The sequence below is a fragment of the Corvus hawaiiensis genome, chromosome 3 (genome assembly GCF_020740725.1).
Source record: "Corvus hawaiiensis isolate bCorHaw1 chromosome 3, bCorHaw1.pri.cur, whole genome shotgun sequence".
Taxonomy (NCBI): domain Eukaryota; kingdom Metazoa; phylum Chordata; class Aves; order Passeriformes; family Corvidae; genus Corvus; species Corvus hawaiiensis.
In genome coordinates, this window is record NC_063215.1 from 100227968 (window position 1) to 100371769 (window position 143802).

The 143802-nt window shown below is 44.6% G+C and overlaps 1 protein-coding gene and 2 long non-coding RNA genes across 7 annotated transcripts; 2 read left to right on the forward strand and 1 right to left on the reverse strand.

Annotated features, from left to right (window-relative positions):
- Positions 1 to 17186: 17186 nt before the first annotated feature.
- On the forward strand, positions 17187 to 40361 carry LOC125324184. The gene is made up of 3 exons (XR_007202850.1): positions 17187 to 19293; positions 33891 to 33937; positions 40065 to 40361. It is a non-coding gene; the product is annotated as an uncharacterized LOC125324184 (long non-coding RNA).
- Positions 40362 to 42942: 2581 nt separating this feature from the next.
- On the reverse strand, positions 42943 to 92045 carry SYNDIG1 (synapse differentiation inducing 1). 3 transcript variants are annotated; one of them, XM_048298254.1, is made up of 4 exons: positions 91919 to 92045; positions 81916 to 82481; positions 74022 to 74159; positions 42943 to 44717 (listed from the first exon to the last, which is right to left on the reverse strand). In XM_048298254.1, the coding sequence occupies exons 2-4, from the start codon at positions 82393 to 82395 to the stop codon at positions 44559 to 44561; spliced, it is 777 nt and encodes a 258-aa protein (XP_048154211.1). In that variant the 5' UTR covers positions 82396 to 82481; positions 91919 to 92045; the 3' UTR covers positions 42943 to 44558. The 3 variants fall into 3 exon arrangements, with proteins under 3 accessions (XP_048154211.1, XP_048154212.1, XP_048154213.1); XM_048298255.1 differs by lacking the exon at positions 91919 to 92045 and adding an exon at positions 91243 to 91317; XM_048298256.1 differs by lacking the exon at positions 91919 to 92045 and adding an exon at positions 85788 to 85861.
- Positions 92046 to 92057: 12 nt separating this feature from the next.
- LOC125323362 lies at positions 92058 to 104611 on the forward strand. 3 transcript variants are annotated; one of them, XR_007202492.1, is made up of 5 exons: positions 92058 to 92278; positions 92570 to 92649; positions 97640 to 101864; positions 102152 to 102496; positions 103571 to 104611. It is a non-coding gene; the product is annotated as an uncharacterized LOC125323362 (long non-coding RNA). The 3 variants fall into 3 exon arrangements; XR_007202493.1 differs by having other exon boundaries at positions 97640 to 101209; XR_007202494.1 differs by having other exon boundaries at positions 92113 to 92278; positions 97640 to 97981.
- Positions 104612 to 143802: the final 39191 nt, after the last annotated feature.

Here is a 143802-nt window from a genome sequence, read left to right on the forward strand (position 1 = left end):
CTCTCTATCAGCTAAATAGATCTGTGTTCACAATAGACCTGAGTCTCTCTCTCTCTTAAAAAAACCCAGCCCGAACAAGCAAACAAAAAAAAAAAAAAACCAGAAAAGCCTGGAATCTTCACAAGAAGGCTAGTGGGGGACTTCCTGGCCATCCCACTCTGTTCCCATTGCAACAGTGGTGATGTTTCTTTTTGCTCTAGTCTTTGACAAATTGGGAGCCAGATATTATCCTGAAATTAAAGAACTCCAGAGCAGGAGGAGCAGGGTCAGGACTGGGACCCGTTGTATTGTGGTGCCTAAATAAAGCTGCCAGCCTATTTAGTGTGTCACAAAGAACCTGATGAAATGACTGGCCAGGGAGAAGAGGTGTTAGAGGGCTTCTTAATAGGAAAGGATGTAATACCCAGTGACTGGAAATTGAAGTCAGTGAGTATCAACGTAGAAATACAATGTAGATTTTCAAGAGAGAGAGCAATCAGCCTGATTGCCAAGGGACTGAGTTCTCCATCAATGTGAGCCTTTAAATTAAAGGGAGAGGTCTTTAACAGCCTGCCAGCACAATGGCAAGAGAATTCTGGGACTTCATGCAGGGATATTAGATACAGGGGGACCAAGCAATCAGTCTCTGTGTGTGTGGCAAGTGCTGCATCTCCTCAGTGATGCTTCTAGGACAGAGGCCATCTCTGGCTGAATATATCTGGAAGCGAAAGGATGAACAGAACTAAGGAGGTGAGAAAGCTGAGCACCAGGCATTTCACAAATAAACCAAAGCCCTGCACACCAGTCTCCCCCAGGGCTGCATCCCTGGGTGAGTTGGGTGGGAGCAAGGATCACTACTCTTGAGACTGTCAGCATATGTAACACAATCTGTGCAAATTTTGGTTTTGGACAGTTCTTCATTTTCCAAGGACATAATATGGAAGCTGTTTCAGAACATCTTTTGTAAGCTATTGCACTGCCACTTCCTAACCAGGAAACTATTATCATTTTAGAGAAAAATGTACCTCATATTTCCACAGTAGTTAGATGCGGTTTTCTGAGAGTACAGTCAGACATAACTTGTGGGAACTATCATTTAAAATTTCCCAGCTTTTAGATGCTCTTTTAAAAAAAGTAGTTTCTATTTTAGCGATATTGTATTAAAAGAATGTGTGTTGGAAGCTGGCATTGTTAATCTGGGAATGGTCTGGGCTGTACTGTGTGGGATCATCCTCTGCTTGCCTCACATTCCCATTACAGCACAGTGCCCACAGGCAGAAAAGCTGATAAAAGCTGCAGTCATGCTTTTACACAGGGAACTTGATTTTTGCCTCCTGAAGTGGAGGCACATACATAACCTTGGAGGTACTTTTGGGCTTGATAACCTTGTCCACTTTTCAAGTGTATTTCACATGAATTACACTCCACAGGCAAAGCAAAGGGCTCTGACCTGAAGCAAGGCTTGGTAGCCAGAGCTTGGGTGCATCAGTGGAAAGAGCATCAATGGATTTGGATTAAAACCTTTTGGTTGTAGAGGATAAAATTTAACAGAAGGCATCTCTCTAATAGGATTTCTCCCATCCTGGTGTTGTCATTTAATGCAGAGTTGTCTCTGCTCTTTTTGCATTATACCCCTTGCTGAACCACTTGCTGTTATCTGCACAAGTGCTGTACCTAGAGGCCCTCTTCACTTACAGCTTCAGGTTTCAGATATTGTATGAGCTTGGCTGCCTCTTGGCTGCATCATTAAAGAGAAAGAGAAGTTTCTTTGCCCACCCCTTCTCCTTAAATTTCTGTTTTGCTGCATATTATGCTGCACATATTCAGAGGGGTAATAAATTCAGTCGGTTTTGGTCTAAATGTAATTCCTTAGTAATTGCCATCTATTTATTTTTATTGGTAGCAATAACTTAGCTTTATGAATGCAGGCTCTGGACTCCTTCCATCAGTGTGAAAAGCTTTGCTTAATGAAAGTAAAAATGCATTTGAGAAGGTTTAAATTAGGTGGTTGCAAAGAACTGTTGTTATCATGGAATTGTGGAATCATAGAATAGGTTGGAAGGGACATTAAAGGTCAACTAGTTCTAACCCCTCTGGCATGGGCAGGATATATTCCACTAGTCCAGGTTGCTCAAAACCCCATCCAGCCTGGCCTTGACACTTCCAGGGATGGGACATCCCAGCTGCCCTGGCAACATGTGCCAGTGTCTCACCACCCTCGCTGTAAAGTATTTCTTCCCAACATTTTATCTAAATCTACTTTATTCTCATTTAAAGCTATTCCTCCTGTCACTACATGCCCCTTGTCAAAAGTGCTTCAGATCTTTTGCAGGCCCCCTTTCAGTACTGGAAGGCTGCTAGAAGGTCTTCCTGGAGCCTTCTCCAGGCAGAACAATGCCAGTTCTCTCAGCCTGTCTTCACAGGAGAGGTGCTCCACTCCTCTGGACGTCTCTGGGCCTCCTCCAAACTCACTCCAACAGTTCTGTGTCCTTGTTATGTTGGTGGTCTCAGAACTAAATGGCAGCACTCCATGCCTTGAAAAGCACAGATGGAATGACACTTGGATCCTGGAAGGCCAAGTGCAGGGGCTGTTTCAGCCTTGTTGACAAACAGTGGGTGCAACCCAGCCAGACCTTCCCCTTCTCGTTCAATGCTGTGGGAATTGTTGCATGGTGTTGGGGCCTTTGGAATGGGATATTACTGGTGTGGTTTTCTGATTCAAACTGGGCACAGCTCTGGGAACACTGTTGTTGTAATTTTCCCTTCCCTTTTGCAGTTTTCTTTTTCATATTTTGATCTGTCCACCTTGGGAATAATGAACCCCCCAAACTCACTCTGACCCACATGCACGTGGTACACACAGATCTTTTTGGTAGCCACATTGAGCAAACTTCAAGAGAAACTCTGGGTAATTTTCGTTTACAGTTTCATCTCCATTTTACCATCAGATCATTAAAATAAGTAAAACATCTTAGAAAAAAAAAAAAAAGAGAGACACAAAAGAAGGTCAATAAATATTAGCATCTTTGAAATATTTGATATGAGTCTGTGCTGGCTTTTGATTACTGCTGCCTTTTATAAAGTTAGAGCATTACCAAGAGATAAAACACAGTTACTGCTAGTGCAATTTGGTTCTATACCCTAAGCAAAAAAGCCTGTTTCTTGATTCCGTATGCTACCAAAAGGGATAAGATTTTAATTACCAGGCAGTAAAGTCCCTTCCCATTTTCATGGTAATAGACCTAAAGTTATTCTCCCTCACTAATTATACAATGCCTGGTAAAATGCCAGTGGTTAGGTACATATTTGGGTCACTGAAATTCAGGGAGGCGTTTATTTGCAAATCATGTCCCCGCCAGCCCCCATCTCTCTGTTCCCCTGCAGAGGGATCCTGCGGAGGGACACACAGGATCTTGCAAGTTCCACGTGCTGGGCTGTCTGGGACTGTCACTTGTCCCATGCCAAAGCGTGGGGACAGCACTAGCTGTGGGATTGTGTGTGTCTGTCCATGCACTGTGTTCTGTGTGTGGTGTCTGCTGCAGACAAGAAAGATTCCTGTAGGGTTCAGGAAGCCAGGAAGTGTGAAATGTGAGGAAGTCCTATTTAAGTCCTATGCTGCTCATAAGCAGTGAACCCAGCTTTTCAAGAAGAGTGCTTCGTCAAGAGAGGAGAATATAAACTCTCTTCCAGCTCACTTGGGCCATAAATGAGCTTTATAACAAGGGTAAAGTGCTGTTTCCACTGGCTGAGAAAATGGGTTCTCATACAACTCTATCTCATTAGTACAGTAGGTCTGAAAAGACACTTATTTCCTGGAACAGAATGGGGCCATAACCCCAGGGATATTCCTGGTGCTAAAATGCTAAACCCAGACTTGTTCTGGTGCTTATTTGTAAAGTCTTGCCCTGAGCAGCCCGATAGAAGGGAGAGCAGAGATGCCTCCTTAGTCATACCTTCCCTGTGGCTTGTTCTTGAAAGGCGCCTGCCTTTCTCTCCCTGGAAAGAGCATGGAAGAGGAAAACAGCCTCCTGACTCACGTCTTAAGCGCCTCCCGCTTTCACTTTGAATTTGGAAGTCAGGCTGGTGAGGCGTAAGTGACACAGAGCTATGAATTTGAACATTCCTGAGGTAAAACACATGCTGGGCTGCATGCAGACCACACCTCAGAGGAGCATGGAAGAGGATGGACAGGGGTTTTCCAGAGATGAGCATGGAGACACTGCAAACAGAGTAGCCTGTGAAGGAGAGGGATGCAGACCTTCAGCTCAGCAAGCAGCTCTGGGTCACTGCTCTCCACTAATCAAATTTAGGGAAACTCCTGGGGGTTTATCAGTGCGTGCTGCTCTGTTTGGGCAGCCAGGAAAGGAGCACTGCTTCGCCAGAGCATTGGGCTGCAAGCGGCTGCAGGAAGAGCAGCATCAGGAAAGCAGGAATTGCTGCCATTAGCAGCTCGGTAGCTCTGCGTGGGTAGGTGACAAACCTGCAGCTTCTGACGACAGAGGGCACGCCGACACAGCGCCGGCAGGCGAGGCACCGGCAGATCCAGCCCGGGGACACGCTGTTTCACACAGCGAGTCAAATTCTGCTCTGTTTACCTGACAGGAGAATGGTGCTTTGCTTGTAATGAGCCCCTGTGGGGTTTCACCCTTATTTCTGGGGACTTTCCTGCACCGGGTTTTCAATTCTGAGTCTGCAAGCAACTCAGATGCCATGGCAAGTGCAGGTGCGAAGGGGGGGGGGGATCACACTGTGCCAGTAGCAAGCCGTGGGGTGAGGAAATGGCTGTGAATAAAAACATCAGCATCTGGCCCAAAGAGGCTCCCACGTCAGCCAGTAGGCTGACAGCAGGGAAATCCAGGGGGACAGCAGTGTTTAATGTGACTCATTGGCCACGGCAGGCTGATTTAAATTCATCTGTGGTGCAAAGCCCCTTGTGCAGGAAGTGTGAAGCCTGTGAATGCGTGCTAGGAAAATAACCTGCATCATTCATAGTTAAGAAGGTGCACGGGGTTGGGCTGGACTTCAGACTGTTGACTGTTGGCATTGAGAGAAATTTGCTGGAACAGAGAGGATGTTCTGTCTCTGGGTCCTCAAACTGTGACACAGATGGTCACCACTCTGCTCTGGATCTACTCCCTGAAATAGCTCGTCTTGCTGTGCAGAGCGGTCCTGATCCTGCAATGGATCCTTGCTTTTCCTGAAATGATACTGAACTCTTGCAATGGGGTTTGAGTCTGTTTTTTTTAATGATTCTGTGCATTCTCCAAAGAGATGAATTCAAAGCATGGGTCCAAAATCTCACTGCAGAGGGGTAGCTGTATTTCTCAGTGCTTACACTAAATCAATCAGTTGATGTACAAGAACTGTTCGCCCTCCAGTCCTTCTGAATGTTTTGTCATCTTTGGGCTGATGACTGCAGTTCACAGCCAAACAAATCAGCAGGGTCTTTTCCAAGAGCTGCTAAAGCAAAGCTTCTTTAACAGGAAGCTCCAGGTATTTTGTCCCTGTAAGAGCCTGAAGACCCAGATTCCCTTGTTGCAGATTCCCTGCAGGGAATGGGCAGCCCCATGCTTGGCACTGTTACCATTCCTGACCCAAGCTGCTAGACCCCATAACAGGAGTCCCCATGGCTAATCATCAGCACAGCTTTTGTGGGTTTTTTTGCAGCCCATCTGATGAGCCTGGCTGCAGGTTTCCAGGTGGGTAAAGAGCAGACACCCACCTCTAAAGTCTTCACTTTAAAGGTGACTTGCAAAAAACACACCCTGAGACAAAGGAGATCTCTTAATGAATATTTGGCTTGGAAAAACAAAACAAGCAAAGCAACTACAGCAACAACAATAAACCCAAAAGAAGACCTGCCCCTCTGTTCTGGACTTCTAAAGGATCTTTGTGCTTGCTTCTGTAGCAAAGGAGGAAGGAACTCTGTGCTACCAAGGTAGACTGCAGTTAGGTGGGGCTGCTGATTTTGTTCATGTGAGTGCTGCTGGTGGCTGTGTGGGGGCCAGTGAAGGCACTGTTCTTTGCTTGTGTTGTTCTGTGTTTTGTGTGCATCTATATCTCTGAGATACAGGCTTTGCTGTGTGGAGACACCCAGGAGCTGGAAACCTGGCAAAGAGGCTGGTGAGGAAAAATCCCTTGGGTCTTCAAGCCCACGGGATCGCACTTCTGCTCACAGGATGCTTCCTAGAATGAGCTTTGGAAAACAGTGTTCCTCACCAGGGGACTGTTTTAGGGTACCATAATGGCTTTCCTGGGGGATTTCTTACAAGAACTGCAGATTTCTGCAGGACAGGCATTTCCAAGAGGGATTCAGCATCTTGCTGTAGTTATGGGACAAGATAACAGTACTGACCTGTGTAACCACATTGAACACTGACCACTTATTTCTGCTGAAAACCTTGAATGGGACTGGTAAACTATGAAAAATAGGAAGCCTTCATCCAAAAGTCTGGGGAAGTTCAGTCTAGTACCATATCTTCCAAACATAAGACGTGTGCTCGTATTCATATTCTGCACGAGCTGCATAGCTGGTGTTTGATGGAGCATGTCTCAGAATCAACAGTGAAATGAGCGGCCTAGATAGATTCATTCTTGTAATGTGACTGTAAAGTGGAGTTTGCTCCTAAAACACCATGACATTGATTTCCCACAAAGTGACAGTCTTGTCTCATTACCTTGATTCATTTGTTGTCTGATGGATTTTAATAGCAAAGATCTGAATTTCAATGATTAACCCCCACCCCAAAAGGAAAAACCTTAGAGCTGTGTCACATCAGCAGCTTCAAAAAGAACCAGTGTTTGGGAAGAAATTCACAGTATTGGAAACCTGATGGCAGGGAGTCTCAAACAAAAGGGAAGCATTGAAGATGGAGAGATAGGGGAGAGACATGTTGGATGGGAGAGGCATTAGCATCGAACAGGCAGGCACAATGCCCCTATAAAGAAAGAGCAGCTCTATCTCTGTGTCCAAATATCTTTTGCTCTGACTTACCCTTGCCTGTGCTGTGGTACTATTTCCCTGAAGCAGTCTTTCTCATATTTGGGACTTCACACAGTGTGTTTTATGTGCCACAAAGACTTACAATTCCACTGGGATGAATTTGACTTAGGAACATAACAGATGCTGTTTCTGAGTAGATGGAGTAAAAGCCCCCTGTACTAAACATGGGAGAAAGAAGGAGTTACTATAGCATGTGTAGAGAACATCCAAAGGAATATAAGGAAGAGGAAAAAACCCCTTGGGAGTGGACAGAGATAGTGAGGTGAGGTTTGTCCACTGCGTTTTAAATTTCCTGTAACATCTTAGTTATCTGAGATCTCTGGGCTTATCTCCCTATAAGTGGCAGCCAGGAAACGACATTCTCACTGTGCTGCTTCATCAAAGTGATGGCTGCTGTTTTAACAAGCTGCATTAGCCAGAGATTGATGGCCCCATTTGCAGCATGAAAGATCGGTGCTGTTTGCACCAGTGAAGGTCTGAGCTCCCTGGGGTTCCTGCTGACAGAGGCATGTCAGGCAATTGCCAGGGAGGCAGAGCTGGTGGAGAGGCTGCTCCCCTGTATCTGGGCATCACACTGCGGACATGGGCATCCCCATGCCTCCCACATTGCCTGCTGGAACACTTGCAGCCCTCCCCTGCAGTGGCTCAGAGACTGAGTTCAAGTGAGGATCGTTCATTTTGGGATCCCTTGTAGGAAGCTGTTCAATGTCATTCCCGCACGGGTGTTGTCTGTGTGGAGCAGCAGCACGGCTGGCTGATGAGAGGGCAGATCAGACCTTCCTCTGGAGGCATAAGTCATCTGTCCCATCCATGTCATCTGTCCCAGACCATGGGGTTGCCTCAATCCAGCACTTCTGCTTGTTCTTGAGACCAAAAGGGTGACAGGGAGGATATGGGGTCACTGACTGGGTCTGTCAAAGCCTACACACACACTGCCTATGAAGTCAAGTCTCAACCCACTTGGGGAATGCTTCATGTGCTTGTTGGATGGGGAGTCAACACTGGCCTGCTGTCAGTCCTTCTCCAATGAGCAGACGTGTATATGTCAGGCAGACCCTTTGAATCAGACAGTGGGGGTGGTGGCCATAGGCAGGGATAGCAGAGTTCATGAGAGGAAAAGTGAAGGAAGGTTAAGGCAGATATTATAAACACACAGTCAAAGATGGCAGTGGTGGGGTGAAGCTGTGAATAACAACAGGAGCTGAATCTCTCACAGGTTTCTTGCTGAGAACCTCTACAGGTAGGTCAGCGTAAAGTCTGTGCTCTTATGTCAGTTGTGACCACATTCATGTTTACTGAGCTACACTGGGTTCTATTACTGAAGACTGCAGCTGGATTCACAGAATTAAAATATGTGCTTTTCCTCTTTCAGAATTTCAAGTGATTTTCAGATGTTCTTAGCTGATCTTCATGCTTCTAAGATCCTGTATCTGACCATCTGTCTCCAATTAGTCCTTTCAGCCCTGCAGACTTCTCTCCCTGCAGTTCTCACACATCTTTTTTTTCCACTCCATTATTAATGAAAGGAACATCAAAGCACTCTCAAAGTATCATTTTCCCTATTTGAAGAAGGATAACTTCATCCATCTGGGAAGAGGTGGGACAAGACAAATGAATCTTCTCCCTGAACTTAACAACCTTTTTTTTTTTTTCTAATAGGTATAAGGTGACTGAGTGTCATGGCAGAGTTCCTGGGCCAGACACAGAATAAGGATTCAGGAGATCTTGGTTCACTCTTAAGCTCTGCTAAGTCATTCTGACTCCTACCTGTTCAATAGATAACACCATCTGAATCATTACTTTCTTTTTCTTCTGGTGCTGCCAGGACCTGAGCAAACAAAATGGGGTCTGCACACTCTGCCCCCCGTCCTGGGACCATGGCTGTTCTCAGGAGTGGCTCCCATATGATGCAGTTGTAACCTGGGATCATGGCATTGGGAAAAATCTTTGTCCTAAAGGTGCCTTAAGCTCAGACTCTTTCTCTTGGTCTTTTCTTGAGCTGTGCTTTACGTAGGCTGATGTCTGGTCCTGTACCTGCTGATACTGACCTCATTTTCCCTGCTTGACCTTGAACCTTTCTCATCAGCACAGAAGTGTTCAGTGATGACTGCTGTCTGTGGTTGCTCTCACTGGATGTGCTCTGTCCTTCTCATTCAGGTTCTATTGGACTGTCTTTGTTAAAAAGGGAAAAAGGGAGTTCTTGAGGATCAGGTCTTGTCTTTCCGACAAGAAAGTGTCCAGAAGAAATAAGGTGCACAGAGTTATTCCTCTTTGAAAGTCCTTTCCAGCCTCTGGCACTTTAAGGTAGGACCTGTTGAACCTGAAGGTACAGATGTACAAGCCTATCTTCTCTCAGGGTAGTGAGTGTTGTAGACATTTGTGTGCCAAATACCTCTGATTAGCTCCCCTTCCCTGCCTCTCATGGATTCAAAGGCCATCTGTCCATCTTGATTCATTTCTTCAAGGGCAGATTCCCTGCCAAAGTGTGCAAAATTTCTACCATTTGTCTGTATTGGGTTATTTGGCCTATTTTGTCCAAAGGACATTAATTTGAAGATATTTACTTGAACATCTCTGGATTTGTTAGCTGACTCCTCTGCTTCATTCTAGATGAGGAGAGTTAGCTTTACTGTAATGTGCTTCCTGCACAATGTACACACTCTACATGTAAAAGAGAAGCCTAAAACAGCAAAGAACAACCTTCAAATAACTCTTATGGCCCATTAGCCACACGATGACACCTGGTAGTTAAAAGAGACACTCAGAGAGATCTCAGAAAATCCCACCAAAAAATGACCTCTGAAAGCCTTTGTAAAATTGTAGGCCTGTGTGTGATTTGTGTAATTAATGGACAGTATTGTTCGAACATGGTATGGTTGTTAAGGGCGACATGCTCTGCCTCACCTTCGAATTGTGTAGGAACATGCTGAGAGTAATTTAACATCTACTGTCCGTCATTTGCAGAACTCTGTGTCTAGGCTTGGATAGTTAATGAGTCCCCTGGAGTCCTCCCTTTCAGCTTTAATTTTCTCCCTTTCTGAGCAGAGAGGAGTCAAATAAGTGAAAAATCCTATGAACAAGGGGAGAAAGGGAGATTAAAACTCACATTTGCTGTATTTGGGGTGAAGCTGTGTTTTCTGCTTAGGGCCTTTGTGCTAGACAAATGTGCATCTCTGAAGACTGTCCCAAGTCCCAAAGCAGTGTAAACCATGGGGCGCTCAGGGCATGACCCCATAGCTCTCAGCTGACTCATCATCCACCTGAAGATAAAGCTTTGTACATTCCTCTTCGCTCTCATATTAAAGGAATCTCCTATTGTGGAATTATAGAATTGTTCAGTTTGGAAAAGACCTTTAAGATCACTGTATCCAACTGTTAATCATCCTTGCTCTTCTGGCTAGTTCTGCCTGAAGAACTGTATCCATCCATCAAAGCCCTCAAGGCACATGGGCCTGCAGGCAGCATGCGACAATGATCCAAATGAGTTCATAACCCTGGAATGCACACAGACTCCTAATTCCTCCTGTTTGTTCCCCATGCTGCATGAATTAGTGCTCAAGCACTTCAGAGACACATCCATTTAAAAGAAGAATATGTGAGAGCTTTCTGCCCAGCAGGAGACACCCATTGCTGTTACTCAGCACTCCCTTCACTCTCTCTTCTCGTGCCACCCTATGATTTAGGCTCACTTGCCTCCAACACTGCTCAGAAAACAGCTCCAGCCCCTCATCTGACATCATGGCACTAAATCTATTCTGTAGCTGCTGATCTGAAAGTGGAGCAGCAACCTTTCTCCTGGTGCCTGAAGTCATCCACTTACAGCCTTTTCCATCACGGGAGTCTTTTTTCCCCAACGCACTGAGTACAGGCTCTGAATTTTCTTCCTGCTGTGTTGGTGAGTGTTCAGAGTCCTGCAGAAGATCCTGTTCTCTTTTCTATAACATCTGTTGCTGTGCAGACTTCCCATCTCCTCCTGCACTTCTCCAACAACTTCCTTCGGGCAGGAAGACCCCTTCCCCTGCTCCAGCCTCCCAGAGGAGCTCAGCCTGTGTTGGGGCAGCTGCTGCTGGACTGCTGCATCGCCAGCAGTGCTAAGCACACACACACTGTCCCCAGCAGAATTTCTGGATTCCCTCTCTCTGCTCTTCTTTGCAAAATGCTGCATCAGTTTGCACCTTCTGCTAGAGCGGTGCAGCCCAGTTTTTGATTCTGTGTCACAAAGTGCAAACTTGGGTGGCAGAGCTTTTCTTGTTCAGGGGCACAGGAAACATGGAGCAGAAGGAAGACTGAAATGTTACCCCTGCAATGCAGAGTTTCTTCCTCCTCCTAGGTCCCTCTGTATGGAGTTTCACCACTGTCTCATCCCTTCCTTTTCAGTGCAGCCAGTAAAAGCCCAGGCCCAGGCATTTATCTGGCATGCGAAACTTTAGTCAGAGCTCATCAGGTCAAACAAAGTGTGGTTGTAGCTGCTTCACTGGTAAGGCAGTGGACTGCAGTATTTTTCTTCTGCCTGGACTAAAAGTCACAACATTTGATGACTTCTGTGGAAAAATGTAGGCAAATGCACAGCCTGAGCTGGTATTTGATGGGGAAAGTTGCAGTCCCATCCAAAGCTGTGGTAACAAAGAAGGGACTTCCCTGATACATCTACAGGCTCATTCCTGGCTGGGGTGTGCTGAAGTAATTCAGCTTCCAGTTGAGCTTGTTTTAGAGATATCTCTGCTGTGCTGGGTCATGACCAGTACAGTTTTCTTCCATGTGCAAACATGTACCTTGTTGTTCCTGACATGTCCTGGGGATACTTTTCACACTCAGCAGCTGAAGGAGACATGAAATTCTTTCCTGCACAGTGATGCCTGATTGTATGAAGGCTGCTATCCAAGGGCCAGGCTGGAAGAAAGTGTGGGGCCTATGGATGGAGCAGATCATTGTGTTCTCTGTGTTTTGGAGAGAGGACAGAACTTGGGAAGGAAGTAGAGGACAGGAAAAATGTATCCTTCTGGCAATAATGAGAGGAGAAAGGCAACTTGTACTCTCAGGGCAGAGGAATTTAACAGTAGGCTTGGAATTAGCAAATAAACTGTTTTCTCTCGGAAATAAGATGTTGAGATACACCCTGTCAACAACATCCAAGAAAATCTGGCTTATGCATTTCCTCGTTCTTGCCTAAACAACACTACAGGCTATAGAAGAGCCTAAAATCTCTGAAGATGGGTTTGCTGCTTATTCCAGGAAAGCCAATGATATCACTGGGAATAGCTTTGGGTCAGACAGGGCTTGATGTAACAGTACAAGTGTAAGATTTCCGAGCTTGATGCCATCTGCTCACAGAGAGCATTGGATCACTGTAAGGATGTCAACAAAGGCTTGGGAAGCTTGTGAAAATGAGGAGGGGAAATTGCAGGCTCCAGAGTGTAGGAAAATTACAACTTTTCTGTGTGGCTGTTGCTGTCATGAGATTGGTCAGTCATTTTTTAAATTCTACTCCCTTCCCACTGGCCATTGGGAAATGTTTGAAAGAGGAGTGATGTGAGCTAAACTGAGAGAAATATGGCAATGGGACTAGCAGGCTAATCAGACCAAAAACCCCCAAAACTTCCATATGGTTCTTGGATACATCACTTGTGAACCCCCAGAGAATCAGGCTTGGTGGGTTACTGTAAGAAAAACAGCTACTGAGCATTACAGCTAGGAGCTATAAGATCTTTTTGGTGCAGCCCCCAATACCTGTGAGGTACGTTGTTTAAAAAATGAAATTGTGAAGAAAATGTGAAACTTAAACCCCAGGTGGTAAACTTAATAGGAGTGTTCTTTGCTCCAAGAGTCAAGATAATTGTACACTGAAATACTCTTTTGGTCTAACATTAGTTTTGCTTTTCTCTGAAGTATGACATAAATATGTTTAAAATGGATAATCATACCCAAACCATTTCCATTATCAACTAAGAAGATTTGGGTGTTGTGTTGCAGTTAAGCTGTTTTAAACAAACACTCACACTTGCTGTGCTGTTTTCATGCTATAATGGAGGTACTTAACAAACTGCAGAAGTTTATCTGTTCTTCCTTCTGTGTGGAAAATAAAACTTTGCTGTTTTTCAACAGCTGATGCTTGAATACACACAAAACACTTTGTGTATATGCAGATTGTCTGTCACAATATTTAGCTAATTCAAATTGTTGCTCACTGAAGACTAATTTTTTTCCCCCTGAACTTCTGTTCTCCTGTTTGCCTGTGACAGGTACAGAATGGTTTATCTACAATAAAAAGTTTGATGCTTTGCTGTGTTGGGGGTAAGAAGGGACCCATTTCCGTGGTGCCTGACACAAAGCTGTGTTTGTGTGAGGTCAAAGGGACAAGGACAGACTAGGAGCCAATGTGGCACAAGAGGCAGATTTGGAATGGATGAGCAAGGCTGTGAAACTCATTTGCATGGTTTATGAACCGCAGATCATGGTTTTACTGGGTCAAATTGTATTGAGCTGAGCAGCCTCAGCTCCCAGAAAAATATCCCAGGAAAATATGCTTGTCTAGCATCTCTTTGTAGCTTAATCTTTCTTCCTCCATCACCATGTGTGTTGGTTGCTTTGATGGGTGGCTGTTCTTGAAAGCCAAGAGTTGGAATGAAAGGTGATGGGGTTACAGTTGTGGTACAGCTGGAAACAAATGTTCTAAAGATCAGTGTGACAGTGATGCCACTTGGCAGCTTACCAAAGTCAGTTCTTTCCTTATTTCAGTTGCAGTCTGTTTCACTCCAAAGCATTTTTTCTGTACTTGTGATGCTGCCCTGAGAAAAATGTACAAGGTTGCTTCACGTGTTAACCACCAGATAGAACTGTTCCAAGAGTGTGTGCCCTGGGAACAGAGAAAACTTGTGTTCTCAGTGCTTAGGGCTAACCTTGGTGATCTCTGAACTGTGAAGAGAACTTTTCTTTGTGAATCTAAGGTATATATTTTTGTGAGAGGAGCAAATCTCTTTTCCCCACTGTTTCATTTACTTTTATGTTCCTGTACAGAACACTCAATTGAATTTTATGTGGGGTTCAATTAATGCATTGATTTTTATTCTGTTATTCTCTTCTGCAGCTCAGTATTTGGCTGCATAGTGTGTTATCAAAGCTGTAAGAAAATTACCTTACACTGCGCTTTCTTCCAGTGACCACAGGCCTCCAAAGAAGACTACACCACAAAAAGCAAATTTAGAAGGTGCCTGAAATGCACCTTGGGGTGGGAAAAGTGGAAAAATTGCAGATTTTTTTTGACACAAAGACATCGAAGACAACTTTTTAATATACCTGCTTTTATACTAATATTCATTTTACAGTCCATGCTGGAAAACCCGCTGTGTTGAAAAGACTTAAAACCTAGTGCAGCAATTTTCATGTTCACACACAGGAACATGAGGTATACTTTGTGTTTCTCCGAGAAAGCTTGGATGAAAAGGTTCTGTTGGGAAAGCTCCTTTTTTCAAACTTCACTTGTACAGTACAAAAAGCCTTTTAAAGAGAGGTGAAGAGCAGCACAGGGATGCTGGAGAACAGGCTGCCAGTGCTGAATTTTTCTGTTGAGACACATTTATGGGTCTGGAGCAGAAGGTGAAGGTTTGGTGTTGGAAGAGATGCTGAAAAGAACAGCGGCTGTAAATATGAGACTACACAAGCAAAGCCAAGCAGCCCATCTCCTAGAGGCTGTCCAGAGCTTAGCTGAGAGTGGGGTATACACGAGTGTGAAAGGACAGAACTGCAGCCCTCAAAGCAAAGATGTCGGCATGAGCAAGACTGGTTTCAGAACAGCATGGACAAAACCTCCCAAAATTACTCCCCACCAGTCTGTTGCTGCCAAGTGTGGCTCATAGAGGTTGTGCTAGGCAATTTTCCCTTCCAAGCCTCTTGCTTTAAGACCTTCAGTACTTTGCTAATTCTGCTCCTTCAGCAATCATCTAGCGTTGCTCTCTCTCCTCCTGCAGGACTTGTTGCACTGGTCACCTCTGTTGCTTTTGGGTCTGAGAGTTATTTCCTTTTCCATGTATTTGGGTGGTGAAGACGAACGACCTAATTTTTTCTGGCCATTTGGGCAAGTCCAGCTCAGGTGGACAGCACAGGGCACAGGAGTTGGTGGGAGCTGTGGAATTACGTTCTTCCTACCATCCCACAGTGACAGACAGCAGTTTCTTTGAGATGTTGCTTTCCTGGTCCCTTAGCAGTGGCTCCAGTATTCTAGGGAGGTGTAGGCATGGGATAGAAATGGGGTTGTTTTCTACCCATCTACCCTTTCTATCCCATACCCCACAACTGTTGGGAGCCACTGCAGCTTCTGCGTGGAGCGAACTTTGGTCCATCAGCTGAATGAGCCATGAACCTGGTACACAAGGTTAAACAAGGCAGTCCAACCTACCTTTGTCATGGTGGCACCAGACACTCATTAGGTACCTTTCAGCTGCCAAATGGGTTCTCAGGACTTCTTCACTCATCCCCCTTCTGAGGATGAATCCCTTTAAGTGCCTGTAGCAGTCAGCTTCCTGCCAAGGCTGATTGGATTTTGCATGGTGTCAGTGGTGTGGGTGAGAGCTGTGGCAGTGCAGCTTCTGATCTTGATGGGACAAATTGTGTCTCTGAGCTTGTGCTGAAAGCCCATCTCCTGCAGCTTTGTCGGTCTTTGGACATAATTCCATTATGTCAGGCAAGTGGGCTGTGCTCTTCCCAGTGAGTAAGCAAAGCAACACGATTTTGGGCAAGATGAGTAGAGAGACCTTTCTGTCTTAGCCTCATGCTTGGGACAGCACCTTGCTTTCATGGAGGAGTGAGTTAAGAAGACACCTCTAGCATTGCTGTATCCTGGGCTGGATTGGCAGGCAGTGTTTGAAGGCTTACTCTTGGTATCATTTGGGAAGAGCAGGCAGCACAGTGAAAAAGGTTTTCTGGCTCCTTGTGTTTTGCAGCAGTGCATGGATTAGCACAGGAATGCAGAAAGGGCTTGGGGATGTTCAGGGATCACAAACAAGCAGCAGCTGGCTATGATTCCTGTGCCCTTACTTCTGTTGTTGAAATGTCCTGGACCAGAATACATCCCAGGTTCCCTTGGTAATCATGGAATCACTGTTATGGTACAGAGAGGGATGGTTTATAGCAGCACTGTTGGGAGGCTCAGCGGGAGTTTCTATCTGTCCCCCATTCAGTGGGGTCAATTAGAGGGTAGGGATTGGTCACAGGATAAAAGTGCAAGTTCCTAATGTCTTGAAGGGCACGAGCTGAGCTTTCTGTCAAGCTGGGCACCACTGAACTTGGTGTGTCACAGATAAAGTAGGGTTGGTTTGTAATTGTAGACATGACTTTGCAGAGCACAAATTCATGAGTGACTGGCCCTGGGCTTTTTGAGCAAGTGGGGAGCAGAAAGATCCATGAATGATTCCTCTTATCCTCTCTGCAAGGGGTAAACCATCTTTTTGCAAAAAAGCTGCAAAATTACGAAACAGGTCTGTGGGTCCCCTTAGTAAAGCTGTGAGTGTGCATGGTTAAGTCTTCTTGTGCATTGGTCACCCAGCTCAAGGAGAGTGTGAGGGCACAGAAAAGCCTACCTTGGACTTCACACTTGGTTTCTGCTTGTATGGCAGCCAGGGGGTGGCTTGTGTCCAGCTATCAGGATCAAAATGCACCTTGGACATGGATCTCTAGAACACCTGGGCAACGTGCCAGAGTTTCCTCACTGGGACAATCCCTCAAACATGGCAGTGGATAACCTAATGAGCATTATTAGCTTTTTACTTCAGCACTGGGAGCCAATCATTCCTTCTAAAATCTGTGCTGAAGTGGATACTAGAAAAGGCTGACATTTAACTTTCCCAAAAAAGTTCATTCCAAGGAGTAATTCACTTCAGATTAATTTTAGAGCAAGTAATCTAAGAAGCCTGAGGAGAATGGAAATTCAGGAAGTCTGGAGACCAGGACAGCAGGGGATTGCAGTTCTGGAGAGGTGGCTGGGGTTGCTAAACTCTGCATAGAGGGAATGACTTTTTGGAGCTGGTTTGCTTCAGGTATGTGGGTTGTTATGTGGGTGTGAGGCAAATATACTCTTTTTTTTTTAGAGCAGAAATTGTTTTCCTGCCTTATTAATGTGTCAGGCCCCATAACAGCACAATCTGCAGAGGTTTGGGTTTGTGTTTTTTGACTGTTTGTTTGTTTCTTGTTTCCAGAAAGCTGAATGAATGGAGGTAAAGGACAAATGGCTCCTTTCTACACACCCTCCAGAAGGAGGCAGAGGTAGGCTGTCTAGTCCTGAGTCCAGTTCTCTGCCAAAGGACCTGTAGAGTACTTCAAGCTCCCCACTCACTTCTTCCTGCGTGCCTACATTGCCAGCTGGCTGCTGTTATGGCTTGCAGGAATGATTTATCTGGTAAAATAAAGGAAAGTTTTCATGTCTCCTGCTCTGGATTAAGGTAGGTTTCTGGAGCCTGCTTTCTCCTCTGTAGAGGCCACAACTCCCTAAGGTGAGTCTTATACAGGGATGCTTGTCACTATGTGGTGTAGAAAGGGAGACAAGCTGCTAACACGCAGATCCACTCGATCCTAGAGCTGCTTTTAGCCACAGTGGGAAAGGAGTCTGTCTCCTGAATGCAAGCAGTTGCCTTGTTGATTTGTTCCTATAGGGTTTCGAGAAGTCTGTCCCTAATCCAACAGAGCTGTGTTTGTGCAAACTGTTTTAACTGCACTATCCAGCTCTTCTGTACTTAAATACTCCATCAGGCTGGCTGTTCAGTATGTACTTCTAGTGACCTTCACTTTAATTGTCTAACTGCCTGCAGTTCATTTGGATGATTCCAATAGGGCCCGCTAGCTTTAATTAAAAATGGTTTCCTTCCAACAGTATTAAGTTAATTGTTCTCACTTCTATTCAAAAGTAAAGGAAGTATTTAGATGCATACTGTGGTATCCTGAAACACTGCTGTGGAGAGCTGAGCTACTTCACATGTCACTGCCTTGGGGGACTTGGGGCAGTTGGTCCCTGTGCCCACAAGTCCTTGCCACCTGATCAGAGCTCAGGGATGTGTCTCGTCCGCTACCCAGAGGGGGAATAGAGAAACAGGGAAGGGCCAGGACCTACCTTGTTGTCTTGGGGTGATTATATGATAATACTGTATTCCCCTATTGTCTGTTTATTGCCCAGAAATGGGTCCTGCAGCTTTAAGCTGGGTCCAGGAGAGGGGGGAGAGAAACCAGGTGAATTCTTCAGTTCAAGGACTCACACACACTCCCCCGCGTTCTCAACCACTACAGAGCTGGGGGAGCACCTGCTTGCTTTTAGCCAGCCTGTTATCTGAGGCAAGGAATTTTCCCATATCAGCATACCGAAATCTCTTGGAACTTCTTCCTCTTCTGGAGCTGTTGGGCCTAGCTGTGATCCGAGAACCACATCATCGGACCCCGTGGACTGGCAGGGAGGTTGTGGGGACGCCGCATCCCGGCCTCAGGCCTCGGGAGGGGCCGAGCCAGCTACAGAGGGAGCTCTGAATCCACCAGCTTTCTCCCCAGAGAGGAGGTTTATCATCTGACCTTACTCATTTTTTCTGTGCCCTGCCAGCACTCTGCTTGTTAAATAAATAGGCTTTTTCACTTTCATCCAAGAAATTCCTTTCATATTGGTGGGGGAGGGAGTGCTGAAACCTCCCTTCTGTGGAGGAGACGTCCCCTCCAGGGCATTTCCCCCTAAATTTGTCTCAAACCAAGACACTTGTGTCACCCAGAGGTGCAGTGGCAGAGCTTGAATGCATCACCCTCTTCCTGAGGGTTTGGCATTGTGGCTTAGGCCAGCTTTGGTATGGTGGGGCATTCAGTTTTGGAGAGAGCTGTTGGAGGAGGTGCTGGTAAGAAGCTCAGGGGGGACTCCCCATGCCTTTGATTGCATTTGTACTTTAAACTGAAGGTCTCACTGGGTCTGTCCTGTCTGCCTTTCAAGGGTTTGTGGGATTGCATCCTTGATGGTGAATTTCACAGTGTTTGGGGTTAAATGGGACCACTGGAGCTATGCAACCTCCTCACTCATGTAAGGTCACCTAGACCTGGTTGCACAGCTGCCTTTTGAATATCCCCAAGGCTGGAGACTCCACAACCTCTGCCAAGGCTTGGTCACTCCTAAGTGCTTGCTGTGTTCAAACATAATCTCCTGTGTTTCAGTTTGTGACCACTGCCTCTTGTGCTTACACTGGATGCCACTGAGAAGTGTTTGGCACTGGCTTCTTTACACCCCATCTGTCCTTGGAAATCTCCACCACCTGTCTGGACAAGTTCCTAATCCTGGCTAGACCCACCCTGAGCTGCAGGTTAGACTACAGCCTTCCAGAGTCCTTGTCAAACTTCTATTTTCATGTGATTTTTATGGGGGAGACTAAGGATTGTAGTTAAAACTGAAGAGGTTTTGGTTTTGTTTGTTTGGTGGTGAATACACTCCTGTGGGTAAAACCCTTTCTCTCTTTTGCACACTCTTTGTTATTAATATTATTGTGGCTATTGCCATTTTCAGTAAATTGTTATTCCAACTCTCAATCTTCTAGTGTTCCCCTTTATTGGAAGAGGCAGGGAAAAGGGAGCAGCTTGAGTGGGTTTAATTTTCCAGCTGTGCTTCAAACCACCACACAAGCTCACCCAACAGAAGCAGCACTGAGCAAAAGAATACAATTATGGGCAATTTTGCCCAGATTCCTCTTTAGTCAGAGCATACTTCTTTTTATAAGAAGCCTTTAATTTTGATTACTGCAAACACTCCAGTCAAAGGCACTCAGCAGGTAGCTATGGCAACCCTGAGATAAGTTGTCTAAAATATACCAGGTAAAATAATGAGGGGATAATAACATGGTTTTAGTTCAAATAAACTATTAAGTGTGAGTAATGTTTTTACATTTAAAAAATACACTGTATTTCTGGGCTACAAATTAGTCATGGTTCAGGGCCCATTGTTCATCTCACTGCTGTAGGTGGTCTCCAAAGAATACTGCTAATATATGCTTCCTGCATTTGCTAACCCAGCACTCAGCAGGAAAAAAAAAATCTTGTAGCTTCAAAAAATAAAACTGTTAAAGAGAGAAGAGAGAGGGGAGACGGCCCAGGTTAGAAAGACTACCCATGCAGAGAGAGCTACAAGCCCTTCTCAGAGTCTGGCCTAGCTAATTTATTGGGACTGTGCCCTTAATACCCCTTTTTTCCCCAAACCCTCTCTATTGGACCCAAATCAAAACTAGCAATTAGCAGCTGGGTCGTAAGTGTTGTACATACTCAAGATGGGACAGCCACTACCCAAAGAAAACTTACGATTTAAATAGTCTAGTGTGTTTTCTTAACTTGTGGGGAAGGAAAGGACAGCTGGTCACACAGGAGTAAATAGACCTGTCCTAACATCAAGGAAGAATTTGTCCTTCAGACCCAGCAATGGCCACAAGGATTTTGGATCATAAATCCTGCAGCAATCTTTGCAGCTTCTTTAGTTGGTTCGCCTTGAAGCATCTGGTACATAAAAGATTATTATGTCATTTTTTCATAAAGTACTGGCAAAGTACTGTCTGAAACAAACAGAGTAAACAACATATATATATATATATATAGATGTGTATATATATATATATATTTCCCCTTTTTGGGTGTCCTCCAATATTTCAAGATAGTTATAGAAAACACAGATAATAAGCGAAGGGGCTTTGCTGAGTTAGTTTTCTTACCAACAACAAAACTTATTTCAGTGTGTTTTAGGTCAATGGGGCTGGTCATGTGAGGACAAACATAGTTCTCCATGGGGTTGCTTTTTGAAATGGACTTTGTCATTGATTTTTTTTGTTTTTCAGAGGCTCTTCCCAACCAATTTTGGTTCCATCTCTAGGAGCTCTAGGCATCTCTGTATGCTTGTATTTGTCAGGTATTGGCTCTGAAAGAAGTTAGCTTTGTATCACAGCTACAGTGTCTTAAATAATGCAGTTTGCAGTGTTTAATCAGCCATTACCTGGGGCAAGATTTTTCAAGTAGGAAAGGGAGGAGAAGATGAAAGTTCTTCACCCTCTTTCAGCAGTGGGTCCCAGCAAGTGGGGGCAGATACACTTCCAGCCCTCTTCACAGCCCAGCAGTGTTTCCCTTTGGCCTGGTGGGCTCTCCTGCCCTTTCCCATCAGCTGTGCTTCATTAATAATCCTGCAGTGCCTTGGATTTTGTACCATTCTCCTCCCTATTGGTAGTTCCTGCTGTTTCTAAGGCATTTAGAGACGAGGGATCCTCACAGGAGTGGTCTCAGGAAAGCAGGGTGCTCTTTAGGCCTGGGGTGAGCTGGGGATCAATGTTCTACATCTGTCTGTCAGTCTGGGCTTCAGACTCCCTTTTCTCATCGAATCTCGCCCCTCTGGGTTTGACACAGCATAGTCTGGATGTCAGGCAAGATAATGCCCAGGAGCACAGTCAGTTCCTCTCCAGCTCCTGCTCTCCTTGATCATTACCTGCCCTTTTTTTTTTGCTTCCTCTGATTTCCCCCTGCTGCCTCCATGCTGCACTTTGGACCACACTGAGGCTTTCTCAGCCTCTGTCACCAGCTGTTAAACAGTGAACAAAGTGAACAGAGAAAGGCAGAGCTGAGATCTGCTGTTGAATTTTAATTCTCTTATTGGCTGGTGACAGGGAATTAGCCAGTGAAAGTCGCTGGCATTGACACTTTCCTGCTGCCCAAGTGCTGAACTGAGGCTTTTAGCAACAACTGTCCAGCCATGCACCCCAGTCCCCCAAATCTTATCGGGCTCCATCTCTTTCCCCCAGCCCTGAGGTCAAAGCTGTCTTGGTGTCCTTCCTCTGCCTTTGGGTGCTGACTCTGTTGGCTGTGGTGTGTGCAGCCGGAGACTGGGGTAGGCATGGCTGACCCTGCAGGAAATGCTAACAGAATGGATATTTTATATTTACTGTGACTATTACTCACAAAGACTTATTTTTGTGTTAATGTAAACCAAGAGCTATAAGATAAGGGGTAAATAAAAAGAAGGCAGATGTGGTAGTTCCAGAACTTCCCATAACATTAGAATATTCAAAGCCATGATGTCATGGGTTAGCAAGCATAGTCCTGGAAATGATGTTCTTGCTAAGGGGTGCTTACAGCTTCCTCTGTGACCTGACAGAACCTATCAGATGGCCAGTTTGAATATGGACAATTCTTCGAGCCACTTAAAGTTGTGACTGCCTCTGTGATCCACACCTAAGAATAGGAAACCCCGAGGCAGAGTCTCTCTCTCTCGTTTCCAGTGCTGGGACAGGTGGCTGCGGGCCCCGTGTGGGGGCCAGCGGGCCCGGCCCAGGCCCTGCTCGGGCCAGGCCACGGCCATCCTGGAGCCGATGGGCCCTGTTCCACCTGCGGAACCCCCCCACAGCCCTGCCGTGGGCAGCCGGAGCGGCTCGGCTCCCCTCCTGCTCTCCACTGCGGCCAAGATTCAGCCAAAGCTGCACCGCTGTCTGGCAGAGGTTATGTGACCAACAGCGATAAGTGACATTCCAGCTGCAAGGCCTAGGTGAGATTAACACTTTTACTGCTGTGAAGAGCTGAAAACCTGAGGGAAGCGAAAGAGAAGATGCTTAAAGCTGAAATTCTGTTGTGAAGCTATGATATATCAGAGTACCCGTTGTAATTCCATGAAGGCATGGGGGGTGGAGTGTTCAACTTGTACTTGTGAGCAAAAGCACCTGCGCTGAGATAGGCAGATGCTGACGCAGCTGTAATTTCATGAGAAGTTTGAACAGGGAGAGATGGAAGCGATGAGGACTTTTGCTCCAAATGGGAAAGGAGAAAACCTCAGTTCCTAGAGATGCTCCCAGAGATAGTCCTAAAGATGAAGATGAGGGAGACCCTTTGCTCCCAGGGAAGGAGAAGGGCCTCTGTTCTTAAGAGTTTTGCCATGGTGTTGTAAATGGCTGGGGCCACTGCCAGCTGAACCAGAAAGGTTGTCCTGATTGCTCTGGCTGGAGTGTCCACTTGGGGTTTGTTGTATGAGTTTGTGTGGTAGTGGGTGGTATGAACCACACTGTGACAGTGGTCTAGCACTCCCTTGCAGTGGCAAGGAGCTTTTGTGTGTTCAAAACGTGTCTGTTCTGCTAAGAACCTGCCCTGCCACAGAGGTGAGGTTTGTGGCCAGTCTGGGGCCTGTGTAAATGGGTTTTCCAAACTCCCTGGGTATCAGCAGTGAGCCTGCAGCAGAGGTGAGCCTTGCTGTGCTAGAGGATAGTGGATTTCATCACAGTGATCGTGGGTCCTGGAGCACTGCCAAGCAAAAACAGCATTGAATTTTAAGGGGCTTTCTGTGTTAAAAGCAGTTTTTGTGGTCAGGCATTGCCTGGCATAAATCAAAACATCTCTTGTTGCTGTATTCTTCTGGTGCCCAGGAACAAGCCAAACCTGTTGCTGCCTTCTCTCACTGCTCAGCAGCCGTGGGTGCACACAAATCTACATGGACTGGGGAGCTCAGGGGAGGTGTCCAGTGTCCCCATCTAATAGTGCAGTGTGAGGATTTAAAGGATGCAGATGCACATCTCAGAACACTGCTAAGAAAGGAAGTTCTCATAAGATAAGCCACCACTACAGGAACCTGAGGTAAGCCCAGGTGGCAAAACAGAAAGGCATTAATTCCAGGCCTAACATTCACACAGTGGCAAGCTGTGAGAAGTGACACACATGCCAGCCCAAGCTGTGGGAGCAGCATCTATGCCCTGTGCTACCCAGGACTTGGACTGTATAAAAGTGGTACCCCCAAAGAACAACTCAGGGACCCCCACCACCAAAGACCAGGGTGAAGAAGGATCAGCAGGACTCTGCAGGGACCCATGTGGTGGTGATATCTTTCTTCTTAATCTTTCTCTCTCTCTCTCTCTCTCTCTCTTCCCTCCCCACCCCCTTCCTCTTATATCTTTCTATCTCTCCACCTCACATTTACTGTTAAATAAAATCCATACTATTGACTTTGGCATGAGGTCTCTTTTGCACCTTAATTTGGGCAGAGGCATCTCTTATCATTGGACCATAACATGCAGGTGGGCAGTGTGTACAGCACCTAGGCCAAGCAGGATCCTGGGCTAAATCAGGGTCCCAGTGCTTCTGCTGCCCTGGTGCTTCTCAAAAAACTCAAATGTGCTCCATTCTCTAGCAGGCTGTGAGCCTTTTGATTCCTTTTGACTTGGAACTCATCTAGCAAATGGGAGAAATGTTGAATCACAGAATTGTAGACCAGTTTGAGGTAGACTGGACCTTTTAAATGTCATCATTCCAACTGCTTAGCAGTGAGCAAGGACATCTCCAACTAGACCAGGTCGCTCAGAGCCCTGTCCAATGTGACCATGAATATTTCCAGTGATGTCTGGGCATTTACACTTCATTGGGGTTCTAGAGTTTCACCGCTGTCATTGTAAAAAACTTTCTTATATCTACTCTAATTCTATGCTCTTAGTTTGAAACCATGGTAATATAAAAAAGATTCAGATGAAATAGGAAGCAGAATGAGGAGGAATTTAATGTTTCTCAAGTGAGAAGTCTCTAGGGAAATGGGGAGAAAACTACTTGAAAATATATGCTGAAGTGTTTGTAACCAGAGAAAAGCTTAAATCAAGGCATTCTCCATTTTGGAAGTGCAACGTGGCCAGATTTCCAATACTTTAATGAAGAGGACTCTATTAGCCATGGCCTGTGTTACCAAGAACAGTGAGTTTTTCCGCAGTGGTGTGAGATGGATAACTTTGCTGCCTATACCTGAACTGATATTGCACAGAGTTCTTAGTTGCAGCAGTCAGATATTCTTTTCCTGACAGAGCTCTGCTTCATCCAGGAAAGGGCTTGTGTCTCTGCTGCTTTGTGCTTCCTTTTTCATTCCTAGCTGATAACAGGTGATACTCTGGGGATAACAGAGCAGACAGAGGTTCCTGGTGCAGTACATGCCTAGGAGCTACATGAGATGATAAATTAAGATGTGCTGTGAAAACCCTACCTGACTCAATGCCGGGTTTCACTTGTCACATTTAGAGGTTTAAGGATTTCTGTGTGAAAAAGTAGTTGCTGATTTAGAGGTATTAATGTTATTAAGACTGTTTAATTAAGAAGGCTGTGGGATGGTAGTGACTAGGACATTTCCTTTTCTGACTCTTTTTCCTCTTTTTGTCCCTTGTCAAAAGTACTTGCTCAGTGTAGAAAAGCACCATTTCTGTGGCATATACTGCAGTGAGTAAAGTCAAAATTTTGTTTGAAGGAGTTAGTTGCAGTGTTTGTGTCTGTGTAGTGAAGGAGATTTTGATTGTTTGAAAGAGAACTCTGGATAGAAAGCAGCAAAGAAGTGCCTTTCAGTTAAATATCAGGAAAGATGATAAATGTAACCTGTGCTGGTCTCTTTAAGACATAAAAGTAGATGAAACCATAAATCTGACCCCATTATGGACCTATAATAAATCTGGTGATAAATCAGAGGCAGCTGATAATGTGAGGGTAATGCCTGTTTGCAATACAATCAGCACATGATAATAAAAGATAAGTGTCCTTTTACAAAGCAGTGATGAAGCAGCTCTGAATGCCTAGAAGATCACCTTGTAAAACTGCTGGGTGAAAGGAAAAGGTACCTGTGTTGGATCCAAAGGAAATGTCGTTTACACTGGAATATGTGAAAGAAACTGAACTGCCTTGGCTTGCCCAGCAAGGCTGGTGTGAGGAATGGGGAATCTGAGCTGACCTCCCCAACCTGCAGTTCTGAATCTGTCTTTGAGAAGAAGACTCCTACCAAGCAAGAAGGACAATGGCTCTCTTGCAATGCTGCCAGATGGAAACCCTCATAAAGCATGTAGGAAACATAAACATCAGTTGTGACTGGGGTAAGATGAAGTAAAAGCAGTAACTAACAGCCAGGGTTAACAACCAAAATGTCCTGTCTCTCTATAAACCTTGGTCTGGGCAGTGGAGCAATGAACAGGGCTGCATAATTACAGCCAGAGTGTTCTCAGCACACTCAGTGCAGCAGAGTCAGAGGAATACTGCTGAGCTTGGGAAGCTGCTAATTAGTTTCATTTCTGTAAATTTCCATCCCATAAGCTGTACCCTCAGCTGGTATTCCCACTTACTTAGCTCAGACATAGTGTGTGCAGTGGAGTTCTGAGGACTTGCATCTGAGGTTGTCTGCTGCCAAAACAAAAGCAGGACTCCATCATTCGTAGATCTTAAAGCTGGATCAGCTCATTATGGCTCTCTATCATCCCCTTGTATAATAAATTCAAGCCTTGAAACTTTACCCAGGGATTTCTCTCTCTGGCACCCAGCTCCTGATTTAGTTAGGATGGATCCTTTACCCAGCTGCCTGTAGACTTACAGTGACAGTGATTCTGCCGTGTATGGAGGGAGGTTCCTGAGTGATTGATTTGTATCCCTTTTAGATATGTTCAGCTTTCAGTGTTGAACTGTATTTTGGTTTGGTTTGGTTTGGTTTGGGGTTTTTTTGAGATGGAAGAATTCACACTTCTCAGTAACTTTTATAACCAACATTAATATAATTTAATACAGGTAAGAGATTTGGACTATGTTTTTCTCTATAAGACACCTGTTCCAGAACTCTGAAGGGCTTTTTTGGTCTTTCCAGAACCTTCTCTAACCTCTTGAAACATAGGTGCAGTCTAAAACCACTGCTTTGTTCCTTTCTGATGTTCCTTATGCCAGGACTAGTACAAGACTTTTTTCGTTATTTATTTTTTAAATTTGAATTTATTTATTCTCTTCTGTAGTCAAAAATTCAACTGAGGGTGGCCAAATTTTTTGCTGAGTTCTGTGAATCAGAAATATTCTTTATGAGCTCTTTGCTCTTCTCTATCTTCTTTTTGTCACGGTTTGCAAGACATATCTGGGTCATTGTTTTCCCTGTCCTGATCCATTCATTTTGCTATCTGTCTTTGAGGTGGACTGGCATGTTACCAATGAAGCCAAATATCTCATTAACAGCTTTGACAACACAGGATAATGGCCCTGGGTTCTTCTGGAGTAGATGGAGATTGAATTGCTATGTGTGATCACAGTGCTAGTTGTTCTTCATTCCTTTATGCCCTGGAATCCCACTTAGTGGAGAACAGCACCTAAGAGAGGTGTTCTGATCAGATAAAGGTCTTATGTCTGGATTTCCATTCAGAGATTGTCTTCCCTGGTCATCAGGAGTGTTTGGCCTTGTGTTGGGGGCCGTGTTGTGGCCTGATGGTGAGCAAGTGGATGTAGGGCTGGAGAGCATCTCCAGTGCCACTGTATCTGCTCCATACTGAGCTCCATCTTGTGCTCACGCTGGAAGGCTGATGCAGAACAGCCTGATATTAAAATGACTCAAAAACTCATGGGGAGAGTTCACGTTTCATTTACAGCTCTGATCAGACAAACTCTTCCAGTTCCCTCTTGTAGATAATAGGAGTAGTATCTGTCTTCTCCTTGGTAATGTACTGAGAGGGTTGGAAGAGGCTTTAGAAAATGTAGACTGTAATGCTCGAGGAGTTGACAAGCATCCCTTGATCTGATTAGACATGTTTTGAGCAGATGGATGGGCTAACCGACCTCTGGAGGTCCACTCCAATGTAAATTGTTCTAAAATTCAATGAATATGAGTCATCCGAGGCCCTGCTGCTATTTTAACATGCTTGTATGTTTTCATTCTGAGACTGGCTCTCGTGTTTGCTGGATTCACTCAAGCAATTGGCTCAACATTTTTAAGTTTAAACTTCTTTTTGTCCAAGTTCCAAAGCAAACCAATGAAGATCAATTTAACAAAAAAACAGGTAAAATACGTAGTGGGGCCTTGCTGCCAGCTGATAAAACTACCAAGATGCTCAATGCTCTGTGCCCTGAACCAAAGCTGTCTCAAACAGTGGAACAGAGGGAACCTTTAGGATGTAGATTGGCATATATCAGCCAGCTCTCTTTGCACTAATGAGTGCACCCCACCAGGGCGCATGGTTTTTATGTGTGTCCAGTTTTTTAAGCATTTTCTTACCTGATCCTCTTCCACCTTGCTCCAGACTTTCCTGTTGGTCTCCAGGGTCTGGCATATTTGAAACTGATCTTACTAATAAAGACTGAAGTTAAGAAGGCATTCATTCAATACCTCACTTTTTTGCATGCCCTGTATTGCCAGGCTACCCACCCCATTCAGCAGCAGGCCCACATTTCCCCTCAGCTTAAACAGTTTCCATCCATAAAAGTTTGCATTTCTAATATTTCTTCCTTTTTTTTTAGTCCTCCAGGTCAAACTTTTCATATTTCATATTCCAAATGGAAGTTAGGTGCTTACCTAGAACAGAAAATTGTTATCTTGGAGTTAGTGGACTTTGAAAAAAACCTCAAAAAAGAAAAGCCTGGGAAATACAGATTTGGTCATGAGATGGCAGTCCTGTTTGTGGAGAGTAATTTATGCCATTTTAAAATGGCATTTCGACTCAATTTTGCTTTGATGGTAAAATTCAAATTCATCTGGACTTATCCTAAGTTTTAACAGGGAGAGAACAGTTTTGACGGAATTAATCTTCAGTTCCAATAATGCAGTGTGTTGGCTGGGGATAGACTATTACAAGGGGGAATGCATCCTGCATGTCCAAATTTCTTACTTTGAACAGTTATACATTTTTATTGAGAACTTATTTAGAAGTCTGTGGGTCAATAATTTAAATGTGGATGAAGCTATCTCCTTCTAGCATGTCTGATCTCCTCTCCTCTGCCTTCCATTTTTTTTAGCATTCAATGTCTATTATAAATTAGATTCCCCAATGAATATTTGCTTTAGCTTCACTCAGAAAACTTGCTGTTGAAAGACAGAAACTGTAAATAACTCTCCAGCTCGGGCACCCTGGCCATGTGCCTTATAGCATTTTTCTCTCAGAATTTAATTTGTTCTGTGATTTAAGGTGCAGCACTCACACTGAGCTGAGAAGTCTCTGTGCTTCCTCTCATCACTGTCTTTATCATGGTCAAATGAGCACTTACAGTGTGCAATGAGACTTCTCCACATTATTAATAACAGTTCTGACCTATGGGGATCCTGCTTTTTTCTGGCAGAGGAAATCTGTCTGTGGGGGCTTAGGAGCAATTGCAGCTCTTTGTGTTTGCAGGTGAGCATCAGTCAGTTTTATGCACTCCACAGTTCTGCACAGCCCCTGCCACCTCAGCCAGCTAAGAACACAAAAGGCAGAAGTATATTTTCCAGCCTGGATCAATCTGGAGCCTTCGGGAGGTGTAATTGGGCCATTGCAGGGAAAACTCTGCAGTGCAGCTGCTTTGAGTTGTACCTGATATTCAGAGGGATAAAAACACTTAATTAGCACTCTACTTTCTTTAGTTTCTATGAGAATCCTATAAACCAATTTCATGCTGAAACTTTGGGCTGACTCACAGGCCAGCAGACTGACAAACACCCAGGGAAGATTTGAGGGGTCTTTTCACAAGTCTTCAAGCTCAGTCTCTATAACTGAAGTGTGCATTTTTTTGATGTGTGCATTTTTTCATGTTTCATGGATGCAATTGCTTGCAAGAGAAGTGTACATTAAAAAGCTGTTTGAATTCGGAGGTATTTATCATGTTTTCAGGTTTGTTTTTTCTTTTTTGAAACCTGAAAAAATGATTCCAGCCTGTATGAGAGTCTACTGTTGCTCCCTTTTAAGTACAGCAAACCTTTTAGGTATTTAAACTGAGCAAGAAATTATTAAAATAAGAAGAGACCTGGGTTACAGTGATAATTATGTACAAAATTTCTACTGTAAACATTGTGATGAATTTTTAATCAGCATTTTGAAAGCAGAGGACAACATCTAGCTTTAGTGTTGTGAGCAGTACATTTCAGGTTTCTGAGGGATGATCTGTGCCATGTGTTTTAGAACTGCAAGGGGTTGGCTGTAGGGCAGCTGTTTGTTCTCATGGCAAGTGTGGGAAAAGAAAAATAAGCTTTCAATCCAGGGATGCTTCAGGTTAAAAGCATGCAGGTTTAGCTTTTGAAATCCCACTATTCAGCTGCCATGTCAACCCTGCTAGCCCCAGGAAAAACATCCTGGACAACTTTTCCCCACCATGTGATTTAGGTTTCATTTTCTGGCATGTCCCTGGTGAACAGCCCTGTTACCTTCCCAGTCCTGATGAAATTCTTTCCTGAATCTTCCATAACTTAGGTACTAGGACAGGTTTTGCTGTCCTTGGGCAGGTAAAAGATGACCCAGTTGCATGCCAGTCTGGGAGACATGTGGACTGGTATAAGACCTTTAGGGCCCTTTCTAACACTTTTTAATAAAACCTCTTACTTCATCTCCCACGTAACCAAGAGAGAATTCCTACACATGCCCCCAGTGTGGTGAGCTGCTGTTATTCACCAGAAATGACTGTAATGAAGAGGTGATGCCTGATACTGACTGTGGGGGCAGGGAACATTGTTTGTGCACATCCCACTGCAATTTAGCCGTCCCTGAGATGGAAACTCTTGTCAGTGTCTGCTGGAAAACACGGCCTGCATAAAGACATGTTGACTGCAGTGTGGGTGCTGGAGAGGGAAATGAGACAAAGGTATGGATGGGAGACAGCTTGATGCCAAGCTGATGAGAAAAGCCCAAACAAGAAATCTCCCTTGGCCCCGGTTGTGATGTTAAAAGAGCTGACATAAACTGGGCATGGTCTTCTCAGTACTAAACTCCTTCTGCTCTTTCACCACTTCTCTTGTCCAGCTCTAGGACAAGAAGGTTAATTCTCAAATATTTGAAGAAGCTGCTTGCCTATATGGTGCCTCTTTTTACTTTCATGTGCACTGGTTTTATTCCAGCCTCCTTTGGGCTGCTCCAAGCCATTTTGGGAGCTGGGGGCAGTTGGCAGCAGTAGTTGCTAGTGCTGCTGGAGAGCTCATTCAGCTCTGTTTGCTGCACCTGTGTTGCATTTGTTGCTGAAAGAAGAACTGCAGTGTTATTGCCATGGTGGCCTGCAGGTCCTTGGGGGACCAGCTGGCCTGGAGGAATGACATATGTTCTAGGACTTGTATGAGATGAGCTGTCTTGTATCCTCCAGAAAGCTCCTTCCTACATTTTTTATCATGGAGATGCAGGTCTCTTAGCGAAGGACTTTAGGTTGCAATTTTCCTTCTCTTTCCTTCCTGTATTTCTTCTTTTCTCCATTTCCCCCCCGCCTTTTCCTTAAAAAAAACCTCACAAAAGCAAAGAAACAACAAAATTTTCAAAATAATGCTGTCTAGCTGTCTCAAGACAGCACTGCTGAACTCACCTTGGCAAGCTCCACATGGTTAAAAGACACACTTGGCAGCTTCTTGCTGCTTTTCTTAAAAAAACCAACAAAACTGCCATTTTTGGTTGGTTAAACCCTAAAATGCCCAGGTGAGATTGCAACGCTGTCTTTTAATGCTCCCAAAAGGGGCCGATGCTATTTTTCAGGACATGTACTGCCCACCTTGCAATTGGTAGCAGACAATTGACATGCAAATGTCTCATTTGGGAAAAATTGCAAATTACAGTGTCTAGGAAGCTGTAAATTAGAAGTAGCACAGCCCATTATTCCCAGGCCTATTTGTGTGTCAGAGTGCACTGCTAAGGCTTGAATATCCTTTCCAATCTCCCCCACCTGCAGCAAGGAGCTGTGTGTGAGAGGCTGGGTGTGGTCTGGATAGTTCATGTAGCATTTTTCCTCTCTGTCTTTGACAATTCCATGCTTTCTTGACCTCCAGATGCCAGAAGAGTGCATTTTATCCGAGGACTCGTGTCCTCATCACAGCATGAAAAGTCAGCCACGTGCAGTCGATTGGTAGACATGGATTTTGGTCTCTCTGCCAGTCCTCGTTCTGTGAGGCCACATTCAGACCTATGGCTGTTGCAACTCCCACTTTGGGTTGCAGTCCCTGTTCTAGGACTTTTTCCTTTCTAGACACATAACTGTGTATATTCAAGCCAGTTCTGACCCCCCCACCCTCAGTGACCTAGATGTCTTGGTATCACAGCCTCATTTTACCAGTCTCTGCTGAGCTGCTGGTATTTGCTTCATTTACCAATTTTATCTGCATCAAGTCCCTGAGCATGGCTGAAAGCAGCAAAGAGTTCTGGGCATAGTCCTGCTGCTCATGCCCCCTCACCAGGGCTGTGCTGGTTTCCCTTGACTGGTTTTTTCTTGATATTTGTCAGGTAGGCAGTTCTTAACCTGTTTATTTCATGCTTTATTGATGCTACATAGTACAACATTTTAAACCCAAATATCATTTCATACTAAGTCAAAAGCGCTCTGATGATCTAAGCCTATTACATCTGGACAGTTCCCTTTATCAACAAAATTTGTAATCTCATCACAGAGTGAAATCAGGTTTGTTTGACAAGGCCTATTTTCCATGAAAACCGATTGATTTGCTTTGTATTCCCTTTAATTCCTCAGAGAATAGATCCTGTATGGAGACTTCTACAGCGTTGTCCTGGATTGATGTTATTTATCCCTTTCACTCTGCTTGTGGTTTTACAGTTTTGTCAAATTGTTACTAGCCTGTACTGTACTATGCTGTGCTGGGCTCTGCTGCTCTGGGAAGACAAAAGCAGGAATTTCTCAGAAACCACAGACCCAGCTGTGCCTCAGAGCAGGGGAGCAAGGGATCACATGGGAAGCAGTTTGAAGGGCAAAGTGGCTTAGGTAAAGGTGACAGGTCTTGAAGGACAGCATCCCCCAGCTGCAAGAATGAGCCATCCTGATGCTGATAATCCACAGGACACCTCCAACCAAGCCACTAGGAATCAGGAAGCAGATCAGGAAATACTTGTTCTCTTCATCCCTCAAAGAGGGACAGTTTATAGCTTTCCTTAGTCTCCTGGACTGGGTGAACTGGAAAAATCCAGAGGAAGATGCTCACTTTGATGGGAACCAAGGCTTTAAATATGACTTCATACTCTGTGTCACTTCAAAAAGACAGTTTGTCTTTTTTTCCAAAAGAAAGTCAGTTTTTACCCAGCTTAATTAACGGAATGGTCTTTCTCATTGCTGTTGGGCTACCAGAATTTCCACGTACACAGCCTAGGGAGGGAGAAAGGCTCGGAGCAGAGGGGACACTGGAGGGCAACATCTTGCAGCAGTGCTGTGCTGGAGGCTGGGGCTGCTGCTCATGCTGGGCTCAAATGCTTTTGCTGTTCACGTGTGGCTGGATCGAGTGGGCTGCGTCAGACCTGAGTGCTGAGGTCCAGCCAAGTTACAGAGGTGGGAACACACAAGAAGGAGAGGCTTGGCCTCCTACAGGTGGCCTCAAAGTCAAAGGAAGGTTGGAGAACATGAAGGCATTAACAGTTGAATGTATTGTGGGGGTTTTTACAGCGGAATGGGTTTGACAGGAAATTTTCATGACACATTTGCTTACGTGTTGCATAGGAGCAGTAAAGCAGAGGAGGAAAACGATGAGAGGTTTCACAGCACAGACTGAGCGGCTCTGGAGTCTCCACTTTCCAGGTTTCTGAGACTGAAGAGTGGAACTTCAGCGTGTCTAAGTGTCAAACAGGGTCATTACAAACTTCTGGAAGTGTCTGCAATGATTGCAGCCCAGCAAAGCACCTATTCCAGATAGGTTCTTGAAGGACTTCTTATGATCCTCAGCGCTAAAAAAAAAAACACTCAGAAGGGAACTGCAACAGTAAATCCCCACAGCAATCAGAGCTTGTTGTTCTTCATCACAGGAATTGTGACAGAGGTGTAATTGTGTGTGGTGTGAGAAGAAATAGATAAGAATGAAAAAACTTCTTTTTTAAAAAAAAATTAAACCCTCTGTAGAAGGTAACTTGACCATTCCTTTGACATTCTCTGCTTATTTCATTTGGTGTCTACTGTCCATTCATCTTCACTTCAAGCTTTATCCTCAATAACTTTATTTCCCTGTGTCTTTTTTTTTCTTTTTCTTTTTCTTACCTTTAAGAAGAGAAGCATGACACAATCAAGATGAAACCAAACCTCCTTGTCTTGGTAAGTTTTGCAGCCACAAATTTTGGAAAACGTGAGTCCTTAATATTCCTTTAGCAATGAAACATAAAATTAAAAACTAACAAAAGAAGTCCAATTCGTAGTTTGAAATTGTAAAAAAATTTAAAGCAACTTTTTTGGGCTAGCTTTTCAGCTGCTCCATCAGAGTCATATACTAATTAGCAGGAGCTGTAAAACTCTGTTTCTCTGTAAAACCATTTAATTCTGTTAGCTGAAGTTTTAAATTATAGTTATTGTTTCATTTGCTAAAAATACGTACATGTATCTGTCTATAGATACACAGGAAGTGTGACCATTTCAAGAAAATAAGTTAATTTCTCTGTAGCCTTATATTCCAATACAACTTATGCATTCTAGGAGATAAGAAGATTGACTCCTGTGAATGGATTTTCACAAAATAATGTTGGGATGAGTAGCCACTGTCTTAAAACAGTTAACACAAGTGAATGGAAATAAATATCTCAAAGTTGTCTGCAAGTGTGAGATGTTTTAATTTTGGAATTTGCAGCGTAAAAGGATGCTCAGAAGCTCCCTGCAGTTTTCCACAGAGACCTGATGGCTGAAAAGATCCAAGCCCACAGGCAAATTGATGTTTCTTGTTTCTGTCATATTGGCACGTGTTGCTCACACAAATCAGCTTCTCCCCACCTCTTTCTCAGAGGAGGGAAGGCTCAGCAAACAGACCCTGCTTATCCTCCACCCAGGGGTCAATGAGAGCTGGTGGCAATGGATCCTTTTCTGTTCTGCTGTGGTTGAGTGGCTCATGGAATCCAGGAACAGCAGAAGAAATCTAAGCCACGAGCTCTCTGGATGAGCAGGACAGACACTGCTCAGTGGTAAATGCCTTTCCAGCTAAGTGACAACTGCTCATGGACTATTCTGTTATTGTAACAGAGGGACCAATTTTTTTCCAAAGGACTAAAGCCTTATTTTAAAAACCCCAAAAGCCAAACAAACCCCAAAAGAGAAAACCAAAGGACAAAAGGTATCATGGTTAAAACTTGTTCTCATCAGGCACTTGTATCCTGGTTTGGCTATCCAAGCTCCACATTGGCATATTCAAAGCTTTCTTATGCTGGTGGCATTCAAAGCTTTTTTGTTGATGCAAGCCACATCAGCAGCAGTGGAGAAAATCAAAGGAACAAAGGGAGAAGGAAAAAAATGAATTGTGAAGAAAGGAGTAAGGTATAGAAAGAGGCAAGAGATGCTGGTATTTCGGTTCCTGCCTTTAGCTAAGTGTTTGAAATTCATAAGCACTCAGCTGACATTCTACAAACAGAAGTACATTTCCTTTCACTCAATTTTTGAATTCTCCAGAGGTAGAAAGTGTTGCAAACAGGCAGTTCTTGGGTTTAGTTCTATTGTATGTGGTGAATGCATACAGCACACCCACGAGTGAGCAGAAAAATTGAAGTCAAAGCAGGATCTAGTTACACATTCAAGATGTATCTTCTGCTCCCTCCAATGTATTCATTACCTGGTGTTGTTCCACAGCTGCTTTCATCAATAGACAGTGTACAATAACAGTAAATTGGCATCCATAGGGTTATACAGAGTTGATAAGTGCCTCAGCATTTGCTAGAAGTCCTTTGGAAAGGGTGAGTTTCACCATTTCTCAGCTGACTGGATGCAGATGGGGCCAGAGTGTGGCAAAGGCTGTTCCACTCCCAGGAGAAGCTGGAAATAGGCTTTAGTTGTTGCTTTGTCCAAAACACTATGGTTAGAAAGGGAAGCACTGAACTGTCCCATTCACCCGTGGGTGATGGCTGCTGGGCCAGCTTCCCCCACAGCTGCTTTACGATGAAAGAACACCTAAACCTTGGGAGAATTTAGTCTAGGACCTCAGAGAAAAAGGATTGCCAGAGGACATTTGGAGCTTATAAAGAACTGCCTTGAGTTTGATAATTGAAAACTTTTGCAAAACAACATCTTCTGTAGGAGCACCAAAGCAGTGAGCTTGTGAACCACATGTGAGGAACTGTGGGAGAAGACTTCTGCCCCTGGCCACTTCTGGTTGGAAGGTGTGTGCATGATTTGTGGGGTGGCTGTTTTCAGGTGTTCCAAGGGTCATGTGTGGCCACAGCTCCACTTTGACTGCATGGCAGAAGATCATGTAAGGTAACTTCTGGTGGACTGGTGATAGGGGTGAGGCAAACAAGCTGTTGGATGCACATTTGGCTTTTCCCAAGTCAAGAGCATCAGGAGTAACATGTAAGCCAACAGAGCCGGGGAGCACCTGCTCTGAGTTTCTGCAGGATGCTTTGCCAGGAGGAACATCTCCTTACATTCATCTCACCCCTGACCTAGCACCCGAGCCCACATCAGCCCCAAAAATCACTGAGGGGACAGGCAGCCTTGTGCAAGGCTGGGAAGTGGAAGTAAATCCTGCACCTAGTCCTGCCCAGAATTATCCTCGTGGAGAGAGCTGTAGAGCTTAAAATGGTGTTCAGTCACAGCTTTTCTTGTTAAAAATCCTTCCAGAAAGAATTCTTCTTACACACCAGGGAACCGTGAGTCCCATTCATTCAACTGTGAGCCCCTCCACCTGATTTTGGAGAATTCCACATTCTCCAAAAGCTGGAGAAAGAGCTTTTTTTCTCCTCCAAGACTAGCAGATCATACAGCTGAAAGTAGAAGATTGGTTCATATTAATATAAGAACATTTTAATTTATGCATCTGATTGATATTATTCCATAATTAAATTATACTCCCATGGTGCGTATAACATCAGGGTTGTTGTAATACAAATAATTAGTAATTAACTCTAATCAGATCAGTTAGCAAATGCCAGATTCCAGATGTATAAGGTGACCAACAGTGTCTGTGGTGAGGTAAGCCAAGAAAGAAGGAAGAAAACATAATTTGTGTTTATAGATAAGGGAGGAAGTGAAAATAATGGGAAATCCATTTTCAAGATAAATCCCCTGCCAAAGAAAACAAGAATGCAACCTTAAAAGATGCTCTGGGCCATGGCCTTAAGCCTGCAGCTCAGCTGTTAGAAAACATTCCACTCTGACCTCCCACACCTTGCCCTGAGTCCCTCCCAAATGCCCCTTACGATGTTTTGGTGGTAGACTAAAAGAAGGGCCAGTCCAGAAGCAGACACATGGCACCTTCAGCCAACAGAACGTTCCTCAGCTGCCTCCCAGCTGAAAATTTCTTGGAGATGACAAGTGATGATGGCATGTCAGTGTCTTCCTCAAAATGCCAGTGGTGCCTTGGCCTGGGAATTTAGGAATGGGTTCCTAGTGAGTTGCTCCCACTAATTTCCAGGCAACTGAAAGGGGGCTTAGGACAACTAACAGAGGGCCATGGAGGATTAATCTACAGAAAAATGAAATATAAAAATCTGTGAATGGGACTTCCTATCTGAGAGGTTAATTCTGCAATCTGAACAGTTTTTCCTGGCTCAAACCAGTAAATTATTGTGCTTTGCCTGTTCTCTCAAAAAATAAACAAAATGTTTTTAACGATTTCAATTTGGATCTGTCAAACAAAGTCAGTTAGAAAATTCAACACGTGCTCTTGCCAGCCAAACTGCACTTGGATCAGTATCAAATATTTCAGAGACAAATAATTTTAAAAGAAAGTACCCAGCGTTGCATCTCAAAAAGGTCAGTGTGAAATATTCTGTGATTGTGAAAGGGTTTCACTTTTTATTTTCTCAATTATAAAATATCCTTGAAACAAACATTTTCCTGCAGCCAAACTTCTCTGTGTTTAAATGTTATTTTGTGATGAAAAATGTTCTTAGCAAATATAAAACAATTGCTGCTCTGTGCCAAGTCAATGCCAACAGATTCCTTTCTTCGAGGGCAGCAGGAAAAGAGAGGTGTGGTAAATGGTCACACTTGCTACAGAGTTGGTTGAAGTTAGTGATGAATCAAGAAAAACCTAAACAAGGCTTCCTGCTGATCCTGCTCCTGTCTTGAGCAAAGGCTAACGACAGAATGATGTTTGGGGTGAACCAAAGTGATCATTTTACTTTTTGTATCAACCATAAATGCTGATCAAGAGTAACCAATACCCTCATTAAGTGTTATTTGCATATTAACTCTCACAGCCCTTAGAATGCAAATGAAGAGAAAAGAGGATATGCCTTACATGCATGATCTCAGTCACCAACACCCAGCCTATGACATACAATTGTTGTTCTCTTTGGGAAGGACTAAAAATTATTGTATAAAAAAGAGGGGGTATCACAGCAAAGACAAAGAGAAGAGAAAGAAAGGAAGAATAAAACAGGAGAAAAACACCTCTGCTAGCTCAGGCTCTGTCGACGGACTTTTTCTTTCTTCCTCTTACAAAGGGATACTTATAAGTGACATATTTTCCTCCAACTGCATTGGAACAGACCCAGAAATATTTTAATGTATATAGCTAATAAATCTCTGTTACTACCTTCTGTCCAGACACACTCTGTAGTTAGTGTATTTATCACCAACAACCTTGGACTGCTTTCCCTTTGCTTCAATAAACCACACTATTTGTGAATCTGGATTCTGGATGTTCTTACTGAATTCAGCCAGACCTATGGCATCAGTAAACACATTGTTCATGAATCTGTCATCATGAAAGTTCTTGTTGAACATGACCAAACTCTTGCTGAATTGGTAATGAATGGAAATAAGGTCCAGCTGCAGCCAGCCCCTCAGAGCTCTGAGTGCCACCGAGAAGGTTTATTTTATCCCAAGTTTCTGTGTGCTTGACTCAACAAGTGGTTGCTTGGGCTTTTTTTTTTTATTTGATGCTTTAACAAGCCACTGGCTACTTGAAAGTTACTGATGAGAGCTCACATTTCAGACTGTTTTCAGAAGTGCCACTGCTAGGCATTATCTTAAAAGTCTTCCTCTTGTATGTAAGCATGTTCAGCCTTCAATTAGATGTTTTGGGTTACTTATTCATGATTCAGTTTTGTGAACAATTTGCCAACAATTTAGTAATAATACAAGCTGTTGCTTCATTCAGCTGTTTTTGAAAGAAAATCTATACTACTTAGCCTATATTGGCTCGTTTGAGCATTTGTTTATTTGTTGTGATCAGTCTTGCCTCTTGAATATGTCTCAAATGAGTGGAAAATAATGAATACACCAGGACAATGGCAGGTCTTCTAAAAACATGGTGGATAAACCAGTTCTAGGACAGAACAAAGAAATGTAGCCCCAGATACTCTAAGGTCCTATACATGGAACACCATCTTTAATCCCGGAGATTCCAGATGGCAGGATGACTGCAGAGAGGTGGTAGACAATTTAGACGAGCTCTGAAGGCCTATCAAAAGACAGAGATTAAATCCATGGCCATGATGGATCAAGGCCTGCCTTCCTAGGGTTGTGTCCTTTCTGTTGTAAAACAATGAGGAGATGCTGCTGAGGATGTGCCACTACCACCTCCATGCACAGCCACCAGTTTGGCCCCACTCGGTGCCAGCAAAAGATGCACTGGGGAAAGGTAGAAGGGAGAAAAGAAGCAGCAAGCAGCTGACTCAAAAATACAGCCGGGAAGCAGCAAAGTGCAGCTCTCACAGCCTGCTGTCCCCTCTGCAGGCGATTATTGAGCAGCATTGTTGTTATTTTTATTGCCAAAATCGCAGCCTTCTCCTTGATTGAGAACAAAATTGATTTCCCTTTCTCTTTCAGCATTTCAGATATGGCTGTATGTGAGTATGGATATATATGTGTACAGGTACCTGTATATATGTATATAAATGTATGAATATGTATCTGTACCTATAGAGCACTAAGAAAGCAGGAGTCTGAAAGAAGAGTCTGAAACACCACTGAGTGTTCTGGAAGGACAAATTGGATTTGTATGCAAACACCTGACCTTGTTTTGGGAAGGGAGGGCTACTGTAACCCATCTGGTGCACCACTTTTCCTCTGCTCAAGCTCAGTCTGTTACTTGCAAGGAAATTCTTCAGAGGGAGGGTTTTGACCAAAGCAACACTGAGCTATCAGCCAAGAGAAGGTGGCTTTCCTCCCAGCCACATGGCACTCCGGCTGTGTGCAGTCATAGATTGGATGTAGCAAATTACAGATTCTCTCCTACCTCCCACCTCACAACATCTCTCTCACAGAGCCTTTTCCTCCCCTCTTCTTCCTCCTGCAGACCCTGAAATGTACATCCCCTGGTTGTAAGTACACTTGGACACGTCCAAAGAGGGAAATGCGATGGCACGAAGGAGCACCACCCACCTTCTGACAATTGCTTGGAACAGGTTCTCCAGAGCTGCCTCATGATTAGTAAACAGCAGACATATGTTGTGCTCACCACACAACCTTAAGCTTGTAAGTGTTGGCAGCTTCTGCTCTCATTCCTTTGGCACTGCTTTGATCCTGATGTCTGCAGCACTGAGTCATGCCACAAAGTCTGGAGCAAACCCCAATGTTAGTTTTTTGTGCACAAGGGAAGCAGGACCATGTGCTCTGCTGTCCCAATTGCCTGCCCATACTTTGCTGAGTGTGTTACTGCAGCAGCATCTGTGAGCAAAGCCATGCAGCCAGCAAAAAGCATCCTTTGTGCTGGCTGATACTGAGAGATATTTGTGCAGGGTGCTGAAGAGAGTTGTGTTGGTTTAATCGAGAAAACTGACACTGCTCTTGTTGCCCATCTCCACCTCTGCCCCCTATCTTGGATTTGAAGCTGTCTAAGTCAAGGATAGAGATTTGGATTGCATCTTGACCTGAAGAAATCTCTCAGGTGCAGCCCTCCTGCAGATTCTCATCCTGTGGTCTTGCCTTGCTCAGACAAGTGTAATGATCTCTGAGATTAATGAAGCCTGTTTCTCCACAGGCGTGGCTTATTGTGCCCTCTGACTGAGGTTCCACCACTGGCTGGGGCTTTCAGCAGCTTGAGTGTGTGTTCTTTGACATCTAAAACACAGGGCAGTCTCTCTTTGTGCCGTTTCTCATATCTTCCTTACAGATAAGTTCATAGGCATCACATAAACTGCATCACATTTTTGGCTGCCTTTGAATTTCCTCTGCAAGTCAGCAGGTGGCATTTCCCAAAATGTGAAAGATGTGTGGCAGCCAGCCCAGAGAAGGTGGTTGTCACTGCCACTGCTGTTCCAGCCTTGGTGTACAGTGATGCTCCCAAGCTATGCCCTCTTGTTTCCTCAGCAGGGAGCTCTTGCAAGCTGGCTGTATGGTGGGAATTGCCGGGATGTCGGGAGAAATTAATTTCAAACTGAGCTACAAAAATGCTTAAGGCTGGGAGATTCCCAAATGAAGGCACAAAAAAATCAATGGAGGTACCAGGGAGTTATGAAATCCTGTCAGATGACAGATGCAGTATTAGTCTCTGACCCAGCACATTATTTGCTGAGTGTCTCTGTTCCCTTGAACTGTGAGAATTTCACAGAAGGGTTTTTTCTTCCCTCTCAGTGAGTCTCCAGCACTCCCCACGTATCTTTTGAGGTTAATCCACAATGACATCCTACATTACACAATTAAGTTGGAGCTTTCTGACCCTGGACTTTACAGTTTGGGATTTTAGGTATCACAGCAGCTTGTCATCTGGTTAAAGATACCAGTGCCATTTCTTCAACACCTCCTCACTGAGCCAATATGGCAAAAAGGTCTCACCTCAGAAAGGCTTCTCTCCTCTCTCTCTGGGATGGCAGATATCTATTGTAAGCTAAAGAAGATGTCCCTGTATCCAAACACATGAGCTCACTGCGTATGGACCTTCTTGCTCCTCCCCAAGGACGAGGAGAGAAGGACCATGTGGGATAAACTGGTGCTGTCTCAAGGACAGCAGGTGGTAGTGGCAGTTTCTAGTCTTCATGCCACAAAGTTAGAGGATTTTAGATGTTTAGCCGATTGTGTCTGCTCTGCCAACCAGAGATGTTGCAGCAGGCCATGACAACATCACTTTTCTTAGGAAGACACAGCTCCCTGTTCAGTTCCTCAGTGACCTACAGCTCAGACAATCAGCAAACTGGACCCCTACTAAGGCACAAAAACAATCCCTGGGAGCTTTATCCCCACTCTCATCTGCAGTGAGGCCCAGGTCCACCCCCCCAGCATGCAAGCCCCCTTTAGCCTCCTTGCTCTTCACCCTGGACTGCCGTTCCACGTGCCAGCTCCATGTCATGCTGTGGGTTGCTTCAGGAGTGAAGCACAAGAGCATCAACTTTCAGCCAGGTGATGCTTCCAGGAGTGCTCCTGCTATGCAAGTCTTTCACACAGTGCTGCTGCTCCTGTTTGCTGTTCACTGGGGACTCCTGGGGACATGGAAAGCTGACCTCCTCAGGCTTGGGATGCTACTTTTAAAGCTGGGTGCAAGGGCCTCTATGGTATTTTTAAGGCAGCCTTTGTGGGAAAGTTTCTTCTAGCTCCAGAGCTGGCTTTTGCCTCTCAGGTCAATATTCAGCCAGCACAATCACCAAAGTTCATAAGGCAGAGTCCTCAAGCATAAGACTGGTTTTAAAATTACATTACTATCATTGTTGTTAGGCTTGCTTAATGACCTTACAATATCTGTATTTGCTTTCCAATTTATTTGAACTCCAGGTTAACTTCAAATTAAGGCTAGGAAATACTAGTTTCTTTCCCTTTAAATTAATATTTAGAGGTTTTTTATTCAATATCATGTACTCCACAGCTCAGGCTTTATGAGAAAGACTATATCCCACAAATAATGCATAATAAATATGCAGAAGGGACTAGGAGTACACTGCCAGTCTTCAGGCTTAGCTCGAAGACCAACAATTTGCCAATGTGGATAGAATCCATGTCTGTGGCAGGTGAGTTAAATCTAAATGATTTTTAAGCTCCCTTCCCACTGAAATAATTCTCTGGTTCTATGAATTCAATGCCAAAAAACCCGTCAGTGAATGCAACAGGCTTTTGGGTCCAGGGACAGCATGAGATGGTCCATACAAGCACCTCTCGAGGTAGCTGGACTGGGTGTACTGAGGCAAGTTTCACTCAGTCTAATGCTTCACATCCACCCCCAAAAAAAGTGTCACACAAAGCACCAGTAGCTGTATACCATGTGTTTTAATAAACGATATGGCTACCAAAAAAATAGGATTGCATGTGTTTGTTCTCCCCCCCCAAAAACAAATGAATTCAAATTCAAACCAAAGTAATGGAAACCCAAAACAAGAGAAAAAACTGTCCCAGAGCAAAGATGACACACAATACAGAGTTGGGAATAAAGGTCTTTGATGACATCCTTGTTCAAAGAAACCACGTTTGTAAAACATGAGGCAGTTGAATAATAAAGTGGTCATTGATTTGACTGGTTTTCTCCTCTGTGTGTATATATATATATGTAGCTACATATATATGTCTATGCTGATACACCCTGGGACGGGACAAAATGGTAAGACAAAAAAATAGTTGAGTGCAGGGAAATCTGATAGACAAAAAAAGAGTTTAGTGTGGGGAGCAAGTAAAGGAGAAAATAAATGTATCATTTCAGTCAGTGAAGTAAGGACAAGGCTCAATTCCCCTACAATTTACCACTGCTCTGCTTATTGGGGAACAGCCTTGTCTCTCCATGGCTATGCTGTGTCCCTGATGCACAGCTGAGCTGTGAGCTTCTGATCTGAGTGGTCTTCACTGGTCTGTGTATGAGCAGGACCCCAGAAATGTATGAAGCATTCCTTTCTCTGGTTAATTCCCATGCTTTACCGTGATTTTTTAATTAAAAACTTATTAGTATTTCAGTTTGCATTTTTCCCCAGGTTTCTTGCACTGACTGCTGTGCAGGTCTCCACGGCAAGGTGGAGCAGCCCAGATGAGCAATAATGCCACAGTAAAGTGCTGTTATCACAATGTGACTGGATGGAGGATTTAATTTTACAACGGGTCTCATGTTACTTCGAAATTGCACTCTGTCTGCGGAGCCGAGTCATGCAGTTGTAACCTCAGCTGTTCTTCACTGAGTGGGCCTGTGGGGCACACCTTAATGCAAAAACAAGGAAAAGAAGGAAAAATGTTTTTAATTTCCTTTTCTCCTTCCATGGAAACCTACCCCCAACAAGAAGAGTAGGCATTACCACTCTATGCTGAGGTGTCTGATTCACTCTCAGGCAAATGAGTCCTGCGTTTCAAAGACAAAAAAAGCCATGTTCTTCCTCTTGTTTTTATATTGCTCTTTCAGAGAACCAGTCACTGTCCATGCTTCCCCAGATCTCAGTGCCGTGCTTAACAAGCAAATTAAGCACAAGCTCATGCTGGCTGCAAAGTTCAGGTGACCAAGAAGGTATTAAGAGAACAGCTCAGTTTGCCAGATGCTTGTAAACACCATATTGAAAAGAAGGCAAAGGCAAAACACCCTTCTCCACACATCCCCCATCTTCCTTCCTTGTATTTTTTTCTTTTTTTCATTCTTTGTCTCTCTTTTGCTCTTTCTTTCCCTTTTTTGTACAGGGGTTGATGAAGATAAGCAAGACTTGTGCATCACAAATGGTGGAACTTCCCCCAGCCCTGCCAACTTCCCACCCTACAACAATGCACAAGCCCATCTCATCCTGTACCTGCCCCCAGAAAGTGTTTGTCTCTTTTTGGAAAACCACGCAGTCTGATGTGCTGGGGACTTCTGCAGCGCAGGAGCCGGGTTGGCTGGTTCTTCCCCCTTTCCTGAGGCTCATAGATGGTTGTTTTTTGACAGGTAGGCAATAAGAGCCACGGCTACCCCGACGTAGATGCCAGTTCCAATTGTGATGGACAGGACAGCCAGGAAGAGAGCTCGCCGGGAGCTGGAGCTTGCGTGGTGGAAATCCCCCTTGGCTACTGCTTTGTTTGTCTGCAAGAGATACAACAACAACAACAATGCCATATATTTATTTGTTTCACCTGGAAATAAAGACATGACGCTAATTTCTTGGCTGCAACAGGGTCCTGCGACATGACAGGTTAAACTGGTTGGCAATCAGACACTTTTTCTGTCAAATGAGGTGAAGCAGGGACACCCCGCAGGCAGTCAGAGATCTGTCACCTACAGGACAGGTCTTGTACAAGCAAATGAGCTCCCTAAGTTCTGAGACAGTCTTTGTTCCGTCACTACAACGAGTGAGGAATCCTCAATGCTTTAATTGTATGTCTGCACAAATGATCAATTTGCTGGGACACTTTCTTCTTCAGTGCCATCTACTACTCTTTTTTTTTTTTCTTCTTTTTTTTTTCCCCTACTCAGACAAATTTGTAGCAGCCAAATGACAAGCTTCCACACAGATTAAAAAAAAAAAAAAAAAAAGCTTTGGCCTTTCTGTCAATGACTTTATTAGGAGAACTGTCCCTTCTTATTCATCAACCTAATTTTTTAAGCATAATGCTTTATGAATATTTCAGGCAGAAGCAATACCAAACAATACAGGAAAGACTGCAGGCTGGAGGGAACTGTTTCAAAACAGCAAGATAGAAACAACACAGGTTTACACACCTGCTGTCATGTCCTTTGGGTTAGGTGAGCAAGCCATCCTACTCACTTTGCAAAGCCTCTCAGCAGGGTAACCAAAGATCTCATGATCTTCTTGTCTGGAGCCTCCAAAGACTCAAAAGAAGATCCCTTTTCAAAAAAATGCCAGGGCCTTTGGGGATCATGTTAGGGCCTCTTAAAAAGTGTTGGCAAGGAAAGCAGAGAAAGCTTTAGAAAGAGCTGGTCCTTCAGCTCCCCTCAGAGACCTTCCTCGTGCACCTGCTGCCCAGCACAGAAACAGTCTTGATCTGGAAGGCTCCTTTTTACTGAAATTGGACTGAGGTAAATGAACAGCAATGAAGGTAACTGAGCTTTTGGATAAACTGAGGCAGACAGGTTCAACCTGCCAAAACAGAGTGAAAGTTTAAAAATTATAGAACATTTTCAAACTGGCATTTCTCAAATGTCACTTTATGCAATGGAAAAATCTGCAACATTTGAGTTGACCTCTTTTAAGTGAAACTTTGTAGAGTTTTAAACCAGCATTTCTTCACCTAAAAATAGATGGGAAGTCAGAGGGAAAAGAAACCATTAGTCAAAATGTCAAATAATCTGAAAACTTGACAGTATATCTTGATTGCTTCAATAGAAGAGGTTGGATTTACCAAAAATAATGAGATGAAAGACACAAAAGGATTCAGAAGGCTGATTTTTCAAATACAAGTAGCCTTTTTCCTGATAGGATCTTCAGTGCAGCAACAAACCTGCTCAAAAAGAACAGGCTTTTTTTCCTTGATGAACTCTTTGAGGACAGCCCTGACCTTTGTGAAAGGATTGGACCTATGGTGAAAATCCAGCTGTTAAAATGTTCACCCAGACAAAACCAGATGTCTTGTATTAGTCATGTGCTGCCATGAAGTTTTTGAATTATGCAGCTCCAGACATTACAATATAGAGTGATTTTGCTTGGGGAACACACCCATGCCTTCACAGAAATTCTAGTTTCCAACAAGTTACCTAATCTGAGTGCTTTTTCTCTTCTTAACTTAAGGCATATTTTGTGATTTAGGAAAATTAAATCCCTCCAATATGGAATTTTAACTGTAGACTGCATTGGAACAGGCACATGCGAAAGACAATCTTACAGTTCTCCTTTACTCCAGTCAGAAAGATTTCCACTGAGATGGAGAAACATCCACACTGAAACCAGCTTTCATCCCTGAAAGAGTAGTCTGAAAGAATTTGCTTAGTAATAGGAAAATTCTTTGATGCTATTTCCTAATTAGCAAAACCCTCACATTATTACTCAACATCATATGAAAATTACAGCATTTCTGCAGGTTTAAGCTAAAAGGATCTGAAAATACTTACCAAACAAAATGCAATTGAGGCCAAATGTAATAGTTTAGCATCTAACAAATAATAAACAGTTTTTCTTGATTTTCTTGTTTTTGACAGGGACCAGGCTCTTTGGTAGTTTTGATCACCTTGAGAAAGTCCCTTGGTTTTGGGACCAATCCAACTACTCGATCCAGTCCATTTCATACCTGACATGAAGAAATGACATCCTGCTGAGTTTTCCATGAGAGATGTCTGTGCTCTGGCAAAATCCATGAGGCCAAGAAATGTCTTGTGTAGATCAGAGAGCCAAATCACACCCCGATACACCAGCTTTTCCATAGATTTTTCAGCAACATCTGTTTCAGAGGATAGGGCAGCCAGGACTGGTGCAAGAATGAAGATCCAAATGCCCTACTAACAAGAGCTTAAGGTACTACAGCCTCTTCAAGCTACTTGTCTCAAGAACAAGTATCTCAATCTTTTCTAATGTGTCTGAAAGTTGCTGCAAAAGTTAGTGTTCTTCCTGACCAAAATTGTGTTATCTGTGGAGTTTTATAATACTTCTGTCCACTCACTTCTTCCCTTCCCTGGCAAGGCTGTGGCTGGCAGCCAGATGATGGATACAACAATTTAATGCAGCCTTTGGATGGAGCAGGGGGCACAGGCTGTGATGAAGGCTGGGTGCTACGAGGCTGAAAACAGGGATTTTAGCAAATACCAGCCGCCAATCAATCTTCTCCTTAGAGGCTTTGGAAGTAAGCCAGAAAATTGAGGAAGGGTAGGGGAAGAAAGGGTAAGGAGATCTGGAAGGATTATCTCCTTTTGTTTAACTAAAAAAAATGAATATCTTTTCTAGAAACACTTTCAAGGAACTTCCCTGGAGGTTCAAGTTGAGCTTCTGCAGACCATGTTCAGGGTGTCTCTGGGCTGCATGTTTCATAGGCCGAGAGAAGATGAATAATGTACCTCCAAGCTGCAAGGCTAAAATGTTCTGCTGCATCCCACAGTGACTCATATATCATACTCTCAAAATACCTTCTGGTACACAGTATCTGGAAACAAGAAACACATTGATCACAATTATTAATCCTGCCTCATCTCCCCAAGGCTGGAGAGCAGGATTGGCTCCATGCAGGAGGAGAAGAGATTATCCTGACCCCTTTGGTCAAGTGATGAAAGGATTTCTTTTCACTTTGTGAGAACAGCCAGAAACTCCAGGATGCACAGGTTCCTTGCAGCCACTGTCCAGATCCTGAGTTTTGGTTCTTCGAGTGACATGCAAAAAAAAAAGGCCACAGAATGAGGAGTAGCTCATAAAGACAATGCTTCTGCTCCTGTATCTTCTATCTTTCCTCTAGTCAAAATCTGTCTCCTCTTTTGAGCTTGCCTAACTTGTATGTCTGCTGATCTCCAGTTTTTGGGCAATAATTCCACCTTCAGGCTTACACCACTTATTTCCACTGATGGTGAGGAAAGACTCCAGTGTCTTTGCTGAAGACATGGATGGGTAAAGGGTGAAGTCAGGATCTGGCTCTGGACCTTGACAATGACAGCAGGGAGCTGCCAGTCAGCTGGAGAAAGCATAGGGCTGACAGACACCCAGCACAGGCATTGGGACATGGCAGAATAGTTTTCAGTCATGAGAAGAACATCAAAGGGACTGCAGTCTGACCAAACAGCTCCACAGGCAAAAATGATGAACTAAATAAAGGGCAAAATGTTCTTTGCTCTGACAGGCATTTGAAAATTCCATTATGCCCACGGTACAATAGAAAGTGGCCATAATGTGGTGGTAAAGAGCTCTTCCAGATGTTTCTGTAATTTCTGCTGGAAGGATGGCCCAGGGAATGGACATGAGTCTCAAACAGACATTCTCCGTCTGGAAGTTACCGAGGAAACAATGGGGAGCAGGTGTCACCTGAAATGCATGTACTTCCAAACAGGTCCAAACAGTTTAAGTCCCTCTGTAGTTTAATCTGACCTTTCTTCATCCAGCCTTTCAAGTGGCATTTCCTGCATTGTGAGCATCCCCTTCTTTCCCCTGCAATATCATGTTAACTTCCAGCCTTTACAATTTCCTGCCAAGCTCCTGAACAGTGATGCAGCAGGTGAAAAGCAGTGGCCTGAGAAATGGTACTTCTACTGCCACCAAATTAAATGATGCTGTGTTGGTAGAAGGAGATATACCGGGAATGATATTTACCCCTGGAAATCCATGAAAGGTTCAAGAGAAGAGAGTGTGAATGGGAAGATGAGGGTGTAAATGAAGACCAGCAGGAGTCTCTCTCTTTTGCACGTTCAACTTTCATAAAACCAGGGTTTCAGCCATTGGATCATTTTGGTATCAAAGTATTCTGCTGGAATTTGAAAATATGGCATAGGCAAAGACATGATTCAGCCCCTGGCTGGCGTTGCCTGTGGCCTTTGATTGTGTCTTTGAGTAGAGATAAAACTATAAATGTCCAAGTGAAAATTCAACACTTGGAAAAAGAGCACAATACTGGGAACAGCAGGCATAAAAGACCTGAATGAGCAGATTGCAGAGAGTTGTTTTTAGACAAGCTCCACAGCAACAGCTGTTCATTTGATTGCACTGGAGAGAATGAGACCTCAGCCTGAGATACAAAGGCATTTCTCTTTTCCTGGCATATACAGGAATTTGGATGTTTATGGTAAAGAAGATGATTTTGCCCTTCCACTTTGCTTCTAGCCCTCAAGCAGATGTTTTGTGATGAAGGAGAAGAAAATTTGGGAAAGATGACAGGTGGGGAAGCCTGGTTTACACATACAAATTCAGAGACTTACAAGTCCTTACTGTTGTATGAAGTTGTGCAAGGTGTTATTCACAATCTGCTTATACACAAATATGCCTGGAGAAATTCTCCTCTCCGTTTCACAAGGAAAAGCAGGGCTTTTAGTATCCTGCAATGACTTTGTTAGGGCTCTGTTGAAGGCACTGCCAGAGGGAGGCTCTGGGAAAAGCTGCATTCATCTCTTTCTACCTCTAACTTGCTGTATGAGGTTGGTGTAGAGAGCAGATTCTTTGTCCAAATCCAAACCTACTGCTCCTCTCTGCACACTGTCCACAGTACCAAATGAGAGGGAACCAGCCCTGTCTTTTTTTTTTTTTTCTGTGGTTCCTTCTATCTGTGTCTGGTCCTCTTCCTCATTTGTGATGAGAGGAAGACCATGTCAGTGTGTACTTTACATTCATAACAATGTCTCTTCCCTCCAGCATGAGTCACACAGCACAGGGAAAGGGTGGAGGATGCTGCTCAGTGCTGCCAGAGAAGATTTCAGTCCTCAATCCTCACCTCCCACCCTTGGAACAGACAAGAATGATGGGGGTTTCTCCCTTCTGAGCCACATTTTGGGGAAGAACAAGGTAAAGACAACAGGCGCAGTTTTAAAAGCATCTCTGGTTTCTCCTCCTGACAGGAAGAGATTTGATCAGAGAATTAGTTCATCAATTTTCTCAACCACAGGGGTCCCTCCTGAGCTGAAACTAGAACTCTGGGAATTATAGAGTCCCCTACTATATTAATGACTTTGGAGACAAGACTAAGAACTCGAAGTAAGATTCACTCATTTGTTGATCACAATAGCTTTTCCAGCTACTTTTTTTGGTGTTGCAACCACCCATGATTTCCCAAAGTGTAATCTGTGTCACACTGCTTATTTACTCCCAATTTCATGTGTTGAGAACTTTCAGAACAGTACTTTCTGACCTGTTATTGGCAGAACCTGGTTTCCTTAGGAGAGTTTGTTTTCTTCCCAACGTAAGTGGTGAGTACCACGCCACTTATATGGAACTGTCCCTGGAGGGTTGTTCCTGGGAGTACCATTGGCCAGACCAGCCTGCAAAGTCTGCAATTCCTCTGGTCCCCACCGATGTGGTTTCATTTTTCTAGGAAGGAGACACGGCCTGAGCTATTTCCTGAGAAACATTTTGTAATTTGGTGTGTTAACTAACAGGGTAAGAAGTTACCAGGCACTGTGGACTCTGCAGCGCCTGACAGTGAATGTGAGGTAACTTAATCACCTCCCTTTCTGTTTACCTTAAATGAACTCAGCTTTTCAAAAGAGTCACCAAAGATCGAATGATGAAGATTATCTCCTTCATAGGAAAGCCTTTTTCCCTTTTCCATCCCTCTACTTTCTCAAAGCCCACAAAAAAACCCCAACAATGGGGACCCCCCCCCCCCCCCCAAAAATCTTTATTTTTTTCTTGCATTACATTTTTGTTTTCTTTAAAACTTAATCCTTTCTTCTCCCTCTCTCCTGGAGACAGAGCATAAGTGATTCAACTGGCTTTAGCAGGCAGGCACAAGGAGCTTCAAGACCAGAGGGGGGATTAACAGGGAACAATAGTCATACTCCATGGATTGTGTTGAGTGGGATATGAGAAAAATGCCTGACAAACAAAGACTGAGAAAAAGTTGTTCCTGGTCTCCCAGCACATTTAATCCATCAGAAAAAAATGCTAAGGGCAAGGAGGGCCACAGGCTGTGAGTGTTTTAACCATCTCTTCACTAGGCCAGAATGTTCAGTCAATTTGCTTTATAACTGGAGAGAACACCGGATAATTACGAGCCTGATGATCCTGCAGCACTCTTGCCAGGCAAACAACTTCAGCAGGGATATATCCCACTTAGAGTCCAGTCTGAATTAACATTAGCAGGCTGCCTTCGATTTCCCTGCGGCCAGGTGTAAGGACATAATACAGTTCCCTGTCTCCAAACGCTGTCAAGGCCACAGAAGGAACTTGCCATAAGGTAAGTCACCACAGTGGCAACTTGAAATAAGCACAGAAATTTGTCACAGAAAGGTGCTAATTCCAGGCCTGAGGATGTATCTGATTAAGTTCCTACTGTGGCATGATGTTGGAAAAGAAGCAACTGCTGATACACTTATCACCTGAAATTCTGGGAATGGCATCTGTGCTCCATAGATACACAGAACTTGAACTGTATAAAGGTGGAACCCCCAGAAAAACAACTCTCTGGGGCCCCCCCACCACCAAGAAGGGTGAAGAAGGATCAACGGGATGCTTCTGGATTGACAGGTGGTGATTATCTTCTGCTTGATCTCTCTCACCCCCTCATCATTTCTTTCTTTCTATCTATCTATCTATCTATCTATCTATCTATCTATCTATCTATTTCTTTCTATCTCTCTACCTCACATTTACTATTAATTAAAATCTGTATTATTGACTTTGGCATATGGTCTTATTTGCACGTTAACTCGAGCAGGGGCATCTCTCACCCACTGGATCACACCACCAGGAAAAGCTGGAAACTTTCTCCAAAGGTCTGAGACCAAAATCTCCTTTGAATACAATGGAAGAATTCATGATTTTTTCAAAGTGGCTACAGAATGGGGTTCAAAATCATTGTTTCTGAGCCTGCAAGACCCTCTAGAGAGAGATCTGTGTCTTTTACACACTTCTCACCCAAAAAATCCTGCAGGGAAAGGCAGAGGCTTCAGCAAACTCAGGCTTCTGCAAGGTATTTGGATTCCACTAAACTTTTATTTTAACATCAATCAGAAGGAAATCTAACTAGATCACAGGGTCACTAGGATACAGAAAGTGTCTATACAGAATATTTACCAGTTTAATTGCATCACTTCAAGATGCAAATCAGTTTGCACTGAGCTTTTCAAATAAGTCAGCTCTGCAATACATCACCTTGCAGGGTATGAACAAGGCTCTTCTTCCCTGCAAGGAAAGACTTTGGTTTTGAAAAGGCGCAAGGAGGTTTGCTGATGTGTGTCAAGAAGAAAGTGACTCAGTTAATCTGGATCTGGTGTTAGAAGGATACATTTGACACAGTAGGAAACACTGAAGATAGATGATGGTAGAGAGGAGACAGATAAATAGCAGGAAGCCCTAAACTCAACTCCAGAAAACTCCTGGTGGTCTGAAGTCCCCAGGGCAAGTAGGAAGGGCCAAGCTTGGCACCACAAAGCCCAGTCCACAAAAATAAGCAGAACGCCAGGAGCTTCAGTTCCTTCTCTCCTCTCCATATCCACAGCCATTCCACGACAGGAGCAGCATCTGCCTGCTCTCAGAGTCAGCATTTTCCTGCCTCCTGACTTTGGCTCCCAGCCAGACAACAGCAGCAAACCCAGCTGAGTGTCAGGAAATCTGTGTTTCAGGTGTCTCAAAGCTCTGGGATTCCCTCTGAGCAGTGACAGAAAACAACCTTGGACAAAATTAGCTCTTTCTTGCAGGCACTTTGGTGTTTGCTTTTTTTTATTTCAAAAATTTAATGTGTTCCCTTTCTCTCCTGATTAAAATGATTAACACCTCCTTCCCAAATAAAACAAAATGTCTGGATTTTGCCAATTAATTTAATTGCATTAAAAATACAACTGTGACATTCCAGAAGGTAAAAACACAGAAGGAAAGTTTTAAAAGTTCTAGAGGAGAAGAAAAGAAGAAGGGGGAGACCTTTTAATTTTTTTTTTAAATCTAACTCTATTGAAGATTAATCAGAGATAAAGGCAAAGGACTGAGATGAAAATTTTCCCTTCTTTCTGACCAAGAGCAGAAAACACTGTAAAAAATACGTTGAACACAAATGTATGCCATCAGAATTATTTTTTAATTATGGAAATTATTTTAGCCGTTTTAATACATAATTTTGAACTATTTCTTGCTGCTTTTGAGCTTTTCTGTGTGTTTTTATGTATATATATACATTAACTAAACCTTGCAGGCGGAAAGCTTCTTTCCAGTTGAAAAAAGGCATTTGTTTTATTCTGCTTGAAAATGTATTGATACGGGATGACAAAATATTTCCAAAACACTTTTGAACACCTTCTGATACAATAAATTTCTCAAATAAACTCTTTTCTGAAATTATATATGTATATATATGCACACAAAAAATCAACAAAATTTTGGTGCATAAATTCCTATTTGGGTCATTAAGCATTCAATTTTTAATTGCTTTTCAGTAGTCAACCCATGTTTCTTCTGCATAATGTGATCCTACTGAGGAATCAACTCCTCTTGTTGAGGCTGGGAGGTTTATGTGAATAAACTCCTGGGAAGAGATGTTCTGGGCCTAGGGGGTATTTTGTCTCTGCTGCTGACTCCAGACTTGAGGATGTACTTTGGAAAACACAGAGCTGAGAAGGGAGACACTAAGGAAATTATTCCTGGCCAGGATGCTCATTCTGTGGGGCAGACCTCGTAATTGCATTACTTAGTGTGATCACTGCAGTACAAAGAAAATATCTGGCATCCTTCCTGCCTAGTCTCCAAAACCATCACTGGATGAGAAAAGAAAGAATTGGGAGAAAAAAATGCTCTGTAAGACATGCATCCTACCCAGACACCCATTAGCATCTACCAGTGCCAGTAGCACCGGCTGAAGAAACTGGAGCACATGTTCTGGAATCTCTGGATTCAACTCTGTGCTTGGTATAGGAAGACTCAACAAGATCCCATTTTTCACAATGGGAAAAGTTCACCAGCTGACCTGGAGCAATTAATTGCTATGCGTCACCACCGCCGTTGGCATGGAAATGGAAGGTCTAACCTTGTGTTAAGCTGTTAGCACCCTGAAATTACTGCTCTGCCTTTTCTATGACTCAGCAACTGCAAGACAAGAACTCCATGTTCTCCAGCAGAAACACATCCCAGTGCAGTCAGCAGATACCAGCCCCTAATCTCTTGTAAACAAAAGCCCTCCCTCCTACAACTGCAGCCCTTAGAGCCAAGCGCTGCTGGGTTTCAGCGGGCAGGGTTTGCACGTGTGTGGGTGTCATTCAAGGAGATTTATCTCTTCCCCCGTGGAGGAGCTGAGTTGTAGGTGTGCAGAAGACAGTCAGGGGTGCAGCTGCAAGGAGCCCAGCAGCACCAAGAGGCAGCCAGAAAGGCTTTGCCCATCCTTCCACTGCACAGTGAGCAGGGCAGAAAGCTGGTGATAAATCAGGGCAGTTCTCCAGAAACAATGCTGCTGAACAGTGAAGTCACCTGCCCAAGTACAAAGAACAGCTTTCTCCCAACAGTCTGTCTGCCTGTACCACAGGGAGACCAGCAAGAGCCCACAACTGCAGGGCAACAAGAAAAAGAGTAAATGAGGGAGCCCTGCAGGTCTTGTAGCACTCAGCTGCCTGTTTAAGTTCCATGATTTCAAGAACATCCTGTTAATGTGCCTCCATCATGACTGAGTCAGCTTCTATTCTTGACCTCAGGAAAAAAGTAAACTGCCTTGAGGCATGGATCTCCAAGGATTCTCTAACTGGTGCTTTTTTTGTCCAGCATCTCAGCAATAACCACCTCATGATACTGTTTTCACGAGGCAGCCTTGCTCCCTGAATCTCCTATTGCTGCACTAAGAGAAAGGAGTAGGATGAAGTAGTGCTGCAGCACTTCCTATGTTGGCATTCTGGGACCACTTCATTTTTGCTCCCCAGGGCCCCAAGTCAGAATATTTGCTGCTTTGATAATAGCTGGTGGAAGAAAGAGGCCATCCCAGGGGCCTCTTCTCCGTTTAACAAAATGCTCCACAGAAGCAGGGTTTTTCCTCAGTGGAAACCCATTAGCACACAAACATAAGTCCTCATTGCCCAACAGGGAGAGCAGAGATTGCTAACAAGGATGTTTCTTCATGCCTCTCAGTAGTCATCAACAACCTGCTCAAGTTTTTTAATATAAAATGTTTCCAGTGTATACAAACAAAAACATGAAGTCTGTTTCTTTTCTCTTTCCCTCTCTTTCTTTTGTGTACATAGAGGAAGTGTATCCTCATCTGTGGTTTAACTGGCCTGGCTATTTATGCCAAAAGAAGTGAATCACAGGAATCAAAAGCTCTGCTCTCCAGCCCATTGGCTTGTCTAGCAGCAGGTGGGTCAAGCCTGAGCAGCAGCTGCTGCAGCTCCCTGTGTGAAAGGCTGTTTGTCTGTGTCCCTGTCTGCACAAACACATTCCCTGCGGGAGCAGCCGATCCATATGGTGCGCTGTGTGAAGAGGGATACAAGCCTCAGCAGGATGGCCTGGTTGAACAGAGGACTCATCCTGTCAAATGCAAACCTCAGGAATCAGGGCAGGCCCCCCTCCTCATACTGAAAGGACTTTGCTTCTTGCTATCCAGTCCCTCTCTTTTAAGGTATGGGGAGCAGGGTGTACTACCCTGGGCATCTGGCACTATGGCAGCATCTGGGAAGGAAATCTCCTGCCACATGTAAGTCCCTTTATTTGGACTGTCTCATGTCCAAGACCACTCCACCACATACAGGCAGGAAGAGGAGTGCTGCAAGTTTGCTTTTGCTTTCCCTGAGAAACCCAGATGAAGACTCTTGTTCCCTATTAAATACAGGATGTCACTTTTCCTGACAGGAATCACATGCCACACCACCACAGCAAAATTCTGTCTATCAGCTGAGATGCTGAAAGTATACAACTCATGGGCTTCACCTCAGCCTGGGGAAGGTTAGGCACCACTGTGCCTTGGCATCTGACAGCTCACAGGATATATATTTGGATTTGCTTGTGCCAGGGTTTTCCCAAGACCTCAGCTAGCTGGGAACAGATGGAAGGGGCAGTCAATGCCAAGCTGGTTTTAAAATCTGCCTCCTGTGTGGGTTCCTAAGTAAGAGCCGAGTAGTGAAGGAAAATCTGGTCTGCCTCTGTGGACCAGTTTCTCAGAAGTTGTTCAGAGCCATTCTAACCTCACCCATCTGATTCACTCAGTTGCAGTTTTACACAAAAGGCTACAGAATATGGTGGGCTCCATCCACAGGTGGTAGCAAGTCAAGCAAGGTGAGAGTCTGGATGCGAAGATATAAACAGTGTGGATGCTTAAGTATATTCCACAATGGAGCTACAAAAGGAGAGTTACTCAGTGAGGTCCAAAACCTGTCTTGATCTGATGTAACTGTTGCATTTCTCCATCAGGAGATTTCAGCAGGAAGTCATGCAAGTAGAAAAGGATTTGATAATTAATTGTTTCAGAGTTTGCTTGTTCACTTCTCCTTCACCTTTTCTCTGTCTTTCCCTGTCATGTCTCCGCCTCACTGGGCTAATACATGTTTCATGACTGAAATACATCCTCTCCAAAAATATTCCACTGAAATATTCATGAACAACAGTTTTAATTATTTGCTCAGTGCTTAATGATTTCATGGCAGCTACTCTGCCAGAGGCCTAAAACAACTGTCTGCCTTGGTGACCAGCACTTTCCCATTGTCGCCTTCTTCTCCCTCTCTGTGTCTCACTTATCCTCAGGGAGGGGCTCAAGCATTTTTCTTAGTATTTCCAAGGTCTTTGATTTGTAGAGCTCCTAGGAAAATAGGGACCCTTTTCCTGGACAAGTGCTGGTGGCAGTAAAAGAGATACAGACATTATCAAGAGCATCCTAGTGACACAAAGTTAGCTGTCCACACTTCTCTTTTCCACTGGAAAACAGCAGAAGGCCCCAATACTTTTTGGGACAGGATGAAAATGTTATTACAGTGTGCTCTGAGGCCCTCTGTTGCCTTTCAGTTCAGAGAGGAGGTTCTCTGAGTGGCAAGGATGCCAACCCCAAAAACACTCTAAGGTCAAGCTATACTACACTTGTACTTATATTTCTATCTCCCTCTACAGAAAAGCTGTCTGCTGCTGGAGGAGGTATTTCCTTGTTGTATAAGTAGAGTTATTCCTGCTCATTCAGAGTAACCTCGTGGTTCCTCGTGCCATCAGCAACATCATAAGTAAAATGTGCAGAGATAGGAGATCACTCTCCCAGGGCACAGCTCCACCACTTCTGATGGCAGTGGTACTGCAGGGCTCTGTGCCTGACTCCTTCAGCAAATGTCTCTGTGACATTTAAAACCTGCTGCTGAGACAGATTTAAGACGTGCTCTGTGGTATCTGCATGCTGGGGGCTGAAGAAAAGTATCCACTTGATGATACCCTTTCAGGGAGTGTCAGCAAAGATGTCCCACAGGCAAGCACCAGCCAGAAAGAGGGCCTTCAAATGTCCAGAGACATTTGGATGATGAGGAAGGAGTGGAGTTCCAGGAAACAGGAGGTTTTGAAGCCAGAAGGCCTCCTGACATCTCTGGGAGGTGGTGTGGAACAGCCACAACTGTTGGTGACTTTGGCAGCCCTGGGCAGCAGGACAGATTGCCAGCGGTGTGCACCAAAGTTCTGTGTGGGGCTCCAGAGCGGGCTGGCTGTGGTGCTTCCTCTCTTCTCTGTGCTGTCTCTCCAGGACTGCAGATTGAAACTTCCTTCTCCAGCTCAGTACTAGGCAACATGCCAAAGAGCACTGGGAACAGGAAAACGGATGATAAGGAGAAAGATAAGAGGCTCTGCTGCAATGAAGAGTCAAGAATAAATAGTTGGAGAACTCAAACAGCAATCTTTAGCAGCCTTTAACTTCTCCGGAATTTGAAATTTATTGTCATTTGTATGTTTTACTCAAAAATCTCTTGGGAAATCCATCAGAATGGGAAGGTCTTCATAACACAGAGTGGGCTGGCAAGGGGACTTTGATTCAGAAAAGCATTGAGAACTTGGTCAGCTCGGACTTCCACCCTGCTCTACAGCAGCCTTCCCAAACCCATGAGAATTCCAGCACGAAGCCTTTCTCAGCAGCACCAGGGACCACTGGCAGGTGTACTATCCTGCCCTTGCCTTGATCCTGATTAATTGACCTGTGTTTTGAGCCAAATAATTTTTGTGAAGAACTGAAAAAATTGCAAGAGTACTTGAAGAAGTGGCACTGTTCCTGCCAGTGTCAGCTGATCCCCGTGCGGAGCGGAGGTGGCTCTCGTGTTTTGCAAACGGGCCTGAGCTGCAGCTCTTCTCACTGCTAAGCTTCTTCTGAAACTTTCTGCAACAGCTTTTTTACACCCACTCACACAGAGTATGACACGCTCCCAGGGCTGCATGGGGAACTTAGCAACGCTGTTCTGCTAGAAAGACACACAGGTAGCAGCAGCAGCCAGATCCGAGGCACCTCGCAGTGCCTGCACCAGCTCTCCTCCCCACCTGCCACTCAGCAACTGCAAGAACACTTTCACACCTTGTCAGGGGTCTTGCTTCAAAGAATGTGATCAGCCCTTTGCATCCATCATAGGAGAGTGCAAGCTCAGGGGCAAAGCAAGATCTCAGGTGACACAGCAGGGCCAAGGACAGCTTTGGGTCCTCCCAGACCCAGCCTTGATCTTGGGTGACCTGCTCTTCCTGTGGTTGGGATTTCACCAGGAATGAGCGCAAATGAAGCTCTTCAGAGCAAGGACACTTGGGGATGAAGCATAACTACAGCTGGGAGAGGATACAGATGTGGTAAAGCACCAGCCTAACCTGCACTGGAGTTTGTCCATGCCCTTAGTGTGCAGTGGCATACACAGTTTCCCAAGTTCCTCGCATGAACACAGACATGAGGACATCCTCCCACAGCACATAAAGGGAGAGGCAGGACCAATGTGCACCAACTCTTTTAAGAGGTCTGGAAAAGTATGGCTCAAAAAAAATCCTAGAATTCGCCATTGTGGTCCCTTCTGAGGGACTGCAAAAGTAGGATATCCTTGAGGGATAACAAAAAAATAGCAAGAAGTTTGAGGAAGAGGACAGGAAGACAGACTTCGCATTTGTAGCTGATGTTACAGACCTCGGTGGGACAGACCTGAGGTGGTCCAAGGACAGAATACCTCCAGACATGTTTGTTTCTGTGGCTCCATTTTATGAAACAAAATCCAGTGTTCACACTGCTTTGTTGGTACCAAAGTAAGCATTGACTACAGTATTCTCACTACATATATCTTGCTATGAATCCTTGGAAATCTCATCTCTAATGCTGCCAGGCTTGGAGGAGAGACCACTCTTTGGGATCCAAAAAAGCTGGAGATCACTGCCGGCAGTGCTGCTGTTCCTCAGCAGGTCTGAGGCTGGAAAAATGAGCTAGCATAACATCAAAGAATGGACACTTGAAGTCTTCATCAGTGGGAAACATACCCTGGGAAGTGTAAAAAGGCTGGGAAAGTACACGAAGCTATTTCCCCTAAACAGACTTCTAGTCTTCAAGGAAGGTTGCCATGGAAAAAGAACGATTTAGAGATCTCAGTTCCCTTTTGTTTGTTTTGTTACTTTGTTCATTCCTTTGTGCAGTGAAGATCTCAGCAGAACCATCAGGCTGGCTGACACAGTCAGTGACAGATCTTAAATATTAATATACAGATCTGCCTTCTGTAATTTGGAGCAACCTTCCAGATCAGGGTGCTCCGAAAGCAGCTGTTTGCTTGCATGATCTGGTTGAAGAGGATGTCAAAATGATGTGCAGGATCCAGAATTGGCAAAAGAGGGTGATTAAAATAGCTGTGACTGCTGGCAGAGCATGGACTAAAAGTGCTCCTGCTCTAAGTGGGTAAGTTTCAATGAAGGAAATAGCTGTCAGCTGACAGACACAGAGCCCCAGCATCCCAGGAATACAGAACCCAGGGGGAATTTTTCACAGCCCTTTCTTCACCAGTAAACCTGCAAGGCAGAACCTGAGATTTACAGAAACAACTGGCAGGGCCTGGCTGGGAATTTTTTCTCCATGTGTTTTATGTTTGTTTGCCTGTATTATGACATTTGACAGAACAGGACAGCTCCCTGTAAAAATTTTCTTGAGGATGTGTAAAACTGTTCTGAGGAAAGGGAAATATTTTGGTTCCAGTTCTCTGTTGTAGTGTGGCTCAAAGGCAGCTCCACCAGGATGCTCCACGGCCAGGAAGCTCCAGGATGCTCCTGCAGAGACTCCTACCACCACTAAAGAGCACAAATAAAAACCAGGGTAGCAATTCTGTATGGAGACATGGAGTCCTTTAGCTGCAAACTTGGGTTTCCTTTTGTTTTGCTCTGACTTGTGTGTTCTCATTAAGGTGTTGTTTGCTGGGTTTAAGTTCTCTTCTTGCAAGGAGGGGGGAAAAAAAAGGAAACATTCTGCTTTTGGCCCAGCTGTCAAACCCTTTTTGATGGCTGGAAATGTATCAGCACAGCCTCTCAGTATGGATTTGTAACTATTCTTAGATATTCACTTCAGGTTTACTGAGTATTAAGAAACCCTTGGAAGTCTTCTTCCTGAGGGAGGAGACTACTTATTATTTTCAGATTATAGGATAAATAAAGCACAAAATAAGTAAATATCATTCTAAAAATAGTCTTTATCTCTGCAATCCTAAAAAAGCAGTAGGGTCACCATCTAGGAAATTCCCCAAAATATTATATGAGAAACATGACATCAGACCAAGTGAACACAAACACAATACAAATGTGACAGAGATCTCATGTCACTTCACCAGTTGAAGGACACAAAGGTTGCATGAAGAAGTGAGAAACCATGCAAAATGAACATTATACCTGAAAGCAAAGAAAGCATACAATGTTTCATGCATATCAAGAATAATTCAGAAGGAACCAGCCTGGAGTCTTGATCTGTCCCATTACTCAGAAACAAAGTATAGACCTTAAGTAGAAAATTAAATCCTAGAGCCTTAAATGCACCCATTTATGGGAAATGGAGACCTCTTATCTCATAATGCAGGGTTTCCAGAGCTGCAAAGTGATTTCTAATCATCAGTCCCACTTCTTTCCCATTTCTTCATGAAAAGCACTGAAATGTCAGAACTGGAATTTGGTCCTAAGGAAACTTTCTGAAGTTTGGAAAGACTTCTTAGATTGAAAAATGAGTTGTTGTTGTTTTTCTCCGGAGGAGAAATTAATGGTGGGAGAAAAGAGGCACCAGGTATTTGCTGCCAACACTTCTCTGGTCTTTGAAGAAATGAGCTCCTTTTCAGGCCTATTTGCCTACCTCTGTGACTTGGAAGAATCTGGCATTATGTTTTCTAATACAACTGGCTAGGAGACATGGACAGGACAGTACTCACCAACCCAAAGATCTGTAAATAAGATCATTGGGAAAAGACTGCAAATGCACCAGATACCAAAGTAGCCAGTAAACTAATTTAAGAAGGAGATTGATTGCTGCTGTGCGAAATTAAAAATTACTATGCTTTTTTTTCCCACTGAAATTAGTCACAGAGAAGAGGCATGTTAATAAATCAGTTCTGGTGCATAGCAAACAGGCATAAGGAAAAGTAATTAAAAGCTTGTAGAGATCTTCATCTGTGTCTATAAAGCTGCAAAGCCATTCCTGGCTGTTCATTGAAGCCTTTTGTCCATCCCTGCCCAGGAAAAGTGATATTGCATTTCACCCTCTGTACTTCTCAAAAGCTTTTTCTGAAATCAAAACCCATCTCGCTGGACTGAGGGTGTTTTAGTCATCCTGAAGTGTGTGTGGAGAAGAATATAATACTCCCTGCCTCTCCCATGCTTGGAGAGCATTCCTGAATTTCCCCCTGTTCAGCTCTTCTCCAGCCTTTTTCCCAGCTCTGCTCTGCAACATTGAGGAGCCTTAGCTGCCCTTCAGACATTGAATTTAATGAGCCTGGTAACTGTGCCACACAATAGAAGTGTAGGCAAGAGAAAGAAGGAAGACTTGGCACAGGCAGAGATGTATTGTGCTGAATTTTACGTCAGGACCAGAAGGCTTTTTATTACATGATTTTCTTCTTTACAGCTCCCAGCAGAGCAGCAAGTGCACAGATGAGGCTGCAAACCCATACAGTGCAGTTTGTATAAATCACAAACATAAAGCCACGTAATACTCCCTCATGGGATCCAGCACCATCAGCCCTGTCAAAGCCGGGGGGGGGGCCATAATTGCTTTTGGTGGCATGTCTCTGTTTGCAGAGATAAGAGAAGAATGAAGAGGGGGCACAGCAAATGGAAGGGACCAAGGGTACTGGGCATTCCCAATACAAGACCAATATATCCCAAATATAAGGAGACTTACTCAAGAAATTTTAGTTGACCAAAGGAAGTGTCAGGATAAGGGTGAGAATGAGGCCATGACAAAATGGGTTTAATACCTCAAGACCTTTATTCCTAGCTGGGATTTTGCACCAGAAATGAGATCCCTGCTCCTAACTGTACAAAAATGCCCCTTCCACATATATCCTGACACTCAAGGAAGCAGATTCAATGGCTGTGAAAGATGCTGTTTGAAGATGTTTCACTAGGGAAAAAAAACTATTTTGTGAACTAATGAGCAGCCCTGGCAGCTGAAATGATCAGCGGCACATAATTTCATCTCAAGAGAGATTTGCCTCCTGAGAGCCATATAAATGGAGTCCAACTGGGTGTTGATATGGTTATCCATTGCTGGCAGGTATAGAGATATCATTTTGCACAGGTAGACAGGCTGCATGCTAATGATCCTTCCTTGCAGGGGCTCAGAGGCAGCGAGCTCTCCCAGAGATCCCTGTCACAGACAGCTGATCAGGGAAGTCAGGGAATCCATGTGGAGGGGAAGCAGCTGTCCCAGTCCCTTCTACTCCAGCGGGGAGGATTAGCCCATGCCCACAAGCTGCTGAGGCCACAGTGAAAGTGCTCCTGGGAGCTGAGCAGGCACGTGGCACCGGAGATGGACTGGGTTTTCACGTGTTGCCCTGTGGATAACGATTTCCAGTGGGTTCTCACGATGCTAGAGAACACGTGTGCCATAAAACAAGTTGAAAAAGTAGCTGTCCAGCAGCGTAGGTGATGGTGTTTGCTCATGCAAAGCCACACTACCAGCTCTGACAGAAGTGCTCTCAGGACAGCCAGAGCACGCAGGGTTTTCAGTCAGCAGTGACAGCAGAGACATCACAACAGCAGTAATGAATGTGCAAGGAGAGGCAGAGAGGATGGCTGGCTTGTATGTGACTGCAGCTCCTGAGAAGTCACTGATGTGTGTCCCTCAGCCTTTCCTTAGTGGTATCACGGTTGGAGTATGCCAGATTCTGTAAAAGGGTGTGATAACAGACCCTTTCTCTTCCACCAGCTTTTGTTCTACAGCCTGCCTTCCATGCTCTGGATTTCCAGCAGATCTTTCTTTCCAGCAGCTGTATTTTTTACCCTTCAACCTGATGTGCCCAGCCAGAGATGTCACCCATTAGGGATTCTCTCGGGCTTTATTGCTCACAGTGAGTCATGAAAGCCATTAGCTCTGAAAAGTAACCCACTAAATGTAAAAGGAAATCAGCAAACAACACATGACAGAGCAGTTGTAAGAAGTGATGTAAGCCTTAGTCGGTGCTATGTGGCATTGAATTCAATCACATTGAGCTCATGGGCTCTGCTTTCAGACCCAGGGTGATGTACAAAAATGAGTAAAGAATTTTTTAGTATGCCCCACTCTTTAAGAGTGTCTGTCTCTAAAGTAGTTTTCTTGTTTACCATTCTGAATAAGAACATGGTGGTGACAGACAGATGGACAAGATGAACTTAAAAGTCTTTGCCATGTGTAGTGTCTATGATTTCATGAGTCATTTCAGTCCGAAAAAGAGGTGATGAAACATTTGAATGGAGCTAAAAAGACATGACATCATGGTTCTCTTTCCTTTCCTTGGAATCAGTAGTAAATTAAATTAAGCTCAGCCATTTATCATTAACAAAAACCCCTTTAATTTGCTTTCTACAAAATACGTGTCCCCTCTCTCTTAAATCAACTCACTAGAGAAAAGTGAGAGGCTTTCTCCTGCATATGCAAAGCAGAACAATGTGGTCTTTCAGCAACTTAGAGAACTTTCACCATCAAAAACAAATCAGCAATGTCTCCACCACAGCTACATCCAAACACCAACTAAAATACTTAACTGCCATCTTTAGCAGCAGTTCTTGTTCTGGCTGCTTAACTGAGCATCCCTTCTGTCTGGGCTGGCTGAAATGCCCTGTTGAGATTCCCTTGGCATAGCTGTCTATGCCTTTCAGAGCACTGCTGTCTCTGGCTTGTTTCTTTTTAAGGCAAGAAGTCAGGATTTTCCTTGACACGTCGTAACTCACAGTGACACAGTTTTACAGGAGACACCAAAGGCGCCTTGAGCTGATTAAAGGACTTCCTATGATTTGGGAGGGTTACACAGACAAGGTTCAAGCTGCCTCCCAGCAGGTCTCTCCTTTTTCCACTTTTGATTTTTCTCCCCTCTTCTCTCCTAAAACAGACTCCACGATTCTGCTGTGCATGTGGTGAAAAGAATAAATAGAAAGTCACATTGCCAGAGTTTACAAATGGTGGTATTTCTATATTTTGCCATTGATCCTCTGGTTGCAAATTGCTAGGAGGAACAATCTTACTTGACACAATTAGAATCACAATATCTGAAGCTTTGAAACAAGGTTGATTGAGGAAAAATTGCTCAAGTTTTGACAGAACAAAGTCAGATATGGTAAGAATAAGAGCCAATGACTTTGGGATTTAAATATGGATTTTGACTGTGGGGGATACTGAATGTGCTGGGAAACAAGAAATCTCAACGATATAGAGCGAGCCACTGAATGTCACAGGACAGCGTGGTCTGCACCACATTTAACAAAGTGAACCTTGCAAATATGTGTGACATCCTGAGGACACATCAGGACAGGCCCAGGTGACGCTCAGGTCAGTCAAACTGAGACTGGGTGAACATGCTGAATCCCCAGCACAGATTACTTGGACAGTCTTGGGACCAACACTGTAACAAGGTCCCGTGAGGTCACACAAGTTCTTGCTTTACAATAACTTCTGTGTAAACCAGGGCTCCTAATTAATTGCTTAATTAATTACAGCCTGTAGAAACCTGCTCAGAACAATGCCATCTGTGCAACAAGGTCAAGGAATGAAGACACTTTTGGAACAATGACTGAGTGTGGTGTCTTGAATTAAATTCAGAAATCTCAGGCTGGGACAGTTACTGTTTAAATTAGTACAAAGTCCCGTGTGACTCTGGACCAAAGCCCATTTCCTGGGTTATCACACCTGCGAGGACTTGGAGTGTGCTCTCTGCCATTATCAGCCCAAGGACCACCACCAGCTTTTGCAGCACATCCTTGTCAGAGCAAAGGATGAGAGAGTGCAGGGAGAAGCTGTCTGGTTCAGATCTGTGGAGAATGAATTCTCCACAATTCCTTCCACAGATTCCCCATCAGATGAATGAGCCACAGAAAGTCCAAAATCCAAGCCAGACAAGGCTCTCCGAACAGAACTGGGAAGAAAAATTGCCTTTCTTGCTCCCACCACCACATTTCTATGCCTCTTGCTAGAGACAGTAGCTGTACATAAAGATCCTTCATGGTGATACACCTCATAATGCTGGGACAGACAGAAACATCCACTGGCCACCACTGGGAATGGAAATTCTGAGTAACAGCTGGCTTGAATTGCATCCTTTCTCCTGGATATCATGATGATGGCAGGATAAGGAAAGGAGTCAAGCAGGGATTTGTCAAGCCCATCTTTCCCAGAGGATGCTGTAAGACCTCTTCTTCTGCCTCTGGTCCTGCCCATCGTCTTGGAGGAAGTTGAGTCCTCCTGCAGACGTCTGGACAGGCATTCACAGGAGCAACCCTGACTCTTCCACGCTACTTAGAAATAATGCAAGAAATGGCTATAATGCAACATTTGGAAATGTCATTGGTAACTCCTTGCTCATCACAACCCATAATGAGTGTATTTAATACCAAACTGGCATGGCGGGAAGATTTTCACTTGAAAAAACTGATGGTTTTTTCACCCCAAGATAAAATTGTAGACTGGTTTTATTACCAAGAGTAACAGTTTTCTTACCACCATGATGAAAATGTCTTGATAGGTATATTTGAATGTGTTAGATGCAAACTGCACAGATGAAGGTAGATCCTAGCCCATTTCCTTTTAGCTGGTTCTTGTACTTTGTGCCAAAATAAATATATAAAAACTTGATCTCTTTCCTACTGCTGGGAAGTCAGTCAATTCAATAAAGAATTACCATTGTCTGGGAGGCATCTTTGGGTGCCTAGCTCACTAGATTCAAATCTTCAGAGTGTTACTCTGCAGCTTGTTTGAAAGAGATGTGTAGATTGAAATCAAAAGTGATCAATTTCCTTTGCTTGCATTTAAACAAAGTAGTAATTCAGAAGCCCTCACCAAAAGAGATGCTAAGAGATAGCAAGCTGTATATTCAAGATTAGAATACAGCCCTGAGTCTCTGGTACATGATGTTAATCTTTGATAAGATTATAAAAACTCTGAGTATGTTGCACACTGATAAAACGTTAACCTTAAGCCTCAGAAACATTCTCATCCTTTACTGCTGCATACTTCGAACTTCAAGTGAGAAGGCCTCCTTTCACTAATCTTGTTTTTTAAAGGGTGCTGCCACAGCATGACATGAAAGAAAGGTCTATTCTATAAACAGCACCCAATGAACTACTCTGGATGAACACTGTTCTCCTTGCCACAGCAGACTTCGAAGGAGATCATTCACCACCTTGCATGTGAAAACCTTCAGCATATCACAGAGCATCCAAAACCTTCTGGTCTTTCTGACAATGGAAGCAGACATTGGGATGGCCAGAAGGAAGGGACCATCTTCCATTCCCAGACATGCAAAGAGGTCTCTTCTCTTTTTCTCATGCTTCTTTCAGCAGGGCAAAACCTCTTTCAGGAGGTGCAAAATAATGTGCCCTGTTTCTGCCCTCAGACTGTGAACATGCTCCTTCTGTTTCCTCTCCTGAAATATCATTCTTCCTGGAAAATCTACCTTTGCAGATGCAAAAGTTGAAGTATTTAGCTGAGACGAGTGATGATTACTAACAAGATCCCCTCCATATTCCTGCCAACAAGTCTATTTCCATAATCCTACTAACAGCATCCCTACTCTCTAAAATTTAAAAAAAGCAAAACACTAAAAACCCACTGTTTAAAGAACTAAAAAGTTCTCTAAACTTAGTCAGAATTGCCTAAATGTCAGGGAGACTGAACCCCGACCAACTCTGTGAAAGATTTATTGCCCTACTCTTCAGATGTCTCCACCAGACAGGCCTCTGAGTGAATTTGTGAACACTATAGACACTTCCAGTTTAGTGGCAGCTGTGGGCTGAAACAACCCTCACATTCTCAAAAAACTGTGACACAACAAGTCAATAGCAAAGTAACAAAAAGTAACTGCAGTATGAAGAGGGTGCCCTTCTGGCATCAGGATATTTTATACCCTTGCAGTATGACTATATTGACATGTCTCTGGGGCTGTGTCTGGCTCAGCAAAATGTGTGAGGCATAAATAACTGGCAAAGAAAAATTCATGTACAATACTTGCTGTTGTGCAGGATGCGCTTGAAAATAAAAAAAGGTACCTCATCTTCTCTAACACTTCAAGTTGGTCTCTCTTCTGTCTCAAAACTTCCTTGTAATTAAACACCTGCATAATGAATTAAACTCTCCAGGGAATGTTATTTGCCAGCTACTTTTTCAATTATTTAAAATTAGCTTAAGGGCTAAAGCAATCAGGTCATTCATTAATTTAATTCCTTTTTGTAGCTGTACTTCGTGACTTGGAAATAAAACTACAAGATCAAAAGGACAAAGAGGAATGAAGAGGAAATTATACAAGACACTTATAAAGTTCCCTGGCCCATGACCTCAGCGAGGATGCAGAGTCTCTGCTGGTACACACCACACTCTAAATGGCCATTTTCTTGTGCAGACAAACATTTCTCCAGAGACATCTACCCAAAGGGAGAAGTTGGCAGGAGCTACGTCTATGCACACGCAAAGCACTGGCTGGCAGCCAGCTCCCGCTTGGAAAGATGAGAACTGGAGATGCTGGTAATTCATCAGCCCCACTTCAGAGCAGCTATCTATGTCTGTGGAATTGCCTGGGAGAAGAGGGCCATGAGATCCTCTTTTACCCAATCCAGGACGAAGATTTCCTCTCTTCTCTCAAAGGAGCAGAAGTTGCAAACTTCTTGAATGTTTTAAACCGCGCCATAAGCTTTTTGCAGAGGCAAAGGCTGCCATCCAAATGCCCCTAATCAGGGGCCAGGGTCATCTATTTCTGAGCTTCTTTTGCAAGCACAGGAAAGCCAGCACTCTCACACAGTGATGTGCAGCTGGCTACTTCAGCAGGCAGCTTCTCTCTGTGTCATGGCTGGGAACAGAAGCCTTGCTAGTTCATTCTCCTCTGCCTGGCAAATCTGTCACCTGCCTGATGGGAGTAAGGGGAGCAGTGTGGGCTGGCAGCCAGCAGTGACCTTCTGCAAGAAGTCCATGGCCTGGTGACCTCCCAGGACTAGTGCTCTCCTTTCAGGACACACCATCAGCCCTGTGCCATCTCAGCAAGACAATGGCACAGAGTTCTTCTAGGACAACTTCTGCCTCAAAAGACCTTTACAGCTCCTTGTGAGGAGGTACTCATTTTGACCTATTTTCACTCATTCCTAGCACAAACGGGTTCAATTGTTCTACACATCACCTTTTGCAGCAGAAAAACTACAGCACTTCAGAAGGGTAGAAGGGCACCTGGATGTGCCTGTACTCACATGCAGAGCTGGATAAAGAACTCAGGGATTTGCTTTCTGAGTCACCAGCACAGAGAGCTCAAACCTTTGTGTGACAATCAGCAGAGACTGGGCCCCAGAATACACCAGTCCCCTATACCCAGTCTGTGTGACTCAAAGCACCCTGCTTAAGCAAAAGAACTGTGTGACTTGGTATCTGGTCCAAGACAGCAAAACAAAGGCTTTTTATTTCCATTAAAGCTCATCATCTTTAGACAGTTCTTTTGTCCAAGCATTACTTCGACCAAGAAATAATGCAGTGTTGAAAAATCTCTTAAAAATGCAAAAGCCTCCTGTTTGCTTTGCCAGCATTGCTTCAGCAATGCTGACCAGCATATCCTGCAAGTATAGATCTTGGCATGTCACTGCCAAGTAAAGAAAAATACCACACTTTTGTTTTTCTTTTGCCTTTTCATCTTTGGTATAAGAGGCTGCAGCATCTCCTGTACAAACACACGCTCCTGGCTGTGTGTCAAGCTCTTTATAATAGACCATATTCATTTTTTTGATGGAGTAAAGTGGGACAGACAGGAAAAAAAGCAGGGTGGACAGATAAGAGCATGGCATCACCAGCCAGTCTGGTGAAGTGTGGTGTATCACACTGCTGTACTCATGTGCTCCTGATTGATATGGGGACTATGAGCCACCTTTCTAATGAACCAACAGCAGATAACATCTGGCTGCTATTTCTCTGTCCTTTTCTTTTAAATGGGACTAGGTGTCAAAACATTATGCCAGAAAAGCACAGACAGTGAAATCCACACATGTATACTGAGCACTGAAACTCTGATAAAAGTTAGAACTCACATTGACTGCTACCTTCCAGTGGGAACATGGATATTATTTCCTTCTTCTCCCCAGTGACTACTGAAATATGTCAAAATACAGATTTTTTTCCAAACCTTCCATCTCTGAAAACTGGATGAAAAGTAACCAAATATTTCAGAAGTTACCATGAAGAAGGACAAGCTACTCTTTTTTCCTGGTCACATACACCTTGTTTCTGTGTGAAAACTGTAGAAAATCCTTTACCCAGTGAGACAATGCGAGCAAATAATTACAAAGCTTTGCATCCCTGCATCCCCCTGCGAGGGAAGTAATTACAGCAGGGAGTCAGTGCAGCAGATGGGAAGTGATTGCTCCCTTGTGCTTGCAGTGCACTCTGTTGCCTGGCAGGTCTCACCTGCTGCTGGGGAGGAGGGAGGATGTGGAGGCTATGTGAGAGCCCAAGCATGTGGAGAAGGGTGCAGAGGGGTTTTTCAGGTGTGTGTCTAGGTCAGTGACACAGGTCCTTGGAAGGTTCATGGGAGCTGGGTGGAGGTGTTGTGCACGCTCTTGTTTCTGTAAGGGAGCAGATACAAAGTGAAGCTCATTCATTCCATCAAAGGCTCAGCTCTCTCATAATGAATTTCTGTTTACAGTAGGGAGGGAAATGTGTGACATGGTATTGCTCTCTTTCCTAAAAATAAAAGCAGGGAGAAAAAAGGATTCATGCAAAAAGGCCTTTCAAGATTTTTACCACCACCCCCCAGCCCAACCAGAAAGGCTGACAGCCCCTGAGAAATCATCTGACAAGTTCAGTGGTAAATCTGACATGACAAAAAAGATATATTTTTAAAGTTCTTTCTTTGATTTATGAGGCTTCGCACTTGCCTACAATCTACAATGCTAAAAATATCTTTGGAAATAAAAACTGAGGAACCCGCAAGACTCCAGAGGGTGGAGATTTATGAAAAAATAAACATAATGAGGGGTTTTTTTTGATCATACATTGTTTGTGGAGGAGAGATTTTGGTGAAAGGCGTAATTTACTTCTCTCTTTCCAAAGGTTTCCTTGCAAAATGCACAAAAACTCCTTTGATTGAGCAATTCAGCTGTTGGGTAATGAGACAATCCAAAAAATGGCAAGCCTAAAAACTCACGTCTCATTCTGAAGAAGCGTGATAGAAGGTGGGACACAGGGCCCCACCCTGAGAGTGGAGCTGAGAGGAGCACAGGACTGGGAAGCTACAGGAAGTGGGGACAAGTCTCTTGTGGGAAGGAAAACACAAACAAAACCAGAAGGAAATAAGTGAATAAGTAGACAGCACAGTGATGGCCTCAAGGCCCTCTGTTTTTCTGAGGGAAAATGAAAAGCAACAAGTCTCAGCATTGCTTGGGATAAGATCACCAGGTGACATCCTTCTTGGAAAACTGGATATCCCAACGGGAAAAAAACGTTTTGGGCTTTCATAAAGTGCATTTTTGAATCCACTGCTCCTCCCTGCTGACTCACCAGCATGTGGATGCACATCTTCATTTCCACCACAGAGGCAGACCCTGCACAGCTGCACCCTCGATACAGAGGCTCTTCAAGAAGCCCCAAGTCAGCAGCACCTTGGCAAGAGCCTTGGTGGAGACAGTAAGTCCCACACAGAGCAGAATCATCATCTGCAGGAGAAACTTTGCTTTCATGGAGCCCAAACCCCTCAAAATTCAATCATTATGCTGGTAAAGAGCACCTCTGCTGTCTTACAGCATCCAACCTTGTGTAACTGTTTTGCAGCATGACACAGGCAAATGCATCATAAATGTGCTGGCAGGTGATGCAGGAATAAACAGAGCACCTATGCCTTTGGAATGAGCTGTACTGCAGATACATCTTCTGCAAACAAAGACTTCATCTTCAAATGCGTCCCACACCTAGAGCAGACCAGATTTAAAAAAAAAAATTCACTGCCAGCGCTGCATACTGCATCAAAGAATCCATCCCCCATCTCTGCATTTCCTATGTGCTACAGTTTATTCCCAGATGGCCTTTTTGGTAGAACTGCTCAGGAGACTTTAGAAAACACAAGATTTTCAAGAGCTCAAGCAACTGCAAAAAAAAAGGTTTGAACATGAGTAGCAAGAGTTGATCTTTAGCTATACTTCTGACTTTTGGTAAAGAAGAGGGAATGTTAGACTACCCTTTTGAATTAACAAGTGATCTCAGATGTTATCCAGGAGTTTAGGTTGAACGACCTGTACAAATAGAAATCACATATATGGTTTATGTGTCGGAGTATGAGTTGATAGCACGGTCAATATTAGCTTAGCAAGGTGCAGGGTTTTGATGGATTGTACCAGCTACCTCAGCAAGTTCTCAGTCACAGGAGGTTTGGGCCTTAATGTTGGTTTCATTTTTCTCCTGGAAAACGCCAGTTTGTTGGATGTGGGGTTTTGCAAAAGAACTGCTTTTACCACATGTTTTCTCAGGGCTGTGATGGACCTGCTGAATGGGAAGGTAGGGAGAGAAAGGAGCTCCCTGCGAACTCAGGGAGTGGACAGAGAGATATGTCTCTGCTGGCCTGGAACATCCTGGACCATCCTTCTACAAGAGATTTGAAAATTCAGTTCTCAGGTTATTCAGTAGTTGTGGTCAGAGAATCAAGACTCGAGGAGAGAAGCATACAGAGGTTGGAAGTATTATGATTTTTTTTTCGTAGGGAGAGATGACAATATTTCTATCTCCAATGCAGGAGTTGAAATTCCTCAGAAACACAGTACTTCTCCCTGGATGGATTTAGCCACAACTTGCCTGGATGCATCCATTGGATCAGCTAACAAAGGCTCATTTACAGCCTCTGAACTCACTAAAAGTAGAGCACCTGCCTGACTTTCCTGCTGACAGCTTCTAGGTTTAGGCAGCCACATTCAGCTATTCTCCATCAGTATGCTAAACAAAAACACCCAAGTTTTCATTTTCAAATGCCCAAGTCCTTCAGCATAGTACCATAATTTTTCCCTGTATTCATGCCTTTTCCACCTTCTGTATTCTCCCATGGAAGTCAGAGGTTCCTAGAGATTCATGCTGGCCCTTGGGAGCAGTTCACAGCTGTATGCCTTGGCCTTTGTACACTGGTTCTCCACACATTTAGCTTCTCAGCCATATTGCTTGTTAGTATTAATTACATTGGGGTTTTTTGTATTTATTGGACTGTGCTGTGCTTTCTTTGCTCAGATGAAACTAGCTCACAAACAGTCAAAACTCAAACAATCAGAACTTGTTATTTTCCACTAGACAAACACTAATTGTCTCAGAGGCTTCCCAGTGCAAAGACAGATTGTTCATGAAGTAAAAAATAGTAGTTCTCTGTCTTTTTTTTTTTTTTTTTTTTTTTTTGATCTTGAAGTGTAGGATTCTTCAGATCTGAAGAGCCTGCTCTGGTTTGACAAATCAGCAGGGCTGGTAGATATTTAGTGCAGGCAGATTAGGAAGACAGCTGAGAGGGTGAATGTGAAGGGTGCTGTGGAGCAGAGACTGTAGTTTGCAATAGGCACTAGAGAGAAATATAATCAAATGTTTCCTCGCAGTCTCTGATGAGGCTGCCAGTGTGACTCCTTCTCTGTCACCTCACATTATCTGCCATGCTGGGAGACTCAGTAATTACACTGCAGACACTTATGAGGACATACTTGTCGAAACAAATGATGGGCACGAGTTGATTGCAAGTTAAGCAATGTTAAGACTGTCTCGTGAAGGAAACAAACCAAAACACAGTCGCTTCTTTGGTAAAAAGATATTTGCATATTAAAATTTGAGAAGAAGAACTGACTGAGCAATTTTTCCGTGGGAAAGGAAATGGTTTCTGGAAAGCAAATTCCCATCTGCAGAATGGAAATTATACTCCTGGAAGGATATTCGAAGTTTTCATCTTGGGACAAGTAGATCTGTTTTCCCAATGGGAAAACCAAGCATTTGAGCTATCAAGGGTGTTTCCTATTCAAAAGCCATGCCCACTGAGGATTCTTAGCTGGACACATAACCTGACATGGAACGTGACCATTGCCAACTAAAAGCTAAAATATTTTGTAGACACTTCCCTCAGCAAAGTATCTCAAAGGGCAACCACCACTACCACAGAGACATATCCAGGCGGGGAAGACACCTTCCCCTTGAACTACCTTCCACCATCCTCCAGAATGTCTGGCAGATGTTCTAACATTACCTCATGGGACAGGTAGAAGGCAGCAATTCCCAGTGGCCAGAAGCAGCAGAGCATGGAGAACACAGTGAGGCCAAGATGATCCCTTGGTGGCATCATCAGGAAGTTGTCTTCACTCTCAGTGTCACTTGAGTAATCGCTCTGGAACAGCAAAAGAGAGAAACGTAGATGTGCTGGTTAATGACATGATTGCTTTTCCTCTGCCATGAGCCAGTTCCCTGATCATTTGCCCATTTCTCTACTCCACCCCAGCAGTGGCCAGCAGGTCTCTTCCTCCTCCTCACCCACTGTGTCACAGACTCCATCACTGTTGCATGATCTTGAAAGCAAGAAAAGACAAGTGTAGGATATCACTGCGGGCAGCTGAAAAGGGCCCATGAAAGGAAGGAGCTCTCTAGTCAGGTGAACCAGGGTCAATATTTCCTTTCAAAAATAAAGGAGGAGAAGGAGAGGGAGAAAAACCACAGTATTGCTGAAACCATCCCTTGAAATTGTGCATTCACTTGAACAGGTGAGATACAAAATCAAAAAACGCTTTTGATTTTCAGGATTTTGGCTGAGTTGCGTACTGGCATAGGATCTGTGGAGACCACCCCTCTGATATTTCAAATTGCCTTTTCTTTCACATAAAGATGAAATGGGGAAAAGATTCCTCAGGTAACTTTGGCCACATGCTGAACCAGAAAATTATCAGTTATGCTGCCTCCCAAAGGCCAGGTTGACCTGCCCATGAGTTACCAGAGTGAGAGAATAATTCTAATCATGAAGTCCTGACCATGCAGACCAACTATGAACCAGAAGGGTGAAAAAAAGTCAAAAACCACAGAAAGAAATCCAACAGCAAATGGTACCTCTTAACTCTTCCAGCCAAACACTCCTGTCTCCCAGCAAACCTTCCTTCCTAAGATTCTCTCTTACAACAGGATACCTGATCCTGCGCTTACCAAGAAATCTTGTCTACTCAGAATCCCCCCTGACACTGGAATAATTGATAATTTGGCTACCTAGCTCTCTGTCTTCATTTATTCCTGGATCTGCAAGAGTTGCACCCTGACACTGAAGAGGCTGGGCATTTACTGTTGTTGAGAAGTCAGAATTACATTCATCAGTTAAGAGTTCCCTTTCCTTCCCTTCTCTTCCCTTCCCTTCCCTTCCCTTCCCTTCCCTTCCCTTCCCTTCCCTTCCCTTCCCTTCCCTTCCCTTCCCTTCCCTTCCCTTCCCTTCCCTTGTCAGTTCTTGGGCACTGTTTCTCAAGTTTGTTGGAGAAATCAGGCATTGGAAGGCAGAATGCCACAGAAAAACATCTACACAGGAAGAAAGAAGAGCAGCCAACTCCACTTGTAAGATGCATTTAAGATGCAGTTTCATCACAGACTGTAAATGCCTGGGTAGATAATTTCTGATCAGAGGCAGCTCTTTCATTTGGTAGAAAAGCTGAAGTGAGTGAAAGAAGAATAGATGAAGAGCAGACACAAGGTGCAGATTTTTAACAGAGATGGTGATGAACACTTTCCTGCAGTTGTAATGGGTTTTCTATTAAAAAAAGCCTTTTCTTAAATCAAGGCTGGCTACCCCTAAAAGCTATGTGCTTTACCTCAACCGAGACATTACAATTGCTCTGCAGACAGCCTGCCAAGCACACTGGAGATGTCAGACAACAGGGTCTGCTCTGAACTACAGCTGCCAGCAACCTCTGATAGATATTCAGGAAACAGCCCTTTTGCTTTTTTCCTTCAAAGCAACCAATTCAGTAACACGCACACACTGCATACAAAACTAATTCCTCACATGGCCCTGTGGGATCTGCCCTCAAATCCAGATGGTCCAGTGGTCTGGTTTTGACAAAGACCAACACAATGCTGCTCTAAGTTAACATGTGCTCTGTTTCCCTCCACACAATGCCTGTTCCAGTAATGTAGTTAAACATGATGACCTGTTCTGACCAGCACTCTGCATCCTTCTGCTCTTCTGCAAGTGTTTTGAGTTCACCTCCATGCAGCAGACGCTGAAGGCAGCAGCTGGATGGGGACTCTCCCACCAAAGGCAGTAGTTTATCACTGCTCTGCCTCCACACACTTACTCATCCCTGAGCAGCATCTCGCTATGATTTTTAAGAGATGGTATCTCTAAAGCCTGTTATTTATTTAATTTTGCCTATTTATTTCTTTTTACAACTTTGAGTTTTGCAGTTGATTCTCTTCAGTTTTAAAGGCATTTAAAAGATCCATAATCCCCTAACACTGACCTGCTGCAGCTCCTCTCGTTTCCCCAACTCCCAATCTAAAAATTGCCCTGTCAGTCAGGCAGACAGCCTTGCAGAATGGGCTCACAGAGGTCTCTCCTTGCTTGGAAAACTTTTCACATGTAACTTTGCATCACCAAAACACAACAGGGGAAAAAAAACCCTGGGTGTATTTGTCCAAGCCTATTCCTTCTTGAGCCCTGGCTTTTGATCATCTCCCTTGTGAGGTTTTCTAGACACCCACAGCCAGCCTGCCAGTAGCTCCTCAGGAACTTGAATCCAGCACATTGCCACTGGAATGGGATCACTGCAGACAGCAATGAATGGATCACACTAAAACAAGCTGGGGCAAGTGGTGTGACCCTTCATGATTGTCCCCTTTCTGCTTCTGAGCTGACACAGCAGTCCTCAAAGAAGTGTGCCAAATATCCACCCTCTACAAATGAGAGCATGCAGCTCATCCAGAGCTCCTGCCACTCACAGGCTGGACCCCAGAGACATCACTGCAGAGCTGCAGCCGGAGAACCCAGGGGAGTGATGATGAGAAAGGCAATTGTCACAGGCCCTGGCTACTATTAACAAGATTCATAGGAGGGCACTTGGACACTGCTGAAGGTGACTTCCCAGCCATGTTCCCTTCATCTGGAGCTGGCTAATAGAGGTTAATATCCCTTGGCAGCGCTCAGTATCTCCAGACTTGAGTGGCTTCTCCTTCAAAGGAGAAAAAGAAATCAAATGCAAAGTGTAATCACTCTCGTAATCTTTTAATAATGTGCCTTTGAAGGACCTCAGAGATATAAAGTGTGTCCTATGGGTGAGATGACTCAGTGCCATGACTGCATACCTGAGTGCCACACCTCTTAGGAGCTCATACCTGGGCACCACACCTCTGACAGCACACTCTGTGCTCTTCGGAGCATAGGCCACAGGACAAAACCACCAAAAACTACATTCCCAAATTCTCAACACAGCCCTAGATGAGCTTGGGCAAGGTATTTATGGTGCTGTTTTCTTCCATTGCCCAGGTGCAGAACAGAAAATATACTGTACACCCACTGCAGAGGAGAGCTGTGATGGCCAGTGAATTCGTGAGTAAAACCAGGCTGCAAAAGTCTTTGCCCACGTTGCACAGGTCTCTGAAGAGGGAACTCTGCCATATTCAGCTCCCCAAGGGGTGTTCAAATCTGCTTTCTGGGTACCTACTCCCAGGGAAGGCTGAGGACACAGCCCAGTGCAGGACCACAGGCTGGAAGTATTGACAGAAAGCATGAGTGATGTCATGGGGCTTGATGGGCATAAATCTCCTCAGGGCCTTCTCTTTATGTTGCAGAAAAAATGTGCCAGGAGGCGCTTGGGAATGTTGAGAAGAGTGTTTGGGTGGAACGGGATCCAAATTTTATCTCTACAATTTCATGCTCAGGTCCAAAAGGATGAGTTTTCACAACAGCATCCAGCAATTTCTAGGGGGAAAAAAAGAAGAAATGTATACCTTGAAAGCACTACATTTCTTTTCTTCTTTCTCTCCCAGAACATATTTATTTTGCATTTAGAGATTGTTTCAGACATTGCTGGATGCTGAGAAAAAGTAAGAGGATTTTAAGAGAGAGCTCCAAGGTATTCTTTTATGCGACGTATATGAATAATTTAATTCGCTGCCATGAATAGTTTGGGTTTCTCTAAATAAGCAATCTACCTAGTGGCTAGGAGGGAAACGAGCAGGAGTATAATATGACAAATGCTATTTTTGGATAAAAGATGGCACATGAACTCTAACAGGAGAGTATTTCATCTTGTAACTCATTTCATATTTCACTGCCGCCACATTTGACAAGTTGTCTGTCTATTAGTTGTGGCGTAAAGAACTCATAAGATATTTATAAATTTTCCAGAGATACCTAAATAGGGAATCATTTGATTTCAGGGATGGGCATGGAAGAGAGAAGTTTAAAGCCCTGGCAGAATGTGCAGCCTTCTGTTTTCATGCCTGGTAATTGCTGGAGAAAAGCAGGGCTCTATATGCTAATGAGAGCTGTTTCTGAGATGTTTCTCCCTCCAGACAGTTATGATTTTCTTAGGCAGACTGAACAACCCTCCACCAGGACCTGAGAAGCACTGCCAGTAAAAAATCCCAACAAGTAAGTTGGTTAAACATTGCTGCAGGGTACGACCCATGATTAGGATGTCTCCTGCTCCTCTGCTGCATCTCCCATGTTCCTCAGAGTCCCCAGGCTTGGGAAGGTAAGAAGGTGTCTCCTTCCCAGCAACTTGTCCTAGAGCTGGATAGACCCATCCTGAGGAGGATGACAGCGAACAGAGAAGCAAACCCTGCAGCTTGGCTTGGTCAATTCTTCAAAATCAAAACCAAATCAATCAAAATAGCAGTGTTTTGTCAGAACCTTTCTCTACTGCAAAGTTTTCTGCCAGAGAACAGCAACCTTTCTGGCTATCAAGAGCCCAACCCTTTTCAAAATGAAAATCATGTCAGAAACAGTCTGACCTGCAATAAAACCATCTTCTGCATGTGTCCCTGCTGAAAGTATTGCATTGACATGGGGGGGGACACACTGCAAAGGGATGAGATCGATTTTTTGGCATTTCTAGGAAATTAAGTACCCATGCTGAAAAACCCTAGGCAGCCATTCTGGTACAAGGCAGGCAGTGCCAGGGAGACATGGGGGAAGAGCAATGACTGACATGGCTGATGTGTCTTCCAGAAAGCATTTTACAGAGATGCTCAAGCTGGGACTCCACTTGCCTTGCACTGACACGTGGAGAACAGGAGGAAACCCTCAGTTTTCAACAGAAAAGAGCTCTTCTGCACAAAGCTCCCCTCTTTGCCAATGTTTCCAAAAAGGGGCTAATTTTTTAGAGTTTTCTCTCAGAAAGAAGTGCCAAAGCAGACATGTTACAATAATAAACAAGAACTGAGCCCTGATCTGCTCTGACACTATACAGCTTCCATGCCTTGACAAGCCATGGCTCAATAGTCAAGGTGACAAGATACACAGCAATGTCCTGTGACACCCTCAGTGGCAGACTCAAACCCTTTAGGCCTCTCACAGCGGGGAAGCAAAATTTGCACCTCTGTTGTGTCACCCTCTTCCACTGTTCTCCTTCCAGCTTCTGCTCCCAGTCCTGGTACTCACTCTTTCCATCCCACCTATTAGTAACCTGAAAAAAGCATCTGCTTCTTGTCAGTAACTGGCAGGGAAAAAACTCCTTCTAGTGGGACACACTTGTGTTGTGTGATTCAGGTGCTGTTTTTGTGTAGCTAACAATCTGGCATGGTTCATTCACCTACTCAGTGACTGCTTGTCCTTCAATCGTTTTCTTCCATTCCCAGAGTCTCTGCACATGAAGTTAGGTCTCTAATGAAGTTGTGTTCTAGCCAAGCCCAGGAGGCCCTCAGGCATCTGGCCACACAGACACAGCCTCTGTCCACATGGGAACCCTAAAGAGCACAACACAGCAGCCACATTTTTTTCTGGTCTGGTGCTGTCAAATTAATCTCTCCTCTCCTACCCATCCTTCTTCATGACCAGCTGCATCTGCAGAATTTAGACCTTCCTAGAAAGGAAGTTTTTTGCCATGCTGAGCTACCTCCTGCTGAAAACAGCTGCTTAGCAGGTTGATCGTTTGGGATCATGGAAAAGTTCATGGAAAAGTGTGAAAATCACAGTGCTGCACAGGGTTGGTCAGGAGGCACAGCAATGGAGACAGATCCTGGGCTCAAAGCAGAGGCTTCCAGGAAAGCGTTTCCAGCTAACCAGGTCCTTATCCAAACCTTGCCTTGTTTTCTCCTCCCCTGCTCCACTCTCCTAGTGGAGGAGACATTTTGATGGAGAGGACAATCCATGGGTGGTGTGTACTTTGTGAATGTCTTCTTATTCTGAGTACTTTGTACACATAGCTCAAGGTGGTTGTCCATGCACCTCTGTGTTTGTTAGCACAGCATCACTCCAAAGGGTCAATTGAGACTGGGAATCTGTGATTCCAGATGCACTATACTCATTTAAGAACTGCCACATTTGACCTCAGGAGGCTACAGTCCTGAGAAACAGGTCAGAAAGAAGAAGAAGCCAGGGAAAAGGATGCACACACTGTCAGAGCATGTTACCAACATTTACTGCCTCATTTCTCCCCTTAAAATCAGGGAAGCATGAAGTTCTACAGCTGGTTTTTAAGACAGAAATGTTCTCTGTGAAAAGCTGATCAAGTTCCTCCAGTACAATTTTGAAGAGGTTTTTTTTCCTTATGCTGCTCATTTCCCCAGCCTTTTTTTATCTCGTTCTCCAAAAGTTGGCTTAAGAATGTCTTCTTGACTTGAATTGCCAAGAGGGACACTTTTTATTTGCTGCCTGAATGTCAGGCCAGATGTGTCAACAACACCATGCGTGCTGCAGTCACTTGTGTCACTACAGCACAAGAGAAACCGGGGCAAAAAGACAGCAACCAGGAATTTTGTTTTGATTAAGGAAATTATACTTCCCACGGTCAATTTGGAAATTCTGTGGAAGGGTGTGATTTGAGCTAATACTCTCACATGCTTCAGAGAGAAGCTTTCTGTCTCCCTGTGGAGGCACTGAATACTGCATTAGTGGCGCGCACTGGGAAAAACACTTCCCTCTTCCCACCTTATCAATACAGAGAGAAAAGAGAATAAAAGGGAAATCAGGCTCTTGCTGGATTTCCTGTGTGCTGATCACAGGGTGAGACACTGGTATTACAGGAGGTGAAAATAGACATTTTAGAGCTTGTTAGGTCTTGGTCCTAACCGAAAAAATCACAGCAACAGAGAAGCATGAGCAGTGTCCCTATCTCAGCTGGGACATTCATGTTTGAAGGTATGGCTTTGCTCTAGACAGCCAGAGGGTCTTTGCTAGGTTAGGAGTCTCTGACCAATGTTGGAGAAACTTTCCAGATCAGCAGCATTATGTTCACCCTCCATTCCCACAAACACTGGCAAACACAAATCCCTGCCACACTTGGGCCTCTGGTTAAAATAAAAAAATGCATCATTTTAGAATGAATGAAGTTGATTTCCATAGTCTTCCCTGTTGCTTTACAGTGAGCAATCAATGAAGCACGGGACTCCAGAAGAAAACATTGTATTTGGGTCTAAAGAAGTGTTTCGCTCCATCAGAAAAAAGTCATTTATTTCAGAGGCATGGATTCACTGCAGCTTGAAACTGAAAGACTTCTGTTTCTGCATTCACTCAGAGACAGAAATGTTTTGTGTCTGAGCCACTAATTTAAAACATTCTGCTCAAGTAAGGTGAAGGCAAGAGATGATGTTGGCCTGCTGAGTAAGACAGGCTCCATGTGGGTAGGCAGATGCTCCCAGTCCCAGCCTTACACAGCATTTAAGCACGTGGTTCTTCGCCTGTTTCTGACCAGCCCCTTCAGAGGCAGAAGGGAAATGCTGATCTCCATTAGGGCCAGTGGGAATATTGCCACTGATATCCACAGATCTGGGACTTTACCCAACAAATAAAGATGAGTGATCATTCATTGTCCTGCTTGGAGGAGAAAGTGATACAGCTGATATGAAAAGCAGCTGACCACCTGCCATTAAGCTCTAGGAGGCTGTACCCTTAATTTCAAACCTGCCCTCCTCCTCCCAGCCTTCCCCACATATCCCAAGTGACATCTGACCTCTAGTTCCTGGAAATCCTCCTCTTCCTCCACCTCATAGGAGAGGGTGTGGATCTTGATGTCGTCTGCAGAGAGGTCGATGAATTTGCTGTCAGGGTACTCCAGGCTGTCTTTGGTGGGCGAGCGCTCCTCGATGAAGGTCGTCTCACAGCACTCCGAGCCCAGGCTCTCGCCCCACGAGCGCAGCACGTTCTCGGAGTAGAGGATGATGTTGGGTCTGTAGTGAGACTCCACTGTCTGCTGCAGCATGTTGGGGTCCAGGAGCTGCTGCACAGGGTCACTCCTGCCGTTCTCTGGGCGTCTCGGAGAGGACAGGCTGCCTGCTCTGTGGCTCTGGTACTGAGGGGTGGGGTACACAGAGACCAGACCATCGTGGCTCTCTGCCACTAAGTTCCTTGTGTTAATTAAACCATTCCTTTTCCCAGCCTCACTGATCTTACTGTGCATCAGCACGGTGCTCTGCTCAACCAACCCATCCATACTGGGAGGTGTCCGAGGCAGTGGGACCAGTGGCCGTTACTTTGCTGTGCCTTAGAGTTCACGCTGGGTGAGTGGCTCCCATTTTCCTGATGAAGAAAGGAAACAGAAATGAAGGTGAAGAAAAAGGCAATTAATTGAGGGACTCCAGTTAGTTTGTTTTCCGTATCATCTCAATAGGAAACAGAGCCCCACATATGTGCACACTCTCACTTAGTTCTCCAAATATATCCCCACCCAGAGAGGCAAAAAAAGCCTGCCCCACATCCACGGGGTGTAGAGAAGCAGATGAGGTGAAATGTCTTGATAGTGATGGACCCCACCAGAGAATGGCTTTGCTGCCTGCTCCCAGCCTCCTACGGGTACACAACTGTCATCCTGGGGACAACGTCCCTTTCCTCCAAACACTTTGATAAGAGATGGGGAAAAAACCAAAAAAGACAAAAACAACAACAACAAAAGATCCTAAAAGAACCATTTTCAGCTCTCAGAAATCTGCAATTGCAAAAAATGGGCAGGCGCTGTGTTCACCTGTTGGTGTCTGCAGCCTTTGCCCTTGGCAAGTGCTTTACTACCCCTTGAAAACCCATTTTTTCCAGCCCAACCACTTCCTCATCAGGCTGCTTATTTTTCTCAGGTGTAGCCAAAGGAAAACGCCTTTTGAAATACTGATGCATTGGCTATAGCAACACTAAATTCAGGGGTTTGTTTCTGGGCAAGAGCATAGAAATTACAGACATGCTACTAGCTTCAAAGTTCTTCATACCAGATCCTCTAAGGCCAAATTATTAATGTAGGATTACCTGTCCCCATTGTGTTGTCTGGAAACCAAGAATGACATACACAAACACATAAATATATGTAATTATTTTACTCAGTGCTTTCTCTCTAGTTCTCTTTTATGTCAGACAACCTCTAACAGAGCAATGTCCAGCAAAAGCCCAATGTTATTTCCTCTTAACTCCAGACTTCAAATACCGTCAGTCTCTCTTTTGGGTGCAGGAGGTATTGAAACCACTGCTGAGAGCACCACCAATTAAGCAAGAAACTTGTTTCACATCCAAGAGAGCCTGACCCAGTGTGCTGATGTGTTTACATTCACAGCTCTTGGTTTAACATGCAAAAGCCCCATTTTATCGTGTTGTCAAGTAGTTCAGTGCTTCTCTAAAGTGAACCAGCAGGAAAGCTACAGAAGAGAAAACCCACTACAGTGAGATCCCATGGAAGTTACACGTGCAATCCAGAGAGCAGGAGCATTCTGCTGGGCCTCCAGCTGCTTGACCACAAACCTTCCACTTCTACCTCCTGCTCCCAACAACCTCCCACCTCCCCCAAAGAAAGTAAATGAATCCCCACAGGCAGAAGATGAGAAACACTCATCAACTAAAGAGTAATTTCTCAGGCTATGCTCAGTTTTTCCTGAGCTGGCTTGGAAAATGCAGAACTCCTCCAATGTGTGACATCAGCCATCAACCCTGCTGAAGCCAGAGAGACTTCTCCCAAAAACCACAAACCCTCTTGCAAACACTCTTATCCCTGCCACCTGTCAAGCAAACTGAAGTGGTCAGGAGGAATATGCCACAGATGTGTAGCAGAAATTGGAGGAAGATTCACAAATCAAACAAGTGCCCTCCCAGAGAAATACATGAAGAGGTCAACAATTTGTCACTGCATCAATGGCTGGAAAACTTGGGTCAGGCCTTGCAGCTCCCTGTGGTCACATCCTTCCAACAAAGTCTGGCTTAAGTAGCGCTCAGGAAAATGCCATTTTAGGGCAGTTTTATTGCATGCCTTAGAGCTGCATTGTTGCTCAGTCCTACCATGGATCTAAACATCTATATGGCAGGTGCTTACCTTCTGTGCATTTAAACCAGTCTGGTAAACCAATATTGCAGATTCTGAGTGACACTTTTCCCTTGGTAACGGGCAAAAAGTGGAAGAAAACATCCAAAATGAGGCAAGGACAAGACAGGGAGCATCCTTCTCTCACAGAGCTCCTCTGATAATAGGGATAATCCATTGCTCAGGACATCCTCCCTGGAGTCCCACGCAGCAGTGCAGCCAGCATGCCTCAGGGAAGGTCAGCAGGGAGATGTGGATGGCAGCATGCAATCAAGGAAAATGGTTTAACCCTAGGTGCATTTTAATCTGTAGCTGGCTGCCTGCCTTACCAGAGCCTGACCCAATGTTCTTGGCCCTGCAAGAGTATTGCTCAATGGGAAGAGGCTGATGAGATTCAGGCCTTTCCGGTATGATATATTAACAGGAAAAAAGGGGAGAAAGAAATAATTGCATTAGTATTACTCCCTGGAATGGAATCCCCCAGGCTGAGATGGAGGTGTGACAGAGAGTGGCACCTGGTCACAAGTGATGCTTGGGGGCAAAAGGCAGCTGTGCTTCTGCAGGGGCTCAGAGCCTGTGTCCTGCCTGCAGGTACCCCTTGGACATGGATCCAGTCACTCCACTTTCACTAGGGGCTTTCATGGACATGGCCTGGGCCAGGCTCACATGTCTGTGACTCACAGACAGTCCTAAAATTAAGAGTGCTCCAGTTTCCAGGTTCCCTGCAACCCAGAATCCCCGGATGGCAGTGGCAGGGCAGGTAACCTCTGACAGACCACCTGAGGAAACTGGAGGGTGCCTTCTCTGCAGAGAGCCAACATTCAAAGCAGAAAAAAGCTCTCATTGCCTATGACCACAGTGAGGTTTCAGAATGATGTTGACAGGAAAATGAAATCCATCAGAGCTCTTGAAATAAGAAAGCTTTTCAGTCTGCTTCAAGATGCAGAGTTAATTTTAATTGGTTGGATTCAGGTTTCTTCTGTCTTTGCATGGTTTTAATTGTCCCACAAATCACTGACTGGTACTGAGGCCAACCAGAAATAATTCTGCATTTTCACACTTGAGACTGGAACCACAAGGAAAAGCCAAGTTCAAGTTATTAACAGATAGATATATCTAATCAATATATCAACCTTCAATCTAATGTTTACCTTGGGGTTAGACATTTTTACCCCAGTCTACTATAAAAAGTGAGTCCATTAATTATTTTAACCTTCACTCTTTCCAATTTCTTGCATTCCCCCCTCCCCCTTTCTTATTTTAATAAGAAGCTGCAAGCAGTGCCAAGATCTTTAGTCTGCAATGCTGTGGTTTATTAAGCTATCACTCGTGTTACAGCAGAGCCCAGCTACAATGAGGAGCTGCAATGAGAGCTACGCTCTGCTGGGTGTTCTGCAGCCTCCTGCTACGATGACAGTGCCTGACAAACTAATTAAGCAGAGGGTGTGAGACAGAGAAATGCCAGCTGTAGGGAGGGCAAGGAAAGAACAGCTAAATGCTGTGCCCCAGCCTCCAGCAGACAAGGAGCAGAAGCCAGCTCTGTTACTGCTCACCATCCCAAAACTCCTTCGCTCATCCTGGCAGGATGCTGTCTTCCTCCTCTCTCCATGGGACTTTACACAGCTTAAGGGTTCTTCAGCCTTCTGAGACCCTTGCCAGGCACCCAAAGTCCTGTGTGAATGAGCAGTTGGGAAACTCTGAATTCAAAACCCCTGAATTCTGAACAAACCATACAGTTGAAACATTGGGCTATGGCTGAAAAGCCCCGACCGTGTCCTCACAGCAGAGCAGAAGGACACTCATCCACACAGACAAAGCATCACCAGCCCAGCAGACTGGTTTATTGGCAAGAACACTTGGAGACGAAGGCAAGTGAGGCTGAAGGCAGAGTCCCCATCTGCTGTCAAAGCCTAAGGCTTTGCAGATCTGGCAGGTCATCAGCCAGGAAAAATGGCTCAAAAACTCATGTACTTCTGCATGGGGGTACTAGATACCAGCAGAAATCTCTTCCCCATTAATACAGTCAAGCAGAGGAAAAAGCTGCCCAGGGAGGTTTTGCAGTCTCCATCCTTGCAGGTTTTGAAGACCCAACTCAATGAAGTTCTGAGGAACGTGGTGTGATCCCACAGTTGATCTTTCTTGGAGTATGAAATAGAACTGGAGACCTCCTAAGATTCCTTCATCTTGATTATCCTATGATTCTAATCCTCTGATCCTTACAGATTCCCACCTGTCTCCCATGCTCCCCAAAAGACATGTACTGCTCCGAAATCCCTCAGCCAACCACTCAGTCATTCTGAATCACCAGAATGGCAAGAAGGGACAATAGTGACCCTTTGTGCCACCAGCACACTGATTCAACCTCAGGATTATCAGACTGGCCCTGGGTTTGACGCTGGTTTCCCCTCTGCCAGCACTGAGAAAGCAGAGGGGAGAAAGATCTCTTGAAGAGCAGTCAAGCCCTCCATCAAGAAAGGAAGTTGCAGATTTCCTGGCATGAGCTTTCAGGTAAGAGGGAGTTTCTAAAGGACAATGCAATAGGCTTCAGCACGGTTTGAGATACCCCAGACATTTAGAAACTGCAATACGTAATACGGACCTTTTGCATGAGAGAAATCACAGGCAATGTATGAATCTGGAATGCTGATTACAAAGTGAAACATTCAGCAAAATGAAGGAAAAAAACCCTTTCCCACTTGTGTTTTTCTTCTTTGATTTAGCTGGGCTTATTAAAGTAGGTTTTGTTTTAAGGGAATGCTGTATTTCAGCAGCTGAAATTCCTTTTGCCCTATTAAGTAAACTACAGGGAGTTTCATAAGGCAGTGCAACTAACTCGCACTGGGAAAATTAGGAATGCATGCATTAGTGATAGCTAAATGTTTCATTGCTAACAGTGGAATTAAAAAGACCTCCATGCTATTTTAGTATTGCCAATATGCAGCAAATCCACTGTGAGATGTGATCTGTCCTCTTAAAAACAGGGAACTTGGAGTATGCTGAAGTGCCCAAGGTCATGTCAAGACAAAGCTGGAAATAAAATCCAGGTCTCCTGATTGCCTGTGCAGAGATATATGTTAAAACAATTACCATCTGCATATCTGCCTGAATAAGTGATTGCTTAATTCAGTATCTGAACCAAAGAACAGAGTGGGGAAGAAAGGAGGAATTACCTTGCGTTGACCTAAAACATAATAATGTTATTCCTGCAACAAAGTATTTCCTTTTGAGCAGATGGAAGCACTTTGCCTGAGCTAAAATGAAATGTTATGTTTCATTTATTTATTTTTAATTGAACAAGCTGGCTTTAATTCACTCTGCCTCAAGTTGCCTCCAAGAAAAAAAAAAAGACACATTCAGACTTTTGTAGCAATCCTCCTTCACGACTTAAATTTTTCACCCTTAATTCTTAGTGGGGTTCAGTCTGAACTCACAACTTTTTTCATTCACTGCACTTTTCAGATAATAAATAACTGGCCTGACATACAGCATCTTGCTGTGGTGTAAATAACCCTGGCTGTTGTGGAAGGCACCAGTGTAAAAGCACCTTGACACCTGTACCACTTCTGGCAATTACTCTGCAGAGTGAAAGCAGTCAGGAAGTCTGACCCTGTTTTTTCTGCTGTGTTTTCCAGAGGCTCCCCAGTACAGCAGACCAGGACCATCATAGAACCCCAAATGTATCCAGCATCACCTGTGAGCTCCCCACATCCATTTCAAACTGGGGAGATTGAGGCATTGAGGAGCGATTCTTACTTTAAGAGCTTCCAAAAGAACCCTGAGAGTCTCCCCCAGGAACAGCAACATCATCAAGCCCTCTTGGTCTGCCTGCTGGCTGAATCCTGTGCCTCCCCTTGGACCTAAAATCCCTGTTTAACTATGTTTGTGACCAGGCTGGCCCACAGACAGGAACACCCAAATGCGGATCCAGGAGTGGCCCTATTAACTCCACTCTCATTCCTGATGGGCAGCCAAGCCCCCAGAGAGCCCAGTTCTCACACACAGCCTCCTCATCTGGCTCTGCTTGCTTTCCCACACTGCATGCAGGAAGCAAAGCCTCACACTTGCTCTGCATGTAAACCCCCAGTGCTGTGCTCCAGGCTGGACCTGAGGTATTCCTGAAGCACAAATGGAAAACAAAGAGATGCCAGAACAGGAAGACAGCCTGGTGGTGCAAACTTGGTGCAAAATGGAAGTTTCTGTACCTCCTGCCCCAAGCGAAGCACCCCAGGGCTGTAAGTCACTTTGCCAGAAGAACACTGTAAAATTACCAGAGTCAGTTCATCTGGGCAAGGATGATTAGAACAAACAGCCGCTTCTGAGGCCATAAAATCATCTGTGCTCCATAAGACTCTAGAAAAATTGCAGAGCCAGGAATACACTGTGGGACAAAAGCTTTACAGAGTAAGTGGTTTAGCCATGGCGAGAGTGGTAGCTGGAGGCAGACACAGCAGGCAGGGAAAAATGAAGCAGTAGCATCAGTGGGGCATAGCTTGACCTCTACAAACCTTTCTTAACCCTTCACTCACCCCTCCCTGCAGGAATAAGAATGGAAAAGAATAGTGCTAATGCCCATTAGACTCAGGGCATTGTCTGAACATGAAGAAAAATCCTATCCCCTCTTTCCTCTGGGAGGAGAAGGAATATAGGACCTCAGGGATTTCTATATGGGAGAGGCTGCACAGGCTTTGGGCTGGCAGCACATCCACAACACAACCTTGTCTCCATGATCTTGTGAGCCACATGCAGCTGGAAGAAGGGAGATTGTTCTGTTGCAAAGAGCACAAGGATAGGAGCTGTAAGCTGGGTGGGTGACATGGGGACACCACCTGCTGGGAGAGTCACTGCAGGTGGGAGATGCCCTGAAGCAGCACACTGAGCACAGCTGTCCTGCAGGACCTGACGCCAGGCTGGATGCTTTTCCTGGGTCCCTTTTCAAGAAGCTGAACTATTTGATTATGCCCCATTCCTGGAAGTTTTCAGGTTGGATGGGCCCTGAGCAACCCGAGCTAGTGGAATGCATCCCTGTCCATGGCAGCGGGTTTGGAACTACCTGATCTTAATGTCCCTTCAAGCCCAAACCATTCTATGATTCTGTTGTTTTGCAAACACCATTTCAGAGTTCTTTGTTCTCCCTGGGGATTTTTGAGGTGTCTGAGCACTCAACCAAAGCACACAAACCCCATCAAACCTCTGCTAGAATTATGCCAACTTGGTGCGAAGCATCAGTTCATTCTTCTCGTGCCTCAGTGAAGCCTCGAAACGTAAGGACAGAAATACAGCACGGATTTGGTAAATGAGGGAACTGTGCACATTCAGGTTTTATAGAGACACACATACAAATGCACATCCCTAGGGATGCCAGGTGTAAAACTGGCACTGCTAAAGGCATGCATGGACTCACACCACTCATGCACTGCACCACCGCTTCAAAACGCAGTCTTTGCTTGTGCAGTGAAAACAACCAGTTTGTCACTCTTCTGATGTTGCAGCACCAAATTTAAACCACAGAATCTTTTGATTCTTAGGTGTTACAGGTTAGACCAGCTCCATGTGAATCCTCAGGGTCACAGGCATCTACATCTGTAGAGAAGCATTTTGCTGTGATCCCATGACTCAAAGTAGTTTCCAGCTTTTGCCCCAGAAAGGGTACTCAGAAACAATTGACATGATAGCTGGAGGATGTGTATTCAGACACTCACACACAGCCACTATTCATGCTTGTCAAAGCAAAGCCTATGAACACACAGAGTATTTTTCTCCTGTGCGCACCTCTGCAGTTATTTTCTTTTTCCCCCCAATTGCACCATACAAACAATAACCTGTAAAAATTTGAGTCTTCAAAGTGAAGATGACAAAATTTGGACTCTTAAAAACCACACATGTAATCTGCAATCTTAATAACCACACAGGCAGTATTAAAAAACTCTCCTGGAAGCATTTACAGCTGTCTGCAGATATGAATTTGCAGTAGAAAGAAAGACAAAAAAACCTTATCCAACCATGTTGCTCATTTTCTCTAATACTCTCCTCAGAAGCAAAAGCATTTTAAATCCTGAGAGCATCCTTCCTCAAGTTAAATGTGTTGTGGTGGTGCCTGTGTACCCCAGTACTGCATTACATCTGCATTTGTATAAGGAAGAGCCCTCCTCTGTGTGTGAGATTTATTCCAGAGTGTGTGGCACCAGTGCTGTGAGACATCTGCCTGCCCGCTTAATGAGAGGAGACTTCATTTAATTCCCGCAAATGAATTTATCCTACACACATCCTGGCATGACCTGTAGTTACCAGAACTGCCAATAAAATGTCACCTTGTCCAGTAAAATCAGTCTTTGTCTTAGGAGCGAGGTAATTTGAAATTAATACAGACCATCTACATGCAACTACTTTAAAGATGACAGTTAATTAACCATAATTAAGACTAAGTAATTTAAATACATGAATGTAGAAAAGTGTATTCTCTGTTCTGACTGCCTTTTAGAATACACAAAAATCCCCCTCTATGTGCCAATTAATGCATCATCTTGAGTTTAACACCATCAAAGCATCTTTTAATTGTTGCTAATGCTCTGTTTACACCCTATTAATGTCTAATTAATTTCAATTTGAATATTTAATCTATCGGAAAGTTTAGATTTTTTTTGCTTCTTTCTCTTTCATTACACACGGAGGCTACAGCCTCCCTCCAGTGATTTTGAAGGCACAGTTCAACAGATTGCTCTCTGGAGCAACTCCTGCCACCCCTGCTCCATGCTCTATCCGAGGGGGTTTAAACCCCACCACCACCGCCACTCCCACACAGACCCTTGCACCTCTCCCCCTACAGCACACTCCTGACCAGGGAGTGCTACCGATCCCATTCCAGGAAGGCTTGTACTCCTGGAGTGACAATTCCAGAAGGGTCTCAGTGCATTGCCAGCCTCTTCCTACTGAAGAACTGACCCCTTGCGGGATGCTTTACTGACACCCGGATACCCCATCCAGAAGGACGTGGCAGGTATGGGGACTTACCCAATGTCACCCCTCTGCCACTGACAGCAGGGACCACTGCTGTCTCCTTGCCTCAACCATCCCTTTGTCCAACTTAGCTCTCACTGCTCTCACACTACAGGATAGGAAGGAAAAGAAATTCAGTCCGGCGCCTCTCCGGAGCAGGACAGAGAGGGGAACGGGTATGTGCGGCTGCCAGGAGCTCAGCATCTCCTCCGCCTGCCCCCGGCTCGGGCTCTGCCCCCACATACCCCTGCACAACCCCTCTTCCCCTTCCCTGGGCTGGCAGGGCGGACGGGAGCTGGGAGGAAAGCTGCTCTGCCACAGTGCGCTAAATGGGATTCCTCATGGGGAAGAGGAGGGAAGGGAAAAACAGAACCCCGCGCGCACTTTCCCTTCCGATGCTCCCAATCTCGCCACGGCACTGGAAAAGCCTCTTCTCCCCCCAGACCCCGCAGGGCAAGACCGGGCACGGCAATTTGGGCTCTCCGCAGGGCATCGGGGAAGCACCTCTGCGGGCGGCCCCGCTCAGCCCCCGCGCCTCCCTGCGCTCCCCCCGGAGTCCCTCCGCCGCGGCGGCTGCGGGAGCCGCGGTGCCCCCGCCTCCGCTCCGTGCTCCGGAGGATGCGGCGGAGCGGGTATTTGGTGCATCGCTGCCCGGAGGGGATGGGACAGGGTGGGCTGGGGGGTCACTCACCTCCCTGCAAGGTGACCCGCGGCGCGGTGCTCCCGCCGGCGCGGCCGGAGGGGCGGCTCAGCGCCCGGGCGCTCCGCCCGGCAGCATCCCCGCGGCGGGGGCGGCGGCGGGGACCGGGCCCGGGGCTGCACAGCGCGGGCGGCGACGGGGCTGCGCTCCTGCACCGCCTCGGCGGCACTGTGGGCTCGGGAGGAGGAGGAGGAAAAAGATGAGGGAGGGAGGGGGAGAGAGAGAGAGAGAGAGAGGCAGGCGGAGGGAGAGAGGCAGGAGAACGAGCCCTGCGCGGCAGCGCGGCCAACTTTCCTTCTGCGGCGCAGCAGGAACAGCCTCCCGTCCCTCGGTGTGTAACCCCCGCCCCGGGTGAGTATGGCAAAACCCTCCCCTCTCTGACCCCCCTCTCCTCCTCCTCCTCTCTAGGCCTTCCTCCCAGCCAAGTCTCCTCTGTTCCCCCCGCACACCGGAGCTCAGCGAACCTCCGCGGGCACCGCTTCTCTCGCCCCAGCCCGGCTGCCCCACACCCTGCCCTCCCCCGGGACTGCTCCCCCGGCCACAAGGGACTGCCAGCACGGAGCCGGGCACAGCTCCCCAAGGCGATGGGGAAGCTCCGGCAGGTCTGCAGAACTTTAATTGTTCGTGTGGTTTATTTTTCAGCGTAATGACGAGCACACTGGGCTGCATCCCACGGCATTGAGGGGTGTTCCCTGCTTTCCTAATAATCCTGCGTAATAGGGGTAAGCAGTGTTCATTCACTCCTCTTTCCATTCCCAACAGGCCTGCTAGCCAAGTCATTTGCCTAAAAGCGTCTCTGTCACCACTTCTTTCTAGATGCTTCAGCATCCACGGCTCAAAATGCTGTTGGGAAATCACATGTCCCGTTTAGATCACCGCTTTCCTTTGCCTTTACAGGGAGAGAGACACGAGGACATAAAGCCCTGGTGCATTTTTGTTGCCTCCACCTCTCTGGGTTAAGGTTTTTTTTCCTCTCACTGCTTGATTATCATTTGTTATTCATACTCCCAAAATAAGCCGTGCCAAAATCTTTGCTTAAGGAGAGCGTTCAAGATTTAAAACACACATTAACTAACTTGAGCCCATATTAGGGTTTTTTTCCAGCCCTGTTTTCTGCTCTTCCACAACATTTTATTGGCCTTCCAAACTCACTTTGTTTTAGTATATCCTAGTGGTATTCACAGAACATTTTTGTCTCCTTCTAAATATCTGGTCCATCGTTAATTCCTGAGTTGATCTGGACTGCAGGGAGGCTTTGTATCTTAGAGAAAAGAGTTTCTTCCTTAATGTAACAGGCACTGGGAGACAATTCATACATAATTAGCAGAAAGAAATAACCCCAAATTATGATCACCCTGATTCTCCAGAGTGTTTTTCACCTATACTTTCTTGAGAACAGCAGTCTCTAACTCATATTCATTATGCCTTTACCAAGTAACACTTTCTAGGTCTTTCCATTCTGCTTGTGCAGGGACTTAACTTTAGGGGGATTGGCTTGCAACAAAAGCTGTTTCAGCTCCTACAGTGCAAATTCATCAATCATCACTGCTACCGATTGGAGATACCAGCTAGTTTGGATGGATGGTGAATTCTGGCTGAAATACAGGTTTTTAGTGACCAAATGTATTTGTGAAATAGGGGGAAATCCAAAAAGATTTGTTAGGATATTTTTTTAAAGAAAAAAAATTCATTTATACAGAATGGACTGGGGAAGGGATTTCTGAATCATCAAGTCAAATTTTCTTGCTTCCAGGCAGTTTTGTTTCCTTCTGACACTTCCAAAATGTGCTTTTTTTCCATGATGCTATCAAAGTGAGGTTCAGTGACACCAGGGAAGTAAGAATTTTCTCTTCCTCTACCTTTACCATTCTCCCCACACCAAACTAAGCACATCCTTCCTTCAGTCTGGGAAGACCACGGGACCCTGTGCCCATGAGGAAATCAGGAGCCATTTGGTTTACTTGAATTTTGCAGCAGAACCAAGAAAATCTAAGTAGAGGAGCAATCACAAACCAACAATGACAGGGGTTGTAACCATTGCTACAGACCAGGGCATATTTTGCTGTTTTTTGTAATCAGCCTCTTCTCTTGCCCAAAACCACCAAAGAATCTACCAATGCTCTAATTAACTCATAATTAACTAGTGTTAATTATGCCACTTCCCTATTGCACTACATTTGCCATAAATTGTCCTGTTGCTTTTGCTGGGAAGCCGATGACTGTGCCTGATTTGATTTTGATATTTGCGGCTCACTGGTACCCTGCTGATTTTTGGAGAAAGTTTTTCAAATAGCAATAGAAAGGGGCTTGTGGTGAGGCAGGTGAACTGCAGCAGGCTCCTTTGTGATTTGGTGGTTTCTCTTCAGGTGCAGCAGCATCACTGTCAGCCCTCTTCAATACCAGGTTGTGCAATGCATCCTTGATGCATGGGGCCAGCACATTTCACGGTGTCTTGTTGGAAGAAATTGGGGGGTTCATGCTATGTGTCTAGCAGTGGTAACTAACCCTTTCTTTTTGTTTCTAAAGGTGCTTTCCTCCACAGCTGATGGAGATGCCCCTCAGCAGGAAAGCTTCTGTGCAAACGGAAGCACAAAGCGCGGCACTGACAGGGAGCAGCACGAAATGATATTTGAAAGGGGCAAAGCTGGGGAGGAAGAAAAGTCCCCCTCCCTTGGGTCTGATGGCTGTTGGAGCAGGGCAGCCCATGATGGCTTGGGAGCCTCCAAGGTCCTTCAGTTTCTGTCTGTGAGGAGTTAGGGATTTGGGAGCCACCAAGGCAGGATGTAAAAAGGAAATGCTGCCTGGCAGCAGAAATGACCAGAGATGTACAAACAGCTCTTCTTACAAAATGGAGGTTTGCAGGAGTCAAGGTAGGGATGAGACTTTGCAGGCACATGTCACTATAGCTTCAGGGAAATCACTTCACCACGAATCGCTCTGACCAGGGCTGTCACAGGGCTGATGCTGACCCAGCAATTGGCCACTGCCTTCAGTGGAAGCACTCTAAGGAAAAGCACCTGGATGGGGAGTCACACAGTCCTGATCTTTGCTCCCCTGGGTGCTCTGCACCACCTCAGCAGTCTGTCTGGGAGAGTCCTTGGAGACAGAACTGCTGTGAAAGCCTCAGGGCCAAACCATGTGGGAACCATTGCAATGTGACAGCAGGAGAGTCCTGGTCTGGAAGCCACACATCCAATGCTGCAAGAACAGAGCTTTGTGGTAGCCAGGAGGATTTCAGGAGAATCTTTAGCTGGTACATCTGCTGATGTGCTGAAATGCTTGTGGGAGTGTCACGTTACGCTGCGGTCCTCAGCTGTCCAAAGTCAGAATCTAGGATATGATGCATGCTCAGGACACCACGAGTAAGCAAATGGAAATACAGTGCCTTGCAAGTGCATTCCTGGTCTGTAGGAAGAGCAGCAGCACCACCTATCACCGCAGAGGGAAAGAGAGAGGATAGACAAAATGCTACTCCTCCTGCCTGTTCTCGGTACAAGACTGGAGCCCAGATTTTCTAGATCACCACAGAGAAACCTCCTTTTTCGAGCAGAAGAACCCACCCAGTTTAAATCTTTCACTGCATTCCTTCTGCTAAACCTTCCTGTGGTGCAAAGCCAGCAGAAGGAGGTGGGAGGGATGGAAAGGTGAAGGTTTTGGAGGAGAAGGGCTGAGAGCTGGTATTTACAGTGATAATGAACCAGAATAAAAATAATAACCTTCAGGTCTACAATACCCAAAGAATTGTTCATCACTCAGAGGGCACAACTAGGCCTAAGGACCCTGTGCTCCACGTTGTGCAGGGCTTTTGTCTTGTGGGTTCTGTCAGTCAAAAATCCTGGCACCAGAATTATTGGTATGGTATGAACCATATGTAGCTTGATTATAATTCAGAGTGATGGAACAGTGCAATCAGGAAATAGCCCAAAATCTGTAATTTCTTCTTGCCAAAGGCAAAATGAATCTTTCCATGTAATTGGATCCAACCCCAAAGGCATAGCCAGGAGTGCTTTTAACTTTCCGAGAAAGAAAAATTGGTTAACTGGAGTGGCTGAGCTGTGTGGGTGCTGAAGTTTGTGTTGATTTGTTTGCTGGTGGTTCTGAAACCAGAATAAAAATGAGAGTTTGGATTAAGCCAAGCTGAGCACGTTTTTTTCTCATTCTGTATTCACAGCAAATCGACAAGCAAAAGATACAATTTTTTGGCTGAGTGAATGATGTAGCTTAGCTCAAGATCAAATGTTTCATTGCTCTGAACTCTTCTTTATAAACTGGATATGCATACTTACTTGCAACAGAGGGAAAATCTAAGCACAATCGCTGCCTAATTAAACCAGGAGTGGCTGCTAGATATTATCTGCCAGGAGGATGAAAGAGGTCTTTGCATCTGGTGCTAAATTAATTTGGAGGGACCTGTTAGGAAAAGTGGGACAGGACTAATATTTTATAGATTCCAGTCTCCAGAAGGGGTTGTCTGTATCTCTTTTGCCTTAGACAAGTTGCTTGAATTCAGCCAAAGTGGCCCCGTTTCTCATATGTCCAGGAGCTGAGAGACTCAGAGGCTCAGAAAAAACCTGCACTGCTTTTATTTTGCCATCTGTGCCTTGCCTCACTGCATACAGCTCGTGTTTGAACTTTTGGGGATTCTTCCAGGAAGCCTTACAGCAAGTTCTGGCACCAGTGCTTTCCTGTCCAAAAGGTGGCTTCTTGACCACTATGGGCACCTCCAAGGGAGAGGGAACGGTGTCATTTTTGTGCTGCCTTGCACTGGCCTTTGGAGGTAGAAGGAAAGGCACAGGTTAGTGCTAATTGAGATGTGGCCATCTGTCAGACAGAAAACATGCCAAGGCCACCTTGTGACTTTTTTATACAGGACAGAACCAGCCACTGGTGAAGTATTTAGGTGCTACAGACCTTGAATGGAGTCCGACAAATATCTGAGATGATAAAGGTTCCTCTTGGATGTGATTAAGGATCTCCTGAGTTATCTAGCACCTCACCTTAAGTGCCTTTTCATCCACTGTGAAACTGCTTTGTTGAAATCAGACACTTCTCTGGAGCTGAGTGCCATGAAATTCGACCCATTGTGGATTGCTCAGGCACCCAGGATGTAGGGACCTGTATATAAGCATGGTCCTTTCTCCAAAAATCTGGTACTTCAGGTAGCCAGGACAGTAAAAGCGGGGTTGGAGGCACCTAGTCCTGTAGGGGATCTCAGACCTGGATTTATACCTGGGCATGCTAATGGGTTAAATTAATTGCTGATAGATAAAGTTAAATTAAATTGATTGCAGATTGTCCCATTGAGCTGGTTCACTCCCTTAAAGATTTTTGGGCACGTGAAGAAGCCCTGGATCACCCAGGCAGTGTCAAAGGACTCAACACAAGTCATCTGGGGGAGGTACAACTCTTGGGAGCAGTGTCTGGAAGCAGGAGGATGCTGAGCTGAGCCTTCTGTGTCTGATTCCCACCTTGGCAATTATGATTTAAGGAGAATGCCAGGCTCTTTTCTTGCTGCCTGCAGCCTACACAGTGTGGGTGAAGCCCCATAGCTTAGAAGCCTCAACAGCAGCTGTGCACAAAGGACATGATGGGTTCCAAATTCTCCATCATCCTTCAGATTTAAACGAGCCAGTGCCTGTCCTGTAACATTAGAAAAATGCTTTGGTATTGGCAAAACCAAAAGAAAATGCCTTTTTCTTTCTGCACTAACAGGCTGTGAAAATAAAGAGGAGTTCAGATTTCCAGTTCCAGTCTCCTGCTGCACCTCCCATGCTAAGGACACAAACCTACTGCTCCTCAGGATGCCTGACAAGAGCCTGCAGACCTGTTAAGGCATGGAGACACTGACAGGACCTGCCCTCAGTGTTGTCTACCCAGACAGACCATGGAAAATGGCTGGACATGACAGGAGAAGGTCCTGAACATGAGAGAGAGCAAGAGTGAGAAGCTGGTGAAAATTGGATATAGCTCCATGAGGAACAATCAGATTTCCCTGGTGGGGAGGAGAAAGCTACTGATATGAAAGCTTGTGGAAGGGCAAAGGTGAGGAGACAGGTGAGAAGGATAGGACATGGTGGTTTGTAAGCAGTGTAGCTGAGGAGAAATGGCTCGAATACTGCACAACATTGCACTAGATCCACTAAAAGAATTAATCCATCTGGCTGAAAAATACCTAGCTGCCAGGAATCCTCATTGAATTAACTGATTGAATTGCAGAGGGGAACATAAATTTATCTTTCTTATTAATTTCCCTTTGCTTACCTGTCTTTTATATATGATGAGTGAGGGTTCTTTTCACATGGAGTACCTGTTAAAGAGAGAGGACAGGTTTTACCCAAAGCAGATGTCCTAACAAATAACCCTAGAGGTACTCTGGAGATTCTCTGCATGTCCTGTGTGATGCAGAAAGCCTAGGAGCTTCTGTTCCTAGTGCCTTAGCTCCCAAGATGGCATCCTGCTCTGACTATGGAGATGTTTTGAGGCAGACATGCTCCACTTGTCATAACTTAGCCAGAACTTCCAGGCTCAGAGCGCCGGGATCTGTACAGGAAAGTTCCTCAGAAGCCTCAAAGACCCCTATGATTCCAGGGGGAAAAAAAGGCATGATCTTGGTAAAAAAAGCAGATTCTTGTCTCTTGCCTTCCTGTTCATGAGAAGAGGTCTGGATGCCAAACTCCTTTTCCTTTTCACCTTACTCATCAGTGTCCCAAAAAAACAGACCTCTTTTTCCTTACAACAATGAGGGGATCACCTACAGCTTGTTCTCTGCTGGTCTCTTTGCATATTACAATATATATTTGTGTATATATAGCAGCATTTTGAGATCCCTTCTCAGAAAGGAGATCTATAGTGGAAAAGGAAGATATTTTCCATGTAAAGCAAAGGTAGACAGGGACATGTCGGGGCTCTGGTGTTCAAGAAAAGTCTCCCAGCTGAAATCAGCGAAGAGTTGTGCTTCCAAATTAATTGCATGCTTCTGTCCTTAGCATCTGGGCATGGAATCAAAACTGATGAGCCAACAAAGCAGCACTGGGCTGCTCCTTCGAGCAGTCACCATCAATAACGAGAAATACTAGGAGAAGTACTCTTTGAAATTCAAATCACAGGGAGCATCATTTAAAAGGGAACTCAGGAGGAGCAGAAATACCATGCACCATACATTAATTGTCATGCATGTGACAAAATCTTCAGCGTTGCTGTTACTTAGCAGCATTAAATTTATTCCCAGGTTATTAATACCATACCAGGGATGAAGTAATTAAACTGGCAGCCCATTTCCTCCGAACTGGAGGCCAGGCCTTCAGCTGGTGTAAATCAGAACAGCTACACTGCAGTGACTTGGTTTTACAACCAGTTGGGAAACAGAGCCATTTATTCTAAAAAGGGAGAGCTGAAAAAGAACTCGAACCCTTCATCACTTCATGTTGTCCCTTCTCCCCCAGAGTGAGGGTAAGCAAGCAGGGCTAAAGTCACTGCTCACCTGGAACCGCTCCCAGAGCACACTGCAAACAATCTGCTCCCAGCAGATTTAACAGATTAAATTTGGAAGGTTAAATATTTAGTAACATGCTAGTGATTTCTTCCAAATGGATACACCCTGTATGCTATTCCTTTTATACCCAAACCTACCAGAAATACTCACAGATCTGTTTTGACAGAAATTAATTGGGTAGGAAAAGAGCTGATTTAGAGTTCATCACCCTGTCCTCCCCTTTCAAGCCCTCCAGCTTTTTGCCTTCCTGGCCACGTTTGGATACATTCCTTCAGTCTGACCCAAGTTCTTAAGCTTCTGTGGCATCCCAAACTGCCAGAGGTACTAGACATACATCATCTTACTGTGTGGTTGCAAAAAATGTGTGCATGTTCTACAGCCATCTCTTCCAGATGAACTGGTTTTGCCTTTTTTTTTTTTTTTTTTTCATTTCTTAGGTAGAGTTTTATACCCTTCTTTAGTCAAGGCTGAGTTTTGCAGGCACCATCTGGCCCTGAATTAAAAATGGCAAATTTTTCCATTAAAATTGCTTTTCAGCAGAAATTCTTTGAGGTTTTGGGGGGGGTTGTGGTTTTGTTCTCTCTTTGTTTTCAGCAGGTGTTTGTTCTCATTGAGAACTTTGGCTTCCAAAATGAAAATTTAACCTTTCTCCTCAATGTTTAGGTGTTGCAACTCCTCACTTTTTCATTTATGGAAAACTGCAGTGTGTAAGGGCATATATTGTTTTGGGGCATATTTTTGGAAGATATATCACAACTTCTGATTAAGAACCCTCCATATTTCACAGCTCTTTCCACATTCCACATGGAGCTATCCAGTTAAAGATACTTTGGATGAATAACCCAATACTTTTGAAGTCCAAATATCTGTATTTTTGGTACTAGATCATTGCCAATCTTCTTCTTTCTTCTCCTACTGACAAAATGACACTATGTTACACCAGTTTTTATTGGTGTCTTGGAAATTTTTCTTTGCTTGGTTAGTACAGATTCTCTCTTTCACAATGCCTTGTCTCCATTTTAAATGCCTCTTACCTGCAAGCAATTAGTCTGCCAGCTTTATCCACCTCTTGTAATCTACCTATTCTATAAATTACTGGAATCACTGGGACAGAAACCCTCCTCTTTCTTACATTTCTGTGTAATGCTTACAGGGGAGGCAGAGAGAATCTAAGCTTTGGGATTTACAGCAGTCACTGCTTCATAATTAATGAATGATAATGATACTGAAAAGGTGGCTTTTCCCTCTTTTTTCAGTCCAAAAATCTCCTTTCCTCCAGGGAAATGCAGCACAGGGTCCCATAGGGAAATTTTCTCCTGATCACCAAGAGGAAAACTTAGAGCAAATTATGCTGAGCATATAAAATGCAGAAATGAGTCCAGGCTGCTTAAGACAGTTGACAAGGCAAAGCTACTGGATCCAAATTGTTATGTCCAGCACATTCTAACCTCAGAGGTGGTCAGTCAAAGCTTTTTGTGATACTCCTATCACCTCAAACTATTTCCAACTACAACACACCTACAGAGAAGGCAAGGAAGAAGACATTCGCATTTTATGTAAAACAGCTTCAGCTGGGGTGAATTGGCATGGCTGATGTGGTTAGACTGCTCTTCATGAGAAAGAAACCCTAAGGATCCTATGACCCATGATCCTATCCTAACTCTACTTTTTGAAAAGTATAAAACATATGAACAGTAGGCTTTACACTTAACGAAAACAGAAGTGTGCCCATATTCTCTTTTTTTCCTATGCCAAAAGACTTGGATGCAGACTGCAGAGACTGACTTCAGGTACTTTAGTAATGGTTTAAGCTTGGTCCATCTTTCTTCTCTGTCTGAACATATCTTCTCTCATCATTATCATTGCTTCATATTTTTGTGGAGGAAGCTAAGGAAGTTCAGTGGAATAATTGTCTGGGATGCACTGAAACCCAAATGTCTCATTTTTAGGGCCAGTTAAACAGGTGGGATGAGAAAGTATTCAAGCATCTTGGAAAGATCCTGAGGAAATTGTTGTCTTCCATCCCTGAAATCTGAACCTCCAAGGAAAATGTTCACTGCAAAGGCAAATTTAAAGAATGCTGAGGCACTTTGATGGCGTGTGTGCCTTGGCCTTTCTCCTCCCACCACTGCTTTGCTGCTGGAGAGTGTTATGCCTTGGCTTCTTCAAACACAGATTTTCCAAGTGTCTGAAGTATCAGCTGGAGTATTCTCCTAAAGTCACTCCCTAACACTCCTGCCTGGGTAGGACACAGTACTTCTCCCATTGAAGGATCATGAGTTTCTCTAATTCCCTTGGACTTGAGGGTCTGCAGTTTGCTCCAATGACCCTTGAGCATAGTTTTGCTCCAAATGTACTCATTGGGGAAGACTATTGTGTTCATCTCCAGCCTTATCCAGTTGGTCCTCTGGCATTTCAGTGTTAAAGCAAACTTCACCAAGGGAGGTAAGTTAATTTTCAACTGTATGTTTCAGTATTTCCAGGCCTTGGCTGAAGTCAGAATTTCAGAGAATCATAGAATCACACAATAGTTGGTCTCCAAAGGGACCTTTAAAGGCCATCTAGTCCAACCTCCTGCAATAAGCAGAGACATCTTCCACTGGACCAGGTTGCTCAGAGCCCCATCCAGCCTGACCTCAAAAGTTTTCTCTGAGCAACCTGTTCCAGTGGTTCAACACCCGCACCATAAAAAATTTCTTTGTTATACCTAATCAGAATCTCTCTTCTTTTAGGGCAGATTTCTTCAGAGCTTTATAGTTCCTAAGGAAGAGCAAAAATCACTTCAGTGAAAGCACAGGCTTGATGTGTCTGGAGAGGCTTTGGAGGAGCCTCCAGGCCAGCTGAGATGCTGCTGGTGGACATCAGATCTAAAGGCATTGCTCCAGGAATTAATCTGGCCCCTGAGCAGACTGTAGGATGCTGGCACCAGCCCTCTCCAGGCTGGGAGATGGTTTCCACTGGGACACCGAGAGCTGTAGCTCCCAGCTGACCCTATATCTGGGCCCAGCAAGAAATGCAGGGCCTCAGAGAAGCAGCAGCTACAGCACTGTAACCACAGTCACAGCATTTTGTCAGAGGTATGGACTTGTTCTCACTGCTGAGTGAAGTTAAGCTGAAAGCTGACGTTGAGGCTCCAGTTGTTCCCTGGAGTTGGGACTGCCCTGGCCAAGAATGGGAGGCTGTGCCAAGGCAGCTGCTTTCTCTTCCTCGCCCTTCCCACAGGTCCTGTGTCTGTCCCAGGATGGATGCTGAGCAGGGGCAAATGGAAACACTCAGCCAAGTGCTAAATATTTTATGCTGTTGCCTGATTGATTTTAAACTGTGCTTACTTGGCAACACTCCTCAGGACGGGTTATGTAAGATTGGACGTGTTTGTTCCTGATGCTGGGGCCTGTAAACCCCTCGTGTGCTGGCAACAGCTGAAGAGCCTGCATTTAAAACTGGAGCTGCAGCACTGCTTGGCTCACACTGCCAGCTCTGCCCTCCACCCCCACTGTGGCATGGCAGTGCCACTGTCCCCAGCAGTGAGGTGCACAGTGGCCAAGCCTCAGCTGCTCAGCTGCCGTCCTTCCCCTGCAAGGCCGGCTCGAACAAGGGACATCTGTGTGTCCATACTTGTGTTTGTGACCTCTTAATATCTTCTTGGGTGTTTCCCCACTTCAGGGAGCTGCTGCTGGTTTGCTTTTCAAGTGGCAGGTACTCCACTGCACTAGGACTGGGTGAGAAAAAGCAGTGCAGGACTCGGGACTGCAGAGACCTGCTGCTGCAGGAGTCGCTAAAATCACCTTCACATGTGATGAAGAGTGTTTCAAGCCTGTGTGTACTCAAAATGATGTTCAGTAGGGAAAAAAAGGCCAGGTGGAGAGAAAACCTCCAAAGATCCCTTGTCAATACCACAGAGCTTTGTTGGTTTAAGATTTGCCTAATTATCTACAATAACAGGGAAGGAGGGAGACAAAACTATGCAACCCTGGTGAGATCAGCTGTTGTCTTGCCAGATTTTCAGAAAGAGCTTCTGAGGAGTCTCAGAGAGGAGAAAGGATGGCAATAGTAAACATGGCTGAGTTGCAAAACAGCAGCTTTGATGTGTGAGATGGGAAAAGCTTATTTTTTCTGTAAAATAATGTACTTTTTATTGCACTTTTTCACAGTCCAACCAAAAGGTGAAGGACCAGCCATTACAGCCAGCAGCATGGGCCAGCATCTCAGCTGCAATGGATGACAGAGTCTGTCAGTCAGCCCTTGGGGTACAGCTGCTTGCTCTTCCCAGCACACTGCCAGAAGTGCCCTGGCCAGACAGAGACTTTGGCAGCCCTCAGCCCTTTGCACAGCTGCAAGGAGGAAACAACAGAGCTTTCCCAGCCCCTGCAGCAGCCTGCATCACCCTCTGTGCATTTCTTTTAGGTTTCTAGTCACAGATCCCATCAGAGCTATGGAGAAACCTGGAGCTGCTGCGGGCAGTGGAAGTTTTGCTCTTGACCCGCCCATCCACCTTTTGTCATTACTGGTCTGTTTGTACCCTGGGAAGAAAAACTTCAAAGAACAACTGTTTCCAGCTGGTGGTGTGAGATTCCATTAATGTGTGCTGTGCTGGAGTTTGAAGCTCCCTGGCACACTTTAAATTTCTAATTGGCTGTTATCTCTAAGGGGAACCTGACTGGGCAGCTGCAATCTGATGGCACTACCATCAGGGAGACGAGGAAGGGCCAACGCTGCCTCTTGGTGAGAGAGTTTTGACTGTTTAGGAGATGATGAGAAGAATGGGGAGGCTTCTTAAACTTTTCTCAGTAGCTCATTTCAGTAATTGAGACTGGTGCTAGCTGCATGCTTAAGCAGACCATCAATCTCAGCTCTGTATGCCACCAAATCTCTGGAAAAAGGGGAGAAGATGGGCTAGGCTGGAATAATAAATCTGCCCTAATCATCATGTTAAGGGCTATCTTCATGAGACTGGTGTTATAAATCTGGTTATAAAGAAGAAACTAAATAAGGAGCATTGGGGGGAGTCTTATCCATGTCAGGAAGTATTTTCTGAGTTGTCTCAGTATGAGGCTAAATGTATCTGTTGAAACATTTTAGTAGGCAGGAAAGTCATTTTTTGACAAGATGAAAATTTTCCCACCCCATTTGTGTTACTCTTTTATTTTTACTTCATATACTGTATTGGGCAATAAAGATTTTCAGTCAATTTATTTCCAAATTAGTTCTTTCTAACATTTGCTCTCGGGGGGGCTCATTCTTTCAGCTCTCTTGATCCCCAGCTCGTGGATGAGGGTCAAGGGATAGCAGAGTCTTCAGCACTTCTCTGGAAGGTGATTAATCCCATGCAAAAAAAGCATTGCTTAAAAGCAACAGGGACCCCAGCATAAAAAGAATTAATACTTAAAACATCTGAGTTGTACTGACTGGATGAGGTGATGCCTTCTGCTCTCCAGGGACCACGTTAGAGCTCTGGCTATGTCCATCTCTGTGTGGTAGTCCACTGAACAGGAACCAGGATATCTTTTCAGGCCCTGCAGGCATGAGGATAGCAACCGCTGCACAGCCCAAAACCTGCTGTGGATTATCTTCCAGGTGCACCAAGGTGGGTGTGGCTGGGGTCCCTCAGTACCAGCTCTTCTCCAGCTCCTGGTCCTCCTACCCCCTGGAGTGACTTGGAGGAGAAATGAGGACAAGCTATTAGCTTCATAATAACTGTTCCCTTCACATTCATTTTTTTTAGATATACACCATTGGATTTTTGTGTTGAGGGGGTTTGAAAAGCTATTCACACGAAAGCAAGCATCTGGAATAAAAACATCTCCAAAGAATGCCTTTTGCATGCTTCCCACTAAGACAGCAGGATTTGCACTTAGCTGCAGGACCTGGCTGGCATTGCCTCCAGCAGCATCTGCCCCAGGTAGATGCCTGGAGCAAGAGCTTCTGACTGACAGGAGCAGCCAGGAGAGCTCGAGAGGGTGCTGTGACTGCAGAGCTGCTGGGTGAGGCTGATGGGAGCTATTTCCATTGGGCATGAAGGGGCAATTTACTTTTTAATTTTTTTTTTCATATTTTAGGCAATAGATATGCCAGGAAAAGTAGCCTGATTGCATGAACCAGACTCATCCCAGAGGAATGGAAGGGGCAAAAGAGGTTTACTATATTGTGGAGCAGAAGTAGTAAACACAAGGGCAAGTGGGATATGTCAGAGAAAAATCAACAAAACATCATAAATTAATGTTCTTGGGAGGCCTCTGGGTAATTGGCAGCTTTACTCGATCTATATTTTTTTGGAAATGTAGTAAACAAAGTCCCTCTACAAAGATCCCTCATAATATCCATCAAGGCTAAACTGGGTCAAGCACTTCACATATTCACAATCAGTGGGGAGTAAGGGTCTGTTTTCAAAGAGCAAGATCATTGAAGATGCCTTCCCTTCTCATTGACCTGTGCTACCCATCATATTCACATGGACATGAGGAAAAACTTGAGCAGTGGAATTGCCAAGACTGCAGATGATACAGAATTACCTAGGATGGTGATGGGGATTCAGTGAAGATTGGGGAAAAAGGTTTCCAGAGTAAGTTGTCTGCAAAGTGGCAAAGGAAATCCCGTGTCAAACGGAAAGAAACTGTATCATGGAAAATAAACCTTACAATACACAAATTGTGCATTACTGTTAACACTCACAATGCAGATTTAGAGTTAGTCTGGAGAGCAGCACTGACAGTGCTACCACCTTCCTCAACATCAGGCATCCTCCCTGCCAGTCAGTCTTGTATTTTGAAACACCTGTGGTCTTACAATAAAGCCAAATTCCAATCTGCATGTGTTCTGACTCCCTAGCACAAAATTCCTGACACTGTCCTCTTGCCTGTATGAACATCTTTGCATCTGCTAAAATTTTTAAGATTTGGCCATTTTTTCTTACAATCCTGTGTGCCCCATTGAACAGGTTATTCAAAAGGCAAAGAAAAGACCAGGGGTAAGCAGCATCCTGCCTTTTATCAAAACCTTTCTTTTATGTGGGATTCTTGTATACACCTCCTGAACAGTGTGGAATTAAACATCCCATCTTACAGGTTGCCTTTCATTTTCATTTAATTTACACGTGGTCCTACAGCTTCTCTTTTATTTCCAGTGCAGTGTGTCCCGAATACATCAGTTTTATTAGTATGGCCTGTTCACATAATCTCACAGTCTGCTCATCATCTTTGTCCTAAAGAATTTCATGATCACAGCCTGTTTCTTGCAGTACCGATAGAAAACCCTCTTCATCCTTTCTTTGAGAAAGGATGCTTTGTTTTCCACCTTCTTCTTAAGAACTAAAGAAAAAAGAAAGGGAGAAAACCTACAAATTCTCCTTATGGCATTCTCCTTTTCCAACAGTTCCATCACTGTGTGCTGCATTTGTTGTCTTTCTAATGTATCCCTGCAGCAGGATGATGCTTCTTCGCCAAAGTTTTGTCCTGTCTGTTCCCCACTGTTTATATAGTTATCATTAAATGTTCCTGTCATATCTTAACCTTGTTGGTTTTTTGTTTCATCTTTCCCAGCTCTCTGTAACCCACTCTCACCTCAGCACACAGCCATTAACATACAGAGCACGGCTGCTGCTGTTGTTCCTCTCATTATTACCATAATGGCTCAGGCCAGAGGAGAGAAGCAGCTTTAGGCACTGTACAAATAACAGACAATCCCTGACAAAAAGAGAAAGCTCTAGTGTTGTTCAAAATAATAATGAAATCACTCCTGTGAGTATCCCTGCTCTTCCTTTAAAATATTCATTTTTAGCCATTGGAAAGCTACTATTAAATGCAATGTGTTTTCCCTCTATTTTTTTGACAGAGTGTCCTGGGTATAGAGGCAAGGGGGTAGAGCTTTTAGCCCTGTCTATTCTATACCATGCACTCTCTTCAGAAGCGTTTTTATTTGTTTGGTGGTGAATACCCACCTTTTGCGGGTAAAACTCTCTCTTTTGCACACTCTTTTATTAATAATGTTGTGGTTATTGCGGTTTTTCAGTGAATTTGGGTTCCAACCTATAATTTCTCGCAGTGTTCCTCTATTATGGGAAGAAGCAGGGGGGAAAGGGGAGCAGCTTGAGTGGGTCTAATTTCTCAGCTGGATTTTAAACCAGCCCACAGAGCTGACTATTGTGCATTATTTCTTCCTCAACACCTCACTTTCCAGCTACTTTTAGTAATGGCATTGGAGCCACAGCAGGTGAATCCCCATGACACTTCCCTTGCATTGTTTCCTTTCTCCTTTATTCATGTAGGGGATTGGCTCTATACTGAGCCATTTCATAGAAGTTTGAGTTGGCCACTGTGGCATAGAGGAGCAAGGTTTGGAGCTTTGGATGGTAGTGTAACATTGGGCTGGCACCCAGGGCAGACCTACAGGACCAGTAATAAATCGCGAAATAGGAGGGAGCATAGCAGGGGGGTGGAACCAGATGCTCCTTAAAGTCCCTTCCAGCCCAGACCATTTTATACCATGATTCTGTGATTTCTCAGTGTGGGAGCTGGAGGACAGAAGTGCAGGTGAGAGCTCCATGGTTCTCAGAGATGCGCTCACCAGAGCAGGATCTCCTGGTCCTGGATAGCAGGAATTTGGTCCCTCCATGCCTCCTCACATCCCAGCTTCATCCTCCTTCTGCAACATATCACCCACCTATGAGCAGGCCAAGGAAGTCTTAAGACTCTTTTCCACCCTAAACAATTCTGTGAGTCTGTGATTCTATGATAATGGACATTCAGGAAGGTCCCCAGTCTCTCCTTTGCCCTGGTAATAGTTCTGGGAGGTTATTGCATTAAAGCTGTTTGAGTTTATTGTCATGCTTTATAATATTTCTTTGAATAGGGATGGAAGAAAGGGAGGGACACCATGCTGAGGGAATTTAAGGATGTGGAATTTTCAAAAACTGGGCTCTGTCCCTAGTTCAGGAGGTATTCTCTGGCCAAGACAGCACTCTTCACATCTTTAGGATGATGATAATATTCCTGGCTGGTAGTGGAACCCTTAATTGATCAATATATGGAAGACACTACGTTAATGCAAAGTTATTGTCCCCAGAAAATAAAGACATGCTAAAAATAGCGTAGTACATTTTGATAACACCTTTGTTATTTTCTTTTTATGTTCAGTTCCTTTGAGTCTGTCTTTTTTCTCGTTAGGAAAGCTTAATTACCATTTTCACTTTCATTTCATTACCGGGGCCAGGTTTTGGTGCTCTGTAGGCAGCCACTAATTGTTCAGTCCCCACATGAGATGAAGGCTTCTTGGAGCAAGGAGCACTGCAGGTATGGATGGAACAGACCCTGCTCTGGATGGAGGCAGGGAATTAGAAAACTTTTCACTACAAGGCAGAGCTCTAGGATCCCAACCATAAAGAAAGGCAAAGGTTTTCTGAGGTAGCTTTCCCTGCTTTTTAACGCTATCAATTTGGACCAAAGCTCTTAAACTGCTTTGTTTTTCTATTGAAGCAATCCTGGGGTAGAAGAAGTGTCCTTACATCTGTGCCCCCAAGCTGCTGGATGCCCATTTCTATAGGTTCCCATATTAGTGTGCCTAGCAGAGAGGCTGTACGGAAGCAGGGAAGAAGCTGACTGAGGAAATTCAACCTCCGGGTGCTCCTCCACGGGGCACAACAATGACCAATGGTAGAGGGTAAACAGAAAACATCAAGCTCTCCATCCTGCCTCCCACTTTTTTTTTAAAGTATATTAATTTAATATAAAACTATATCTAAATAATTTTATATACTTTATATCACATTTGTATAAATAAATTTTATCATATTTTTATAATGTTATATGAATTTTACAGAAAACATTTCTGAAGGTCTGTGAAGGTTGCAGTGGCAGAGGAGGTATTTGGGGAACAGGGCTGGAGGAGGAAACACCAAAATAATGAACAGGAGGAAGAGGAGGAACCAAAGCAGAAGCAGGAAGAGCAGAAGGGCTACCCTATCCTCCCGCCAGCCTGTTTTCCATGTTCCTTCTCACCAGATAGGCTGTAGGTGTGGGGTACACCTGGTACCTTGCTAACACTGTTTTTATCAATAGCAGATTCAAAAGTAAAGTAACAGGCTTGAATTTAGGAGACTGAACGTGCGTCTTGGCTCCTCTGCTCTGGCTGGGAAGGGAAGTCCAGCCTGATGGGTGGAGTTACGTGTTAAATGTAAATAAGTAAGGCTGGGAGGAAGGCTCAAGCTCTGTACACTGCTTATCAGCATTAACACTTCCCCCTACCATGGCTCATATTTCCAAGCAGCAGCATGAGGGATGAAAAGAGAATTTAGTGTGATCAGGGCACTGTCATTTACCTTTTGGACATGGCCCTTGCTTATTTACCTAGTGCTAGGGGCTGCCAGGAGCAAGAAGACTGTGAGACTCGGAAGACAGCCTTTGTTTCAGCATTTGAGACAATCTCTCCCAAGTTCATTGCAGTGGGCACCTCTTGACTTGAAAGTCCCCAACAGCTTTGGGAAAGAGCTGAGCTAAAGGAGGTTTTGGGGGTATGATACGCCTTCCCTTCATTTTCTTCTCAATGTTGCCCCAGGACAGTGTTGGCACTGGAAGCTGTCAGCAGTGGGATGAATGACCTGTCTTCATCTGACAAACAACACCATGGAGTTTTAAGAATACCATTAACAATTATGTGCAGGCAGATGGAAGTTTCCAGCCTGGAATGCTCTGTGTTGAAGAAGCTGTGCGAAGCAGTATTGTCTGCATGTGAATTACTCATGGTGTGAATAAGTGTGGCTGAGCATTGTTCTGCACACAGAAAGGCTGAAAACTTTGCTCCCTCCAAGCTCCTACAATTGGTTTGGTGATAAGGGAGCATATTAAAGCTGTCACCTGGTATTCCTGGCACATCTGAGGGCTCATATTGCAGTACAAAACTCCCTGGGGAGGGAATGGATGAATGGGCAGATAGAAATGATCAAGGAATCTGTGATTCACATGTTTGAGGCAGGGTTCTCATTTTGCTCGCTTTGTTCTCTGCTAGACGTTTGTAAAGATAATTCTTTCTGACGATGAAACCTCCTTTGACATTTCTGAAAGCTCCCACACCCAGAGCTCGTTCTGATCCTTGGCTTTTAGAGGCAACCACAACTATGCTACAAATGAATGAAACCCTGCAGATCTTTAGATCTCTCCAGTGACCAGAGCTTTAAACCTAGAAGCCCCTTGGACTACGTATAAATAAATGCTTTTGCCTTATCCCAGAATCAGCTTCTGCAAGAACGGAAGAGGAAGTGTTTGTCCAAGCACTGGTGCCTCTTACAGTGATGATATAAATTAATTTCTAGCACCCACGGGGCTCTGATAGCCAACAGAAGCTGAGTGCAGTCTACCTGAAACAGATGGAGAATTTCTCAGCTCCTGACTCTGCAGAGGCAAGGAACAGTGCTTCTCTCAGTGCCTTTAGCTGTGTAACTCCTAGTCCTAGGCTTGAGTCTGGTTTTTCCTCAGCTTGGGGGTGAAACCAGCTAAACTGCTCAGTATTTCCAGAGCCTAAATCCAGCAACGTGGTTGGGAACAACTCTGCAATTGCAGTGTCAGTTTTTGAAAAGAAGAAACTCTCCTGGTGGGCTTTCCCTTTTCTGCTTGTGTGTTTTGTTTGCTATTTGTTTGGGTTTTGCTTTGCTTTCTGATTTTTTTTCTATTAAGATAGCTAAGAACTCTTTGGACTACTGCCCTCAATATGGCTTCCCAAAACTGGAGCATGGACTAGGTTCTGGAGTGTGGTTTTCACCCTTGACCCTCAGAGCTGCTCTTCACCTCTGGCAGTGTTTTTGCTGTGACTTCAGTATGTTCAGGATCAAACCCAGAAGCAAGATGGAGAAGGTTGAGACTATCTTTTGGGTAGTAGTGCCTTCGAGCATACCTCCCTCCAAATAGCCTGGCTGTTTTAAAAAAGAAATGAACCAAAGTAGGACTGAAGTAGGAATTGGAGGAAGTGAATGTGGATTTTCCAAGCCTCTGCCAGGGGAAGCAGCAGGTTCTGCATATTTACTGATTACAGTGTGCTCTACATCCTAGGAGGGGGCATTCAGAGCTGAAGGTGGGCGTATTTATTGTGTCTGGTTCACAAATCAGCATGAATAAATATTAAGCAGCGGAAAGCAATTGGACTGCTGACAAGTTATTTTTACTTGCTTACATGCAAGAGGAGGGAGGGAGGGAGGGAGCCAGGCTGGGCTGTGAGCTCTGCACGGGTACAGAGGGGCTGAGGGCTCGGTGAAGAGCACCTTGGAAGGGACAGAGAAGGATCTTCAAGCCCACCTCTTAAGTGAATGGCCCATATGGGACTGAAGCCATGACCTTGGCATTATTAGTACCCTGCTCTGACCAACTGAGCCAATCTCAGGGTCATTTGTCACTGTAATGAATAAATCAGGCTCTGGATCCATGGGAAGCCTTGGGAATTATTTTTACTAGTTTTTGTTTGTTTTCTTTTGGCATCTTTTCAGCAGGAAAATAAATTATAAAACATCTGTCAATACAGGAAAATTGTAAAGGAGTCAGGTTTTGGGTTTTTTGTAGTTTGTCTAACCTGAAGAAAAAAAGTCCTTCCATTTGGATTACATACACAATGTATGGTCTTTCATTGTGCTCTGGAAGGATTTGCTTGAGGAATACAAAATATTACATACCAACTGCTTGTGATAAATTTAATCCTCTCCCCAGCAGCAGCATTAGGGGCCTAATTTGGATTTACAGCAAAGCCTAGATAGCAATTTTTTTTAGTGCAGCAGCATAAAAAGCCCCTCATGTGAATGAGAATCAGACCCGTTGTGTCCCCAGAGGTGTCAGAGGACACTTGTGAGAGCTAAGAATTTAATTCCCTAACATCTTCATTTTCTTAAGGATGCGTGGGGGTATTGTCAAATCTGAGGCTGGGCAGAAGAGCCCCAAAACATTTCAACTCCAAATCAGTGACTGGGAAGATCAGTCAAGATGTCTGGAGTCCTAAAGCTCTTTCAGGGAATAGGAGGCAGTGACTTTTCTCCAGGATCCCTGCCCCATGCCCAACAGTCTTTAGTGGATCCTTAACACAAGGTCCGTGGGAAGTTGCAGCTTCCGGGAAAAAATGAATTTTTTTGAAATGTAGAGCAACATCTCCATGTGATTTGCCAGATCCTTTCTAAATGTGTGTGCAAAGCCCACAGGCCACCACCTCCCTGATCCCACCTGTGGCAGGCTGCAGTGACTGCAGAACCAAGCCCTGAGATCTGCTCTGCTGTGCTGGGAGTAGCCAGGCTCTGAGGACATTCTGGAGGCAAGACTTGTCAGGAAAGGTAATTTTTTTTTTATGGGAGCAATTCACAGAGGTGAATAAAAGGGACAAGGGTTTTAGAGCTCCCAGGTCCTTCTTCATGTGTGAAATAGGAGCAGCAAGAAACAAGCCAGGGAACTGAAATTTAAAACTCTGGACACTGAACATCAGGGCCTCGATAGAGATATTGTTTTTACAGCACTTTATAATTCTTATCCCCTCCTCTCAGCTTACAGCTTCTTGTTAAACCAGCAATAAATTACCTGCCGCTCTCATTTTCTCTCTCCCTGTCTTTCCCAGAGGACTGAATGACTTTTTTACTTCTCCTCATGCTAAAAATGTTCCTCCTCCACTTACTGGTACCAAATGCTTTTCCTCACCCAAGGTGTCGCCAAGTTAATGAATCAAATTAAAGCCTAAAATTAAATTGAGCAGTGATTCTCAGTTTGTATTTAGGGCTGCAGCTTGCATGTATAACCTAGACCCAAAGATAGAGGTGTGTGTGCCTGAAAATCAGCTTGTTTCACGCTGCTTTAATAAAATGTACTATGCTTAAATTGACTTTGTGCCACCCAAATAAAGCAGGCAGAATTCCCATGGTGATAGAGAATTGGCAGCCATACCGGGAACTTTTCCTGGCACACAGAGCTGCTCTGTGATTTTTGGGTTTGTGAGGTTTTGGTGAGGGTGAGTAGCCCCTGGGGGGCTGCGGGTTAGCCCTGAACTGCCAACAGCATGTGCAGAGGGTCTCATTTCCAAACGTGGTCCTTTTGAACCACAGATTTTAATACCCACCGCTGGATCCATCCCACTGTCACTTCAGGGGTTTAGCCACTGGGCACAGGTGAATGAAGTGCAGAGCATCCCTTGGCTCTTCCCACAGATCAATGGCAGAAGGAGGCTCAGGTTTAAGCCAGCCTGTCTGGAAGGATCTGTTTCTCTTCATTAGGCCAGAGCTGTTGATTTGAATACTTCCTTCAAGAGATTTGTTTTGATTTTTTTTCCTTTCAAAACAAACTTTTAGGGACAAATATATCTCTGTGTGTTTAAAATAAATGAAGAGCACTTAAAGTGAGGAGTCAACACCTCATTTCAGTTAAATCAAATATCTCTGCTCACTGAAAGTATTTGAAGGAGCCCGATGTTTCATTTCAGAAATCTTAAAAATATTTCTACAATTATTATTTTGGTTTAGCTACTGAACTGGAAAAGTGATTTATTTGCACAGCTCTGATTAAGGCAGAAAGAAACTTAAATAAGTACTTTGATTAATTATTCTATTCCCAGCTGAACAGAAGTGGGAATTCTAAGTCAAAGGAAAGTATTGCTTCTCTTTTCTTCACCACTTTGGTAAAAGGCTTTGAATATGCATGTATTCCCTTCCACTAGGGTAAGGCTTCTGCATGCTGCTGGGAGCTGCTTCGTGACATAAAAGTCATTTACATTTTGTCTGTCCCAGGTTTCAGTGGTATATTAATATTAAACAAAAATAATAGCATTGCTTTTCCACACTCACCCTGTTGTTTTCCACACCTCTTGCTCTCATTTCTAAATGTTTCATTGGTGTTGTCCTGCATGGGAGTCTGGAGCAAGAAGGAGGGAAATAAAGGGTGCAGATTTGAATACTGATAACAGTTCAGCTGAAAATTGCAATGTTTTGGTTAGTAACTAAAGTGATTCTACTTGGAAACGTGCCCTATGCTTCTCTTTCCTGCCGTGGCCGCAGGTCCCCTGCTGCACCCTCTTGTCCCCTCTGCAGAAGGGGCAGGAGGGAATCTCTCAGAGATGTGCAGCACACATAGGATGGGGAGAAGGGACCAGGGGGATGCCTGGGTCAGGGAAGTTTTTGGAAGCTTTTTGGGGGTGGCAGGAGGAATCAAAATGTTAAATTCAAAAGATGTAGATGAAGAGCTCTGCCCAGCTGTTGGCACAGCTGGCTGTGCTCGCCCATCGTTCTGCCTGCAGGCACCGGGGTTCATCAGGGAAACAAGAGTCCGTCTCTCATGCAGGAATGCAAAGGCTCTGCTTGCCTCCTCCACTGTCTTTAAAACACATCTCAAATGACAAATGGTCAATCGATACAGGTATGGCTTTCCATTTTTTTTGCTCAAAACATTGATCAATAGATGTTGCATCTGTCTGCTGTCGAAGATGTGATTCACTGGGACTCTTACAAAAGCGGAACCGTTCTGAAGTCATTTCTATTCTCCTTAAATTGCATTTGAATTTCCCCTGAAGCAGCTGCTCGATGCTTGACCATTTCTCAGAATTAGAGTTTTTTCCACATAGAAAAGTGTCTCAAAGCCCTGCACTCCTTTCTGGCTCCAATCTCAGTGATATTCCTGCATGTGCATAATTCCACATTTTTAGTGGCTGGATCCAGAGGAGCAGGATGTTGTCACAGAGATCCAAGAGAGAGCAGAGAGTTGTCAGGAAAGAAACCACATTATTATGGCTTTTGTTTTCAACATTGACTAGCCAAAACTTTTTTGGGTGGCATGAAAGAGCTGCTTACACACCTCAGTGCCTGTGGAACCTTGTGAGGAGAGCAAATTCCCTGCTTACTGCCAAGCAGTTCTGCTGCTTTAACACTTACAGGAGCAGGAATAGCATCATTTTCCTTGAGATTGTTGAAAGTAGGCATTGATAAGTACTTGGCAAGAAAAATGCCACTTTATTTTCTGGATGTGATTGATAGAGGGTGACTACAATAAGCCTCAGTTCTCCTCAAAGAGAGATGTCCCTCCACGTCAGAAATGCGGTGAAACCAAGGCAACAAAATGAGAGACAGAGGTGGACGTCCTGTGTGAGCAGCTCACAAATCCTCCTGATCCATCCTCTTCACCTGCCAGACAAATTGCAATCGTCAGGTACCAGGCAAATGTGACATTTTGTGACACTGAGCACCCGTAAGTGCCCCTCACACAAAGGAGGTGACAAGAAAACCACAGACTGACAGCGGTTCGTTGCATCCCTTGCAGGGATGTGGCCTCACGCTCCCGTCTTCCTTTCCAAAAAAACAAACAAGGGAGGTGCTGTGGTTTTATTTGAGAAGCCCAAGAAACAGGCCACTAATATCCCATAGGGAAAGAGCATCTCTTATTCACAATAAAAAACTCACCACTAGACCCCACACCCTTTCCTCACCACTCCCTCAGCGCGGGAGGCACACGAGGAAATGGTGATGGGATCAGACGGAGTGACTGGCTGGGTATAAATGGACAAGTACTTTAAATAGTTGAGGAAATGGGCCCATGTGGTACCTTCTTTTAAGGCACTGTGGTCCTGCACATCATTAAACCAGTGTATTTTGGAAATTCCACTGTAAATTTTGAAGGCTCCGACAACTACAACTCTGACAATTTTTACACCACTCAGGAGCAGGCTGACCCAACCTGAGACGTGCTTTGTGCTTCTGCTGGTCTGCTTCCTGCCTCAGAGCTGGGAAAGTAAACAGGCTGAAGAGTGAATAGACAAATAATTCTGAATTTGGTACTGATCCCTCTGGGTCTTTGTGCTGGTGATGCGCAGATGGGCTGACAGGCAATTTCAGGTTCAGTACTGATCTCTGCAGACCTCCATAAGCCAGCTTGCTAGATAAATAATTCCAGGTTCTCTGCTGATACCCCTGAGTAAACAGATAGATTCACTTTCTGGCCCAGTCCCTCTAGCAGGCCAGTGGATAAGCAAACACACAGACAATTCAGGTCCTGCTGTGAACTCTCACGTCCTTTCAAATGTAGCTTTTGGATGTGAGCAGATCCTGCTCTTCACCCCCCTCCCTTTGCTGAAGTGGGGTTGCAGCTTTAGCTAGCAAGTTTGATTAAAAAAGCCAAACTTTGTCCCATCTTGTACTAATGTAAATCAGCCATGCTGAGAATTACTGCCTTTATTTTAAGAACTGCTAATTTTTAGAAAGGTCTGGTTGAAAATGGAACAACATCTCCTCCATTACTTCTGGCTCTCGTTTAAGAACTCTTTGAAACAATAAAATGGTGTACTTGCAGGAATTTCCCCTTCTATTTAACACCCAAATATAGTGATGCTATTAATATGAGACATCAGATTCAGTTTGCTATTTTGGGGTTTTTTCTGGGTTTTTTTACTACCCTCTTCCCTTTGGTGCTGTGGAGGAAATCCCTGACTCTTGCCCCAGCCCCAGCCCATCTTTACAACCCTGGCTGATCTGAATCTACCTACTTGTCCTTCAGAGCTTGGCTCAGCACAGTTTATGACTGGGGAGCCCCAACAGCCTCCCAAAAGGTGTGATCTGCTCCTACTGCCCCATTCTTTTTTCTTTTATGTTTTCTTAAAGAATATCTGTTCTTTTTTTAAAAAGCTAATGAAAAACATTTCACTAAGTGAAAAAAAATCCAGATTATTTTGGCCTAGGACTGTGGGATCTGTGGTGACCAGTGCATGCTGCAATTTGACCTCACGCTCATTCCTTTTTTTGTCTGTGAGGGATTCCCTGCATACATTTATCAGTCTCTCTTTTGGGAGAGAGAATAATGAGCAAGACAGAGTTGTAGTACACAGTACTTTCTGGAATATTTCTTGAGATCCTGACTCCAAAGGTCTTGATTCAAGAGGTTAATTTAACCAGATTTGGATTGAAAAAGAAATACCTAGAAAAGGTGAGGTCTTTTCTGTGTCTTCTGGATTTGTGGCATCCAAGAAACCTCCTTTTCGTGCCTGATTCCCAAGGCTTAGCTCTGTCATATCTTGACTGTAGGGACTGGGTCTTTGTGAGAGAGACTATCAGATGAGTTTATTACATACTGGTGATGCAGTGAAATTCAATTAATTTGTTTGCTCTGCTTCCCAGAATGAGAAATAGACATGGCATAAATGTGAATGATGCCACCACTCTGGTTCCCTGTCAGCAGATAAATGCAATCTGATGATGTTTCCAAGTCACACTGTCCTTCCTTGCACACCCCTGGGTTCTGTGATGCTGCAGACAAGATGGGAGGATGCTCCACAAACACACCTTCCCTGGCAGAGTGCTGTTGGGTTTGCATGGCTTTGATGGAGAGGTTATATTTGTGTCCTGAGAAAACCTGCAGGAGGGACCATGAATGGAAAGTCAAAAAGCTGCTGTGTCCTTGGCTGAGGATTCTGGCAAGTTTAGCAGGATGACACCCTGCCTGGCAGTGTGGGACTGGTGTATTACTGATGTGAGGGGGCAGGGGGGTGGAGAGTTCCGAAAGAAAATCCCAGGAGGAGTCGGGTGGGAAAGGTCATCACTGAAATTGTTTTACTCCAGCTGTCAAATTCTCCTCAATAAAGAGTATCTAATAGCTTTTTCCCAGAGGAGTGGAAATCTCTGTTCTTAGATTCATCCTAAAGGGGATGGCTTGATAGCTTTGAGAATTGGCAGTCCGTGACTTCAAGGTATTTGGTACAATTAAGTCCCTCTGCAGTCCATGAAGTACCACAAATGCTGCAAGTCAGTCCAAGGTAAAAGTTCTTTTCCCTTTTGTTCAGGTCCTTTTGTAACAGAGAAGGTGGTGCTGGCACCAGGAATTTCCTCCAGTTTTCTAGCTTTCCATTGCATTTGCTGTTTTGTCTGATGTTCCTTCTCTTTCCCTGTCCCACACTTCACAGACCTTTTTCTGCTCCTCAGTGTTCCCTCATCCTTCTCCCTGACCCCTAGGCATAACTTTCTCCATATAAATGGGCATAACTGGGCATACCCACTGTGATTCACAACTGTCCTCACTCTTTGGACTGTCCACAGCACTTGGCACCTCCCATCTGTATTAAACAGGACACACACTCATGATTTTCCACTGGCTCATCCTTTGAAGGGGTGTTCACCTGTACATCAGGGGCTTGCTCCTCTGCTTTTTCTCCTGAAATGGCAGTAAGACTACAGGCTCTGGAGGTTTTGGAGCAGAGTGTGAGATTTGGTGGCTGGGGAAGAGGGAAGAGAGAGGGAAAGATGACTGGCAGGTCATGGAAATGAGGGTAGGGATTGCCTGAATTTCCCTTAATTTTCAAATTGCAAAAGAAGCAACACATGAAGCCAAAAGAAGGTAGATGCAAAAACTATCAGGACATAAACCCCATCCAACATGTTCTGGGTTGGTGAAGCTCAAGCTGCAGGATGTTGTGAAAGCCACGTGCTTGCCTGGTTTCAAGGGAAATAGGAAGTGAATGAAAGAGAAATCCTTTCAGGGTGAGTAAATATGCAGAAACCATTTGTGGGCCAGGAGCCAGGCTCAAGGGGGCCTGAGATAGAGCCTCAGTAAAACTACAGCAGTTTGGAATATAATGACATTGTTGGGTGTTGTCTGCTGGAATAGGGCTCACCTCCCAGGAGAGGGAAAAAGTGTGCAAGAAAATGGGTGGTTCCTGGAAGATATTCCAGCAATGGCTCCAGACAAGCCTTTTGGGGCTGTTAGACCATAGCAAAAATTGAACAATGTAATAGGGTAGCAGGGGAGAGGAGTGAACTGCTGTGATTTGAGCTATCCAAGAAATTAACTTAGCATAGACACTACAGTTCCAGGAAAGCTGTCAGCAAGCAGTGAAAGCAAATAGGGACTTTTTAAAAAAAAAAAAAAGGTTCTCTGTTATCTGAGAGAGGAAATGCAATCAGTTTAGAAGAGAATGACAGAACATCTTTTTTTATATTTGACCTCTGGAAGCCCTGGAGTACATTGACTAAAGAAGATTTAATTGTGTGCCAGCAGCACTGCTGGGAGAGAGTTAAGAAATTTCACCTGAAGCTGGGAGAACTTCTATAGCAGATTAAAGATAAAGGGGTAAAAAAAAAGCAAGCAAGCAAGCAAGCAAAAAAATCCATCAACTAAATCACCAGAAAAAACCCCACTTTTCTGACACAATGTTTCTGGAAGAGATTTTAACACCATCATAGCAGAAAATAAAGCACCCCCACAAACCTCCTGTGCTTTAATGAAGTTACAAGAAATGGTAATCATGGTAGAGAGTAAATAGATAGGAGTGAGGACTGCCTAAACTGCTGGAGCTAGAAAGCTATCTTTTATTGCTCATGAACAGAGTATAAACTATCAGTAGTGACAATCCAAAGAGGAACATGAATAATGAAATTTGCTTGAATTAATTTTAAGGAATCCTGGTTGAAACTAAACCCCAAGGTGCTGTGAACAAGCTGTTGTGCTAGCCTGGGAAGCAGAATAGTTTTGAGAGTGTTTTAAAAGTGATGAGTGTGACAGGTTGGTTCAAACCAAAGGCAGGCTTTCTGCAAGCTGTAACCCAGCAGTGTATCTTAGACTGAAGCTTGGGCATTACTTAAATAGGGAAAACTGACATGGACTTGTTGATGCCAAGATGCATCTTGAGGTCTTTGTTTCATTAGACACACAGCCAAATGCTGGTGTCTGTTCTCCAGAAAGTGCAAGCACCAGCTTCCTGCCCAAAGTTCTCGATTTGGGCCAGAAAGTAGTACTGACTTCAAAAAAAAAAAAAAAAAAAAAAAAAAAAGCTGAATCTGCCCACAATATAAACAGATTTTTCCAAAAAAAGAAAGAAAGAAAGAAAGAAAGAAATTTTTATCTATTATTGATGAGAGAGAGGAACAATCTCGGCGTGGGGAGGAAATGCTGGATGGATGATGCTGCTGAACTTCCTTGCAAAGCAGAGCAGTCATCCTTAAAGGAAATCCAGTGAAAGAGATGGCATGGGAACAAAAGACAATCCAACTGTGGTGCAGTTGGGGGTGCAAAATCATGACTTGGCACGTCAAAAGCATGCTAAGACCACACAGGTATCCGAGGCAGTGATAATGATGCGAGGCACCTGGAATGGGGCAACCCCGGAGAACAGAGTGTGACATGTGCATGAGGTCTGGTGATGGTGGCATTTGGGATTATGGCCTGGGATATGAGCAGGGAAGACCACAGCAGTCCCTTCAGCATGGAGAAGGCAGAGGCAAAGCTGAGAGCTCTGCAAATGCTGAGCTGGTTTCTGTCATTTGAACAGGAAATGAGAGTAGGTAACTTAGTTGGGAAGTTTGGCATTCTGTTTTCTCAGTAACATAAAAGCTTATGGCTTTCCATCCACAAAGCACTGTAACAAGGTATTCCTGGTCTTTAATCATGATATTCACCAGCCAACAGCAGCAGTTATAGGGAATAAAGGATGTGCTTGATCTCAGAGCTGTCACTGAAATGCAAATCCCCTGGCAAAGGATGGAGGAGAGTCCAGTTTCCAGTAAATAAAAATGGTGATGTCTTGGATGCTCCCATATCAATGCAGCCATATAAAGAACTGGATCATTAGCTATGATTTTACTGAGGAAAACTGAACACCAATGTAATGTTCTCTTACCAGGATGGCGATATTTCAGCTCATTTAACAGTGGGATGTGTGCTTTTCATTATGCTGCTGTGGCAAAAGTGGAAGTGCTCATTAACTTTCCTGGGAATCAGATGCTTCTTCTGGATAAATATGCCTGTCACAGCTTTACCAGATCATTATGTTATAAGGGGATGAGCTGTCCTGGAAAATTTGCAGCAGATTAAATTTGAAATTAGACTGGATAATCAAGAGATAAAACCTTAACAAGTGAAAGAATTGTGGAAAGCAAGGCACAATGGCTGAAGGGTCACAGGCAGAATGGGATCTGTGAGCAAAAGGGATGTTATGCACATCTTGGAGCTGCAATGAACCATTTGTCATACAAAGGAGGTCACCAGGCAGGCACACAGAAGATGGAAATGCAGAACAGATCTCTCATCTGCAGATGGTTTTTCAGCAAAACAGATCAAAATGGTTTTTAGCAGTCAATCCAGACTGAAATGTTGGCATCTTAATATTAAAACCTTCATGGAGAGAGTAACAGAAATTACCTGCACTTTACAAACACAGCACAAATAGTTTACAAAATTGAGATCTCCACATAGCAGATTGTCTAGGGAAGGAGCAGCAGTCTACATCCAGACACAGCACTGGGGGAAAATGGAAAAAAAATTCTGAGCAGCAGCCTTGCCTGGATTCTGAGCAATCCAGAGCATTTGGGTTTCTACCCTTAGAGGAGAGGGAGCAGCTCCCATCATGGAGCCATGGCTGAAGGCAGTTGCAGCACTCCATCAGTGAGTCATGAGATTTTTACAGCTGGATTACTTTATCAGGCCTGGGAGGGTGCTGTGGAGAAACCTGGAGGTAGCTGGAGGCAGCTGGAGATAGCGGCAGAGAGAGAGAGTGGGAAATGTGGCTCTGTGAGAGAACTATTCATCCTTCTGCAAAGAAACCATAGAGCTCTAGTGGGTAACCTGGCTCTGTCTCCTGGAATTTCTTATGTCCAGGGCTTCCCTGAAATAACAGGGTCATTCTCTGAGAGAATGACTGTCAATAGCAAATGGATATATTGGATTTCAGAAAATAAAATCAAAAGGTGGGGTCAGGACTCTGGGCAGAGTGCATTTTAAGAGTTGTTTATATTTTTTTATGTGATGCTGTTAGATGGCTTTGGCAAGCTCATGACCTCCAGGTAGAGTCACAAATCAGAATTAATTCATTTCCTCCTTCCCTTTCCATTTATCATGTATGTAAATCTTCAGTTAAGACACAAGGCTTTATTTCAGCACCAAGTGAAAAATAGGAAAATTGTAGTATCTGATAAGTCGTGAGGAGTCCAATCCCTGTAAGTATTCCTGGCATTGCCCAGAAAACTGGAGTTTTCAGCTTTGAAGGGACTATAATTGGCAGGATGTCATGATTAATTTTGTTTAGTGGAATCCTTTGTGCTTTGCAGGTATTGCGGTGTGTGAACTGGTGCCTTCAAGTCTGCAGAGGTTGATGTGGTAGTGCACTGCAATTAACTGGTGTTCTTAAAAGAAAGAAATTTCTGTTTAAGGAAAATGGGGGTGGAAGGAGTGGAAGAAGTGGAAGTGTGAGTTACTTAGAATAGCTATCAGAAAGCAGCAGAATTAACTGAACTTGATCAAGACTCCTTTTAAAAATCACTGTATAGGCCGCATTGGCTTTGAAAAGTGGCAGCAAAGAATTTGTGAGAGTACCTACTGACCTCAAATCTTTGGCCAAGTGGATATTAAACATAAAGCTTGTTTCTTGACAAGAGAATAAGAACAATCTTATTATTAAGTTATTTTTTAAAGTGCTCCACAAAAACTTAAAACAATACAGGTGTTCCTCGGTTAAGATGCCAGCTCAAATGCAATTATCATAATTTAAATAAAAATAAAAGTTGGTGCTTTTTCTCAAAGTACCCAGAAATGTGCCAGTGAAGAGCTGTATGAAGAGATGGGAGGTGAAATCTTGAAGGCACTGCAACACCAGTTGTGTGCCTGCATGGATTTGTAGGGAAACGGGACTGTTTCATCTGCAGCTCTGGTGAGTTTCTACAGTAGAACCCTGCCAGTGTTTGTCTTGTCTGAGCTGGCTCCTGGCTCCTGCAGGGAATGTCTGTGCTCTGTGCCAGGCCACAGCTGTTTCACACCGGTCTGTGCATCCTGGCACACACGGACAGGTGGGTGTGGGTAGGTAACTCTGTGCACCCACATTCCCTGTTTTCACAGGAGAAAGCGCCTCTTGAGCTGGGGAAGAAAACACAAACTCTTTCATGAACAGGGTGGCAGCTTGCTGGTGTTTTTCTCAGGTGAAACACACTGATTTTGACAAAGGTGTTTTTTTTGTTTACAACAAACACGCAGAGAATCTCTGCTGCTGCCTGAATCCCACTGGAGGATGCAGAGGAACCTGTTCATCCTGTTTCTATGGAAACTCATGCAGGGGGTTGGGGCTGGGGGATGACAAGGGAGGAGCAAGGACAAGCAAAATAAAAACTGGAACAAGTCCCTAACAAAGTACTCTAATTCTGTGCCATTTGTTGACATTTGTCATTGAAGATTTTTGTATCACTGAGATGACTGCAAGGCAGTGTCCCTAAATCCAGAGGCAAAGAAGGCTTTAATAATGCAATACTGGGCTCACAGAGACAGCTTAGTGCTAATTGTCCTCCCTCCAGTGACTTCAGGAGCACCAGATTGGAGCCTATAATTTCTGACATGCCCATAAGAATAAATGTTATTAAATTTCTGGGATGGAGTCTGCTACCAAGTGCAACTTCACTTTTCCTTGGCTCTGCTGGGGAGATCTGTGTAGCTGAGCACTTCTGAGAAATTATGCAAGGATCTGGAACTGTAAATATGCATTTTTGAACCTCTGCATCTTGCACAGAAATCCTGGTTTGCAGAGCAGCTTTATCTTCAGGTCTGAAGATGGACAAACCTGTATTTCAGGAATTAGCTACGGCTCTGGTCAGCTGGAGTTCGGATCATTAAGAATGCTGTAAGATGCAGGAAAGCTTTTGAGATATCCAAAAGGCACCCATAGATTAGATACCAGTTGGTACCTCTGATCCTTTTGAGCACCCCAAAAGCCTAAGGATGCAGATCTACCTGCACCTTTAGACATTTACAAAACCTTTTCAGCTTTGTTCATAGATCAGTTCAAAAATTGAATTTGGTCATCTAATATCCCATTTCAAAAATCTTACAGGCTCTCCTAGATAAACCAAGCAGGAGAAGAGGAAAAAACCCCGCACACTTTTTTCCACCTCCCAGTTAAATGCACACTGCAGCACATCGTGCTTTGCCTGTGGGTCTGTGTGATGAAATAAAGCAATCAAAAGCAATGTGTAATAATGATAGCTGTTTCCAGAACTGTCAGAGCTCTGCAGTGTCCAGACCAAACATCCCCAAAAACCTTTATTCAGCTATTTTTTTCCCATACGCTGCACAGATTTATTACCTTTGTTGACTTTCCAAATGTTTATACTTGGAACATTCATTTGTCAAAGCTGCTTGCTGCATCTGCAATCAATCTCCGTGGTTTCAGTGCCATGGACAGCAGTATGAAAGCCTTGTTTTAAAGATCACCTAAACCTTGCATTAGTCATTGTTGCAGAGTAAGGGAAGCAGGAATAATGTATCCCAAGTGCTTGTTCAGAATTGTGTCAGAGAACTTGATTTGTGTAAGTTGTTGCCACAGCAGCTCAGGCTTGCTGGACAAACAGGTTTCTCTGCACCTTTATTCAGACACGGTAAATTGCTGACACAAAGGACAGATGCAACTTTGCTTCCCACAGTGCCTCCAGCAAGGCTTGAAACTCTTCACACTAGGGAAACTGAGGCTCAATTTGCTGAGAATTTCCCCAGACCATCTAAGGATCCCATCAGCACTTATCCTACAGGATCATTCCCAGTGTCATGGCAAATTTCCCCAAGCCTTAAGACCCAAACTGCAAGGCAATTGACTCTTAGCTGAGAGAAGGCAGGCCCTCTTTTCCCTGTGTATGCCCCTGGAAATAAGCCAGTTTAAGTGTGCACTCAGCTGTATTGAAGGGCTCTGACCTGGATGGACAGGCCAGCAGTCATTGTCTTTCCAACGAGTTCATAAACTGCACACCCATCTGCAGAAAAATCCATTCCGCTTTCCTGGTGACATGGTGCACTTGAGTGACGTCTGCTTGTTTTGGAAAGACTCTGGGCTATTTTTGGCAATCTCATGCATTTATACATCTTCCCCAAGTGCCAGAGAAGCTCCCAACTTCCTACAAATCTCCTTTCAGAAATTCTTTCAAGGAGTAACATAAACAACCTTGACTTATGGATGGCCCAGACTCAGGCCATCAATTTCCATTGGTGTGACAGGCATTTTGTTTCCTCCTGGCTGTTTCCAGGACACCACAAGGTAATAAGAAGCACAAGGACTTGCTTGGATTTTAGGTTTTGTGGTCTCTTCAGTCCTGAATTGGGGCCCATCTCAACCGCAGGGTTTATACCCTTTGTGTCCAGGCTGCCAGGTGACCTCGCAGCATGCTTTGCACAAGTGACAGAGCAAGGAATTGGACTGATATCCAGATGGAAGATGGAAGATGGAAGATGGAAGATGGAAGATGACCAGCTGCCGTCCATTTCAATGGCAAGATGAAACCCAGGGGCTGACAGACCAATGCTCTGCATCCTCTGCCTGGCAGCCCCCTCCCTGCTACAGGGAAATTCTGACCTCCTGCTTTGCCCAGCCAGAGGTGCAGCACACCGTGGGTTTGCTGCTGTTCAGGGTTGTGGATTAAAGTCACTTCTTGGCCACTAAACCCACTCAGCTGTGATGAATAAATGTCTTCAATCTGTCCATGCCCTGTTCTGTGGTTCATATCTAGTTATGCACTTCGCATTAACACTCCCAACCAGTGCTTTTGGGGCACTCTGAGGACAAGTTTCAGTGGATAAAACACCGGCACTAATTTGAGATTAGCGGTCTTTGCCATCCACCTATTCATCCATCTCCTCACTTATCCTCTTATGCTGTTGAGCTGTTTGTGTTATAATGTGTTTGTCACGTATCTAAAGATCTTCAGCCACAGCCATCCCAGCAGGTGACTGGAAAATAGACTGAATTATTTAAAAAGAAATTACATTACCAAGCATTTTCCTCCCCATTGCCTCCCTTTCCAAGGAATTTGTATCTCTGGCTGCTGTTCAGCTGGCCCTTCTTGGGTATTTTTGGCATGAGGTGCTGTTCCAAGCCTTTTGTGAACATCCAGGATCCTCGTGCTGCTTCCTTCTCTAGGGAAGATGAACAGAGAACCACACTCACAGCAAGAAAAGGTGGGTGCCAAAAGGGTAAAAATAGCTATGGAAGAGCTCTTCCTGCCCACTCCATGCTTTAGTTCATTTTTCACCTTCAGCTTTCCTGCCTTCTCTGCCTGGGCCAAAGAAATCCTGCATTATCTAATGCCAAGCTTCTTTTGGAAGAAGAAAGTTCTTCCTTTCTTTGGAAAAATAAAGTTCCTGCATTTCTTGTGTTGCCCACAGAGCCATGGAAAGAACTAACTTCTCCAACCAACTACCTAGTCCTGAGTCCAGAATGGTTCACTTGAGCCCCAGGCTGAGCCCTGTCTTTGGACTTTGTGACAGAGATTTTTGCTTTTCTCTCAGAGAAAACACCTGCAGCCTGGATTTCTTCTTCCCTGTATACTCTCCCCACTGCTGCATCCTGACCCAGGTGTTCCTGGTGTATGGCCCAGAGATGCTTCTCCTGCCTGTGGGACTGATTTCTGCAGACACCTCCTCAATGCCATAAGAGTTCAGAGCAGGTTCTTTTCCGGAGCTCTAGGAGACCTTTTGATAGAAGCTCAACCCAGACTTTCATCTTTTTGGTCACTGGACAGTCCGAGACAAAGAACAGCCCCAGTTTTACAAAAACTGGAAATTTCATCCTTTTCCCTCTCCCTCCCCCATCAAAGAAGCCTTTGAAACTGGCCATTAGGAGATACTATTAATGCCAAAAATTTAATAGGAGACAAGCCCACATTAGCTGCTTTTATGGCTAAGGAGAAAGTGCTGATTTGCAGCAAAGAAAATTTAGATAACAACTCTTTGGAAAGATTAGGAATCCACATCTCCCAGCCTCACAGCATCTACTAGCCAGTGAAAGTCAGGAAATAATTTTGTTTTGGACAGATTGCTGTTTCCTAGGGGGGGTTTATGCCTTCCCAGTAGGAAAGCAGTTATGAGCAGTTATTCAATCCTGTCCAGCAATTCTGCTTTCATTAGTGTTTCATGCTCTGCACTGATTTCCAGCTGCAATCACCTATGTCCTGGGGACTCGTGCTGCTTAATCACCTGGCATTATGCTAAAGCCCCTATTTGATCAAACAGGTACCTCATACAAAACCAAAGATAATTTCTATTTCCAGGACCTTTCCTAATGCTTTCAGCAGTGCTAATGACTTGAGCAGTTCCAATCTCTCTGCCCCTCTTTGGTGACAAACTCTGAGAGGAGCCGTGGCTCCTCATGGCCAGGATAAATTCATTTTTCTTCAGCTGCAACTCACAGAGTGCTCTCTCTGGCAGGCAGATTGTAGAAGAGTTATTTGGCTTGAACTAATGAATCTTTGCTTTAGATCCCGTGGGATATGTTTTCATGGATGCTTTGTTTTGCAGTGTAATTAATGTTATCAGTGTTAATGGATTCTTCAAATCCCTGCATATCCTGCTGCCATTGTCCCTCATATGTATGAGGGAATATGTACACGAGGGAAGCAAGAATCAGAGAGAGACAAAGCAGAGCCCAGAAGGTGTGGGATCAAAGGCGTTGTATCTGAGGGATACTCCTGCACAGGGAAATCCCTGCCCAGATGGGGGCCTCTCTTGGGGAAACTTTACTGGAAGACCCAGGGGTTTATTCCCAAATGTGGTTGTGTCCATCAGGAAAAGCTTTCTTCTGGAAGGTGTGAATGTGGAGACAAGGAGGTGGACAGCTCTTGACAGAGCTCTGTACCTTGCATCCCTCTGGATAACTTTCAGTGTGAATCTTCCCTCACCTCCATGCCCATGCAATAAGAGCTGGCAGCCCTTTCTTCACCTCCTGGGTCCAGCACTAAGTCTTCCTGCGTTCCCAGAACCTTCTGAGGGGTGCCATGCTGCATCCCTTGGATCTGCCCTCACCAGTCTTCCCATTGTCATTGAGTTCACTGAGAGCTACCACAGCTGGAGCAGCAGAAGCACCCAGAATCATGTTCCACAGGGCAGTCTTGGCACATTGTACAGCCTCTTCCTGCTGCTTTTTCCCCCTGCCCGAGTCTCTCAGGCATTTCTGGGATATGGCTCCAGAGATGGCACGACGGAGCCAGGGACCTTCATGTCACATCACTAAATGTGCATCCAACACATCCTTGCATTACAGCCCTCCCCCTTCTGGCATTGCTGGCCTCACGTGGGATGGCACATGTAGATATGTTTGGGGAGGCTTTGGGATGTGAGGCTGAGTGCTTCCACATGCAGTTCCACCAGCCCTGCAGAGCTAGAGCAGGGCAGCATCAGCAGATGGCCTGAAGCCCCTGTGCACTCAGCTGGACGTAAGGCAGAGCTCATCCTGCCTGAGGATGACAGGAGACACTTGTCCCCCTGTCCAGAGCTGATTTTTAGGACTGCTGTACCTCTGTGTCTCACTCCTGCTGTCTAACTCCAACATACACCTGCAGGGAACATTGGATGAAGGGCAAGGAAAAATTCCCTACCTTGTGTACAGACCTATTTCTTGTGATTAATTGAGGAAAGAAGCTGTCCTGTCTGAATAAGAGACATTCAGCTTAGTGTCTGAAACAAAAGATGCACGAAATAATTAAGCTTATCTTGAATTTATTTTGCTTGATCTCAGATGGGAGGGCTTACTTAACAGCTTTTCAGCCTAGCTCATTTCTTCTCTCTTCTTTTTTCTTTCTCCCTCAAAGACAATTCTAAACTACAAATGCAATTCAGAAATGATCAGCATTTGATGCAGCTGAAATGATACTGTGAAATGAAAATGTTTTCGTGACTTAAAATATTTTCCCACATTTTCTGCTGAAGTAAATTCATAAATAGATTTTTTTCTCCCCTCAAAGCTCCATTTTTTTGTTCAAACTTTTGGGTTTTGTTGAGAACAAAACAAAAGCTCCTCTGCCAGCTCACTTAGTTCTACTTCAGTGGGTGTGCTGTTTGTTGTGAGCATAGGGAATGTCACAACAAATTTGTTCATTTGAGATTTCTTAAAACAAACATACAGAGAAGGCTGAAAACTCTAAGTGGGCATCTGCATTAAAAGGCCCACCAAGTCAAATATTGAGGAAAATCAGCTTGACCTTAACAAAAGGATGTCTCATAAAGACAGCACTGACTTTTTCCAGGGGGAAATGTATTGCTACATGAATAGGAACCCATGTAGGAAAACATATTTATTTATGTGAATGCAGGAGAAAATTGTTTTTCAATTAAGATCTCACCATTTACATATTCAAATATTCACTAACCTAACCTTTTACCTTCAGGAAAGCCTTACCAAAGCAGAAGCAGCATTACCAAGCCAGCCCCACTCTGCATTAAGCTCTGCAGGAAAGGTTTGTGTAAGACAAACCCTGACGTGTTCCAGCGAGAAACCCGGCAGCGCTCTCCAGGGAGGAACATGCAATAGCTGGAAGCCCTGGAGCTTGCATAGCAATTTTCATCATAGCCTGGAGCAAATCAGGGATTGACTCACCTCCAAGGCTGTCCCCACCAAGCTGCAAGTCTCAGAGATAAGTCTTGATATAAACTAAATCCCTACTTTCCCTTGCTTTTTAAGGGGAAATTTGCAACTCATGGAAGGATGTGATTCACATGGCTCCCCTCCTCACGCCACACCTTGCACCTGGGTGACTGCCATAGGATTTCCAACTCTATCTATTGCTGTCCCAGCCGGCCAAGAAGCAAAAGAAATGGTCCCCCTCTGGCCAGAAAGAGGCAAATCCAGTCCGATGGGCTGACCAAGAGTACAGGCAGTTCAAGGTTGCATTTCCAGCTCGTGCCTCTGGGTTTTGGGTTGGCAAAAGACAGTTTTGCCTTCTGAGAACCTCTTCGAGTTCAGAGATACACTTTTTTTTTTGCACAGAAAAGTGCAAAAATAACTTAATTGTTTGGAACTCTGCACCCATCCCTTAGAAGGAGTGGAGCAGGTGCTTTCATGAGAAATAAGGGTCTCACTGCCATCAGCACAGGTGCTTTACAAGAGGGGCTTGCATAAAGAAGTTAATTTGCTGGTCTTAAAATGCAGGCAACTTATCACAGCCAGCTGTGCAGTAAGTAATGAGCAGGGAAGATAAATTTCTTCATTTTTACAGAGTTAAATCTTGCTCATTAAGACCACATTGCTGCTTGCTAGAAAGAATTTGCATGGATATCTAATATTTCCCACATGTACTTACCAGAAATGAATGTTGCAGCCTGTCTGAAGCACAGGCATTAACTTCCTCTGCTTCCCCAGAGCATTGGTTTTGAGGAAAGGGCCCTTCATTCGTGTGGAGGGCTGTGCCTCTGTAGACCTCCTTTTTGGAGGAATACCCCTCCACTGGTGTTATTTGTAGGCATTCAGACTTGTGCCCCCTCCCCATCTGAGAGTAGGGATTTCATGAGAGTGCAGGAAAGAGAAGATGGAGGTCTTTTTCCAAGACACTGGAATGCCTACATGGGATGAAATTCTCTCATCCACAAGGACATGAGATGCTTTGTAGTGCAGAGACTGAAAAAGGCCAAGGGTGGGATTGCAAATTTCCTTCTGTACCTGCTGTGTGACACCTCCTTAGCTGCTGTTTCAGAAGAGCTGCAAAGCTCTTCTGATGCTTTGGTTGTGAGGGTCTTTTCTTACAATGTCAAGCTGGTGACTCAGTGCAGGGCTTGGGAAAGGGAAGAAAAAGAAGAAAGGGAAAATGCTCTCCCCTCAATGACTCAGTGAGCTGGATTCCCTGATACTGCCTGCCACCCAGGACATGGAGCAAGATGAGCCATGTATCTCCCACGTGCCACTTTCCAGCTGGGCAGCAGACAGATACAGAGAAAGGCAGGATCTGGGGAGCTGGGAAGAAGGGAGGTGACCCCACCAGACTGAAGGAGCTGAGGGATGTAAGGTGGCTCTGGGAGCAGTACTCACCTTAGCAGTGAGCTCAGGAGGGGATCAGGCTGAGGGAGGCAAAGGAAGGCTTGGACAGCAGAACCGGGACATGCCAAAAATCTTTGCTAAATTAGCACCAATATCCTAATTGATTGAAGGCTTTTGAATGCCAAACCATGTGTCTGTGTTTGCAACTGAAGGGACATGAAGAAGGATCTTCCATCACACAGCAGGTTCTGTTGTTTCCAAGCTCTCTTTAATTTGTAAATGGAACAAACAGTAAAGAAGGTTGAGATTTTATTGCAAGATCCCTCTTTTAAAAACTCCCAGTACAGCCCAGTGCTGGACAAACACGTTTCATAAACTTGGTGATAATACTGATAGTTGTTTGCATCCAGTAATGCCAAAGCAACCCACAGCAAAGTAGGCAGCACACATTTGGCTTTAAAAATGTTGAAGCCAAAGCACTAATGCTGCAAATTGCAAGGTCCATTTAAATGAAAATGAATGTTAATATGTTTGTGTGAAGCCAAAATGGAATTTAACAGAGAAAGCTGTGAAGCAGGATATTTTGTCAGTGGAACAAATCATCAGGAAGACTGAAATGCACTGGCTTGACATTATCAGAATGACCTGGGCAAGGTGAAAAGATTTGTCTTGACATTTATTCATGGATGGATAATTTTGCTGACCGGATTTTCTAAGGGAAAACCGTTTTTGGCTGTTTTGTGAGAGTTCTACCTAATGAGCCAGCAGGAAATACCAGGGAAGGGCGCTAGAGCAAGCCCTGAGCTGCTGAACCTTCCCTACTCTGCTGCCACTGGCAGCAACAGTGGTCTTATTGCTAATTCTTTCCATTCAATTATGAGCCTTGTTGGTTTTCAGCTTGGGGTTTGTTTTTTTTTCCTTAAATTTTCTGGTTTGGGAGTTTTCACAGGGCAGGAGAGATCCAAGATGCCGCTGCAGACAAAGAAATCCATGATTAAAGACAGATAAGTGGCTCCTTCCTCAAAACATTCCAGCTTTTTCCACAGAAGGTAAATTTTCTGGCAACAGGTTGTGCAGTTTTCCATCCTCTGGGATATTCTCTAATTATTAATAACTTTGATGATTACAAGGTTGGGCTGGACTCCCACAGGGACAGGTGGTTATCTGCCCTGTAGCCACAAGTCAGGGAAAGCAGCCCCTTCCATGTGTGATTCTGCACAAATTAGTCACGAGAGCTGCTGCACCCAGAGCAGGGACAGGTGGGTTCAAACCTGGTGTCTAAATGTGCTTTTCCATCTCCTGGGAGAGCAGTGCTCAGCAGTGACCTGTGTGAGACAGGTCACATCCTAAGCTACAGGCTATGATGGCAGGTACAACCACATCATTGTGCCCAGAGGTGGCTGGCAAAGGGGAACAAAAGGGCAACCAGGCAGCAGGGAGAGGTGTGGGAATGAACAGGAGTAAAGGATCCAAAGAAGGGCAGAGAAAAAAAAACCTGGAGGTGAGCCTGGACAAATGATGAAATACGTATCCTCCAAGCAGGCAATTAGCAACAAATCTTCAGGCTGATGAGTCTTTCAGCCTTGCTCAGTGCAGCCAGGGTGAGGAGTGAACCAGGGTGTTGTAATTGGGTGTTGTAATGTGCAGGTGATGAACTGAGCCTCTTCTGGAGGAAGGTGCACCACAACTCCTGTGTCTCAGAGCCTTGCACCTGCTTGGAGCTGTTGATAAATCACCCTGGAGAAGGTCAGGACCACATCATCATTGCAGTGGTGAAGAACAGGAAAGCAGTTTTGTGTCAGTCACCCTCAGAGTCCAACACTTTTGGACTTTTGCCCTGAACTTTGGACTAGGCATGAGCAATAGGTAAAGCCAGAAGGTAAATCCAGACCTTGTGTGGTTTAGAGATGAGATAATTAATAAAGTGAGGCTGCAGCTACACTCTTTCAGCAGAGCTGAGGGTAAACAAATCTGTGCTGGACTCCTTCTCCAAAACAAGTCTGGAGAGCATCTCTCAGGGGCCATTGCACCTTGGCAGCAGGAAAACAGGTGGGAAATGATCTCTGAAAGAGGATCTCAGAAAAATCTCCTCTCAGCCCCTCCAGAGACCTCTACTTCCTGCTGCCTCTGCTCCACGTTTACCAGCAGATTCTCCCAGGTGATGTCCCACCTGCTCAGCTCTTTTGTAAGTCTGGCCCCTGCAGGGAAACTCTGGTCTTCCAGAAAATCTGCTATGAAAAGAGTGGAATGAAAGCATGTTGACTCCCATGGGGAGGTCCTTGCTGTTTCCAGCAAGCTTTGGCTCGTGCCAATTCATTTCTCTTCTCTATTCCCAGCAAATAAGACAGGTTCAAAAGATCAGAGTGAAACAGGGTTATGCACTTCACCACTGATGTAGCACAAAGAAAATACATGCTGTCCAAAGAATAAATGAAGTCACACTCTCAGTTCTTAACTTACTTTAATTGAGTATATAAAAGAAGACTAAATTTCATTATCAGACTCAGCAGGAAAAGCTAAGCTGGAGGGAGGCAGTTCTTTATTAATTCACAGGGCTGTACATCACACATTATGTCTGGCAGAAAAAAAAGTGTTTTAACTTGGAGGGAAATATTAATTCAAGCTGGAATGAAACAGTGTCTAACGTGAGCACACCAGCCTTTCTCCAGCAATATGGTTTAGAATCTTAAGGTAAATGCTCTAATTGTCAACGTGCTCTCTGTAATGCTCTGATGTTTTCAGTAGCCACAATTGCCAGTGGCACAGAGCTCCACAGTGCAGCCAGGTGCTCTGTGAGAAGGCAGCAGAAGCAGGGTTTCTTGGTGTCCCTTTCTTTTTGTCTCCCCATCCAAAGAGCATCTTTTGAAGTCGAAAAGCCTTTCAGGCATTGAACTCCTACTAAAAGCCAGAAATTCGCTTTTCTTCTGCTGTCCTGGTGCACCAGTGGTACTGCTGCCACTCAAAGTAGGCTTCCAACACTTGTGAATTATCCTCTTCTTCCCACTTCTGATTTTTCTTTTTTCCTCACTTTCTCATTTCTTTATTTCCTCTTGCAGGAGAAGGACTGGCAGGCTCTACCTGGACTGCCACCATGTGTTAAGTGACTGGTTAGAGGTGTCAGAGCTGTAATGCAATTTGTATTCATTATGCCTCTCCAAAAGAGCAGGTAATTTGAGGGAAGACTGAAGCTCTGGACAATTCATTAGATGCTCATCTCAAAGGGAAGTGTGCCAGACAAGAGTATCTGATATGCTTCTGAATACCTGGGATTGATGCAATGTTCCGTGTTAAAAATACCTTTCACAGTTATTTTGGAAAATTTGCCTTTGACTGTGGGGAATTGTCAGCTTGTCTGAATCATGGTGGATCTGAGCTTCACACAGATGACTTAGCATGGGTGCATTAGGAAATTACAATCAAAGCCCTGTTCTCACCAAAGCATGCTGTGAAATTTGGGATAAACCTTCTAATTGAAAACTAATTGGTGTTATACCGAGAAACGCCAAACAAGATGGTGCCGGTTCAGATCGTTCCCTTTCTCAAGCACCAAGGACAAATTCAGGTTCCCAACAGGGTCACACAGTGAGATGTATTTGCACCTGGCATTGAGAAAAGAATGCCCACTCTGGGAGCTGTGTAGGCAGCTTCTCTTCAAGGGTGTTCTACCACTTCTTGCAGTAGCAAACACAGAGTTCCACAAAGACTGGGACCTCGGAGGCGTCCTCGCCACCATCACACATTGCAGCACCTCCCTGCCTCAGGACAGGGCTGATGCACATCTTTACAGAGACTCCTGGCAGAGCAGGCCAAGCTTGTCACCTGCAGGTCATCTGGCACTCTGAAACACACTGAGCTCCAACACCATCCCAGCAGGAATGGGAACTGAACTGCATTGTGGCTGATTAATAAAGGCAACCCGCTCTGGTGGGATCAACACCCCTCTTTGAGGTCAGCTCGTTAGGATGAGAGAAAGTGCAAGAAGTTCTTGTGAAAATTAGAAGTTTCTGCTGATTTTTCCACTTTACTTTTCCAAGGCCTAGCAAAGAGAGTGATTAGCCTCTTACCTCTTTACTACCACTTTTTACCTACTAAAAAATAATTGGAAGTCTCTGCTCAGGCTGGTCTTTCTGGGATAACCAGTTCTTTCCTCTCATACTGTGTGTTACAGATGGCCCCTCTGTCTTGCTGTCACTCCTTTCTCTGCACTGGCATTTTGGCAGTGTCCCTGCATCCTTCTTGGATCACAGCTTCACCATCTTGATGCAAGACCCTGCCATCCCTGAGGTGAGCAGGGCAAAGCACTGTCTTCCAAGCTCCACTCCCATTTTCACTGTTCAAATCAGCTCTGCATTTTTGCTAGGGCATCCTGCATCCCCAGCAGTGTCTGTCCTTTGCATCCCCAACATCTCCCTTCTTCTCAGTGTCATAATCCATGCCCTCATCTCAGACTGCTGAATGCTCCTGCTCTGTGTGTCACACCAAGTGTGTCTTTAGCCAATGCCACCTGAGAGGCTGCAGACCATTTTCCTACTTCACCCAGGCAAAACTGACCAAATCCTATCCCTCAGAATCACCCTAAATCTCTCAAACTTTGTCTGGGACATGTCAGTTAAACATTTCTGTATTTAATAAATCTATTGATTGATATCAGGCATTGTTTGCACCTCCTGGTAGTTTCACCCACACTGTGTGTTAACTTGCTTTGCTGGAGGCGGCATCAGAAGACCTCACTCATGTTAGCTGATACACTCACTGATATCCACCATTTTCTCCTTCCCCTTCAGGCAGGTCACCCAAGAAAGCAAATGCCATCACTGGCACTGCCATTGTTCTGGCATGACTTGATAAATGTGAGCTGACTGCTTTTAACCCTCTAATTAATCTTTGTTAAGGACTTGCAAAAGAAATGAGTGGATGTCAGTGTCATTCTGGGCATCACAATCAGACTGATGAGTTTATGAATGTCTATGTCCTTCCTTTCAAAAAAAAAGCACCATCTCCAGTGCTGTGGGCTTGCAGCCGTGCCCCAGGAGATCTCAGCAATAACAAGTTTAGAAGGGAACATTTAAACTTTTTACTTCCAGCCTCATTTCAGAAACAAATTTTCTTTTATATTATTGCATTCAGAATTAGCCTATTTTGATGAAATACCATCTTCAAGGAGAAGTATGTTCTGTCACACACTTTTTAATCAGCTCTCTCCCTAACTCATTTGAGAAATAATGCATTATTTTTCATTTTGTTTTGTTTGGTAAAGCTGAGGTGAAGAAGATTGCTTGTATTTCCTGTAATCATGCTGTCTGGTTTGTTGATGAAGTTCTGTTTTCTGCCTGTGAAAGAGTTTTGTCTCAATAGATCTTAAAATACTAAGCACAGGAACCTTAACTGATCTTGGGTAGCACTAAATGCAAGGGTGATTTCATCATTGTCTTTGCAGAGAGCAGTTAGACTAGAAAATGTTTGAACTTGTCTCAAATCAAGTGAATCAAGAGCGTTTCAGTACTTGGTGATAAAATCTGAATACATGATCAGCACAGAAAGCCTCAGCTGTGCCTCCTCCTTCCAAGGCTGGGCCTAAGATGTTAAATGTAAAAAGTTCTTGTTAAGTGGTCAGTGCTCAGGTTGTGTTAATCAACACATCTGGATGGTGTTTGCCGTCTCAACTCTTGTGCTGGTGATCTCTGGGTGATCAATCAGATCTTCAGGAAAGTGTTTGCTTGCCCACACACCAGGGCTGTGTCCATTTTTAGTACAACAATTTTTTCTTACCCTGTCAGTTTTGACACCACCAAAGCACTGGGGCTGCCTCTGCCAAGCCATAAAGAGCAGACTCAGTGTCAGTGCACACATCCATACTTAGCAAAGGTGGGGAAAGTCCACTCTTCTGCCTGACTTCCCAGCGGAGGAAGCCTTGACAAAGCTTTTCAATGCATGTGAGTGTGTCTGTTTCTCTCTCCCAACTCCTTGTCCTGTCACCCAGGGTTTCCATCCTTTTGACCCATTGCAAACACCATCAATGCCATTTCACAGAGACACAGAGCTTCCAGCTGGAGGATGGCATTGCTGTCTGGCTGCTGCCAGTGTGGCAGGGATCCTTTACCACAGTGAAGCTCCTCTGCACAGCTTTCTAGGACAAGGTCCCTGGTCATGTCTCCTCAGACACAGTTTTCAGGAGAAGAGACAATTAGACCTGTGTTAGGTGAGCTGCTGCATGAAGTTGTGTGAACTGCTTGCTGTACAGAAGGTTCCTCGCTCTGTAGAATTTCCCCGTGTGGAGGGATTTTTGCAAGGACTTTTCACAGTCACAGAAGGGACCCCCAAGGAACATTGACCCCAACTCTTGGCCCTGCACAGCACCATCCCCAGCAGTCACACCATGTGCCTCAGAGCATTGTCCAAATACTTCTCAGACTCTGTCAGGCTTGGTGCTGTGACCACTGCCCTGGGGAGCCTGTCCCAGTGCCCAGCCATCCTCTGGGTGAAGAATCTTTTCCTGATATCCAACCTAAACCTCTCCTGACACCTATCACAGGATGTGCTTATCCATCTGGGGGACGGACATTTTGTCCAGAAGGATCCTGTGACAGACAGTATGGAAAGTGTTGCTGAAATCCAAAAAGATGACATCCACTGGCTTCCTTTGTCTCAGTGTCTGTCTGTCTACCCAGCAGATTGGTCTACTAAAAAAAAGCCCAATACAATTTCTCAGCAGATTCAGCCTAACAGGCCCCCAGAACCTAAACACCCGGGTAATCACTTGGTCAGGCACTCCAGTTCTATGGGAAAAGCCCAGGGACAGGATTTGTCACACTGACATGCTACAACTCTCTACGTTCCTACTACACGGAGTTCTGAAAACTAGAAAGTATTCCAGACATCGAAATAAAATATTTACATTCCCCTTCCTTATTGGAGACACTTTGCTGGACCAGCCTGTTGTCAGACTCCTTTATCTGCTTCAGTTCACTTTACTGCTAACTGTGACTTACACAGGATTTATGATTCAAGTCAAGAGCTTGATTGCATTTAGTTTGCTGGTGACAGAATCGATTCATTGCGGGTAGGAAGAGTGATGCATTGCTTGTCAGCCCCTCACTGGCCCACATTGAGATTATTGAGAAGCCTAGTGAGCGTCTCTGTATGTTTTGGAGTCATGGGGTTTTTTTCTTAAATAACTTCATAATTACTGTAATTCAATATTATTCTCCTGAATGGAGGTTATGGAACAAGGAAAGCCCTGGAAAAAACTCTTAGTAAGTTTGTTTTAATACCAAATGGTCTCATCCTGCTGAAGTAAATAAATTCCTATTTCAACTCACTCATTTCCATTAATTTCACTTGAACTTTTAGGATAATATCAAACATTAATTTTACTATCCAACTTCAGTTGTGTTATTAATATTTGCTGGTATAATGCTTTGTTATTATAGAATAACAGTGTGTGTACCTTATGGAAGTGGAGCATTTAGGGATTGTTGAAACAAAATTATTTGATGCTGTCAAGACCATCCAATTTGATTATTCTCATTACACATTGCTGGAGGAGGGAAAAGGAAGAGAATTTTATGTTGAAATTTGATTTAAAACAAAAATGACTTCTGAAATGTAGGGATTTTATCACTGGCTAAAAATGCTGGTACCTGGCAGGTATTTCTGCCAAGAAACAAAGAAGCTGATAAAATTAGGCACACAATGAAAAAGAGCAAGGAAAGGGTGGTTGCTGATGGTCCTGTCTGGAGCTAAGATGTTTCCTTGCATGTCAATAGATGAAGCAGAGCTGCTGTAGGAAGTCAGAAAATAAGTGTACTCAGCTCTACAAATTAAATGTCTCAGCTTCATCTCTCAACCTCTTATTGCCATTTTTTTGCCCCTCCCTCTGCAAGTGGCATTGCTTGAGTTCTTGCTGCTGCCCCAAGAGAGGGAGACTGGGAGAATGTCCTCTCCTTCCTGTTTGATTTAAGGCTCTCCAACATTTTGCGCACTGCTGAGCAGGTCGAGGTGAAGGACAGGCTTGTCCCCAAGGACATCCTTGTGTCCCCATAAGCAGCCAGATTCACTGGGCATGTAGGACTAAGACATCAGACTGGAACTGAGCAGGCCTGAGGTGCTTCATGGAGTCCTGTAAATATCTACCCCAAGGCTGTCTGACCTAAGGCTACACTTGACAAGTTGCCTCCCAGAGAAAGGTGATTCCTGTGTTGTCTGTCTTCCTGGCACAGCTCACTTATGCTGAAGACACCACCCAGAAGAAGCATAGCTTTAAAAGTGCCTTAAACAGGAGAGCTGGATGCAATTAACATGTGGATGAGGGGAGCTGGATGACCTTCACTCCCTGATGGATTCACTCCTGAGCTAAACACGTCTAAGGCTCTGACTGTATCTATTCATCAAACTAATGGTGTGATGGTAGTTGTGCTTATTGGATTAAATCATCCCTGAGCCATGGGCTTATGCTAACAAGCAGCAAGCTCCTCAAAGTCCCTGAAGTGTGTGATGTGTGCTGGTTGCTCCTCCAAAAGCAAGGGACACTGTGTCAGAAGATGCACCACAGAGTGTAATAAAGGCTTTTTAATATACCATAAAGAAGCCAGAACAAAAGCTTACTAATGCTGGCCATGCCTGAATAAATGCATGCCAAAGTCTCAGATGTGATGGCTCCTTGCTCCTTAGGAGACCCCATAAAGCATAGGACCGTTGGTGTGGCAGCATTTTACACTGGCCTGCTCAAGTCCACTCTTTTCCTTCCAGTGGTAGGAAATAGGGCAGGAAGGTTTCCATGCACTGGAAAAAATGGGTAATGGTGACACTTTGCAAATCCTACAATGGCAATTGCTCAAACCATGCTGGTGCTTGAGTGCCACTCTTTTGCTAACAGGGGTTTGGGCTGAGGCACTCCCGGGTGCTTTTTGTCCATAAAATTTTGCCTCCCCAAGAAGTTCCCCCGAGGTTCCTCTTTCTTATTCATTATTAGTGACATCTAGTGACCAGCGAGAGTCATGCAGCAAACGAATGAAACCGTAATTAGTAAGTTCGACTGAACTTACATGACAGGAAACTACTTGGACTATTAGTTTAACAAGTATTTCTCACTGCTGCCAGTAGAGAAATCCATCAGGTTCTTGTGCTTGAAATTATCCTTTGCTTCTCAGCCTTTTGCAGTGTGCCAAGGGCTGCCCTAGCCCCTGCAGGAGGTCCTGTGAAGAAGGTCCTCAGTTGAGGCTTTCCAGAACGTTTTATGATCCAGATAACAGCCTTGGGGTTTGAACTTTGATGTGCTTTAAAGGTTCTGATTTTCAGGCATCGAATTTTCAGCTTTTCTTATAAATCAGGTTTCCTCAGGGTATCTCAGCTGGGTGTCTAAAAGATTTGGCAATTTGTAACACCTCCTTTCAACTTGCTTTTCTGATAAAATAAGAATATTTTATTGCTTTGCCACTATTTAACTGAGTCTCTACTCCCTATCACCTTGCAGCCCAAGCAACACAGTAGCAGATGTCTCTGAGGTCATTATGCTCCTCCTGTGCTTCATGCAGATAGGAAACCACGCAGAGCAAAGTGCCTGGGATGGCTGCGCAAGTACTGAAATCCTAAGTAAATTTTTAAAAATTCATTTGGGAAAAAAGGCAAGTGGGAGAGACACTTCATAGTGCAGCTACAGCAAACAACCACGTTAAGTTCTTGTCTTCTAGTACACAAATTTGATTTGAGATGCAAATCTAGGGGGAAATGGGCTTGGCTTGGCCTGGTGTTTGCTACTGCAAGATTAATCTGTAAAAATAACTTGAGAAAGAGGCCCCTTCTTCCAAAGTAATGCTGCACTGGGTGAACAACAGTGTCCAGGTGCAGAGCACCTCAGGTGTGAGGCTGTTATGATCCATGGGAGATGCCCCTGCCCAAATTCAGGTGTAAGTCAGACCATAGGCCAAAGTCAATTACATGGATTTTATTTAGCACTAAATGTGAGTTAGAGAGATAGAAAAGAGGAGAGGGAGAGGGAGAGGGAGAGGGAGAGGGAGAGGGAGAGGGAGAAAGAGAAAGAAAGATCAATGAGAAGATAGTCACTACCCCAGTGGCATCCCATGGGTCCTTTTTCACCCTGGGCTTCTGGGCAATGGGGATCCTGGAGTCTTTCTGGAAGTGCCACCTTTATACAGCCCTACTTTGGGCTATCCACGAGGTGGTCACCAACGTTCCCAATAACTTGAGGTGGCGTGTGCATAAGCAGTTGCTTCCTTTCCCACAGTTTGACACAGTGGTAATTTTTGTCTGGATGCATTACCCAGGATGTGCTCAGCAGACCTCAGCTCTGCTAGGCCTGCAATCAGTGCCTTCCTGCTGTAAATTTCTGCCTTCTGCACTTAGCTCAAGTTCCCTCTGTGGTGGCTTATCTTATGGCAAGTTCCTTCTGTGGCTTTGGCAGTGTTTTCAGACAGGCAGCTGTGTTTCTTAAGTCCTTTTAAGAGGCACAGAAGGGAGACAGAGACGTGAATGCCCCACATTTCTATTTTTTCTTGCCTCTTGGGGAGATGGGGAAAGACCAATCTGGTTTTTGCCAAGTGGTCCAGCTGAGGAATCCAGCTTCCCAGCAAGATTTCAGAAAGGTTTCTCAGCAACCAATCCTCCACACTGAATGGAGATTGTGCCTCAGATAAAAGGCATTTAAAAGGAGCTGAATCAACACTGGGTTTTGGCTTGTACACTCATCAGGGCGCCATGCAGGACACAAACTCTGTGCCATGCCTGGCCTGCTCCTGATACTGCCACAGGAAATGGTGTGGAATGGGGTAGCAGGACTGGAGAGACACCCAACTCTCTATCCAGAGCACACTGCTGGTGCACCTCTGCTGCTGAAGGAATCTGAGTGTGAAATGCCAGTCCAGCATGTGGGAATCTGCAGGGCTGAGCTGCAAGCAAAGCACAGTGAGAGAGAGGGAGCAGGGCAGTCATGGGCCAGCAGCAAGACTCAAAGTTCTCCTTGTGTCCCTGCTGTACTTGTCAGTCCAGTCCTGAGTCCACAAGGGTCCCCAGGGATGCCTAAGGGCTATGGGCTCTGCAGGCTGAGCCTGCTCCCCCCCACAGGCTGGGGAGGGGAATGTCTCAGTATCATTTCTTCGGAGAGATGCTGCAAATGATAGGACTGGTGACAGATTGAACACAAAAATCGTTGCAGCCTCCAGCAAACCCGGAGCCAAAAGGGCCACACCATTATGCCATTAGTCAGAGCAGATGCTTGTGATAGTGGCAGTGACCTGAAACTGCTCATCTTGTTACTCAGGGAGGGCTTCAGCCATGGGGCTGGCAAGTGTGGAATAAATAAACCAGGCTCTTCTTTCCTTCCTGAGCTGCCTGCCACTTTCAGCTCTCACTTTAGGCAAAGAGAACAGTGAAGCAGTGGTGACAGCTGACACAATGCCCTTCACAGCCAAACCACTGCTGGAAACAGCTGCTGAAACAAATTTTGCACAAAGATGGCTTAGTTGGGGGCTTGTAGCTTTTATCTCCTTTACTCAGACTCTACTCCTCTGCCTTTTTCTGAGGTTTCATTCTACCTTTACACCACCAAGCACCTTGGGGCAGCAATCCCAGGTTGCCACTGGCGTGTCCACCCTCACGTGCACTTGAACAAGAAGTTAATGCCTTTCCTCCTTGATCCCCAGCACACTGACTCATGGGCCAGGCATCCCATAGGAGTCAGGTGCCTATATTCTCTCTTTTAGGGCCCCTCTCTGCTCCAGGACTGGCACATCTACTGGAGTAGGTGCAAACATCTGGAACAGCTGCTGCAAAAATAGGCTCAGCCTCCACACTCAGAGGAAGAGCAGCTGGAGAGATTTTGCTTTCTCTCCTTGAAGAGGAGGTGGAGAAACAGATGTGATCTACAACTTGGGCAGTAAAGAAGGGTCCACTGCAGAAATTCTCCAACCCCCTTCCCAGGCCGTCCATCCTGTCTTGCATAGGGCACACCTGTTTAATATAAGTTATGCCCATCTCCTATGAGGTGACTCTCCCTCTCACAGTCCCACCCTTCACAGTGAGCGTCATTCAGGGTAGAATCTGCAAGGTCTACTACAGCCTCGTTGAAAAACATCCTTTAAAAAACAAAAAAAAGATAGAAAAACCATGTCCAAGACTAGGTCAAAACATTCTTTGGAGGAAGTGAACTGTGTGGAAACTTCCAACAGTTCTCAAAGGAACACCTGCAACCACAGTGTGCCCCTGCCTTTGGAAAGTGTATGGACAACTGTAGGCACAAAGAAAAATGCTCTTGGATGAAAACTGATTTTTTTTTTTTACCATCGCCTCTCTGCCTCCCTGGCAATGTTGCAGGCAGTAACTTACTGGAAGCTCTAAGTAAAGCCATGAAACACTTGGCTGCAGCAGTCAGCATCAGAATGCCTTTGCAATTTTCATTTAATCAGCTGGCAGCTGTATTGAGAAAGATGGGTGTGCAAAGGCATCTCTTTCCAAGGAGCTCTGACACACAGCTCCTGACAGGCACAGACGCCTTGCTCCCAGACAGACTGCAACAGGACGTGTGGCTGGGAAGGGCTGGAAGGGCTTTGGCAGCACCTGGAGCACATACCTGAGGCAGCAGAAGTAGATAGTAGCTGCTCAAGAAGAGAAGGTGGCCTTGGAGCACCCCCTGAAATGCTCCACAGGCCTGTCATCTTATTGGGAAATCTGTATCCACAACCACCTCCCTCCT

Bases quoted from the DNA above. Each gene is read 5' to 3' on its own strand.
- SYNDIG1 (XM_048298254.1), bottom strand. From the start codon at position 82,395: ATGGATGGGTTGGTTGAGCAGAGCACCGTGCTGATGCACAGTAAGATC. The intron at 74,160-81,915 runs GTCAGATGTCAC...TTGCTGTTCCAG, and splicing joins AGGATTTCCAGGAACTAGAG to AGCGATTACTCAAGTGACAC. The intron at 44,718-74,021 runs GTAATGTTAGAA...TATCTCTTGCAG, and splicing joins CCTTCTACCTGTCCCATGAG to ACAAACAAAGCAGTAGCCAA.